The sequence below is a fragment of the Lactuca serriola genome, chromosome 2 (assembly GCF_051521515.1).
Source record: "Lactuca serriola cultivar US96UC23 chromosome 2, Lser_US96UC23_V15, whole genome shotgun sequence".
NCBI classification, from domain to species: Eukaryota; Viridiplantae; Streptophyta; class Magnoliopsida; order Asterales; family Asteraceae; genus Lactuca; species Lactuca serriola.
Genome location: NC_136409.1, coordinates 3978052 through 4122230, shown reverse-complemented (window position 1 = coordinate 4122230; position 144179 = coordinate 3978052).

The following is a 144179-nucleotide window of genomic DNA, read 5'->3' as shown; positions in this document are numbered from 1 at the left end:
ACTACTGAAAGCAGAGGATCCGTACTCGAATCAAGGAAGGCCAAGACAAGACCAGGAAGCTAGTAGTAGTATCATGATCCCTTGAGATATTTCAGTGTTCTGATGTGGTTATGATATGTTTCAGAATGGTAGTTTTGCGTCCGAGACCAGCAGTCGGCAGCTCAGATGCCGGAGGGGGATCAGGATCGGGATCAGGCCCGGAGGTCGGGCAGATGGATGAGCAGACTAGAGAGTTCCTTTCTTCTGAGGTTACCTGCATCATACTGGAGCAGACTCCTGTGATCTTCGGTTCGATCAAGGAGGGTATTTTAGAGCTGATGGATGAGAGATTGAGTACTTTCCGTGCTGAGATGGCAGCCATGATGGGGTCGCGCACACTTACGTTCAGGGAGTTCAGGGCATGCGGGGCTCCAGACTATCATGGGGCGTGGGACCCCATAGCGAGTACCAGATGGTTGGCGGATGTGGCCAATGCTTTCCGCACTAGCAGGTGTCCCGAGGGGGACAAGGTCAGATTGGCGTCCTGTCTTCTGAAGGACAGGGCACGAGATTGGTGGGAGGAGGTCGGACATGCCATCGGGGATGATGCGGCATTGGATGCCATGACCTGGGCTGATTTCTCTACCAGGTTCAGGGCGGAGATTGCACCAGTCATTAAGGTGCAACAGTTAACTAGGGAGTTTTAGGACCTTACCCAGACTACAGAGACAGTGGCGGAGATCACCGCCATGTTCAGGGAGAGGGCCCTTCTTGTTCCTCAGTATGCAGCCGATGAGGAGATGAAGAAGGCCCGTTATCATGAGATGCTGTGGAGTGACATTCACATGTTTGTGAGCCGGTCCAGTTGTAAAACGCTGGACGACATGATTGCCAGAGCTAGATAGAGGGAGATTGATCTCGAGATGGAGAAGAAGAGGAAACCGGAGGCGTTTTCGGGTTCAGGCAGTGTGGGCAAAAAGCCCAAGGTTTCAGATCACAGGTCTAGGGGTCATCAGAGCCACGGTCGGTGTGGCAAGTGTGGGAGATTGCACGAGGGGGCGTGCAAGGCAGGGAGTTCCGGCTGCTACAAGCGCGGTCGGACTGGGCATTTGAGTAGGGATTGTACGGCCCCTGCTACTACGGTTACAACATCAGATCTGATTTGCTTTCAGTGCAATCAGAGGGGACATAAAAGGTTCCAGTGTCCCAGTTTAGCTGCAGCAGGGAAGGTGGTTGCACCTGCCCCTGCCACTTTGAGGATTACGGATGGCCTGTAGGGCCGATCTGATGCGCCAGTGGCGAAGAGCAGGGCATTTCAGATGACAGCAGAGGAGGCGTGAGCGACTCCTGATGTGGTGACGGGTATGTATCTTTCCTCCATCTCTTAATTGTTATAATATCGTTTGAATATTACTTGATGATATGTTTTATTTAGGGTCGTTCTCGGTGAACGACATCCCTGCTTTGGTATTGTTCGATTCGGGGGCTACCCGATCATTTGTATCGCTTGCGCTTAGCAAGAGATTTAGTAGAGCTCCAGGGGAGCTGGATTGTCCATTAGAGGTTGAGATAGTAGATGATAGGACCGTGAGGGTCGGCAGAGTACATAGAGGGTGTTCCCTTCAGATATTTGATGAGCAGTTTTTAGTGGACCTGGTTCCTATTCCCCTGCGTGGGAATAAAGTTATTGTGGGCATGGATTGGCTAAGCGCCAATGGGGCGGTGATTGATTGTGAGATTCAGCTAGTGAGGGTTCACACTCCCAGTGGGGGAGAGATAATGATTCAGGGCGAGAGGCCCCAGCGAGGACCGATCTTTTGTTCCGCCGCAAGGGCGAGGCGCTATGTTCAGCAAGGTTGCGCCGGTTTTGTAGCTTACGTCTTGGATGCCCGGGAGAAGGGCAAGACGACGATTGATGATGTTCCTATTGTTCGTGACTACCCGGATGTGTTTCCCGAGGATTTGCCGGGGATACCTCCAGAGAGGCAGGTTGAGTTCAGGATCGACCTAGTTCCTGGTGCGGCTCCGATAGCCAAAGCACCGTATCGACTTGCTCCCCCTGAGATGCAGGAGTTGTCTACACAGCTTCAGGAGCTGTTAGACAAGGGTTTCATTCGGCCGAGCAGTTCGCCTTGGGGAGCACCGATCTTATTTGTGAGGAAGAAGGATGGGTCGCCTCGTATGTGCATTGATTATCGGGAGTTGAACAAAGTAACGGTGAAGAACCGTTACCCACTTCCGAGGATAGATGACTTGTTTGATCAGCTTCAGGGAGCGTCTTGGTTCTCCAAGATCGATCTACGCTCCGGTTATCATCAGATGAGGGTTAGAGATGAGGATGTACAGAAGACTGCTTTCAGGACCCGGTATGGTCATTATGAGTTCGTGGTGATGCCATTTGGGCTCACCAATGCCCCAGCCGCGTTCATGGATCTCATGAACCGTGTGTGCAGACCGATGCTGGATCGGTCGGTGATAGTGTTTATAGATGACATCTTGGTGTATTCCAAGACACAGGGGCAGCACGAGGAGCACCTGCGGGAGGTGTTGGAGACTTTGAGGAGGGAGAGACTTTTCGCAAAGTTCTCCAAGTGTGAGTTCTTGTTGCGCGAGGTGCAGTTTCTTGGTCATCTCGTCAACCAGAAGGGTATTTTGGTAGATCCGGCCAAGATTGAGGCCGTGATGCAGTGGGAGGTCCCGAGGTCTCCATCTGAGATTCGGAGCTTCCTGGGGCTGGCAGGGTATTATCGGAGATTTATTCAGGACTTCTCCAAGATAGCAGTGCCGCTCACCCGGCTAACCAAGAAGTCGGTGGTTTTTCGTTGGGGGCCTGAGCAGCAGGCGGCGTTCGAGACTCTCAGGCAGAGATTGTGCGAGGCTCCGATCCTTACCTTGCCAGAAGGAGTAGAGGATTTCGTAGTCTATTGTGATGCATCGATCACAGGTATGGGAGCAGTATTGATGCAGCGAGGCCATGTAGTAGCTTATGCCTCGAGACAGTTGAAGCCTCACGAGGCTAATTATCCTACCCACGATTTGGAGCTGGGGGCAGTTGTGTTCGCCCTCAAGATTTGGAGACATTACCTTTATGGGGTCTGCTGTACTATTTACATGGATCACAAGAGTTTGCGATATCTTATTGTGACATCCCCAAAAATCTCGGCCAGAAAAGACCGATTTTGTTTATGCTTTATGAAAATCAGAGTACTTCATTTTATAAAAAGGTTGCGGAATTTGTTCCCAGAAAAACACGATAAATACGTTATTAAAACATTTTTGAAGAAACGTATTTTTATTCATTTTAAAACGTTTGGGATGTCATCGTTAATACAGAAACATAAGCATAAACAGAACTTACATTTATTTACACTAGTGATCTACATCTCTTTATATCTCTCAGTGTAAAGTGACTTCGTATCAACACCTGTGAAATAAATAAACTGAGTGGGTCAGGTTGGGAAACCTGGTGAGTACATACGGTTCTCAACCCACAATAATATTATTATTTTTAAACATCAAACAATCAACCCAATTACCCATTCCCGTTATCCACACATTACGTCCCTAAAACATCTAACACAAGGGACCTAGTCAAAGGACTATCTTTGGGATGGAGTATATCTGGTGAGCACGCAGTTCACACAGTTCGAATGAACACACAGTTCGAATAAACACACAGTTCAAATAAACACACAGTTCAAATAAACACCTACAGGTTGCGAGCCTGCTAGTGTTCCACTAGACTGTCTAGAATAGTCCGTGGTGGTCATCTATACTCCGCTAGATGACTAGATCATCAATAACATCTATAACGAGGCCTCTCATTATTTTATTTTGTCACACAGCAACTATTACATCTACCCATGTTTTACCCAACAAATTTTGTAGATATAAAATACATATACGGTTTAAATCTTTGAAAACATGTATAAAACGTTCATTCAGCATAGATAGCAAGTATTCAGATAATATGCACACATTGCACGTAATTTATATTAAATACTTCATATCTATGTGTAAGTTGAAAGTGAATATGCACTCACTTGATTAGGTGGTGACTCAGCACTCGGACAGCGCTTCGATACTCTTAAAATGATATTCCTTCGATAAAACCTAGTATCGATATCACTAGGGTTTAGTTTAATGATAACCGCGATAAATTAATTAGTCTGACTATTATTAAGCGTTAATAATGCTCAATATAACTCATAATAATAGCCCAAATAATTATTCTAAGGACCTAATAACTTTCCTATAATTATTTGAAAGCTATATTAAAAATTGCGTAAGCGTAGCACACTTACAGCGAATTTTATCGAAAACCGGAACTTAATTGGAGCAGCGTTTCGAAACCGAAAAACTCCTTTTTCTCGGGACTCCGGGAGCCTCGGGGCTTCCTTAGGGTGCTAGGGGTTCACCTAGACCTTAGGGAGGGTTTGGAACCTTAGAGAGAGAAAGATTTTAGAGAGAGAGTGAGAAATGGTGTGAAAAATCCGGAGAAGTTCGCATGTATTTATAGGGCCGAAGGTCGCTCTACGCGGGGCGTAGATCCGGAGTTACGCGGCGCGTCCTCGCGGATAAGGGTGCCAGCTCGCAGCCAGCTGTCTCGCACCGAACGGAGGGGAAGCGAAGGTACGCGGGGCGTACCCGGACCTCGTACGCGGGGCGTAGGACGAGGCGTCGTGGCGCCTTCTGGACCGAGAGCGAACGGACGCGGGGCGCACGAAGCTGGACGCTGGGCGTAGCGAGGAGCGACGTGTCGCTCATCCGAGCGAGACCGTGGGCCGCAAGCGACGGCTCTGATCGCGCCACGTCATCAATCTCGCACAGACTTCGCATTTTCATGCTGCAACTTTAAAAATTCGTAACTTTCGCATACGAGCTCCGTTTTCGACGTTCTTTATATCCACGCGAAGGTGGGAACCTACTCTACAACTTTCGTTTAGACTTCGTTGGCTAACTTTGGCTCGATTTTAAATTTTATATTATTAATGGGTCGGGACACGATTGATCCGTTAAATCCTCATAACTTCTTCATCCGACATCCGTTTTTGCCCATCTTTTTCTCATTACGCTACTCTCAACGAGATCTTCGATTCTCGTTCAGGTCATGTCGGCTAAAAACCGCTCGATCAAACATTCGAATTTCGGGTAGTACACTACTAGTCCGAAACTTCGAAAAGGCGTAACTTCTTCATACGAAGTCGGATTTGGGCGTTCTTTTTATCGATGTTCTTAGTTTAACATATTCTACAACTTTTGTTTAGATTGCTAAGACTAATTCTCGCTCTATCGTAAATTCATTATTTACGCTTTCCGGTATCGTACCGGTTCCGTTGCGAAACTTTAACGGGTCATAACTTCTTCGTTATAACTCGGATTTCGGCGTTCTTTATATGCACGGAAACCTCGTGACATATACTAACACTTGGTTAAGATTATTTATTCTAAATAATCTTTTGTCGAAAAGTCGTTTTCGACTCTTATTGCCTCTAAATTGACTAGCCCGGATCTACGGGCGTTACAATTATCTCCCCCTTAGGATGATTACGTCCCGGAATCATCAACGAAAAAGGGCTCACATGATGACTCCATTTGTTATCTATTCATCCTAAGTCATAACTTCGATGTTTCTTCGAACGTGTATCTAACCCTTAGATTTCTTGGCTACAGGCGGTGCTCGATCTTGCATACGCTCTCTATCTCACGTTAGACTCCAAATTATGATCTTCAAGTCACAATCTCGATCCTCACTGGATACGAACTTAAGATAAGTCCTTTTATTAATACAAGGGACCGATGTGTCATATTCTAATGACCTCTCATCGTATGTTGCAACACTTAGACTTAGGTCTCTTAGTGTTAAATTCTAAAATAGACTATGCCTTCCTTCATGTTCTAATGTGATATAATCACACTTTTAACATTGGGCATTTCTAGCTACCAACTTCTTTAACATCGAGCGCGATACTTCTATTGATCGCTTTTGATTTTCATTGTTTGGTTTAAGTCGGACGCTTCATCAAACTTGGTTCTCTGAACCACGTAACCTACTTATCGTAGTCGGACTCAATTTGATATGACTGCTAGGGTCGGAATATCAACAATCGTCTTAGTTATTACCGAAACAATGGTAACAACACACTTGAATAAATCAATTACTAGTTTCTTGGTAACCTTGTGACTTTCCCTGATTCAAGCGTGAGTCCTGTGCTTCCGGTAGTATAGGCCTCTACTACCATTCACACCAACTCATACTCGTCCCAAGTATTGGCCCGCAGTTTTTCCAAGTCACCATACAAGAAAACCATACAACAACTTAACACATCAGATAACAAAACAAAGGTTTTATATTATTTCTTGAAACTGTTACATAGGTGTTCAAGTTCACCCTAGACTATGCCTCTAACGGGCTACATCGTGAGGTACTATCTACACGATTACTCCATAACTCGATCCTCGGATGTCAAGCCTTCACTCTTGAATCCTTGCATTGTCATCTGCTTCGTCAAGGATCATTTGAAATGCTCTTGCCTTTGGTTTTGGCGGCACATTTGGCTTTGTAGCCCCTTCTCTCTTTGGGCAATCTTGCTTGAAGTGCCCTTCCTCGTTACATTCATAACACACCCTTTTTTTGAATTTACACTCGTTGGCATAGTGCCCATGCTTCCCACACTTGAAACAGGTCACTTCTTCGCTACATTTCCCAAAGTGATTCTTTTTGCACTTCTCGCACCATTTCACTTTGTTTCCTCCTCCGCTAGACCCCTTTGAACCAGACTTGATCTTCTTATTGGGCCTCGTAGATTCCTCAAACTTCCTCTTTTCGCCAACCTCAATCTTCTTGGCAGCTCTTCCCTTAATCATATCTTCCACAGACTTGGCAGCCCAGGTAGCTGCCTCCAGAGTAGGTGCCTGACGCACTGGCACCGCATACTCCCATGGAAGTCCCTTTGCGTACTTGTCGATTTTTGTCAGCTCATCCGGAACAAGACGCAAGGCAAACTCCATCTTTTCCGTGAAGTTGTTCGTGTATTCATCGATTGACATGCTTCCCTTCTTCAGGGTTAAAAACTGGTTCTCTAGCTCAAGCAGGTTTTGAGCTGAGCAGTATTTTCGTTTGAATTGCACCAGAAATTCTGCGCATGTCAGTTGCAGGGGCTCATTAGGGCTCAGAGTCTTTCCCAAGGTATTCCACCAGCGTACAGCGCCTCCTCGAAACTGACGTACTGCAAATGTGGTCTGTAGCTTCCCTCTGCAACCGCATGTCATGAAGGCTAACTCCATCTCCGAGATCCAATCCATGACCCCGATCGGATCCTCCTTTCCAGTGAAAGTCGATGGCTTGCAAGTCAGAAAATCCTTGTACTTGCATCCATTCCTCTCGACCTCGTCATCTTGATTGTTCCTTCTAATCACTGGCGGATCAGCTTGACCAACGGTCCTGCTATCATTCCCTTCCTCAGACTGCCCGTCATTCAGCTCGGGCTGCTCAATAGGCATCGTAGGTTCCTCTCGAGCTTGTTGAAGTAAACGCCTTGTTTCCTCCATTTGACGATCCAACATTACCTGGATCATCGCTTGCACTCCGGCCATCGTTATTGGCTCAGTAGCGGCTACCATAACTGGTACCTGCTCGATCACTGGGGGTCGGTTTCTATTCCTATTTGCATTCGCGTTCCTGCTGCGGGTTCTTGCCATCTTGATCTATACACCGAATAAGGTGAATCTAGCTCTTTACTTAGGATTGACGGTTAAATCATCCTTATCACTCCGAAACGTTTATATGCTAGTTCTAATATCGTAGTCGTACGTTTAGAATCCTAAACACATAAGGTTTCCAGATCCGGTCGGCAATAGACCATAGATCCGATCAAACTATAGCATAACTAATCATTTAGCACATAAAAGCAATTTAGGCATCATTCCTAAAATAAGCTAGTGCTCACACCTCACAATCATCGCCTAGCATTCTAAGTTTAAGTCCAGAAATAAATCCATATTCCTAGTTTGCTTAAACTAATGCTCTGATACCAACTGTGACATCCCCAAAAATCTCGGCCAGAAAAGACCGATTTTGTTTATGCTTTATGAAAATCAGAGTACTTCATTTTATAAAAAGGTTGCGGAATTTGTTCCCAGAAAAACACGATAAATACGTTATTAAAACATTTTTGAAGAAACGTATTTTTATTCATTTTAAAACGTTTGGGATGTCATCGTTAATACAGAAACATAAGCATAAACAGAACTTACATTTATTTACACTAGTGATCTACATCTCTTTATATCTCTCAGTGTAAAGTGACTTCGTATCAACACCTGTGAAATAAATAAACTGAGTGGGTCAGGTTGGGAAACCTGGTGAGTACATACGGTTCTCAACCCACAATAATATTATTATTTTTAAACATCAAACAATCAACCCAATTACCCATTCCCGTTATCCACACATTACGTCCCTAAAACATCTAACACAAGGGACCTAGTCAAAGGACTATCTTTGGGATGGAGTATATCTGGTGAGCACGCAGTTCACACAGTTCGAATGAACACACAGTTCGAATAAACACACAGTTCAAATAAACACACAGTTCAAATAAACACCTACAGGTTGCGAGCCTGCTAGTGTTCCACTAGACTGTCTAGAATAGTCCGTGGTGGTCATCTATACTCCGCTAGATGACTAGATCATCAATAACATCTATAACGAGGCCTCTCATTATTTTATTTTGTCACACAGCAACTATTACATCTATCCATGTTTTACCCAACAAATTTTGTAGATATAAAATACATATACGGTTTAAATCTTTGAAAACATGTATAAAACGTTCATTCAGCATAGATAGCAAGTATTCAGATAATATGCACACATTGCACGTAATTTATATTAAATACTTCATATCTATGTGTAAGTTGAAAGTGAATATGCATTCACTTGATTAGGTGGTGACTCAGCACTCGGACAGCGCTTCGATACTCTTAAAATGATATTCCTTCGATAAAACCTAGTATCGATATCACTAGGGTTTAGTTTAATGATAACCGCGATAAATTAATTAGTCTGACTATTATTAAGCGTTAATAATGCTCAATATAACTCATAATAATAGCCCAAATAATTATTCTAAGGACCTAATAACTTTCCTATAATTATTTGAAAGCTATATTAAAAATTGCGTAAGCGTAGCACACTTACAGCGAATTTTATCGAAAACCGGAACTTAATTGGAGCAGCGTTTCGAAACCGAAAAACTCCTTTTTCTCGGGACTCCGGGAGCCTCGGGGCTTCCTTAGGGTGCTAGGGGTTCACCTAGACCTTAGGGAGGGTTTGGAACCTTAGAGAGAGAAAGATTTTAGAGAGAGAGTGAGAAATGGTGTGAAAAATCCGGAGAAGTTCGCATGTATTTATAGGGCCGAAGGTCGCTCTACGCGGGGCGTAGATCCGGAGTTACGCGGCGCGTCCTCGCGGATAAGGGTGCCAGCTCGCAGCCAGCTGTCTCGCACCGAACGGAGGGGAAGCGAAGGTACGCGGGGCGTACCCGGACCTCGTACGCGGGGTGTAGGACGAGGCGTCGTGGCGCCTTCTGGACCGAGAGCGAACGGACGCGGGGCGCACGAAGATGGACGCTGGGCGTAGCGAGGAGCGACGTGTCGCTCATCCGAGCGAGACCGTGGGCCGCAAGCGACGGCTCTGATCGCGCCACGTCATCAATCTCGCACAGACTTCGCATTTTCATGCTGCAACTTTAAAAATTCGTAACTTTCGCATACGAGCTCCGTTTTCGACGTTCTTTATATCCACGCGAAGGTGGGAACCTACTCTACAACTTTCGTTTAGACTTCGTTGGCTAACTTTGGCTCGATTTTAAATTTTATATTATTAATGGGTCGGGACACGATTGATCCGTTAAATCCTCATAACTTCTTCATCCGACATCCGTTTTTGCCCATCTTTTTCTCGTTACGCTACTCTCAACGAGATCTTCGATTCTCGTTCAGGTCATGTCGGCTAAAAACCGCTCGATCAAACATTCGAATTTCGGGTAGTACACTACTAGTCCGAAACTTCGAAAAGGCGTAACTTCTTCATACGAAGTCGGATTTGGGCGTTCTTTTTATCGATGTTCTTAGTTTAACATATTCTACAACTTTTGTTTAGATTGCTAAGACTAATTCTCGCTCTATCGTAAATTCATTATTTACGCTTTCCGGTATCGTACCGGTTCCGTTGCGAAACTTTAACGGGTCATAACTTCTTCGTTATAACTCGGATTTCGGCGTTCTTTATATGCACGAAAACCTCGTGACATATACTAACACTTGGTTAAGATTATTTATTCTAAATAATCTTTTGTTGAAAAGTCGTTTTCGACTCCTATTGCCTCTAAATTGACTAGCCCGGATCTACGGGCGTTACACTTATGGATCAGCCGAGTTTGAACATGAGATAGAGGAGATGGTTAGACGTGCTGAAGGACTATGACTGTGAGATCCTTTATCATCCAGGGAAGGCCAATGTGGTGGCCGACGCCCTGAGCCGCAAGGTGTCGACGGCCCCTATTAGAGATCTGTGTATGAGGATGACAGTGATCACTCCGTTGTTGGAGCGGATCAAGGAGGCTCAGATGGAGGGCCTCAAGGAGGAGAGGCAGAAGTGCGAGAGGATAGTGGGCCGAGTAGCTTCGTTTGATTACGACAGTCGGGGTTTGTTGACGCTTCATGGTAGGGTGTGGGTACCGTACTGGGGTGGGGTACGACAAGTATTGATGGATGAGGCTCATAAGTCTCGATTTTCTATCCACCCAGGAGCGACGAAGATGTATCGAGATCTTTGACCTGATTATTGTTGGCCCAGCATGAAGCGAGATGTCGCTTGGTATGTGGAGAGATGTTTGACCTGCCGGAAGGTCAAGGCGGAGCACCAGAGACCTCACGGCAAGATGCAGCCGTTAGACATTCCCGTGTGGAAATGGGAGGATATCACCATGGATTTTGTCACCAAACTCCCCAGGACCGCACGCGGGGTGGACTCGATATGGGTAGTAGTGGATCGGTTGACGAAGAGTGCACATTTTATTCCGATTCAGGAGAGTATATCGGCGGAAAAGTTAGCCGATATCTATGTGCGAGAGATTGTGGCACGTCATGGAGTGTCGGTATCGATGGTGTCGGACCGAGATGTTCGTTTCACGTCCAGATTCTGGAAGCGATTCCACGACGAGATGGGTACTCGTCTCCATTTCAGCATCGCTTTTCATCCTCAGACTGACGGGCAGAGCGAGAGGACGATTCAGACTCTTGAGGACATGCTTAGGGCATGTGTTCTAGATTTTGGGGGCAGTTGGGATACGTATCATCCATTAGCGGAATTCTCGTATAACAACAGTTATCATGCGAGTATTGATCGACCTCCTTTTGAGATGTTATATGGCAGGAAGTGCAGGACCCCGATTTGTTGGGGCGAGGTCGGTCAGCGAGTTATAGGGAGCACCGAAGTGGTGCTCAAGACGATGGAATTGATCCAGCAGGTTCGTAGTAGGCTGCAGACTGCGCAGAGTCGGCAGAAGAGCTACGCCGACAGGAGGCGTTCGGATTTGGAGTTCCAGGTGGGAGATATGGTTCTTCTGAAAGTCTCACCTTGGAAAGGTGTCATCAGGTTCCGGAAGAGGGGCAAATTGGGCCCCATATTTATTGGTCCTTTCAGGGTTTTGGCCCAGGTGGGTCGGGTTGCTTATCGGTTAGATCTCCCTGAGGAGCTTAGTCAGATACACAACACCTTCCACGTGTCGCAGTTGAGGAAGTGTTTGGTGGATGAGACAGCAGTCGTTCCCTTAGAGGACATTCAGGTTGATAGCGGCCTAAATTATATCGAGAAGCCGATCGCGATTCTGGAACGGAAGACCAAGACCTTGAGGAACAAGGTAATTCAGCTAGTAAAGGTGCAGTGGCAGCACCGGAAGGGGTCTGAATAGACGTGGGAGGCTGAAGAGGAAATGAGAGCGCACTACCCGGAGTTATTTGCAGATCCAGCCATAGCAGACTTCGAGGACGATGTCTGAGACAAGTGGGGGGAGAATTGTAATGACCCGTTCCCGGTATGTTGATTTATTGGTAATTATAGTGAGTTTTTCAAGAGGGACTCGGCGAGTTCTAGCCTGACTCGCCGAGTAGGGTCGCGCCTGAGGGCACGCATGAGCCAGGGACTCGGCGAGTCCATATCCCTGACTCGGCGAGTCCATCTGTCTGGGTGAAACCCTAAAATCCCCGGGTTGCCCACTATTTCTACCACCTTATAGCCCCCATCCTCGCCTCCCTCACCCTGAGAACGCAGTGTTAGAACCCTAAACCTCCCTTGAAGAGCTTATATGTGTTTTGGTGCCATTTTGTGAAGGTGTGAAGAAGGAGAAGAAGGAAGAAGCAAGAAGAAGTGTTGTAGTGCAAAGATCCAAGGCCAAATCAGAGTTAATTGAGGTATTTTCGGAGTTCCATCTTGTTATATGCTTTGAACTTCCATTAGAGCTCTCCTAAGAGCTAGTTGATGCTTGTTCCAAGCCTTACACTTGCATGAACGCCTTATTAAGTCGAAATAGCTATGGATCTGAATGTTGGGGTGTTGTAGAGCCCAGATCTACTGTCTTTTTGGAGTTATATTGCATGATAACCATAGATCTACCCATTTTGTGCATCTTTTAGCCTTATTTCCCTTATTCATGAGGTTGTACACGTAATGTTGGAAACTTTACGTGGTAAATCAGCTTATTGGACCCAGATCTATCAATTGTATGTGTTGGATTCAAACAAAATCAAGTAAAAATATGTTGCATCGCGGCAACTCGTCGAGTCGGAAGAACGACTCGACGAGTTGGGTCGCGAGTCCCGAGTTCTTCAGTTTTATCAGTGTCGAGTGGACGAGGTGAGTTAGGGAGTGGACTCAGCGAGTTGAGGGTAAACTTAGTGATGGAGGGACTCGGTGAGTTGTTCATCAACTCGGCGAGTCCAAGGCAATCTTCTTAAAGATCAAGAACAACTCGTCGAGTTTGTTCATCCGGCTCGGCGAGTCGGATGAAGATTGTCTAAGTTCTTGGATCAAGAGGGTACTCGTCGAGTCGATGCCAGACTCGACGAGTAGCAGTGAGTAAGAGTGAAAAGTGAGAGTGGGACTCGGCGAGTTGGGTGGCCCAACTCGGCGAGTCAGCCCAAAAGATAATTGACTTCGACCGAGGGTAAAAGAGTCATTTTACCCCAAGCGCAGTGTTTAGTATTTGATTGAGTGTGTTTATGGACTTGTAGCCATGGAGATTCAGGAGCAGCCGACGTTAGCTTTCCGAGCCACACACTCAGCAGCCAGCTTACGAGGTGAGTTTCCTTCCAGTAGGAACGGGTCTAAGGCCACAATGCCGGTCCGTTCAGTTAGCAGTAGTTTTCGGATTTAGGTCCGATGCAGTAGTTAGTATGTTCGATGCCTTCGTGGCTCGAACAGGATTTGTGTGCTATGTTTCATGTGTTAAGTATTATGTGTTCCGGGCCACGGCCCGATGTAGCATGTCGTATATGTGTTATGCTAGTTGATGAGTTATGCTATGCCATGTTTAGTCAGTCAGTTCCGGACTTCGGTCTGATGCAGTTAGTTCCGAACATCGGTCCGATGCAGGGGACAAGGTCCCAGTCAGTTCCGGACTTCGGTCCGATGCAGTTAGTTCCGGACTTCGGTCCGATGCAGGGGACAAGGTCCCGGTCAGCTCCGGACTTCGGTCCGATGCAGTTAGTTCCAGACTTCGGTCCGATGCAGGGGACAAGGTCCCAATCAGTTCCGGACTTCGGTCCGATGCAGTTTCCGGGCTTCGGCCCGATGTAGTGGGCAAGGCCCAATATGTGTTTATATGTTATTGTATGGTATGTGGTAGTTTGGGGGAGCTCACTAAGCTTCGTGCTTACAGTTTCAGTTTGGTTTCAGGTACTTCCGCAAGCAAAGGGAAGAGCTCGGGGTGACAGCATCGCACACACCACAGCATAGCTTTTATCCTGGGGATGTCTCTTGATGTTTTGGATTGATGTAGTATGATACAGTTTTCTGCACAATATTTTATTATGTTTTGGGGATACATCGCGTATGTTTTATGTTATGATACTTATATTATGGTTTTGATTATATGGAAAAACGAAAATTTTTGGGTCGTGTTTTTGGGTCGTTTCAGAACGTGCATAAAAAGATCGCCCAAATTGGACCTCGTATGAAGAAGTTACGAATTTTCAAAGTTTAGTAACGGTAGTAGAGAGCTAAAAACTCGAATTGAAGATCGAACGATATTTAGCTAAAGCGACCTACACGAGAGTTGAAGATCTCCACAATAGGAGTAAGATGATAAAAAGACAAACAAAAACTGACGTTAGATAAAGAAACTACGAATTTTTAATGGACTTTAGCAGTCTTGGCCTATTAAAAACATAACATTAAAAATAAAGTCAAAACTAGCCGACGGAGTCTAAATGAAACTTGTAGAGCATGATCTCACCTACGCGTGGATATAAAGAACGCGAAAAACAGAGCCCATACGCGAAAGTTACGGAATTTAGAAGATGGGAGCCAGAATTACGCCCAACGTAATTCAAGAGTACGCCCAGCATACTTAGGTGCAGGGTCGAGTCCCATCGGCTGCAGCTCTATGCCTAGCTAGACCCGAGTCGTAAGCCATGACGTGAAGTTCTGCCCAGCGTAACGCGTACGCCCAGCGTACTCGCGTTTCCAGCCCTATAAATAGAAGGCATAAGCTCCGGATTTTTGGCACACAATCTCAAACTCACACTTACTCTCACACACTTGCAAGCACCAGAAGTCATCCCGACACCCTCGGTTTCCGCACCCGAGCCCCGACGAAGGTTGTACGCTACCGAGATCGCCGAGAAGCTCGGAGACGCAGCTTTCCACGGTTGAAGTTCTGCTCAACTCTAGTCCCACTCTCCTAAATCCGAACAAGTGAGTTCATACCCCTACTTTTCAAGTCTTTTCATGTTTTAGTTGGGGGGGGGGGGGGGGGGGAATACAAGTACAATACAAGAAAACGTATCGATTTATATAAATATAATACAACTTCTATCTTATCATTATTCGATATCAGCATTTTACTTTACGCAAAAGGTTAGTAATTCACCAAGTTATTTTCAACCAAATGGAATACATTTTCAGAAAAACTATAATGGGTATAGTTTACGAGTTATTCATACACTTTTACGTATACATATTGGAAAAATAAAAACTTTCTTATCGTAAATCTATTTTATACTAAGTGATGTGAGATATTTAACTTCAACATACTTTTATGTATGCATTTCAAGTCCTGTATTATAAGCCATAATCTCTTGGAGGGAGAGCGTGATACTTGTGTATAGATCTATACGAGATTGACAACCCCGCACCTAAACTGTTAGCTAGAGTTAGACCGGCAGGTCTGGGTTGTCAAATGTCATAACACTACAACACCTAAAGAATGTTGTTACAGGAATTCTATGTCAATAGTATGGTTATAAAACTCACACGAAAGTATAAAAACAAGATTGATTTACGAGACTCATATATGCATTCAGTATTTACATTATTTTGAGCACAAAGTTTATCTTTATCATTTAAGTACGAAAAATACTAATGCAATCCAACTTTGGGGAACTTTTGAAACTAAATGTGGAAAATATTGGATTTTCTGGAAACTACGTTTATCAGAGCATTGTTTATAGTGAACTAAGTCTATCGAACCACATAAAATATACAAACTATAAATGCAAAAAGAGGACCAAAAACCCTCTGACAACACGTTTTTCATAAATGACATATTTTCTTTTAAAATATACATTTTTATACGCATGCATCGGTCTCGTATCATAACAAAGTTTCTAAAAAGTATTAAGGAGAGTTGCGACACTATGATTGGGCCTCGAGGTATGTAATCGGATCGAGAATAAATATACCTTGATCAACTATATTTATCCTGGATTTGACCAACGTACGTCAAGGAATGGTCGTAGTGGACAACAAGTCAAAAACTTACCAAATAAAAATTTCTTAACTTACAAATTTGAAATTCTATAGGAGTATTATTATAAAATATAAGGACAATAAAAACTTGCACATCACAATATATAGCTAAACTTAGGATGCCATTAAATAGAAATTTATTTTCTTATAAAATTCTTATACCTCTATCCTAGTACAGACAAATGGTTAGATTCCATATACCGGGAGATCCCTACTACCCAAACCAAGGTAACGGTGGATGGATAGAAGAAGACCCAAAGGAAATCGAAGAAGAAGTCAGAGAGGAATTCTAAGTTGAAGTCGGAGAGGAATACGAAGTCGATGAGGAAGTCGAAGAGGAAGAAGAGGAAGCTACGGATGGAACAGACTCCAAGCCGGAAGTGATCAACCCTCCCGCTCCTCATTCTCCTGAAGTTAGAATGGGTTACCAACCTCCTATTCCCATCTGGGGAAGCCACCTCTACTATTGGAGTCGTCAGCAAGGTGTACCCCTCCCTTCAGCATGTGTCGGGAGTTTTACAATGTTAGTGGAGGAGGCTCAGCCGATAGGGCACTTCCCGTCCTTGTGGGACAGATAGCCACCCCGACCTACCAGTCGGATATGCAAGCGGCTAGAATTCGTGAGGTCAATGCTGCTACACAAGGTAACGCCGCAGACATCCGTCGTCTGGACGAACTACATGAAGATACCCAACTCCACACAAGGGCACTTCAAAGCCAAATGGAGACAACACTTGCATAAATAAGAGAGTTGAAAGAACAACAAGCGGTTCTTGAGAGGCGTTTAATGGGAGTCAAAAAATCGGATGCAGAATCTAGCTCAAAAGGCACAACACGCCGCAAGTAGGACTTGCGCAACTCCAACAATTTTGATATAGAATAGGACCTCGGATAAAGTTTTTCTTATTTCCCTTGAACTTGTAATCGGAGACCTCTAGATAGGTCAAAATTTTCCTATAAACATGAAGCATAATGTAACGCACCGTATGTGAGACATATATATGAAGTATGTCTTTATATACCCATCGAAATTCATTGGATTATTTAAATTGCTATATTTATTTTGAAACCATTAACTAATGTCGAAACAAATTACAAGATATGATTAACCCTCTAGTGCACAATTGTCAATTCATTAGAAACTTATAGTCTTTATAATTATTTCTTTACCAGAACATGCCTCCTCGCAAAACACCGCGCAAAAACCCAGCTGCAACACCACCTCCACCACCCCATCCAACTATGGATACAACAATGTTCCAAGCCGCCGTAACAGCCGCTGTAACTGTAGCAATGGCACAAATCAGTAATAACGGGTCAGGCGGAGGAATAAACAGCTCTTCAAATGGCCTAAACCAGGGGCGTTCCAGGGAATGTAGTTACAAGGACTTCACCAACAGCAAACCTATTCCCTTTAGTGGAACTGAGGGAGTGATGACTCTATCCCAATGGATAGAGAAAACGGAAGTCGTGTTTGAGATTTGCGCGTGCCCCGAAGAAAGCAAAGTGAAATTCACCGCCTATACTTTCTCCAAACGAGCCCTAACGTGGTGGAACGGCGACGTCAAGGCACTAACCCTACCGGTGGCAAACTCCATGGGTTGGGAAAACCTGAAACAAATGCTTCTATGAGAGTACTGCCCCAGGGGTGAGATCCAAAAGCTCGAATAGGAACTGTGGGACCTTAAGATGGTAGGCTTGGACATTACAGGCTATACCAACAGATTCAGTGATTTGACAATACTTTGCCCAGGAATGATGGTCCTGGAAAGCCAGAAGGTGGAAAGGTATATCTGGGGACTATCACCCCAACTTCGAGGGAGTGTGTTAGCCTCCAAATCCACGACGTTCGACAGCGCCAAGGAACTGGCACAATCTCTCGCCGATCATGGTGTCTGTCAGCGTCTTGCGACCGTCGTCGAACCAACCAAAGGAAGCAACAGCCACGACAACAGTGCCAACAACAACAACAACAAGAAGTTATGGAACAAGAGGAACGGTCAAACTTCACAAGAACCTTCTAAGAAACAAATGGTGGCGGTCTATGCCGCTACTACCGCCACTGCAACCCCTGCTACTCCAGCGCCAGCAAAACAATATGCTGGGAACCTGCCCAAGTGCAACAAATGCAATTACCATCACCACGGTAACTGCAGTGTAATGCATTGTAAGAACTGCGACAGGAAAGGGCACACTGCCCGTTTCTATAAAGCACCGGCACGATCAGTCACACAAGCTCCTGGTACTGGAGTAGGCCAGGCATGTTATGGGTGTGGAGAAACTGGGCACTTCAGGAGGGATTGCCCTAAGGCAAGGAATGCTGGCGGTGTGGGAAGAGTGCTGGCAGTAGGACAGAATGAAGCAATAGCTTACCCCACGGTGTTTACGGGTACGTTTTTCTTCGATAACATTTATGCATGCATACTATTTGACTGCAGTGTAGAGAGAAGTTTTTTGAGTCATAAATTCAAACACCTACTTAAGCAAAAACCCCAACCACTCAATAAAATATTCACTATAGAAATGGCAAACGGTAAAACGGAAATCGAAAGTGATATGTACGTAGGATGCACCTTAAATTTAAACGAGCACTTGTTTCAAATCAGTCTTATGCAAATTTCAATAAGAAGTTTCGATGTGATCATCGGTATGGACTGGTTAAGCCTTCACCATGCCGATATACTTTGTCACGAAAGGGTCGTTCGCCGCAATCTGCCAAACAGCGAAACTCTTATCATTTATGGTGACAAACCCAGTACAAATTTACAAATCATCTCCTGTGCTTAAGCACGAAAATATCTTCGCAAAGAATATCATGCCTTTCTAGCCAACGTAGTAGACAAGAAACAAGAATCGAAGAACATTAAAGACATTCCGGAAGTTTGCAACTTCCCATACATCTTTCCAGAAGATATTCCAGGGATCCCACCAGAACGCCAAGTCGAGTTCAGAATCGACTTAATCCCCGGAGCCACTCCAGTAGCAAAATCGCCATACCGTCTAGTCCCGATCGAGATGCAGGAACTGTCCAGCCAACTAAACGAGCTGCTGAGCAAAGGCTTCATTAGACCAAGCTTCTCGCCATAGGGAGCGCCGGTCCTATTCGTGAAAGAGAAGGACGAATCTTCATGCATGTGCATCGATTACCGAGAACTAAACAAACTCACGATCAATAATCGATATCCCTTACCGCGCATAGATGATGTGTTCGATCAACTACAAGGAACAAACTACTTCTAGAAGATCAACCTAAGATCTGGATATCACCAACTGCAAGTACTGGAAGGAGACATCCCCAAAACGGCTTTCCGAACATGCTATGGTCACTACGAGTTTATAGTAATGCCCTTCAGGTTGACTAATGCACCCGCGGTGTTCATGGACTTGATGGTCGTCCCTTGCTGGATAAATTCGTGATCGTGTTCATAGATGATATTGAGGGCAGACAAGCTATACTCATCTATTCAAGAAGTTAGGAAGAACACAGCCAACACCTCCGCCAAGTTTTGGAAACATTGAGGGCAGAGAAGCTATACGCAAAATTTTCAAAATGCAAGTTTTGGATTCGGGAAGTAGATTTCCTAGGTCACGTTGTAAGAAAAGAAGGGATACACGTGGATCCTTCCAAGATCAAGGCAATAGAGAGTTGGACTACTCCAAGAACCCCTACAGAAATCCGGCAATTTTTGGGACTCGCCGGGTATTACCGAAGGTTCATACAGAACTCTTTGAAGATTGCCAAGCCACTTACCACCCTAACTCAGAAGAGTGTGACCTTCGACTGGGGAGAAAGAAAAGACATTGTGTTTCAGACACTAAAGCGAACCTTATGTAGTGCGCCCATCCTAACCTTGCCAGAAGGAACAGAGGACTTCGTGGTCTATTGCGATGCGTCAAACCAAGGAATTGGGTGTGTCCTGATGCAACGAGGGAAGGTCATCGCCTATGCCTCAACGCAACTAAAGACGCATGATGTAAACTACACGACGCACGATCTTGAGCTAGGAGCAGTCGTTTTCGCTCTAAAGATATGGTGGCACTATCTCTACGGCACGAAATGTACAATCTTCACTGATCATAAAAGCCTCGAACATATTCTCAACCAGAAAGAACTTAACATGAGACAGAGATGATGGGTAGAACTACTAAGTGATTACGAATGCGAGATTTGATATCACCCCGGGAAGGCTAATGTAGTGCCTGATGCATTCAGCCGGAAGGAATACTCGGGCCGCCAAGTGAAGTCTCAAACTATAACAATCCATTCACACCTGTCCACGCAAATCAAGGAAGCCCAAATAGAAGCTTTGAAATCCGAAAATGTGACAAGAGAAGCCCTAAGGGGAATGAATAAGAATCTCGAAGCCAAGAGCGAGGAGTTCTGTATTTCATGGATCGAATCTGGACATTGAACTTTGGTGGATTCAGAGAAATCGTCATGGACGAAGCCCATAAGACACGATACTCCATACATCCTGGCTCCGATAAGATGTATTTGGACCTCAAGAAACTGTACTAGTGGCCGAACATGAAAGCCGAAATTGCTACCTACGTGAGCAAATGCCTGACGTGCGCCAAAGTCAAGGTGGAATACCAAAAGCCCTCGAGTTTATTACAACAACCAGAAATACCCGAATGGAAGTGGGAGCGGATAACCATGGATTTCATAACCAAATTACCCAAAACGGCAAGTGGACTCGACGCCATCTAGGTGATCGTCGATAGGTTAACTAAATCCGCGCACTTCCTACCGATCAAAGATACGGATAAAATGGAGAAACTAACTAGAACATACCTCAGAGAGATTGTACGACTGCATGGTGTGCCCATATCCATTATCTCAGACCGAGACAATAGATTCACCTCAAGGTTCTGCTAGTCGCTGCAAAGGTCCCTAGGCACGAGACTTGACATGAGTACAACATATCACCCACAAACAAACGGCCAGAGTGAGAAAACCATACAAACCCTAGAAGATATGCTGAGAGCTTGCATAATCGATTTTGGCAAGGCATGGGACACCCATTTACCCTTGGTCGAGTTTTCGTACAACAATAGCTAACACACTAACATCAAGGCTGCCCCATTCGAAGCCCTCTATGGCCGTAGGTGCAGATCACCTCTATGCTGGGCTGAAGTAGGTGCTACATAGCTAGCAAGAGGACAAGCAATAGACAACACTCTCACTGTGCCATAAATCATAAGGGAAACCACTGAAAAGATTGTTCAAATCCGGGAACGACTGAAGGCATCAAGGGACAGACAAAAGAGTTATGCGGATAAAAGACAGAAACCCTTGGAATTCCAGGTTGGAGACCGTGTCCTACTAAAAGTCTCGCCGTGGAAAGGACTAATACATTTTGGAAAGCATGGGAAACTAAACCCAAGGTACATCGGACCATTCGAGATCCTTTCCAGGATCGGTCCGGTGGCTTACAAACTCCAATTACCTCAGGAACTCCACAACATACACCCTACCTTCCACGTGTCAAACCTAAAGAAGTGCTTGTCCGATGAGACCCTCGTCGTCCCTATGGAAGAAATTGCAATAAATGAGAAGCTCCAATTCATAGAAGAACCAGTAGAAATCATGGATAGGGAAATTAAAAGAACCAAAAAAAAGCCGCATACCTATCGTAAAGGTCCGCTGGAACGCCAAATAAGGACCTGAATAAACCTGAGAACGCGAGGATCAGATGAAACAAAAGTACCCGCATCTTTTTCCTAACCTGTAAACCCTATCTTAGATTAAATTTCGGGACGAAATTCCCTCTAACGGGGGGATGATGTGACAACCCGATGTTCTTCCAAAGCAATGTAACACTCAAAAGTTAAATACAACGAAACTCTTTAGAATCAACGAAATTAGCCTCAAAAATAAAATGTTCAAAATCTAAAGTTGTGATACACCTAATGATAGATAACGTGCCAAGGTTTCCAAAAACATAAAGAACATTCAAAACCGAGTTATAATGAAAAGGTTTCGACCACTCAAATATTCACGACACACCCGGTACGTCATTATTAGATGTAAAATAAGAAATTTCAATAAAATGCCTTTTAGCCTTAAGTATCTAAACAAAAGTCATAGATTTCGTTAAATGGTGAACGTGCATAAAAAGATCGTCCAAATTGGACCTCGTATGAATAAGTTACGAATTTTCAAAGTTTCGTAATGGTAGTATAGAGCTAAAAATCGAATTGAAGATCGAACGATATTTAGCTAACACGACCTAATCGAGAGTTGAAGATCTCCACAATAGGAGTAAGATGATAAAAAGACAAACAAAAACTGACGTCGGATAAAGAAACTATGAATTTTTAATGGACTTTAGCAGTCCCGGCCTATTAAAAACATAGCATTAAAAATAAATTCAAAACTAGCCGAAGGAGTCTAAATGAAAGTTGTAGAGCATAAACTCGCCTACGCGTGGATATAAAGAACGCGAAAAACAGATCCCATACGTGAAAGTTACGGAATTTAGAAGATGGGAGCCAGAATTACGCCCAACGTAATTCAGGAGTACGCCCAGCGTACTCATGTGCAGGGTCGAGTCCCATCGGCTGCAGCTCTACGCCTAGCTAGACCCGAGTCGTAAGCCATGACGCAAAGTTACGCCCAGTGTAACCGAAGTACGCCTAGCGTAACACGTACGCCCAGCGTACTCGCCTTTCCAGCCCTATAAATAGAAGGCATAAGCTCCGGATTTTTGGCACATAATCTCAAACACACACTTACTCTCACACACTTGCAAGCATTAGAAGCCATCCCGACACCCTCGATTTCTGCAGCCGAGCCCCGACGAAGGTTCTACGCTACCGATATCCCCGAGAAGCTCGGAGACGCAACTTTCTACTGTTGAAGTTCTGCTCGACTCTAGTCCCACTCTCCTAAATCCGAACAAGTGAGTTCATACACCTACTTTTCAAGTCTTTTCATGTTTTAGGGGGGGAAATACAAGTACAATACAAGAAAACATATCGATTTATATAAATATAATACAACTTCTATCTTATCATTATTCGATATCAACATTTTACTTTACGCAAACGGTTAGTAATTCACCAAGTTATTTTCAACCAAATGGAATACATTTTCAGAAAAACTATAATGGATATAGTTTACGAGTTATTCATACACTTTTACGTATACATATTGGAAAAACAAAATACTTTCATCTGAAGCGAAATAAAAACTTTCTTATCATAAATCTATTTTATACTAAGTGATGTGAGATATTCAACTTCAATGTACTTTTATGTATGCATTTCAAGTCCTGTATTATAAGCTATAATCTCTTGGAGGGAGAGCGTGATACTTGTGTATAGATCTATACGTGATTGACAACCCCGCACCTAAACTGCTAGCTACAGTTAGACCGGCAGGTTTGGGGTGACAAATGTCATAACACTACAACACCTAAAGAATGTTGTTACAGGCAGTCTGTGTCAATAATATGGTTATAAAAGTCACACGAAAGTATAAAAACAAGATTGATTTACGAAAATCATATATGCATTCAGTATTTACATTATTTTGAGCACAAAGTTTATCTTTATCATTCAAGTACGAAAAATACTAACGCACTCCAACTTTGGGGAACTTTTCAAACTAAATGTGGAAAATATTGGATTTTCTAGAAACTACTTTTATCTACTTTCTTCCAAAAAGACATACTTTTCAATACGAAAAAATTTATGAACTCACCAACTTTATTGTTGACACTTTTTCGAAACCACTTGTATTCTCAGGAAATCGGTAATACAGGTAACTACCACCTTTTGAAGAAGGAACGCTATGGCGTTTATTATCAAACATTTAAAACCATCTTATTGTAATATTCTTTTGGAAAAATGTCTAGTGCAACAATGTACATTTTTATTATATATATGATGGTTGTGTTACTTTTTTTACAATATTCAATTGTTATGGTGCTACGTGAAGTCACCCACCCCCGAATGTTTCCGCCATTCTGGTTTGGGGGTGTGACACTATGTCTTCTATTTTCTACTTGTTCCCACTTCTAGCTAAATTTTAGGACCTAGTTTGCATATTTAATTTGCTTGTATTCATATTGTTTTGTTATTAATGAATTAAAAAAAATTGCTTCAAGTATCTCTTTTTTCCCTATCATTTTCTTAGGAGATTAGTCATCTCAAATTGACTCTTATCACCAATTTGTAGATTTAATCTTGAATTATAAGCCTATTTAATAGGTTAAGTCATTGTGTATTATGCATAACCTAAATCTACTCTTTGTTGATAAATTAATGTGCTCTATTATAGTTGGTGATGGTGTACAAACACAAAATTTAGATTTGTTGTCTGTAATGATCACAACAGTCCCATCTCCTTCCAAATCACAGTTGCTTATCATCTCCCAAATATACCTAAGATTTCATTTGATTGATTAAAATCCCATGTCTTTATCCCAACACAGAATTATATAACCCAACATATTCATCTCATTAGCTCATTTAATGACTAGGCGTCCATGTCAACAATGAAACCGGTAAAATGTATGTTACTGAGAGAAAAATGTCAAATCATCACTAAATCTTATCTTGGTACATATTCGTAAATTATGGCAAAATAATGAGACTTTAATGGAACTAGTGTAACATCCCAAAAATAAGACCCAAAAATTTCATTTTAAAATTATTGAAACCAATATCCCAGAAACATTATCATAAAAATCCAAATAAAACAAATGTATTAATCATCACATCATATTAAAGTAAATCACAAAATGAGGAACAAGGTGGTGTGTGCTCTGCAATCATCTCGGGTTCTTCCCTTTGGAACCAGAAGTACCTAAAACACAAACTAAAAATTGTAAGCACAAAGTTTAGTGAGTTCCTGTGACATCCCCAATTTCATGGCCAGAAACGACCGATTTGTTTATGCTTTGTTTTTGAAATCAGAGTAATCGTTTAAAGAAAACTGTTGTGGAATTTGTTCCCAAAACAAAATATGATAAGAATTTATCAAAGCATTTCTTAAAGTAAAGTATTTTCATTATATAACAAGATCTCGGGATGTCATGTTCCGATACAAACACATAAGCATAAACAAAACTTACATTAATTACACTAAAGATTTTACATCTCCTTTAATCTCTCCGTGAAATACCTTCGTATTGATAACTGTGATACAAAGAAAACTGAGTGGGTCAGGCTTGGGAGCCTGGTGAGCATATAGGGTTTTCAACCCACAATAATATAATTATTATATTTAATCAGCAAACAATCAACCCAATTACCCATCCCCATTATCTTCTTTATTTCTCAAGGTTTTACCCTAAGAACCAAGTATCCTTCATTCATTTATTCCTAAGGATTTACCTACAGAATTGGCACGAAGTCCATTGCTGCCAAAGTTTATTTATCAGGTACTAAATCCATAGCTATCAGGCGCTAACTCCATAGTCACCAAGGTTCACTTAACAAGCGCTAACTCCATAGTCGCCAAGGTTTACTCAACAAGCGCTAACTCCATAGTCGCCAAGGTTTACTCAACGTGCGCTAAGTCCATACTCGCGAAGGTTCATCAAATAGGCACGAAGTCATAACGTCGCCAAGGTTTATACAATAGGCGCTAACTCCATAGTCACCAACTATCGCATCTACCCATGTTCTACCCAATAGCTTTTTGTAGATATAAATACTTACACAGTTTAAATCATTTAACACCTATATAAAACATCAATTCCACGCCCGTCTCAAATAGAAAAATAACATATAAACACATAGCACGTATTTCATAGCAAATACTTCATGTTTATGTGATAGAAGAAAGTAACTACACACTCACTTAATTAGACGATGCTCGGACAACACTACGACTTGTAGAAGTAGTATTCTTTGGTAGATCTGGAAGATCTTCACAAAAACCTGGCTCCTCACGGGCAGGGCTTCGGCTGGGGAATAACGCCCCTCGAGATCTTCGGGACTTTGGAACTTGCTTCGGGACTCGAGAATGACACCGAGGCTTCGGGATATAATTGGCACACAAAACGATGCAAAACTTAGATAAAAGGAAGAAAATTCTCAAGGAAAATGGCTGATCTCGGGTACTATTTATAGGCTGCTGGGTCTGGGATTACGCTGGGCGTATCAGGCCTTACGCTGGGCGAACTAAACGTCACTGCATGCTTCACTTGGTGGCACTCGAGTATTGGTTAGGCAACTTGCACCCCTCTGAGTACGCTGGGCGTACTCAAATTACGCTCGGCGTAATTTGACTCATCAAACTTCTAAAGTGCATAACTTTCGCATACGAGCTCTGTTTTCGATGTTCTTTATATCCACGCGTAGGTCAGACCATACTCTACAACTTTCATTTTTACTTCGTCGGCTAATTTTGACTTTGTTTTTTATTATTTATTTTTAGTAGGCCAGGACAGGAAAATTCTATTATACATTCATAACTTCTTCATCTGACGTCCGTTTTCGCCTGACTTTTTATTGTTTCACTACTATTAACGAGATCTTCGATTCTTGTTTAGATTGTTTCGACTAAAAACCGCTTGATCTCAAATCGAGTATTCGGGCTGCATATCGCTAAGTCGAAACTTTGAAAAATCTTAACTTCCTCATACGAAGTCAGATTTGGATGTTCTTTTTATGCACGCTCACGGTTTAATGTATTCTACGTCTTTCGTTAGATCGCTAAGGCTAAATATCGCTCTAACGTAAATTCACTTTTTATGTCGCACTGTGTCATGCTGATTCTATCGCGAAACTTCGACATGTCATAACTTCTTCGTTATAACTCGGATTTCGGCGTTCTTTATATGTACGGAATCCTTGTAACATATACTACAACTTAGTTAAGATTATTCATTCTAAATAATCTTCCATCAAAAACTCATGTTTTTTTACACTTATCGTCTCTAAATTGACTAGCCCTGATCTACAGGTGTTACAATTATCTCCCCCTTAGGATGATTACGTCTCGGAATCATAAACGAAACAGTCCTTATGTTAAATTTGAATCCTAATTAATAACCGTGATGCTCAATCTTTCATATGCTTTTCATACTATGTTGGACTTTCAATCGTAACCTTCAAGTTACAAAATAAATCCTTATTGTGGACTCCTTCTTCTTCTTAGGATAAATACATTCCTTTATGTATTGTAAAGGACCGATGAGTCGTGTCTCGATGACCTCTCATCGTAGTTGGACTCAATTTGATATGACCACAAGGGTCGGAATAACCATCATCCTACTAGCCATTACCGAAACAAGGGTAATGACAAACATGAATAAAACAAAATCAATTACTAGCTTCTTGGTAACCTTGCGACTTTCCCTGATCCAAGCATGAGTCTTGTGATTCCGGTAGTATAGATCTATACTACCATTTACACCTACTCATACTCGTCCCAAGTATTGTCTCGCAGTCAACCAAGTCACCATACATAAATCATATAATCATTCAACACATCAGATAACAAAACTAGGGTTTATACTATTTCTTGAATTGATTACACAAAGGTTCAAGTTTACCGTATACTATGCCTCTAATAGGCTACACTTCTTGATAAAGACTTTATATTTAGATACCAAGTCTTCATCTTTTAATCCTCCCATCATTTTCTACTTCATCGAGGAGCATGTGGAATGCCCTTGGCTGTGGAGGTGTGTTTTTCTTTGGGTATTATTTAGAAATATGCCCTTATTTGTTACATCTGTAGCACACCTTCTTGATAGGTGCACACTTGTTGGCGTAGTGCCCTGTCTTCCCATATTTGTAGCAAGTCATCTCCTCGCTACATTTCCCAAAGTGTTTCTTTTTACACTTCTCACACCACTTAGCTTCATCTCTTCCCCCAGATTTTGAGAATTTGCTTTCTTTGTCGATTATTCATGATCCTTCACGTTTCCTTTTCTCTCCAACTTTAGCTCTTTCCAGACCATTTTCTTTTATTTCGGTCTCAACATTCTTGGCTGCCCAGATGGAGACCTTTAGAGTAGTTGCTTGCTTAACTATCGGACCAAAGTCCGCTGGTAATCCATTGGCAAACTTGTTGACCTTGGAAAGTTCATTTGGAATTAGTTATTGAATAAGCTTGATCTTCTCCGTAAAGCTCGTAGCGTATTTAGTGACGCTCAATTTTCCCTTCTTCAGATTCTGGAACTCATTGTTGATTTCCAGAAGATCTTGCTCAGAGCAGTATTGCAATTTTAATTGCACCACGAACTCTTCCCAAGACATCTTGCTAGCTTCCCCCTTGGGCATCGAACCAGCCAGTAACTTCCCACTAACTCAGTAATCCAGATTTTAATAGAGGAATAGCAAGAGCGATCTTCTGTCTGTTGCTACATTTGCAACTTTCAAACATTTTCTCCATTTCGGAGATCCAGTCCATGACTTGCACCGGTGTCGGGCTCCCAGAAAGATACGGTGGTTTGGATGCCACAAAATGCTTGTACTTGCACCCACGTCTGCCATCTCCTCCATCCTGGTTGTTTTGGTGAACTATTGGTGGGTTGGCTTGTCCAACGGTTCCACTGTAGTTCCCCCCTTCTGAATGCCCTCCATTTACTTCAGGCTCTTCCACTTGAATTGACAGTTCTACACAATTATGTCGAAGCAACCGTCTGGTCTCCTCCATCTGATGATCCAACATTGTTTGAATCATCATTTGTACACCAGCCATTGTTATTGGCTTAGGTGCTGCAGCCACAACATGTATTTGCTCAATCACTGGTGGTTGATTCCTATTCTCGTTTGCATTTCCAACTCCGCTTCTTGTTCTTTCCATCTTGATCTATACACCGAATAAGGTGAAATTATATCCTTATTTACGATAGATATTACGATCTTCCATATCCCTCCGAAATGTTTACATGCTAGTTCTAATATTGTAGATGTACGCTTAGAATCCTAAACACATAAGGCTTCCAGACCCGGTCGGCAACAGACCATAGATCCAAACAAATAATATCATATATGGAAAACATATAACATTTAGCACCTAAAGGCATTTTAGGCATCTTTCCTAAAATAAACTAATGTCTGTGTCAATTTAGGTGTACTACCTAAAATATAATGGACACACTCAACTCGCAATCATCGCTTAGTATTCTAAGTTTAAGTATAGAAATAAATCCATATTCCTAGTTCGCTTAAACTAATGCTCTGATACCAATTGTGACATACCCAATTTCACGGCCAGAAACAACCCATTTGTTTATGCTTTGTTTTTAAAATCAGAGTAATCGTTTAAAGAAAACTGTTGAGGAATTTGTTCCCAAAACAAAATATGATAAGAATTTATCAAAGCATTTCTTAAAGTAAAGTATTTTCATTATATAAAAAAATCTTGGTATGTCATGTTCCGATACAGACACATAAGCATAAATAAAACTTACATTAATTACACTAAAGATTTTACATCTCCTTTAATCTCTTCATTAAATATACCTTCGTATGGATACCTGTGATACAAAGAAAACTAAGTAGGTCAGGCTTGGGAGCCTGGTGAGCATATAGGGTTTTCAAACCACAATAATATAATTATTATATTTAATCAGCAAACAATCAACCCAATTACCCATCCCCATTATCTTCTTTATTTCTTAAGGTTTTACCCTAAGAACCAACTATCCTTCATTCATTTATTCCTAAGGATTTACATAAGGAATTGGCACAAAGTCAATTGCTGCCAAAGTTTATTTATCAGGTACTAAATCCATAGCTATCAAGCGCTAACTCCATAGTCACCAAAGTTCACTTAACTGTTGGGTTATGAGCATTCTAACACTCCTAAGTGTACATGCAACCCTAAATACCTTGGATCTATGTTTTCTCTATTATACATGCAAATATGAACATCCAAGGTATTATCCTAATCTAGCATACAAAATAATGGATATAACAAGATAGAATACATACCTCTTTGATAGTGCTTGTCTTCATGAAGCTTGAGTGCTTAGTGCCCCAAGTGTGACACCTCAAATGGTTCACACAACACCATAATGTGACAATTGTAAATCTTGAGTCAAGTCAAGTCATCAAGTCAGGCCGGTCAACTCTATTAAACCTTGTGTATTAGGGTTAGTGTTATGTTCGTATTGTATAACTTGCTATGTTAATGGGAAAACATCACAGAAGAAAAGTTTGTGTTAAAAATTTCCTAATACTTCGCATCTTCATTCTTACACCCTTCGCATCCCTTCGCATTTATCTCGTTAAAAACTGCAATTTCATCATTTTATAACATTCCCCAATTCGCATTCTACTGTGAAATACTTCGCATCTTCATTCTTACACCCTTCGCATCCCTTCGCATTTATCTCGTTAAAAACTCTGCAATTTCATCATTTTATGACATTCCTCAAATTCGCATTCTACTGTGAAATACTTCGCATCTTCATTCTTACACCCTTCGCATCCCTTCGCATTTATCTCGTTAAAAACTCTGCAATTTCATCATTTTATAACATTCCTCAAATTCGCATTCTACTGTGAAATACTTCGCATCTTCATTCTTACACCCTTCGCATCCCTTCGCATTTATCTCGTTCGCATTTTAAGCTAATCAATCGAATGCGATTCACAAAAATTTTCATTCCAGATGCGAACACAGTCTAGTTCTTGAACTCTAAACTTGCGAAATCAAAAATTCATATGTTGAACCCATATGCGAATATTAACCCAATTGACTTCAAATTGACTCATAGATGCGAACACTCGATTGTTTTACTTTCGCAAAATGAGCATCAACAACTCCACAATCGAGTTTTTTTTTTAAATTCTTACAAACAACAATTTCATAGTCCTTGACTTCGCGTCTTTCTTCGCGAATCACCCTTCAATCATCAATCCAACTTCGCATTCAAGCAGTGTTATTGATTCTCAGTCACAAGCAACCACCCCACACCCACTCTATGACCAGCCATACCTCCCCACCTTACCTATGTCACTTCAATGTTCCCTTACACTCAATTTACCCTCCCTCCCACGTTTTTGAGCTGGAACAAACGACCACACTCCTCATTTTCTCTCATTTCTCTCATTCCACTAAGTATCAAACACCACTTTTTTTTTATCTCAAACTCTTCTACACAAATTTTCGAGATCCAAGGCTGATTCCAAGTGTTCTTCCACACTTAGTAAGTAAAAATTCATCCTCCCTATTATCATTTCACTTCATTCTACTCAAATCTTTGGTTGCTTACACAAACTCCCTAACTATGATGTTAGATTCTCGAAAACCTTCAAGGCATCTCCAAGTGTTCTTGAATTAAACACTTCCATTATTCAACAATCATCTACTGAAATCACTCAAGGTGAGTTCATACCCCTACATTTTCATGATTTCTCAAGTTTCTAGGGGGTGAATACAAGTTAAAACACTAAGAACATATCAAAACTTCTCTAACAGCCTTCATCAGAAAAGTTCAACTCCATTCACGGACTGTTTTGGACATCTTAAACATTTTTGTTTTCAAAACTGTACGAGGTGCAAATAGTTCAAGTTTTTAGCTTTAAAATGGCTACTTGCACATCTCCATACGATTTTTCTACAATTTATGGTGATTTTTACAAAACTGCCTATCATTTCAAACAACAATCCGGACCAGTCTGTGATTTTGGACTTTTTCAGCCAGGTTAGAGGTCATTATAAATTGTAATAAAAATTATGAGCAAACTAGACCCATTTTGTGAACTCTCAGAATTTACGGATCTAGTTTTCGACTTCGTATGATTTTTCTATGATTTTTCCAAAACAGGGCAGAATTGTTAAATTTTGCCAACAGCATGTAAATATCATAACACTTTGTATTATGTTGAGCAAAGTGTATAATTATAAGTTTTAGTATTTGAATGTGTTTTCGTTGTTAGTTTATCATTATGAACTGAAATTAATACATTCATATTAAATATTATTCATTCATTTTGGAACACGTAATATTAAACTATAACAAGTATAGTTTGATAAATTCACATCACTAATACTTTTCTATAAGGAATTCATACATATTAAGTACATTTTAGATAAACTATAATAGGTGTAGTTTATGATACATCACTCAACGCACTCGTACAAAACGGGTACATCCATACAAGAAAGATTTATATTCACACGCATTTCACGTAAACTCGTTAACCTATGCTGTGAGACATTCTCTCTCCCCGTACGTCCGAGTGCGGGATATAATTCCTGGTAGTTATAATCAGAATCTCCTTGAGGGAGAACGTGATACTTGTATATAGATCTATATTGGGTTTGACACCCCACACCTCGCTGCTAGCTACAGTGGGACCTGCAGGTCTACGGGTGACAAATGTCATTTCATTTTCGCGACGCCTGAGAAACGTTGTGGCAGGTTCACATAGTCACAGTATGATTATAGCGACTCACTTAGTGGGTTAACAATTCAAGAAGTTTACGGGGTTTCATAAAACCGAAGTAGGTTTTAGGTTGATAAAAGAAATTTACTTTCCATAACATTTTAATCTCACAACATTTCTACTAAGAAACGATGTTTTCTCATACACTCTAGTCTTTGGTTATATGGCTACATTTCTTGGATTTCAAGGGAAATATTGGATTTTCCTGAAACAAACGCGACATTTTCATGAGAAATATTTCTACTAAATTTATAAATAAAAGCTTATGAACTCACCAACCTTGTGTTGACGCTTTTCAAATAACTTGTATTCACAGGAAAACACTAATCAAGTTATCAAGTGCTTTTGAGGATGGGACGTTAAGGCGTCAAACTTTTCACATTTTGACAACATATTGTAATTGATTTTGAAACATGTATTCATACAAGTGATGTAACTTTTTCAATTATATATATGTTGGTTGTGTTTGCTTAAATTACTATTAAAATTGTGGTTATGATGCTATACATGAAGTCCTCCACCCCCGGACGTTTCCGCCATCCTTGGTTTGGGGGTGTGACAGATTGGTATCAGAGCACGGTTTATAGTGAATTGAGTATGTCAGCCACATAAGATATACAAACTATAAACACATTTGGGACTAAAAGTCTCTGATTCTTAAAAGTGATTTAAAGAGTTGTACTTTTTGAAAACAAGTAATTTTTGTTCTAAAGTATACTTGCATGCATTCTATACTAGCATAGTGCCATAACTTAGGAGAACATAAAATTGAAAGAAGAGGAGTCGAACATTACTAATACGCCTTAGCATGTGTAATCAGTTCTGGGAAGGATATAGCCTGATCAACTATATCCGTCCAAGAAGTGACTTACGCACATTAAGGAATAGTCGTAATGAGCGACAAATCTAAAAACCTAATAACACTCCATAAAGAACACGCTAAGAACCAAATATAAACATTTAAAAATACTATAGGAGTATTTGTACGTTTCTAAAAGCGCCAAATTATTATTTTCCGATACATACTTCTAAACCCCGTTTCTCGTGCAGACGACATGGCAGGATTTCACATACCCGGGGACCCCTACTTTCCCAATCAGGGAAACGCGGGATGGATTGGAGATGAGCCCGAGGAGAATCCCGAAGAGGAACCCGAGGAAGATCCCGAAGAGGATCCCGAGGAAGATCCCGAAGAGGATCCCGAGGAAGATCCCGAAGAGGATCCCGAGGAGGGGCCCGAGGAGGAAGACAACCATGAAGAAGAGGAAGAAGAGGAAGAAGAGGAAGAAGAGGAAGAAGAGGAAGGTGATGAGGTAGTCATGGTTGGGAACGAAGCGGAGGAACCACCAGAAGTATTCAACCCTCCCTACATCGCGAGGGTACCCGCGCACCGTTTTGGTTACAACGGACCTGAACCCCCTTGGGTAACAACGATCGAAAGATGGAGCCGACAACAACGCCAACGGTCACCATATGGCTACCAACGAGGTTACTATGATCTCACTCATGGTGGACCGGCTGATAGGGCTCTCCCCGTCACGATACAACGAATGGCAAGAATGGATGATCGTGGTGGGACAACGGCAGATCAAGTCCGGGAGTTAGGCGCCATTGTACAGTCTACTACGGATCGCACCAGAAACCTGGAACGAGACTCCCATCACCGAGACCAACTCATTCGAGACCTTCTCGCGGCTCAAGCAGAAGCAAGAGAGTATCGGGAAAGATACATGGCACTCGAAGAGAGAATGGTTGCAGCCGAACGCAAATTGGCGGAACTTCAGGGCGCATCGACATCATCGCAGCCTCCGTCAAAGAAGGGTCGCAGTGATTAAAACTCGTTGCTATTCTCCCGTCTTGGTAGTAGAATTTTATGAGTACGCGTTGGTGCTACTCCTTGTATGTAGGTCGACCCTGCGACTATGTGATTACACTATTCAAAGGGCTTTTGTAATGCCAAAAAAAAAAAAAAAAAAACTACCTTTTGTAATGATGTAATGCAGACCCCTATGAGGTCAAACTTTTCTCTCTAAACGTTATATACTAAAAGTTATCGATGAAATTTGGCATGTGTTTTATTTATTGAATGTTTGGCACTATACGTCATAACCTGATCACACAAACAGTTTACGAATAATTAAGTTACGATAAAATACAAGAGGGATGAAACCAGTAACACTCGACTCGTTATCACTATTGAAGTCTTACCGACTGGTCTTTTTTTTTTCTTTATGACAGAACCATGCCACCAAGGAAAAGACCAAGGCCTTCCAACAACCCAGTGCCGCCTCCACCACCACCTCCGCAGTTTGATCCTGCAATGTTCCAGGCTGCAGTAACGGCAGCCGTGGCGGCAGCAATGTCGCAAATAGGAACCCATGGTTCCGGCGGTTCTGGATCCGGAGCTACCAATTCCATTCATGGGGACAGCACGGGGCGTACGAGGGAGTGCACTTACAAAGACTTCACGAATGGCAAACCCGATCCTTTCAATGGAAGCGGGGGCGTCATCACACTGGTGCAATGGTTCGAAAGGACCGAGGCAGTTTTTGAAATCTGCGCTTGTCCCGAAGCGAGCAAGGTCAAGTATGCGGCATTCACTTTCACTGGAAAAGCACTTACTTGGTGGAATGGCCGAGTTAAGTCACTTACTCCTGCAGTAGCTAACGCAATCAGCTGGGAGGATTTGAAAGCTCTAATGTTAAAGGAATACTGCCCGAGGGGCGAAATACAAAAACTTGAAGAAGAACTTTGGAACCTCAGGATGACAAGCACTGATCTTGAAAGTTATACCGCCCGCTTCAACGACCTAGCACTCCTCTGTCCAACAATGGTCACTCCAGAAGAGAAGAAGGTGGAACGATATCTCTGGGGCCTATCATCCCAGATTCAAGATAGTGTCTTGGCCTCGAAACCCACTACCTTTGAGAGTGCCAAGGAATTGGCACAGCAACTTATAGATCACAGGGCTAGCCGTGGTACCGTGATAACCACCGACCGAACAAAAGGAGGGAACAACAAGAGAAAGTTCTGGGGTAATAAAAGGAAACAACCAACTCAGGACCCAGCCAAAAAGCAACCGATTGTTGTTGTTCGCGCCGCCACTACTGCTGTCGCTCCAGCGCCACCGAAACAATATGCAGGAACTCTTCCAAAGTGCAACAAGTGTAACTACCACCATAACGGTGCTTGTCGAGAGTTTCACTGCAATAACTGTAACAAAAAGGGGCACACTGCCCGATTCTGTAGAGCGACTACCCAACCCGCCACACAAGTCGCTACGACCGCCAACACTGGAGCAAGCCAAGCCTGCTATGGGTGTGGTGAAACGGGACACTTCAGGAGGAACTGCCCCAAGGCACGAGCCCCTAATGCTGGGGGTGTAGGGAGAGTCCTAACTTTAGGGCAGGGTGAAGCAGTCAAGGATCCCTCTGTGGTTACTGGTACGTTCCTCCTCAATAACTCTTATGCATGCATACTTTTCGATAGTGGGGCAGAAAGGAGTTTCATAAGTCACCAATTCAAACATATACTTAAGCAAAATTCTCAACCACTAGAAGATTCTTACATCGTAGAAATGGCAAATGGAAAGGTTGAGCGCGCTAATGATATTTACATAGGGTGTACTCTCACTCTAGACAACCATTTATTCAAAATCGACCTTATGCCGGTCACCATAAAAAGCTTCGACATAATCATTGGTATGGATTGGTTAAGCCTTCATCGTGCCGACATTCTATGTTACGAAAGGGCCGTCCGCCTCAATCTGCCGAATGGCAACGTTCTCACCGTTTATGGCAATAAACCTAGTGCGAACCTACAAATCATCTCTTGTGTTAAAACCCAAAAGTACCTCCGAAAGCAATACCATGTTTTCTTAGCCCACATCGTGGACAAGAAGCAGGAGGTGAAGGACATCAAAGAAATTCCAGAAGTATGCAACTTCCCTGATGTTTTCCCAGACGATCTGCCTGGTGTACCACTCGCAAGACAAGTCGAATTTCGGATCGACTTAATCCCAGGAGCTACCCCCGTCGCCAGGGCTCCATATCGCTTAGCACCGGCAGAAATGCAAGAACTATCCAGCCAGTTGAATGAACTATTGAGCAAAGGATTCATCAGGCCAAGCTTCTCGCCCTGGGGAGCACCAGTCTTATTTGTAAAGAAGAAGGATGGGTCTTTTCGCATGTGCATAGACTATCGAGAACTAAACAAACTCACTATCAAGAACCGTTATCCCCTACCCCGAATCGATGACCTCTTCGACCAGCTCCAAGGAGCCAGCTACTTTTCAAAAATCGACCTGAGGTCGGGCTATCATCAACTGCGAGTTCAAGAAGAGGATATCCCCAAGACGGCATTTAGAACTCGCTATGGGCACTATGAGTTTGTAGTGATGCCATTCGGATTAACTAACGCGCCCGCAGTGTTCATGGATTGGATGAATCGAGTATGTCGACCCTTCTTGGATAAATTCGTCATCGTATTCATCGACGATATCTTGGTCTATTCGAGGAGCGAAGAAGAGCACAGACACCACCTACGACTAGTTCTAGAGGTTTTAAGGACTGAGAAGCTTTACGCTAAATTCTCAAAGTGTGAATTTTGGCTCCGAGAAGTAGGATTCCTTGGCCACGTAGTAAGCAAAGAAGGAATACATGTGGACCCCTCGAAGATCAAAGCAATCGAAGATTGGTCAACACCTACAACGCCGACAGAAATCCGACAGTTTTTAGGACTCGCAGGCTACTATCGAAGGTTCATACAAAACTTCTCCAAAATCGCTAAGCCTCTCACCACCTTGACTCAGAAAGGGGTGGTGTTCGAATGGGAAGATAAACAAGAAGCCGCCTTCCAGACACTAAAGCAAGCCCTATGCAGTGCACCAGTCTTGTCTCTTCCAGAGGGAACTGATGATTTTGTGGTGTATTGCGATGCTTCAAATCAAGGCCTCGGCTGTGTGCTCATGCAAAGGGGAAAAGTCATCGCTTATGCATCAAGGCAACTAAAGACACATGAAGTTAATTACACAACCCACGACCTTGAATTGGGAGCTGTGGTGTTCGCCCTGAAAATTTGGAGGCACTACCTCTACGGCACCAAGTGCACCATCTTCACTGATCACAAAAGTCTTCAACACATTCTCAATCAGAAGGAACTAAACATGCGCCAAAGAAGATGGGTGGAATTACTGAATGACTACGAATGTGAAATTCGCTACCACCTGGGCAAGGCTAATGTAGTAGCCGACGCCTTAAGCAGGAAAGAATACTCGGGTCGCCGAGTAAAATCCCTAGCCATGACCATCCACTCCCAACTGGCCACTCAGATCAAGGACGCCCAATTAGAAGCCCTGAGACCAGAAAACGTGGCAAGTGAAGCACTAAGGGGGATGGATAAAAACTTGGAAGTTAAAGGGGATGGAGCTCGCTATCTCATGAATCGAATCTGGACACCGAAGTTCGGTGGGTACCGAGACGTTGTAATGGACGAGGCCCACAAAACTCGATACTCCATTCATCCGGGGTCAGATAAGATGTATCTAGACCTCAAAAGGTTATACTGGTGGCCAAACATGAAGGCTGAAATCGCTACTTATGTGAGCAAGTGCCTCACTTGCGCCAAGGTCAAGGTGGAATACCAGAAGCCATCAGGACTACTTCAACAACCGGATATACCCGAGTGGAAGTGGGAGCGAATAACCATGGACTTCGTAACCAAACTGCCCAAGACATCAGGTGGGATGGATACCATATGGGTGGTTGTGGACAGATTGACCAAGTCCGCGCACTTCCTGCCAATAAAGGAAATAGACAAGATGGAAAAGTTGACCAGGACGTACATTAAGGAGATCGTGCGACTACATGGTGTACCAACATCCATTATCTCGGATCGAGATAGTAGATTCACCTCGCGTTTCTGGCAGTCCCTACAAAAGTCTCTGGGAACCAGGTTAGACATGAGTACGGCCTACCATCCGCAAACGGACGGACAAAGCGAGAGAACCATTCAGACGTTGGAAGACATGCTGAGAGCCTGTGTGATAGATTTTGGTAAGGCATGGGATACTCATCTACCGCTTATCGAATTCTCTTATAATAACAGTTATCACACTAGCATTGGAGTCGCTCCATTCGAAGCTCTCTACGGCCGCAAGTGTAGATCACCACTGTGTTGGGCCGAAGTTGGAGATACTCAGCTAGCCAGAGGGCAAGTCCCTGATAGCACCCTTACGGGGCCGGAAATCATAAGGGAAACCACAGAAAAGATCATTCAAATTCGGGAAAGACTAAAAGCGTCTCGTGATCGACAAAAGAGTTACGCGGATAAGCGACGCAAACCTTTAGAATTCCAGGTCGGAGACCGGGTACTACTAAAAGTTTCCCCCTGGAAAGGGGTGATACGTTTCGGTAAACGGGGGAAACTAAACCCAAGGTACGTTGGTCCGTTCGAAATCCTTGCTAGGATTGGTCCTGTGGCGTACAAACTCCGACTACCGCAAGAACTTAGTAATGTGCACCCTATCTTCCACGTGTCCAACTTAAAGAAGTGTCTGTCTGACGAGACACTCGTAATACCACTCGAAGAAATCGAAGTTAATGAGAATCTCCACTTCGTGGAGGAACCCGTCGAGATCATGGATCGAGAGATCAAGAGAACAAAACAAAGTCGCATTCCCATAGTGAAGGTTCGTTGGAACGCGAAACGAGGGCCTGAGTTTACCTGGGAACGTGAAGATCAAATGAAGCAAAAATATCCACATCTTTTCCCAAACCCTTGAAGTCCCAGCCGAATTTAAATTTCGGGACGAAATTCCCTCTAACGGGGGGAAGATGTGACAATCGTAAATCTTGAGTCAAGTCAAGTCATCAAGTCAGGCCGGTCAACTCTATTAAACCTTGTGTATTAGGGTTAGTGTTATGTTCGTATTGTATAACTTGCTATGTTAATGGGAAAACATCACAGAAGAAAAGTTTGTGTTAAAAATTTCCTAATACTTCGCATCTTCATTCTTACACCCTTCGCATCCCTTCGCATTTATCTCGTTAAAAACTGCAATTTCATCATTTTATAACATTCCCCAATTCGCATTCTACTGTGAAATACTTCGCATCTTCATTCTTACACCCTTCGCATCCCTTCGCATTTATCTCGTTAAAAACTCTGCAATTTCATCATTTTATGACATTCCTCAAATTCGCATTCTACTGTGAAATACTTCGCATCTTCATTCTTACACCCTTCGCATCCCTTCGCATTTATCTCGTTAAAAACTCTGCAATTTCATCATTTTATAACATTCCTCAAATTCGCATTCTACTGTGAAATACTTCGCATCTTCATTCTTACACCCTTCGCATCCCTTCGCATTTATCTCGTTCGCATTTTAAGCTAATCAATCGAATGCGATTCACAAAAATTTTCATTCCAGATGCGAACACAGTCTAGTTCTTGAACTCTAAACTTGCGAAATCAAAAATTCATATGTTGAACCCATATGCGAATATTAACCCAATTGACTTCAAATTGACTCATAGATGCGAACACTCGATTGTTTTACTTTCGCAAAATGAGCATCAACAACTCCACAATCGAGTTTTTTTTTTAAATTCTTACAAACAACAATTTCATAGTCCTTGACTTCGCGTCTTTCTTCGCGAATCACCCTTCAATCATCAATCCAACTTCGCATTCAAGCAGTGTTATTGATTCTCAGTCACAAGCAACCACCCCACACCCACTCTATGACCAGCCATACCTCCCCACCTTACCTATGTCACTTCAATGTTCCCTTACACTCAATTTACCCTCCCTCCCACGTTTTTGAGCTGGAACAAACGACCACACTCCTCATTTTCTCTCATTTCTCTCATTCCACTAAGTATCAAACACCACTTTTTTTTATCTCAAACTCTTCTACACAAATTTTCGAGATCCAAGGCTGATTCCAAGTGTTCTTCCACACTTAGTAAGTAAAAATTCATCCTCCCTATTATCATTTCACTTCATTCTACTCAAATCTTTGGTTGCTTACACAAACTCCCTAACTATGATGTTAGATTCTCGAAAACCTTCAAGGCATCTCCAAGTGTTCTTGAATTAAACACTTCCATTATTCAACAATCATCTACTGAAATCACCCAAGGTGAGTTCATACCCCTACATTTTCATGATTTCTCAAGTTTCTAGGGGGTGAATACAAGTTAAAACACTAAGAACATATCAAAACTTCTCTAACAGCCTTCATCAGAAAAGTTCAACTCCATTCACGGACTGTTTTGGACATCTTAAACATTTTTGTTTTCAAAACTGTACGAGGTGCAAATAGTTCAAGTTTTTAGCTTTAAAATGGCTACTTGCACATCTCCATACGATTTTTCTACAATTTATGGTGATTTTTACAAAACTGCCTATCATTTCAAACAACAATCCGGACCAGTCTGTGATTTTGGACTTTTTCAGCCAGGTTAGAGGTCATTATAAATTGTAATAAAAATTATGAGCAAACTAGACCCATTTTGTGAACTCTCAGAATTTACGGATCTAGTTTTCGACTTCGTATGATTTTTCTATGATTTTTCCAAAACAGGGCAGAATTGTTAAATTTTGCCAACAGCATGTAAATATCATAACACTTTGTATTATGTTGAGCAAAGTGTATAATTATAAGTTTTAGTATTTGAATGTGTTTTCGTTGTTAGTTTATCATTATGAACTGAAATTAATACATTCATATTAAATATTATTCATTCATTTTGGAACACGTAATATTAAACTATAACAAGTATAGTTTGATAAATTCACATCACTAATACTTTTCTATAAGGAATTCATACATATTAAGTACATTTTAGATAAACTATAATAGGTGTAGTTTATGATACATCACTCAACGCACTCGTACAAAACGGGTACATCCATACAAGAAAGATTTATATTCACACGCATTTCACGTAAACTCGTTAACCTATGCTGTGAGACATTCTCTCTCCCCGTACGTCCGAGTGCGGGATATAATTCCTGGTAGTTATAATCAGAATCTCCTTGAGGGAGAACGTGATACTTGTATATAGATCTATATTGGGTTTGACACCCCACACCTCGCTGCTAGCTACAGTGGGACCTGCAGGTCTACGGGTGACAAATGTCATTTCATTTTCGCGACGCCTGAGAAACGTTGTGGCAGGTTCACATAGTCACAGTATGATTATAGCGACTCACTTAGTGGGTTAACAATTCAAGAAGTTTACGGGGTTTCATAAAACCGAAGTAGGTTTTAGGTTGATAAAAGAAATTTACTTTCCATAACATTTTAATCTCACAACATTTCTACTAAGAAACGATGTTTTCTCATACACTCTAGTCTTTGGTTATATGGCTACATTTCTTGGATTTCAAGGGAAATATTGGATTTTCCTGAAACAAACGCGACATTTTCATGAGAAATATTTCTACTAAATTTATAAATAAAAGCTTATGAACTCACCAACCTTGTGTTGACGCTTTTCAAATAACTTGTATTCACAGGAAAACACTAATCAAGTTATCAAGTGCTTTTGAGGATGGGACGTTAAGGCGTCAAACTTTTCACATTTTGACAACATATTGTAATTGATTTTGAAACATGTATTCATACAAGTGATGTAACTTTTTCAATTATATATATGTTGGTTGTGTTTGCTTAAATTACTATTAAAATTGTGGTTATGATGCTATACATGAAGTCCTCCACCCCCGGACGTTTCCGCAATCCTTGGTTTGGGGGTGTGACACATAAGCACTTGGATTAACTTAGAGAGAAATTAGAACACTTCATGAAATCGTGTAGCCCTCATACATACACATAGTGTTAGTCACGATTTCTTGAGCCATGGGTTTCTTTTATATGGTGGCTATTAGGGTTACACCATGTAACTCATGACTTTACCCATTCCTTATGCTCCATGGATTTTAACCTCCATCGAGTATCCGTGGGTCACCCCATGGACATAGTCCAACATAAGGAATCTTGGATCACAAGCCCACACATATAAGAATGAATGATTTACACAATCAACCCATATATTTAATTAGTCTTCTTTTGATCACTTAATTAATTCTAGATTAATTCTTGATCAATACTAATTAAATAATCTCATTATTCTTATTATTAATATACTAGAACTTATAATATATTAATAACCGTAAGTGTCTTATTTCTCTCATTATAGTCTATCCAAGTGCATGATGCCATGCAACCCAAATGGACCATGCCGGGTCGGGTCAAGTCTTACCAATTATAGTTATGGACTTAGACATTATTCCAACAGTCTCCCACTTGGATAAGTCTAAAACTATTATTGCGTATGACTTCAGGAACCAACTAGCAATCGTAGCTCTCAAAAGCTTCTGTCGAACTCTGACCTTGTAGATGAACTCTGATCTTTGTCAATGACTTGTCCATTAGATAAGGGATCATATATTCCTCCATTCTAGATATCATATGGACTGAGACATGGATTATAATCATTCTCTCTGTCCATTAGTTGTTTCCCGATTTCCAATTTATGACGACTGACTAATTGAACAAATCAAATCAGTCCTGGCCCGGCCGAGCACTTCCATTTGTCATCATCAAATCATCGAGGGGCCCACAGATATCACTTTCATCCCGAAGGTAAAAGGAATGGATAAACTTCGACTCATATGGCTTGTTCTACTACTTATTGAATCATACACAAAGACACGTTTTATAACATCGAGTTACCAATGCGTTTTGTGTAATCAATGTACTATCAACTCATAGTAACAACTCATATCTCTAGGTTTGAAGAATATAAGATATTATCGTCTCATGATCACTCGTGATAAAATCCATGAAGTGATTCCAATGAGCGCGGGTTGAATCCAATACTCAGAACTTATGAGCACTCATGAGTGTTGTAGCCCTTTGTCCAACATCTTAGACCTTTACAAGCCAACCCATGACAGTCTTGATTCATATCTACTTCCAACATATGACCGACTGTGGATGGTTTGAATAACTTAGTCATTCCGGAAGAATAACCTAGTTTATTCGGGAAGTCAAAACATGCAAAGTGAAACACAATAATAATTGAATCCAATATGGTCTCAGAACTTATGAATATAAATAAAACTCCTTTTATTTATCACCATATGATTACACATTATTCATTGTATATTGTTTCAGCTATCAACGTTATTCTTGAATTTAAAAACAATAGTTGTCCCATGCTCCAAGCATGCACACTATGTTTTCTAAACACTAGTCATGTCATACACCAAGTATGCATACTATGTTTGTCTATGATCTTTACTTTGTGAACTGGATCAATTGAACATAACTTCAATGATTCTTTTTTCACAATCCTTACTGCAAATGCAAGAATTCCAAATTCATGTCATTTACTGAAATCTGTTAGATTCTAAACTTATATGCATTGATTCTCTTGTAATGATTATGCACAAATTCACAAAGACTTGGCAACAATCGTTACAGAGTATTCCAAAGGAGATCAACTCCTTGGAAACATCATTCTTGCATTAAGTTTCCTAATCTTAAACAGATTGAAATCTCTGACTTTGAAACATTTCCATATTCATTTTGACTATCATTTATGAACAAGAGTTGCCTCCTTACAGATTATGTCAATATGGTCCTTCCAGAATTATCACTACACTTCCAACTGTCCTTGAGCAACCAATCTTTGGTAAACCTTAGATTGTCCTCGATAATTGTTTAATCCTTTTAGTCATATCCAGTTCTAAACCTTTTTCCTTCTTAATGCCCCAGGCATTGGGAAATTTTTAGAAAGGATGAATATAGCACATGTAATCGATCCTATATCCGAAGCATATGGGACACGATTCATGATGTCTTACATAAAGACTAAACCAGTCTTTTGCTATAACATTTCCATTTCAATTTGCCAAGTTCTCATAATTCAGATTATGAAAAGGGATGCCGTAATCATAATCGAATTTAAGAACGCAAATAATGGACCCATATACACAATTTCCTTATGTTGAGCCATTCCAACATGAAATTCATATATATCCTTGACTAAATGATTAAAACCTCACGATCTAAGCTTATAGATTTGAGATGAGGTATAATTTCCTCTCCCTTAGTTATAGCAAAACAACTTTTTCCCAATTGAAACCCTTTGTTTTCTATAATTAACATTGCTAGCTTGCAATACTTATTGTAATTATCATGCTCCCACTATCATGATGATTATTAGCATAACACTTATGCTCCCACTAGCTTTGACATGTACTCAGAAATCAGCTGGACTTCTAGAAATCAATACTTTATTGACTTTCTTACCAAAGTTCAGATTTCTGATACTAGATTGTTTTGATAAGACTTTATCAAAAACATACACCTTCCCTTAGATAGCTCATGGGTGTGTCAAAACAATTTTTAAGAACTATGAAAAGGGATGCCGTAATCATAGTCTTGATCGTTTTGACCTTTTCCATTTCTCACAAGTCCAAGTTAGTGTGCCGGTAAACCACACACGCTCCACTAACGACTTTGAGAATGAAAATATCACAATTGCTATCTAACTAAAATCTACTTAGTCAAAGTGTTTCCTCACCATCATTTTCATGAATCGGAGAGAAACCTTATGACACTTAGATTTAATGGTGTATGTGTTCTTATCCATGTGAATTGTCATAACCATAGTCACAAGACAAGGATAATGACAAATCCAAACTCATATGGACTGAACTCAATCTTAATTTCTTGCCACCTGGCAGCTCAAGGGCCTACCATTGCTTCCAAGTTGTTGTGCAACCAATTGAGAACTCTAAGAACTCATATGCAAAGCCAACTTTAATTGGAATGGGCACAGAATATGTCAACACGATAGGTTATAAACCTCAAGTCGTGTGCTAGTGAAGAACTTTAGGTTTTATTCTTGATTAGATCTTGAGAATTTCAAGACCTTTAAGACTCCCACTGTCCTCTTGACCTATAAGACTCCCTTGTCAAACATCCAAGAGATAGTGTGGATTCTAATCAAGACAAACACTTCACACAATTAGCCGAAGTTGGTCTTTGTTTTATCCAAAACATCACAACTTACCAATTTCAAATGTACAAGAGTAGAAAACTTTACTCTTACATTTGTCAAGTGTTTTAAACCTTCTTTAAGACATGTCACTCAAATTACAATCTTGGAGTATGACTCCAAGACTTGTATTGGAACGAAGTATGACTCATCTTCTTGATTTAACCATTTCAACAATTCAAGATCCCTTCTTCTTAGTCATAAGAATGAACTAAGACTTCCTTAGAGAACTAATTTTGATATGGTTTCTTAATCATTAAGATAATCACAAAGCTGATACTAAAGTACTCTCCCATTTTTTCAGATTTGAGAAACTTTTATCCTTCTGCCTAATTTGATTCTTCTTATTCGCTCTGCCATGCATTGGAACCTTTTCCAATGTCTCAGAGTTACACTTAAGCTTGTAAGTATAATCATATTTACTGAGCTTTGGTAAACTATGACGAATAGCCTTATATCTTTTGTGGTGGACTTAATCAGTGCACATGACTATGTACTCGATCCCTTAGTCCATTACTTTACTCACACATCCATGTGAATAAGTAATTAGTCTTAATTTTTCCAATACTTGAAAGTTCTCATTCATCATGCTATACAACTTGCATGATTCCAAGTCCCGGTCCAATTGAAACTTGGGTGATGAGAATCTTTCCTTATTTGGTAAATTTAGACATTACCACAAATGAAAGAATCAACTACATATTTCCACTCTTGCTATTAATTGAATCATATAAGCAACAATTTTTTGTCAAATGCCATTGTAAGGATATTTAAAATAAATAAAATCAAAAATTTTCTTTTATTTTAAAACTATGCGGAAAAACTTATCCTTACAATCCATATGAAAACTTGTTGTTATCTATTCCTAAGCAATATCTCATAACTCCTAAGAATTAGCTCAAGAATCCGATTTTTTCAAACTACGCGTTAGAAATCCATCTACGCGATCAGATTCAGCATATTCTTTCTTTAAGTTTCTTCACTTTTCTTTGATTCTTAAAACATCACCATGTGACCCAGTCACATCATGCATCAAGAATCTCAGAATAGAAACTTAACAGAGTTAGAGTAGTGGACTTTAGCTGAAGTAGAGTCAATTTTATTGACTTTAACATCCTTAGGTAAATTTGGCAGCTTCGCAAATAATGACCCTTTCTTTGGCAATATAAACATATGGACCCTTTGATAATGGTACACGGGACTATCACAGACTTAGCTTTTCTCTTTACCATTTGTTCAACCAAGTTGACTATGGCCGATCCCTTTCCATTGGGAAGAGAATGCTTTCCTGGATTTCCTGTGTCACTATTGTCAATGTCCATAAAGTTTCAGGAAGTTGATCTTAGCAAATAGATAAGATCATTAAGGGTCTTGTCATAGTCTATTTCATAGGTGTCCCAAAAGAACTCACTATGTGACTTAGAAAGTGATTGAACCACCAACTTTCTCAAGACTTTGACACCCTTCTCTCCCGGCTTGTCAATATGTGACACATCTCCAAGATGTGACCACACCAAGACCTTTACTTGCCAATAGGGCTCGAGTGACTTTAAAATTTTAAAGAACTTGTGGGTTAGGGAGAATAATTGGAGGAGGAGAAAGAAGTATGATATCCATGGGACATCATCTTCATTTAGGAAAGCTTGTTTCAAGAGATTTGGGAAGATCATAGATGTCTAAACCTGTGACAACCCGATATTTCAACTCTTTGTAATGACCTAATAGGTCAAGTATTGTAACCACTTATGAGTAATAAAATGTATAAATAAGTTCTACTTAATTTCTCTCTATGATTTAATGTCTTTGAACCATGATAGTGCGTAAAAAGATCGCCCAAATCCGACTTCAGATAGCGAAGTTATGAGTTTTTAAAGAAATTCCTTAAAAACGATGGATTGGTATTAAATAATAAAAACAATAATAAAAATAATTTCGGAATTTGCCGACGGAATCTAAACGAAAGTTATAGATCGTAGTCTCACCTTCGCGGGGATATAAAGAACGTCGAAAACGGAGTTCGTATGAAAGAGATATGAATTTTTGAAGTTTGATAAATAATTTAAATATAAATTTTATTAAAAAGTTCGGTATTATCCGAGGGAGGAGTCAGCCTTGGGCCGAGGTACGCGCCGCGTACGCTCGAACGCCCCGCGTACCCGAATGGAGGGTCTCGGATCGACCACGTCGCCCTATGCGAAGCTACCGACCCGTCACATCCGACCCACGAACCCAGGAACCCGTCCCGTCCGAAGTGCGTAAGCGATGACGTACGGGTACGCGCTGCGTACACCAGTACGCCCCGCGTTCGGAGGCGGTTCAGCAACTCTATAAATAGCATGCGAGCCTTTCCGAAAATATTGTTCATTTCCTCTCTTTCTCTCCCGATCTTGCCTCGATTTCCGTGCCCGTTCAAACCCGAAGCTCTGGTCTTTTTGCTCAAGTCCCGAGGGTCGATTTTACTCCCGAGATTCCCGAGAATCCCGAGAAAAATCCGTTTCGCGAGACGAAACTCTGCCCGGTTTTTGAGCTCGCTATCTTCGAATTTCCAAGTGAGTTTCATACCCCTTAATCAACCGTTTTAATTATTCTAAATACTTTTAAATGCTTTATGGGGGGGATACAAGTTAAACACTTATAGTTATTGTTTCAGTCACATGTGACGGCGTTAATCACATGTGATTAATAACTAAGAAAACCAATGATTTTATCACTGTGCAAATGGTTTTACTCCAAAATGTTTTACAAACTCTTTTATTTATCAAATGCTTTATTGTAAACTTGGTTTTACTACTTATAAATTTGCATGTCTATATATGTATAGCTGTATAAATAATGTTTAAAGGGCTTAGGAAAGCCACCTATCCTATTTCCTTTTCCTCGATTTGGATGTGGTCTGGTGGAATTTCGGGTGACTATCCGAGGGTCGTTTCAATATTTGTTATATATCGTATATACGTGTATAGACATAAAGGTACTTCCATATACATGCTTATCAAACACATCATTAGTAAGTTACCATCGGGGTAACACGGGATCATACTACTACGATTTCTAGATCAACGAGTCAGTTCATTCATGAGTCATTATTCATTACTAAGAGAACATATACAACGATACTAGAACAAGTAATATTTTATTACAAACACATGAATACTTTAACAATTGTGATCCACTGTATGGGTTCATGTCTTAATTGTCATGACCCGGGTTGTAGCCAGAGTCTCTTGGAGGGAGAGCGTTGAGTTTGCGTATAGATCTATACTGGATTGACTATCCTACACCTTTCTGTTAGCTACAGTGGGACCGGCAGGTCTACGGGTGCCAAACGTCATAACCTATTTTTCGACTAAAACGTTGTCGATGTTACCAGTCAATAGTATGGTGCAACTTATCACACGATACCTTAATATAAACCCGGTTTAAGGTAGTTAGTACCACAATAGTTCATATAAAACGAAACTACCGTACTAAAATAATTTACCCATTACATTTTGGTGATAGCCTCACCTAAACTTAAATGTACAAACTATATTTTGTTAAATGATAGTTACACTTGGGAAATTTCACACTTTTACATCAAACGAGCATACAAACTGTTAAGCCTTTGTAAAGGGCTACTTTTATACTTTAAACAGAAAATATAGGTTTTTCTGAGAGATTCAAACGTTTACAAACACTTACATACATTTACAACTCATACTTGCAGCAGGTTCAAAACGTTTTTGATAAATGAACCTCGACACTAAAATACTTATGAACTCACCAGCATAATGCTGACAAACTCTTTCAAAATAACTTGTATTCTCAGGTCATCAGTAGACAGGTACCGATGCTAGCTTTTGAGAAGATGGAGCGCATTCAAGTCTCATCATACTATTTTGATATACATTATATTTTTGGTGTCTAAAACTGTACGGAACACACTTGTATTAAAATTTTTATATTTAATGCAATGGATGATGTTGTTTGCTTATTTACAATTACTGTGTTGTGATACTACACATGACGTCCTCCGCCCCAGAATGTTTCCGCCATTCTTGGTTTTGGGGTGTGACAGATTGGTATCAGAGCATTGGTTATAGTGAAGCAAGTATATCAACCCATAAAAGATATACTAAACTATAAACCCGTTTGGGATTAAAACACTCTGACCAGGAGTTTATACTTTAAATAGTTAATTAGGTATACTAGTTTGCATTCATGCTAAAACCGGTGTCACAATGACAAAAACAAAAGTATTACGATTGTTAAATATCACAGGTAAGCTAGGGGATGTATGGTCAGTCCTGGGAACGGCATAGCCTGATCAACTATGCTAGTCCGAGGAATGATTAGCATATGCCCTAGAATAGTTGTGATGTGTTAACAAGTCTAAAAACTTACCAACAAATGCCACAAAAGGATCGGTAGAACTTAAACTTAAAATACTATAGGCGTATTTTGTGCTACATACATACTATATCTTTATACCTCTCTTCTCACGTAGATTTAAATGGCTGGATTTCGTCACGACAACCCGTACTTTCCAAATGAAGGCAACATAGGAAGGCTCGAAGCAGAGTCTGACGATGAACACCAAATTCCGTTGGATGATCATCAAGCTGAAGGCTTCTCAGATAGATCAGACTCTGAGCCTGAAGTCAACAACCTACCACTCGTAGGTCAACCCCCAAACAACAACCCTCGACCAACTTTTCCAGATCCTACTCCCCTATGGGCAAACCACTTGAACCGTTGGAGTGAAGAACAGGGTCAACCCTTGCCGTACTTTGGGGACCGAAGCTTTCACAACGTCAGCAACGGTGGCTCTGCTGACCGATCCCTGCCTGTCATTATCCGCAGGATAGCTCGTAATGTCGAGCAAGGTAGAGCAGCCATCGACCGAGTCATGGAAATTGATGCCAACTCAGGTGTCAACACAGTCCGCATCCGCCGTCTTGAAGAAGACATGGAACGGACCCGGAGAACCAATGGAACCCTACAGCAACATCTGGTTGCCTCTCAAGCTGAAGTCATGGAACTCCGAACTCGCCAAAGTGCTCATGAGCAACACCTTCAAGAGATGGACAGTCAAATGAGAGACCTTAGGGTCCTCATAAGGAATATTCGTCGCCGTTAGATGATGTCTAGTACATCATTATCTTTTGGGTTAAAGATTTACCTTTAACATATATGCTCTAAGTAGCACATGTATGTAAAATATTCCTAACTCTCAGTACTCTAAGTAGGAATCTAAGAACTGTCAAACTTTTCTATGTGGTATGATGTAAGACCTACTGTTAGGTCAATTTTCATTAAACTCATTACATCAGTAATACCAGTATTATTGAAATCTATCTAAATTGTGGGAAAAATCTATACATTTGTGTTTTCCTACTACTATTTTGTTGTGATTTCAAACACTCATACAACTGTTGGGCTATGGTTATTTAGTCCATGTATCACTCTCACGTTGCTTACAAATTGATTCTTACCATTTTCTTACCTTTATAAACTTATAGCTGAAGGATGCCTCCTCGCAAATCTCCCAAGAATAATCCTGCACCACCACCTCCACTGCCTCCGGTCATCGATACTGCAGCCCTAAATGCTGCCGTAGCTGCAGCAGTGGCAACTGCCATGGCCCAGTATCACTCTTCTGATGCCAGCAGAGGTGGAACTCCGGTAGAATCAATTCCAGTTGAAACTCCTATGCGCTCGAGAGAGTGCTCTTACAAGGATTTCACCAACTGCAAGCCGAAGTCCTTTCATGGGACCGGCGGAGTCATTGCTCTCTCGCAATGGTTCGAGAAGACTGAAGCGGTCTTCGAAATATGTTCATGCCCTGCTGCGAGCAAAGTGAAATACGCCGCATGCACTTTTGAAGGAAAAGCCCTAACGTGGTGGAACGGCCACGTTAAATCTCTAACTCTTGTCGTAGCCAACGACATAGGCTGGGAAACGATGAAAGACCTCATGATTGAGGAATATTGCCCGAGGGGCGAGATCCAGAAACTAGAGCAGGAACTGTGGAGCCTGACCATGAAGGGCACCAATATTGTTGCTTACATCGCCAGATTCAGCGAACTGGTGGCCCTCTGCCCCAACATGGTTCCCACTGAGGGGAAAAAGATCGAAAGGTACATATGGGGGCTTGTACCTCCGTATCAGGGGAATGTCCTAGCATCAAACCCCGCTACCTTCGACAGTGTCAAACGGTTGGCACAACGACTCATTGACCATGGAGTCAAAACCCCTGAAATCACAACCACCCTAGCCATCCCGGAACTCTCCAAACCCGCTGATACGAAACGGAAATACTGGGATGAAAAGAAGAAACAACAGGCGGCCAGGAAGCAGAAAATTGTGGCGATACATGCCGCAATAACCCCTGCTGCTACAACTACTCCGGTGAGTGGGTATGCTGGAAGATCGCCCAAGTGCAACAAATGCAACTACCACCACAATGGCCCCTGCCAGGAAATGCAGTGCTCTAACTGCCACAGGAGAGGACACACAGTCCGTTTCTGTAAATCTCAGGCGAGACCGATCGCCCAAGTTCCCGGCTCTGGCGCGAGCCCGACATGCTATGGATGTGGCGAAACAGGCCACTATAAAAGGGACTGCCCCAAGACGAAAAATGCTGGCGGAACAGGGAGGGTACTAGCGATAGGCCACAGAGAGGCAGTAGCTGACCCGACAGTAGTGACTGGTACGTTCCTCCTCGATGACTCCTATGCATGCATTCTATTCGATAGTGGAGCGGAGCGAAGCTTCGTAAACCATAAATTCACTCGCATGCTTGCTCAACCACCACACGCACTCAAAGAACTATTCACGGTGGAAATGGCTAATGGAAAAACCGAAAGTACGAGTAGCATATACCTAGGTTGTACCCTAACTTTAGATAACCATTCATTCCCAATCGACCTCATGCCAGTCTCAATAAAAAGTTTCGACGTTATCATTGGCATGGATTGGTTAAGCCTTCATCGCGCCGACATCATGTGCTATGAGAAAGCAGTCCGTCTAAACCTCCCGTCAAATGAAACTCTTATAGTCTACGGTGACAAACCTGGTACGAGTCTTCGCATTATATTAAGTATTCAAGCACAGAAATATCTGCGCAAAGAATACCACGCATTCCTTGCTCACGTCGTCGACACAAGCCTTGAAACGAAAGAACTAAAGAACATCCCGGTAGTGAGCGACTTTCCCGATATTTTTCCAGAAGAACTACCCGGTTTACCTCCGCAACGACAGGTCGAGTTCAGAATCGACTTGGTCCCAGGAGCTACTCCAGTAGCCAAGTCGCCCTACCGTTTAGCACCAGTTGAGATGCAGGAACTCTCTGGTCAACTTAACGAACTGCTTAGCAAAGGCTTTATAAGACCAAGTTTCTCACCTTGGGGAGCACCGGTCTTGTTCGTTAAGAAGAAAGACGGATCATTCCGCATGTGTATTGACTACAGAGAACTCAACAAACTGACGGTCAAAAATCGTTACCCGCTGCCTCGCATAGACGACCTATTCGACCAACTGCAAGGGGCGAACTATTTTTCCAAGATTGATCTGAGGTCCGGATATCACCAGTTACGAGTACTAGAGGAAGATGTTCCAAAGACAGCCTTCCGAACCCGTTACGGACACTACGAGTTCGTGGTGATGCCCTTCGGATTGACCAACGCGCCAGCAGTCTTCATGGATCTGATGAATAGAGTATGCCGACCTTATTTGGATCAGTTCGTCATCGTTTTCATTGACGACATCCTGATATACTCCAGAAGTAAGAAAGAGCATGGTGATCACCTGCGACAAGTTCTAGAGACGTTACGAAAAGAGAAGCTTTATGGGAAGTTCTCGAAATGTGAATTTTGGATTCGGAGGGTCGAATTCTTAGGACACGTGGTGAGCGAAAAAGGAATCCACGTAGACCCATCCAAAATTAGAGCTATTGAGAACTGGTCAGCACCTAAGACACCAACAGAAATTCGTCAATTTCTAGGTCTTGCTGGCTACTACCGCAGATTCATTCAAAACTTCTCACGAATAGCGAAACCTCTTACAACCCTGACCCAGAAAGGCATGACCTTTGACTGGGAAGAGAAACAAGAAGAAGCGTTCCAAACACTCAAACGAGCCTTGTGCACCGCACCAATACTATCCCTGCCCGAAGGAATAGAAGACTTCGTAGTCTATTGCGATGCATCAAATCAAGGGCTCGGATGTGTCCTGATGCAGCGAGGTAAGGTCATCGCCTATGCCTCGAGACAGTTGAAGACACACGAGGTTAACTACACGACCCATGACCTTGAACTAGGAGCAGTGGTGTTTGCTCTGAATATTTGGAGACATTACTTATATGGAACGAAGAGCACTATCTTTACCGACCACAAGAGTTTACAACACATTTTCGATCAAAAGGAGCTCAATATGAGACAACGAAGGTGGGTCGAGCTACTCTGTGATTATGAATGCGATATTCGTTATCATCCGGGTAAAGCCAACGTAGTAGCAGACGCCCTGAGTCGGAAGGAATATTCTGGTCGAAAAATCAAGTCATTGTCAATAACCATCCATTCACACTTGTCTAAACAAATTCAGACGGCCCAACTCGAAGCCATGAAACCTGAAAACGTGGCAAGTGAATCCCTCAGAGGAATGGACAAGAATCTAGAAGCCAAGGGTGACGGAACCTTATATTTCATGGATCGGATCTGGACACCGAAACACGGTGGTTTCCGAGACTTGGTCATGACCGAGGCGCACAACACTCGGTATTCCGTCCACCCAGGTTCAGATAAGATGTATCTGGATCTTAAAAAGCTATACTGGTGGCCTAATATGAAAGCAGAGATTGCTACCTTCGTGAGTAAATGCCTTACTTGCTCAAAGGTTAAGGTCGAGTATCAGAAGCCCTCTGGTTTATTGCAACAACCAGAGATCCCGGAATGGAAGTGGGAGCAGATCACTATGGATTTCATAACCAAGTTGCCCAAGACAACGGGTGGACTTGACACCATATGGGTCATCGTCGATAGGTTGACCAAGTCTGCACACTTCCTACCTATCAAAGAAACCGACAAGATGGAGAAACTGACCAGGACATACATTAAGGAAATCGTACGGCTACATGGTGTGCCTATATCTATTATCTCCGATAGAGATAGTAGGTTTACCTCAAGATTTTGGCAATCACTACAACATTCCCTGGGAACAAGGCTAGACATGAGTACAGCCTACCATCCTCAGACCGACGGACAGAGTGAGAGAACCATCCAAACTCTGGAAGATATGTTGCGAGCCTGCGTGATTGACTTTGGGAAGGCATGGGATACTCATTTACCCCTTGTCGAGTTTTCCTATAATAACAGTTATCACACGAGCATCAAGGCTGCTCCGTTTGAAGCCCTCTAACGGCCGAAAGTGCAGGTCCCCTCTGTGCTGGGCTGAGGTGGGTGATACCCAACTAGCGAAGGGGCAAGTTTATGACGTTACTCTTACCGGTCCGGAAATCATCCGGGAAACAACAGAGAAAATCGTTCAAATCCGTGAACGATTGAAAGCCTCTAGAGACCGACAGAAGAGCTACGCAGATAAACGAAGGAAACCTTTGGAATTTTAGGTGGGAGACCAAGTCCTTCTCAAGGTCTCACCCTGGAAGGGCTTGATACGCTTCGGCAAGCGTGGGAAGCTAAATCCGAGGTACATAGGGCCTTTCGAGATTCTTGCAAGAGTCGGCCCTGTAGCTTACAAACTCGATCTACCAGGCGTACTTCGTAACGTACATTCTACATTCCACGTATCTAACTTGAAAAAGTGTATATCCGACGAGACTCTCGTAATTCCACTCGACGAAATCGAGATCAACGAGAGCCTTAATTTTGTGGAGGAACCAGTGGAAATCATGGACCGTGAGGTCAAGAGAACAAAACAAAGTCGCATACCCATCGTGAAGGTTCGCTGGAACACTAAGCGGGGACCTGAATTCACATGGGAACGCGAAGATCAGATGCAACGCAAGTACCCACATCTGTTTCCCTAGTCCACGAGTGTTCCCTTACTTTGAATTTCGGGACGAAATTCCCTCTAACGGGGGGATGATGTGACAACCCGATATTTCAACTCTTTGTAATGACCTAATAGGTCAAGTATTGTAACCACTTATGAGTAATAAAATGTATAAATAAGTTCTACTTAATTTCTCTCTATGATTTAATGTCTTTGAACCATGATAGTGCGTAAAAAGATCGCCCAAATCCGACTTCAGATAGCGAAGTTATGAGTTTTTAAAGAAATTCCTTAAAAACGATGGATTGGTATTAAATAATAAAAACAATAATAAAAATAATTTCGGAATTTGCCGACGGAATCTAAACGAAAGTTGTAGATCGTAGTCTCACCTTCGCGGGGATATAAAGAACGTCGAAAACGGAGTTCGTATGAAAGAGATATGAATTTTTGAAGTTTGATAAATAATTTAAATATAAATTTTATTAAAAAGTTCGGTATTATCCGAGGGAGGAGTCAGCCTTGGGCCGAGGTACGCGCCGCGTACGCTCGAACGCCCTGCGTACCCGAATGGAGGGTCTCGGATCGACCACGTCGCCCTATGCGAAGCTACCGACCCGTCCCATCCGACCCGCGAACCCACGAACCCGTCCCGTCCGAAGTGCGTAAGCGATGACGTACGGGTACGCGCTGCGTACACCCGTACGCCCCGCGTTCGGAGGCGGTTCAGCAACTCTATAAATAGCATGCGAGCCTTTCCGAAAATATTGTTCATTTCCTCTCTTTCTCTCCCGATCTTGCCTCGATTTCCGTGCCCGTTCAAACCCGAAGCTCTGGTCTTTTTGCTCAAGTCCCGAGGGTCGATTTTACTCCCGAGATTCCCGAGAATCCCGAGAAAAATCCGTTTCGCGAGACGAAACTCTGCCCGGTTTTTGAGCTCGCTATCTTCGAATTTCCAAGTGAGTTTCATACCCCTTAATCAACCGTTTTAATTATTCTAAATACTTTTAAATGCTTTATGGGGGGGATACAAGTTAAACACTTATAGTTATTGTTTCAGTCACATGTGACGGCGTTAATCACATGTGATTAATAACTAAGAAAACCAATGATTTTATCACTGTGCAAATGGTTTTACTCCAAAATGTTTTACAAACTCTTTTATTTATCAAATGCTTTATTGTAAACTTGGTTTTACTACTTATAAATTTGCATGTCTATATATGTATAGCTGTATAAATAATGTTTAAAGGGCTTAGGAAAGCCACCTATCCCATTTCCTTTTCCTCGATTTGGATGTGGTCTGGTGGAATTTCGGGTGACTATCCGAGGGTCGTTTCAATATTTGTTATATATCGTATATACGTGTATAGACATAAAGGTACTTCCATATACATGCTTATCAAACACATCATTAGTAAGTTACCATCGGGGTAACACGGGATCATACTACTACGATTTCTAGATCAACGAGTCAGTTCATTCATGAGTCATTATTTATTACTAAGAGAACATATACAACGATACTAGAACAAGTAATATTTTATTACAAACACACGAATACTTTAACAATTGTGATCCACTGTATGGGTTCATGTCTTAATTGTCATGACCCGGGTTGTAGCCAGAGTCTCTTGGAGGGAGAGCGTTGAGTTTGCGTATAGATCTATACTGGATTGACTATCCTACACCTTTCTGTTAGCTACAGTGGGACCGGCAGGTCTACGGGTGCCAAACGTCATAACCTATTTTTCGACTAAAACGTTGTCGATGTTACCAGTCAATAGTATGATGCAACTTATCACACGATACCTTAATATAAACCCGGTTTAAGGTAGTTAGTACCACAGTAGTTCATATAAAACGAAACTACCGTACTAAAATAATTTACCCATTACATTTTGGTGATAGCCTCACCTAAACTTAAATGTACAAACTATATTTTGTTAAATGATAGTTACACTTGGGAAATTTCACACTTTTACATCAAACGAGCATACAAACTGTTAAGCCTTGGTAAAGGGCTACTTTTATACTTTAAACAGAAAATATAGGTTTTTCTGAGAGATTCAAACGTTTACAAACACTTACATACATTTACAACTCATACTTGCAGCAGGTTCAAAACGTTTTTGATAAATGAACCTCGACACTAAAATACTTATGAACTCACCAGCTTAATGCTGACAAACTCTTTCAAAATAACTTGTATTCTCAGGTCATCAGTAGACAGGTACCGATGCTAGCTTTTGAGAAGATGGAGCGCATTCAAGTCTCATCATACTATTTTGATATACATTATATTTTTGGTGTCTAAAACTGTACGGAACACACTTGTATTAAAATCTTTATATTTAATGCAATGGATGATGTTGTTTGCTTATTTACAATTACTGTGTTGTGATACTACACATGACGTCCTCCGCCCCAGAATGTTTCCGCCATTCTTGGTTTTGGGGTGTGACAAAACCAGACATCTTCTTGGGAGATATTCAAGATAGTTGATTTTAAAGTCCTTAATATGACACCCAATATGAAATATTAAGGCTAGGACCCAACAAACTATTTTATAACTTAGAAGAGGTATGCCGTAATCCAAGCTATAAAACAATTTGAAGGTAGGTGAATGACGATTCACCAATTTCCACCAAGATAAACGAAATGTATTAATAGGTTTTAATTGGTTTTGGGAACTCCTAGATCTTTTGAGATTCATTGAACTGTTCAATGGCATGTTTCAATCTCGAGTGTGCCCTTCAGGTTTTGTCACTGGGATGCCGAGGATCACAAAACAAGATGTGAAGTAACCATGCAAATTACTGGGTACCCTTAAGTGTTTATCCCTCAATCGATGTGCCGGTTAACCACACACGCTCCATCGATAATATGATAAACATTAAGTTACCCTTTGCCTACCTTGTTAAATACGAGTTAGTGTGCCGGTTAACCACACACGCTCCACTAACCGACTTAAACAAAGTGCAAAGTGTAATTTCATGGATTAGCACCTTCTTCACATTTTCCTAAGTAACTAAGATTGGGTATTATTTAGAGTTTAGTTACTTAGTATTTATCATTAATACTTTTAATGAAGGGAGAATTAAAGTCATGTCAAACCCGTTCGGCTAACGACCCTCCACCAGTCAAGCAAGCGGTGGGTGAGAGTGAACACCCATTAAGTTGCCATTTTATAGGCAACAACCTTATACCCACCTTATAGACCGGCTTCGTGAATGAGGCGTACTAGCGGTAAGACCGACTTTACTCTTATACATATAAATATTATTAACTTATAATATTATAAAGTATAAGGGTTGAATTTTAACTTTTAAAATTCTAAGGGCTAATTTGGAATTAAAGTATTCATAAGAGAAAACTTTACAAATTCCAAAACTTGAGGGCAAGTTTTGAAACTATTCAAAACTAATTAATTCCATAACTTATGTATTTAAAGTAGTTTTAATCCAAAAGCTCTTCAAGTTCCATAACTTGTGGACAAATTATGGAAGACTTTAAACTAATAAAGAATTAACCTTTTCTTTATTTTATAACTTATGGAATTAATTAAGGTTACATATTTTATTTATTTATTTATTAATGAAGTGACTCTTGAACCTCCATAACTTAAGGACAAAACTCTTCATCTTTTGTAACCATTGCCAACTTTTATGAGTTTTTATGAAACTTAAATGTGACTTTTCATATAACTTGAGGACAAGTTACAAAAACACATTTTTAGAATCAACTCTTAGATTAATTTGGATTGAAAACAACTTTTTCACTCAACTTTTCTATTAATCTAAGCAACTCATAAGAACAAGATAATTCAAATCAAACTTTTTCATGTAATTAGTCTAACCTTTAAACTAATACAAAACATGAATCTATTGACAATTATCTTTGAAAATGGATTAGCATGAACATTACCACATTAAAAAAACAAGTTTATAAGTTCAAACAACTTAGGGTAATGTTCCTAGTCCATTTCTAGCCAAAAACTTCGAAGATATGCTGTCTGGGGTCCAACTCGTCGAGTGCATGAACACAACTCGGCGAGTTGGATGCATTTTGCCTTGGACTCATCGAGTCCCTTCATGGACTCGGCGAGTCAGCTGGGCTGACAGCATTAAAACTCGATTTTTCAGCTTCTATTGCAGGTATAACAAGAAAACAAGCCTAGGCTCTGATACCACTGTTGGGTTATGAGCATTCTAACACTCCTAAGTGTACATGCAACCCTAAATACCTTGGATCTATGTTTTCTCTATTATACATGCAAATATGAACATCCAAGGTATTATCCTAATCTAGCATACAAAATAATGGATATAACAAGATAGAATACATACCTCTTTGATAGTGCTTGTCTTCATGAAGCTTGAGTGCTTAGTGCCCCAAGTGTGACACCTCAAATGGTTCACACAACACCATAAGCACTTGGATTAACTTAGAGAGAAATTAGAACACTTCATGAAATCGTGTAGCCCTCATACATACACATAGTGTTAGTCACGATTTCTTGAGCCGTGGGTTTCTTTTATATGGTGGCTATTAGGGTTACACCATGTAACTCATGACTTTACCCATTCCTTATGCTCCATGGATTTTAACCTCCATGGAGTATCCATGGGTCACCCCATGGACTTAGTCCAACATAAGGAATCTTGGATCACAAGCCCACACATATAAGAATGAATGATTTACACAATCAACCCATATATTTAATTAGTCTTCTTTTGATCACTTAATTAATTCTAGATTAATTCTTGATCAATACTAATTAAATAATCTCATTATTCTTATTATTAATATACTAGAACTTATAATATATTAATAACCGTAAGTGTCTTATTTCTCTCATTATAGTCTATCCAAGTGCATGATGCCATGCAACCCAAATGGACCATGCCGGGTCGGGTCAAGTCTTACCAATTATAGTTATGAACTTAGACATTAATCCAACATTAACAAGCACTAACTCCATAGTTGCCAAGGTTTACTCAACAAGCGCTAACTCCATAGTCGCCAAGGTTTACTCAACGTGCGCCAACTCAATAGTCGCCAAGGTTCATCAAATAGGCACGAAGTAACAACGTTGCCAAGCTTATACAATAGTAGCTAACTCCATAGTCACCAACTATCCCATCTATCCATGTTCTACCCAACATTTTTTAGTAGATATAAAGACTTACACAGTTTAAATCATTTAACACCTGTATAAAACATCAATTCCACGCCCATCTCAAATAGACAAATAACATATAAACACATAGCACATATTTCATAGCAAATACTTCATATGTATGTGTTAGAAGAAAGTAACTACACACTCACTTAATTAGACGATGCTCGGACAACACTACGACTTGTAGAAGTAGTATTCTTCATTAGATCCAGAAGATCTTCACAAAAACCGGGTTCCTCGCGGGCAGGACTTCGACTCGGGAATAACGCCCCTTGGGATCTTCGGGACTTCGGAACTTGCTTCGGGACTCGGGAACGATACCGGGTCTTCGAGATATAACTGGCATGCAAAACGATGCAAAAATTAGAGAGAAAGGAAGAAAATTAGCAAGGAAAATGGTTGATCTCGGATTCTATTTATAGACTACTGGGTCTGGGATTACGTTGGGTGTAACCTCGAGTACGCTGGGCGTACCAGGCCTTATGTTGGGCATACTAAACATCACTGCATGCATCACTTGGTGGCACTCGAGTATTGGTCAGGCAACTTGCACCCCTCTGAGTACGCTGGGCGTACTCAAATTACGCTCGGCGTAATTTGACTCGTCAAACTTCTAAATTGCATAACTTTCGCATACGAGATCTGTTTTCGATGTTCTTTATATCCACACGTAGGTCAGACCATACTCTACAACTTTCATTTTGACTCCGTCGGCTAATTTTGACTTTGTTTTTTATTATTTATTTTTAGTAGGCCAGGACAGGAAAATTCTATTATACATTCATAACTTCTTCATCTGACGTCCGTTTTCGCATGACTTTTTATCGTTTCACTACTATTAACGAGATCTTCGATCCTTGTTTAGATTGTTTCGACTAAAAACCTCTTGATCTCAAATCGAGTATTCGGGCTGCATACCGCTAAGTCGAAACTTAGAAAAATCATAACTTCCTCATACGAAGTCAGATTTAGACGTTCTTTTTATGCACGCTCACGGTTTAACGTATTCAACGACTTTCTTTTAGATCGCTAAGGCTAAATATCGCTCTAACGTAAATTCACTTTTTACGTCGCGATGTGTCGTCCCGGTTTTGTCGCGAAACTTTGACAGGTCATAACTGCTTCGTTATAACTCAGATTTTGGCGTTCTTTATATGTACGGAATCCTTGTAACATATACTTCAACTTTGTTAAGATTATTCATTCTAAATAATCTTCCATCAGAAACTCTTTTTTTACGCTTATCATCTCTAAATTGACTAGCCCTGATCTACGGGCGTTATAGTTCCCAAAACTACCGCATACCATACATAATAAACCAAATATTGGGCACCTGCCTGGTATCGAGTTCCACTCGGCCTCAGGTGCCACCCGACATCGAGCCCTTGTTTGTATACATATCTATTTTTCGTAGGCCCCACTAGACATCGGCCCCCGCCTACTATAGACATAGACATATATCACATAATCATGCTAACACATACAATAATCATAAGGAAAGTAGTATACAATATACTTATTGGGCCTCCTCCAGCATCGAGCCCCACCCGATATACATAGTAACACATAACACATGAAAATGTCACGTAGACTCCTAGCATCCTAACATAATAAACAAGGGCCGACATTGGTTCCTTAGACCCGCTAAACTAGTGAGGAAACTCACCTGACAATGCCGAATCTCACAGATAAATATCTGGCTACTGGCCCGCTACAAATCCCCGCGATACAAATCACAAAATGATCTTGCAATCAATAATCGAGTCCCGACCCACGCTAGGAGCCCAAAATAGGGTAAAAGCCCTATTCACCCTTTTCCTAACTTCAACCAAGGCCAAAGCCCAATCAAATTGTCCAAAGGCCCAATTTCCATAATAGTCACTCAAATCCCAATATGGGCCAATTTTCAAATTTGACCCAAACCCCTTTCATGGGCCCCCAACCAAGAGTCCAATAAAATATTAGCATCCCATTGATCATAAAATTCTAATGGCCCAATACGGCCCAAGTCACTAAGGTCCACTATAGCCTAATACCAAGGAGCCCATGAAACCAAAGCCCACTGCTAAGTACGCGGGGCGTACTCAACTTGTATGCTAATCATACTCTCTTCGGGGCTTGTATGTGGTGTGTACGAGCTTGTATGCCCAACGTACTCCCTCTATATGGTCAACCTTCACTTTTTAGTTCTTAATCTATTAAGACCTCAACCCAACTCAGATCTAACCTTCTTAAGGTGTCTTCTCATGTAAAGTTTCCAACTTTGTGTGCATGCATGGCTTAATGAAGCTATTGAAGCTCAAAAGGACATAACAAATGACTTAACGCATGCATAAGACCACAAATTCCCTAAATCTTGCACCTTTATGGACAGAGGGACCAAAAGGGGCATAGATCTACCAACAATCACTTCTGGAGTGAAGCAAAAGGCTCAACAATCAAACTATGGACTCAAAGAGCATAAAATGGCACTATGCTAGATCTATCATTAAGGATAAGCAAGGTGGAAGCTTTTTAGCTCACAAAGAAGGAAAATGAAGAGCAAATCACTGATCCAAGATCCAAGCACAAGGTTTAAATAGGGCGCAACACCCTAAAATTAGGGTTTCACTAATCCACATGTACGCCCCGCGCACGTGATCGAAGGAGCGATCATGCATCAGACTTATTTATGAAACTTACCATTTTCCAAGTGTTACAATTCTCCCCCACTTGAATCGGATTTCATTCTCGAAGTCCACTGCACTGAATAACTCCAAATAAGGTTCCCTTATTTCTTCTTCCGGCTCCCAAATCCACTTCGAACCCTTGCAGTGTTGCCATTGCACCTTCACGAACTCAATAACCTTGTTCTTCAAGGTTTTGGTCTTCAAATCAAGAATCCCCACCAATCTCTCAATGTAATTCAGACGGCCATCCACCTGAATATCCTCTAATGGAACCACTATGGAATCATTGACTAAACACTTTTGTAGTTAAGAAACATGAAATGTATTGTGGATCTGACTAAAATCATCAGGAATATCCAAGCGGTAAGAAAATTGGCCTAGCTTGCCCCTAAAAGGACAAATGTACCTAGGGTCTAGCTTACCCCTCTTCCTAAACTAGATGACACCTTTCCAAGGTGACACATTCATGATAACCAAATCCCCCACCTAGAACTCTAAGTCTGATCGGCGCCTATCGACATAACTCTTCTACATAATCTGAGCTATCTAGAGCCTACTCCGAACCTGTTGAATCAGTTTGGTGGTCTTGAGTACCACCTCGGTACTCCCCAAAACCCGTTGACCGACCTCACGCCAAAAAATCTAGGTTCTGCATTTACTCCCGTAGGGTATCCCGAAAGGATGTTGATCAATGCTAGCGTGATAATTGTTGTTATACGAAAACTACGCTAACGGAAGATACGTATGCCAACACCCACCAAATTCCAAGACACACGCCTGAAGCACATCCTCTAATTTATGAATCATCTGCTCGATCTGATCATCGCTCTTTAGATGGAATGATGTGGTGAAATGGATACCAGTAACCAGCTCGTCACGGAACCTCTTCCAAAAAACTGGAAGTAAACCGGACATCTATGTCCAAAACCATCGACACCGGCACCCGATGACGTGCCACAATCCCCCAAATATAAATCTCACCCAATTTCTCTGCGAAAATACTCTCTTGAATTAGAATAAAATGCACAGTCTTGGTGAACCGATTCACGATGAACCAAATTGAATCCACTCCACGTGTAATATGGGGTAACTTTGTGATGAAATCCACGCTAATATCCTCCCATTTCCATACATGAATCTCCAACGGTTGCATCATTTCATGAGGTCGTTGCTTATTAGCCTTGACTTTCAAGTAACTCAAGAACACTCCACATACCATGCCACATCATGTTACTTGTAGGGCCACCAATAATTAAGACGAATATCCCTATACATCTTCGTCGCCCAAGGATGAATGGAGACCGTGGACTTGTGCACCTCTTGCATCAGAACCTGACGCACACCACCCCAATATGGAACCCAAACTCGCCGATTTAGAGTCAACAATCCATGGCTATCACAATAAATAGGAAGCCACTTGACCCACTATACGCTCACTCTTCCGGTCACCACCTTCACCCCCCATTATAGGGTTCGACGTCCCTGTCGAACACATCGACCCGTGCCCTGGCTCTGATACCATTTGTAACATCCCCTCTGGCACGTATCACAATATTGTCCATTTTGGGCCACTCGGCACGAGGACTTCCTAGGGGGTCACCCATCCCGGTACTACTCCCGCCCGAGCACGCTTAACTATAGAGTTCTTATGGGATCTGCTGCCCTCACGGCTTTAAAACGCGTTGTGACAAGGAAGGTATCCACACCCTTATAAGTAGATGTTTCATTCTCCTTCCAAGACGATGTAGGATCAGGTGCAACCCACCTTCGGGGGGATGATGTGACAACCGTCAAATTTCGGTCAAGTCAAAGTCAACTAAAGTCAGCAAGTCAAACCGTTTGACTCAATTTGCCCGTGAGTACTAAAATTTACACTATGAAACTTCTACATAACTCTCTATTCTAATGAGAAATCATAAAGCAAAAAGTGCGAACATCTAGATCCCCTTAACCTAAAACTGTGGTACGTGGCGAGCCAAATCGATAAAACAATGATGCATACTCATCGAGAGTGTGTAAGATCCTTAAACAAGGCTTAACAGGGTTTACGAACCATGCATTGCGATGCCGGACACTCATAATTGTGACACATGGAACCTCTCTCAATCGTTTTCACTCTATCTCTCTCTATGTCAAATCTCTCCAAGTATGTGAAATCTCTCTCAAATATCTCTCTGTATTAGAAATCTCTCCAAGAATGTCAAATCTCTCCCAAATCCCTCTAAGTATGTGAAATATCTATCTATATGAGAAATCTCTCCAAGAATGTCAAATCTCTCCCAAATCTCTCCAAGTATGTGAAATCTCTCTCAAATATCTCTCTGTATGAAAAATCTCTCCAAGAATGTCAAATCTCTCCCAAATCTCTCCAAGTATGTGAAAACTCTCGCAAATATCTCTGTGTATGAGAAATCTCTCCAAGAATGTCAAATCTCTCCCAAATCTATCCAAGTGTGAGAAATCTCTCCCAAATCTCTCTCAAAAGTTTCCCGTAACTTTTTAGAATCATTCGGGTCATTCCTGCCCTTAACCGGGTCAAAAACGGCTTAAAACGGGGTAAAAACGAGAAAGCGGGACCTTAGGAACCGAAACCCTTCTCAAGGAGCAGAAGCTCCTTAAGGCCGAAAGCACCTTGGACGGACCGAGCCTCTGTTGGCTGAACCCGGAGGACCGAGCCTCTGTTGGCTGAACCTGGAGGACCGAGCCTCTGTTGGCTGAACCTGGAGGACCGAGCCTCTGTTGGCTGAACCCGGAGGACCGAGCCCCTGTAGCTGAGACCGAGCCTCTGCCTCTGTTCGCTTCTCGCACTCTCTGTTCGCCTTCGCCTCTCTGTCGCTTCCTCTCCTCTCTGTCGCTTCTTCACTCTCTGTCTCTACCCGCCTCTCGGTCTCTTCTCTCTCTTCCTTCCTCTCGGTCTCTACTCCGCCTCTCTGTCTCTTCCTTCCTCTCGGTCTCTACTCCGCCTCTCTGTCTCTTCCCTCCTCCCGGTCTCTACTCCGCCTCTTTGTCCTCTCTCTTCTCCCCTCTCGGCTCCTACTCTCCCTCTTCTTCCCTCTCGGTTTCTACCCTCCCTCCTCTCGGTTTCAGCATCAGAAGGCCGAACCTCAGCCAGAATTCGGAAATTTGTCACTTTTAGCCCATTTTTGATATTTTTAACATTTTAAGCCCGTTTTTCGTGATTTTAAAGCGGGATTTTCTCCAGAAATTATATTTTAACATAATAAACTCTAAATATTCATAATTTAAACATATTTTGATGAAAATCATTATTTTAATAATAAAAATCAAATGGGTGAATTATTAAAGGTGGAGTGTTGACTTTGCCTTATCCAATATCACAAGCAACCACCCCACACCCACTCTTTGACTAACCACACCTCCCCACCTTACCTAAGTCACTTCAATGTCCCTTACACTCAAATTACACTCATTCCCATGTTTTTAGAGCTGGAACAAACATCCTCTCTCCTCATTTCTCTCATTTGCTCTCATTTCACTAAGTATCAAACACCACTTTTCTCTCAAACTTTTTCTCCACCAAACTCGATATTCAAGGCTTATTATCAAGTGTTCTTCCACATTTGGTAAGCATAATCCATTCTCCTTATGATTATCTCACTTATTTCCACTCAAATCATGGATATCTTACACAAACTCCATCATATTTGTGTTAGAGCTTCGAATCTTCAAGTGTTCTTGGCTTGAACACTTCTCTTCTTCAACACTTATCTACTGAAATCACTCAAGGTGAGTTCATACCCCTACATTTTCTTGTTTTCTCAAGTTTTCAGCGGGGGGGGGGGGGGGGGGAATACAAGTTAAAACACCAAGAACATAACTAAATTTTTCTAACAGCCTTCATCAGAAAAGTTCAACTCCATTCACGGACTGTTTTGGGCATCTTAAACATTTTTGTTTTCAAAAATGTACAAGGTGCAAATAGTTCAAGTTTTTAGCTTTAAAATGACTACTTGCACATCTCCATACAATTTTTCTACAATGTATGGTGATTTTTACAAAACTGCCTATCATTTCAAACAACAATCTGGACCAGTCTGTGATTATGGACTTTTTTACCCAAGTTGGAGGTCATTAAAAATCGTGATAAAAATTATGAGTAAACTAGACACATTTTTTGAACTCTCAGAATTTACGGATCTAGTTTTCCACTTCGTATGATTTTTCTATGATTTTTCCAAAACAGGGCTGTTGGCTAAAGTTAGCCAACAGCATGTAAATATCATAACACTTTGTATTATGTTGAGCAAAGTGTATAAACCTAAGTTCTAATTATTGAATGTGTTTCCTTGTTAGTTTGTCATCATGAACTGAAACTAAGTCATTCATAATAAATATTGATTATTCATTTTAGAACACGTATATCAAACTATAAAAGTATAGTTTAATAAATTCATAACACTAATACATCTCCATAAAAGAGTTCATACATATTACATACATTTTAGATAAACTTTAATATGTATAGTTTATGATACATCACTCAACACACTCGTAGAGAAAGAGTACATTCATACAAGAAAGATTTATATTCACACACATTTCACGTGAATTTGTTAACCTATAGTTTGATAAATTCATAACACTAATACATTTCCATAAAAGAGTTCATACATATTACATACATTTTAGATAAACTATATTAGGTATAGTTTATGATACATCACTCAACACACTCGTACAAAAAGGGTACATTCATACAAGAAAGATTTATATTCACACACATTTCACGTAAACTTGTTAACCTATATTGTGAGACTCTCTCTCTCTCTCCCCGTACGTCCGAGTGCGGGATATAATTCCTGGTAGTTATAATTAAAATCTCCTTGAGGGAGAACGTGATACTTGTATATATATCTATATTGGGTTTGACACCCCACACCTTGCTGCTAGCTACAGCGGGACCTGCAGGTCTACGGGTGATAAATGTCATTTTATTTTTCGCGACACCTGAGAACGTCGTGGCAGGTTCACATAGTCATAGTATGATTATAGCGACTCACATAGGGATATAACAATCCATAAGTTTACGGGATTTTATTTTTAAAACCTAAATGAGTTTTATGTCGATTTAAAATCACTTTTTATCTCTATGAGTACATATATTACTGTACACTTTTGGTTTTGGTAGTTACGACTACACATCATTTGAAACCACATTTATACTTTTAAGTATGGTCAATACTTGTCATTTCTCGGTCTTCTAATTTAGGACTAAATATATATAAAGTATTAACGAACATGAGAACATACAGAAATTTCAGTTAATTCAAACGCGTCCATGTCCATTTAAGCACATAACATTTTCTATTAATAAGAAAGGTTAATTATACATTTTGGTCTTCAGTCATAAGACTACATTACACAAATTTTAAAAAAAATATCGGATTTTCTAGATACATATTCTAACGCTTTTACAAGGAAAACGATTTACTTTTCTAACGAAATCTCTTATGAACTCACCAACCTTTGTGTTGACACTTTTCAAAATTACTTGTATTCTCAGGAATTCAGTGAAAACAGGAAATCAACAACGTTTTGAGGATGGGACAATAAATTGTCAAACAGTTCATTTTGTATCATAATGTAATTGATGTGAATCATGTAAACATGTGCTTTGATGTAACGTTTTCAATTATATTTGTGTTGGTTGTATTTACTTTGAGCACTATTATACTCATGGTTGTGATACTCTACATGACGTCCTCCACCCCCGGACGTTTCCGCCATCCATGGTTTGGGGGTGTGACAGATTGGTATCAGAGCATTGTTTATAGTGAACTCAGTATATCGAACCACATAAGATATACAAACTATAAATGCATTGGGACTAAGTCTATGATTTAAAGTTTCAAAACAACTATACTTTTAGAAATAAATAGTTTCTTATTAAAGGTATACATGCATACATACATATTAAGGTCAGCACCACTCTAGAACAAAACAAAAGTAATGATTGTTGAATATCATAGGTAAGCTCGGGGATGTATGGTTAGTCTTGGGAGTGGCATAGCCTGATCAACTATGCTGGTCCGAGGAGTGATTAGCACATGCCCAAGAATAGTTGTGATATGGCAACAAGTCTAAAAACTTACCAACACTACCACAATGAGAACATTAGAATAGAACATGAGTTTAAAATACTATAGGAGTATTTTGTAATATCATAACTTATATGAAAACTAAATAGACCCTTAATAATAGGTCTATCGTATCTTGTTATATGTAATTACTATGCACTATGTCATTATAGAAGTAACTAATAAGGATCACCCCCTATGAGTAAGTGATAATAGAGTTAGACGCATAGTACTTATCTCCTCCACTTCTATTCTCGCAAATACGGCATAGCAAAACCCTACTTACCGGACGACCCTTACTTTCCTAATCCGAACTCGAGGAATGGTGAATGATTATAAGAAGAATCATAAGTGGGACCGGAGGTAATCAATCCTCCATGCATAGCAAGAGTTCCGTGAACCGTTTCGACTATAACGAACCCGTGAACCGTTGGGCAATCGTGATCGAGGGTTGAATGTCGACAACAATGACAACAACCACCATGTGGAGACCAACAAGGGTGCTATGACCTCAACCACGGGGGACTGACGAACAGAGCCCTCCCGGTAAAGACCCGGCGGATCGCGATCATCGTGGATCAAAACAGGAAGACTACAATCTGAGTTCAGAAAACTGCGCGCTACTATAAACCCCACCATCTCATGTACCGGTGACTCAGAATTATCCTACTATTCCAGAGACCAACTCTCTTTTTAGGACCTTATCGCCATTCGTGAAGAGGAAAGAGAGTAACAGGGTAGGACACATAGCATTCAAAGAAAGGATGATTGTAGCCAAGCGTTGATTGGCAAAGCTACAAAATTGCATCGACCTTGCCCCAGGCATCACAAGGGATGGATCACCGTAAGTAGAGTTCATGCCGCTCACCAGACCTGGTAAATCAGCTTCATAAGTATGCGCTGGTGCTACTCTATTGTAAGTAAAATCACGACACTACAAACTAAGTGGTCATACTAATCGAGAAATCTATCTACTATCAGAGCCCGCCCATGCACAAATGTGAAGTAGACCTGCATCGAGGTCAAAAATTTTCACTAAGATCATGATTACTAAAGTCATGTTAACAAGATGGGCTTAGGATGTACCTAACAGACTCGAAGGACTATCTAGCCTTAATTATATAACTAAGCATACATCAATAGGTCGTCATAAGGACTTAGCTTGGGTCAAGTATAAGGTTTCACTTAGATACAGAGCTACTAAAATACATGAGTTTATTATACAAAGAATCTCGTTATAAATTGTTTTCAGAACACCCTAAACAACCGAACTTTGATACAAATCGATGTGAGATAAACTTAGTTAGAAAACTCGCGACATTTAGCCATTCAAAAAAAACTCATTATCGTCTCACCTTTAAACATTTGTTGAGAAGTTTCTTCTTCATAGACCTATGGAGTGCGAACGTTCCAGCACAAATACACCGGATCCCATCAAAATTTCTCAGCCAAGTGTGTTCGGACAAACATGATTCTAAGAGGAGTAAAGCTCAACGTCCGTATGAAACCTACTCCTACCTACTACCATAACTCCATCTCGGGAGCGTTAGCAGAAACACTAAGAATAGTACAGTAATGTGCAAAAATTTATATGCATAAATATAAATTGTAAGGATGCACTTAAGACAATCATTCCCACTAACGAAGTCATTTTTCAACATGAAACAGAACTATGTCTTCACCAAGAGGCAACAAAACCACTAGCAAGGCGCCAACACTGCAGATAGACGCTGCTACTTTTCAAGCTGCAGTCACGGCAGCCGTGGCAGCCGTCATGGTGCATTTCAATACTAACAACGTCAGCAAGGGTGGAAGCGGGACTAAAAATACAAATTGTGGTAACAATCAGGGACACCAATGGGTACCTACCAACAAAAATACCTCTGGCCACGAACCTACAAACAAGAAGAGAAAGTTTTGGGACATGAAAGAGCGCCACCAATCTAAAGGATACACTAAAAGACAACAACCTAGGGCCGCCCCTACCATTACAACAGCAGTCATGACACATGCCTCGACACTAGCCTCGGGGTCTGCCACCCAAATGCCTGCCAGACCATATGACGGATCACTCCCAAAGTGCAACAAATGTGGCTTTCATCACCATGGGGCTTGCCGGGAGATGCACTGTAAAAACTGCAACAGGAAAGGGCATACCGTTCGTTTCTGTAGGGCCTCGGCCCATCACCTCCCTTCAATAAACTGCACCAAGGTAGGCCCAGTATGCTACCTATGTGGTGAAATGGGACACTTCAAGAGAGAATGTCCAACTGAGAAGAATGACGAAGGAATAGGAGGAATGTGATGAACACACCAACAGGAGCAGCAAGGGAACCATGTTAGGACTTTTGTAATGTTCCCAACGACAAAACGTTTAAGTACTATATGTTTGTAATGGATTTGGTACACTTACTAAAGTAACCTTCCTTCTAAAAAGTAGCTAAAATATTTTCTCTCTCATACAAATCAAACCAAAGACATTCATATGTGACCTTAGGAGCATTACCTGTAAGTTGTGATGACCTTGTCCATACATCGGGGTTAATTTAAAATCAAAATACTTAAGTCTTGAAATAGATAATTCCATCCTGAATCCGATTCCATGTCTAGTATTAGGATTTGAGTGGGGTCACCCACTCGACAATTTCACGATGTTAATTTACATACGACAATCATATACCGCTCGATCGTAAGGAGACCTGTCAGGAATCATGATATCAAGTATCATTACTGGCTATCGAAAACACACCCACTACCAGTGCTAGACACTGTGGTAGGAATCATCTACAATAATCATAACATCAAACAACACGGAACACACAGAAAAGAAATACAGGACACTCTACCACTCTAGTGATCTCTTCCTTCGAATACAACTTATCTCATGTTATCTAAAAAGATAGTGTTGTCGTATTCCAATTTTGATTGATATTGCCCTCGTCTTCCTGATTAAACAACTACAAAAGGGCCCTTCGCCTAACCCCCCGAATATCAAAACTATCGTCTCTCATAAACATCCAGCACGGACCTTTGGGTCATCTCTCGCTATGGAACTCCAAAACACGCACCAGAGGAGTGCTATACTTATCGAAGCCTTATCACATGTATATACGGGAGACCTTCGGGAATTTCGCGTATGTAGCAGACAAGATTCAAGCATAGAAGCTTGGGACAGATAGGGTACGAGTCCTGCCATGAGCTTCGGGCTAAGGATGCCCAGAAGGACGAGTAAATGTCCTACCATTCAAAAAGTCATAGTCGCGTGAACCAAACCCATATACTTCCTACCCAGCTACAAGAGCTGTCAAGGAAAACCTGTCGAACTACTCAACAATGAAATTGAAGAACCAAGCTTCTCACCCTGAAAAGCTCTCGTCTTATTCTTCAAATTAGAAAGACAAATTGCTCACAATTCCATCAATTTCAGAGGCCCCGACAACATCTCTAATAGAAACCTTTACTATCTGCCTCGCATTGACGAATAGGCCGACCAACCTCAAGGAACGAGGTACCCTTTAGGAATTGGACCTGAGATCTGAATATCACCAGTCATGAGTATTGAAGAAGGATGTCCGAGAATAATCCTCCAATTTCGATGAAGATGTTGAAAGTTCGTAGTGATAACCCTCGAAGAGGACCAGACCCACTCGTTGGATTCATGAACGTAATAAATAGGATATACCATTCTTGCTAGGATCAGTTCATCATCGTCATTACAAATGACTTACTTATCTACCCTTGTAGTAAGAAGGAAACCAAGGAGAACAGCTACAACAAACCACAGAAGCAATACGATCAGAGAAGTATTACCCGAAGTTCTCTAGATACGAGTTTTGGAATTGAGGAGTTCAATTCTCAAGACACATCGTTACCAAGGTGGAAATTCATAAGGACCCTTTCAATTGATCAAAACCGTTGAGAAACAGTCAGCACCACAGGTGTTAGCAGAAACACGCCAAGATTCTGGGTCTCGCTGACCTACCGTCTTAATTCCTTTGGAACTTCTCGAAAAATACGAACCCCCCTCCCAACTTTGACCCTAAAGGGAGCAACCCTTGACAGGAAGAGAAACAAGAAGAAGAAACCTTTAGAACTCCAGTATAACCGACCAAATTCCTCTAGAAACACTCACTCTGGGAAGGCTTAGTACGCTTCAGTATGCGTGGAAAGCCAATACCCCAAATAATTGTGTCTTTCGAGATTCTTGTCAGAATCAGCCCTGCAACTCGCTACTTCAATCTACTCCCGCGAGCTTGGTAAAGTACACCCTACCCAACACGTCCCAAATTTACAAGAAGAATCTATCCGACGAGACTCTTGCAATTCCCCTCGACGAGATCGAGTTCCACAAGAGCCTCACCTTCTTGGAAGAACCATGGTGACCATCGACCGAGGTCAAGCAGATGAAACAACGCCACTTCCCATTAGTGAAAGTTCGCTGGAGTACTAACCAAGGACCTAGAGTCACATGGGAGCGCGTGAGTCAGTCGATTAGGAAGTATCCTCACTTCTCGGCTTGATTATTCATGCCCACTCCTTGCCTAAATTCGAATTTTGGGACAAAATTCCCTCTAACGGGGGGATGATGTTACAACCGTCAAATTTCGGTCAAGTCAAAGTCAACTAAAGTCAGCAAGTCAAACCGTTTGACTCAATTTGCCCGTGAGTACTAAAATTTACACTATGAAACTTCTACATAACTCTCTATTCTAATGAGAAATCATAAAGCAAAAAGTGCGAACATCTAGATCCCCTGAACCTAAAACTGTGGTACGTGGCGAGCCAAACCGATAAAACAATGATGCATAATCATCGGGAGTGTGTAAGATCCTTAAACAAGGCTTAACAAGGTTTACGAACCATCCATTGCGATGCCGGACACTCACAGTTGTGACACATGGAACCTCTCTCAATTGTTTTCACTCTATCTCTCTCTATGTCAAATCTCTCCTAAATCTCTCCAAGTATGTGAAATCTCTCTCAAATATCTCTCTTTATTAGAAATCTCTCCAAGAATGTCAAATCTCTCCCAAATCCCTCTAAGTATGTGAAATCTCTCTCAAATATCTCTCTGTATGAGAAATCTCTCCAAAAATGTCAAATCTCTCCAAGTATGTGAAATCTGTAACGCCTGTAGATCCGGGCTAGTCAATTTAGAGGCAATATGGGTCGAAAACGACTTTTCGGCAAAAGATTATTTAGAATAAATAATTTTAACCACGTTATAGTATATGTCACAAGGTTTCCGTACATATAAAGAATGCCGAAATCTGAGTTATAACGAAGAAGTTATGGCCCGTCGAAGTTTTACGGCAAAACCGGCACGGCACTGGGAAGCGTAAAAAGTGAATTTATGATAGAAGACTTTTTAGCCTTAGTTATCTAAACCAAAGTCGTAGAGTATGTTAAAATGAGAAAATCCATAAAAAGATGGACAAAAATGAAGCTCGTATGCGAAAGTTATGGACGAAGCTTAGTCCCTACTTTTCGAGCGCGGCGAATTCGATACAGTTTTGTAAATCCGAGATAGAATGAGAATTAGCCAACGAGGTCTAAATGAAAGTTGAAGATCTCATTAATAGGAACTCAACGGTAAAAAGACAGACAAAAACGGAGCTCGTATGCAAAAGTTACGGACGAAGCTTAGAGACTACTTTACTATAAAACTCCTATAAATACAAGGGTGAACTCCTCATATTTTCTTCACACCATAAGCCTTTCTTTCTCTCTCTAACTTCTCTCTAGCCTCCCTAAACCCCTCCCAAGTCTATGGAACCTCCCTAGCACGAGAAGAAAGCCCCGGAGCGCCCGACGGCTCCGAGAAGAAAAGATTTCGGCTTGGAAATGCTACTCCAGCGAAGCCCGGTTTTTAATAAAAACTCGCTGTAAGTGAGCTACGCCTATACTATATTTAATATAGATTTTATTTAATTATAGTAACATTATTAGGACCTTAAAATAATTATTTGTGCTATTATTATGAGTTATATTGAGTGTTATTTAACGCTTATATAATAGTAATAATAGCTAGACTATTAATTAGTCGTGGTTAACGTTAAAAACTAAACCCTAGTGGTATTGATACTAGGTTTTGTCGAGGAAAATTGTTTTGAGATAACGAAGTGCTGTCTGAGTTCGGAATCACCACCTAATTAGGTGAGTGCATAGTCCCTTTCATCTTACACATAGATATGAAGTATTTAATATAAACTACGTGCTATGTGTGCATATTATCTAAATACTTGCTGTCTATGTTGGATGAACGTTTTATACATGTTTTAAAGGATTTAAACTGTATACGTATTTTATATATACGAATATGTGGGGTATGATGATGGGTAGATAGATGATGAGAGATAGAAGATGACGTGAGTATACATTGGCAACTATAGACTTAGTGCCTATGGGACAAACAGCGGTAGCTATGGACTTAGTACATGTCAGACGTTGGTAGCTATGGATTTAGTACCTGTTAGAAATTTGTAGCTATGGACTTAGTACCTATTAGTTAGATGCTGGTAGCTATGGATTTAGTACTTGTAGGAATTGGTAGCTATGGACTTAGTACCTGTTGAACGCTGGTAGCTATGGATTTAGTACCCGATGAGTAGGATATAGCAGCTATGGAATTAGTGCTTTACGAACTAACATCGGCAGCTATGGATTTAGTGCCAGTCCTATAACCATGGAAGTAAGGGACTTCGGAATAAACAAATGCAGGATAGACGACTCTTAGGTTAAATCCTTAAGAGTAAAGAAGATAACGGGGATGGGTAATGGGGTTAATTGTTTGATGATTAAACATAACAATTATATTATTATGGGTTGAAAACCCTATGTACTCACCAGGTTTCCCAACCTGACCCACTCAGTTTATGTGTATCACAGGTGTTGCTATGAAGTCACTTTACACTGAGAGATTTAAAGAGATGTAGATCACTAGTGTAAATAAATCTAAGTTCTATTTATGCTTATGTTTCTGTATTAACGATGACATCCCAACCGTTTTAAGATGAATAAAAATACGTTTCTTCGAAAATGTTTTAATAACGTATTTATCGTGTTTTTCTGGGAACAAATTCCGCAACCTTTTTATAAAATGAAGTACTCTAATTTTTATAAAGCATAAACAAAATCGGTCTTTTCTGGCCGTGATTTGGGGGATGTCACAGTTGGTATCAAAGCATTAGTTTAAGCGAACTAGGAATATGGATTTATTTCTAGACTTAAACTTAGAATTCTAAGCGAAGGTGTGAGCACTAGATTATTTTAGGAATTGTGCCTAAAATGCTTTTATGTGCTTAATGCTTGTGCCTGATATGCTGTTATTTGTTCGGATCTATGGTCTGTTGCCGACCGGATCTAGAAACCTTATGTGTTTAGGATTCTAAGCATTTAACTACGATATTAGAACTAACATATAAACGTTTCGGAGTGATAAGAATGATTTAAACGTCAATCCTAAGTAAAGGTCTAGATTCACCTTATTCGGTGTATAGATCAAGATGGAAAGAATTCGTAGCGGAAACATGAATGCAAATGGGAACCGAGATCAACCCCCAGCGATTGAGCAAATACCGCTGATGGAAGCCACTGCCGAGCCAGTCACGATGGCCGGAGTGCAAGCGATGACCCAAGCGATGTTGGATCGTCAAATGGAGGAAACTAGACGTTTGCTCCAGCAAAATCGAGAGGAAGCCACTATTCAGATCGAACAGCCCAAGTTGAACGAAGGGCAGACTGAGGAAGGAAACTACAGTGGGATTGTTGGTCAAGTCAACCCACCAATAGTTCGACAAAACAACCAAGATGATGAAGTCGAGAGGAATGGATGCAAGTACAAGGATTTTCTAACTTGCAAGCCATCGACTTTCACTGGAAAGGAGGATCTGATCGGGGTCATGGATTGGATCTCGGAGATGGAATTAGCTTTCATGTCGTGCGATTGCAAGGGAAAAATAACAGACCACATTTGCAGTGCGTCAGTTTCGAGGAGGCGCTGTACGATGGTGGAATACCTTGGGAAAGACGTTGAGCCCCAATGAGCCCCTGCAACTGACATGGGCAGAATTTCTGGTGCATTTCAAACGTAGGTACTACTCAGCCCAAAATCTGCTCAAGCTAGAAAACCAATTCCTTACCTTAAAGAAAGGAAGCATGTCTATTGATGAATACACCAACAACTTCACAGAGAAGATGGAGTTCGCCTTACGTCTTGTTCCGGATTTGCTGACAAAAATTGACAAGTACGCAAAAGGACTTCCATGGGAATATGCAGTGCCAGTGCGTCAGGCACCTACTTTGGAGACAGCTATCTGGGCTGCCAAGTCGGTTGAGGAGATGATCAAGGGAAGAGCCGTCAACAAGACCGAGGTTAGCGAAAAGAGGAAGTTTGAGGGGTCTGCGAAGCCCGATGAGAGAAGCAAATCCAGTACCAAGAAGTTTAGAGGAGGAGGGAGTGAAGGAAGATGGTGTGAGAAGTGCAAAAAGAAACACTCTGGAAAATGCAGTGAGGAAGTAACTTGTTTCAAGTGTGGGAAGCATGGGCATTATGCCAACGAGTGTAAATTCAATAAAAGGGTGTGTTACGAATATAATGAGGAAGGGCACTTCAAGCAAGATTGCCCAAAGAGAGAGGGGGCTACAAAGCCAAATGTGTCGCCAAAGCCAAAGGCGAGAGCATTTCAAATGATCCTTGACGAAGCAGATGACAATGCGAGGAGTCAGGAGTGACGGCTTGACATCCAAAGATCGAGTTATGAAGTAGCCATAGAATCGTTTGATGTAGCCTGTTAGAGGCATAGTCTAGGGTGAACTTGAACACCTATGTAATAGTTTCAAGGAATAATAAAAACCTTTGTTTTGATATTTGATGTGTTAAGCTGTTGTATGATTTTCTTGTGTGGTGACTTGGAAAACTATGGGACAATACCTGAGACGAGTATGAGTAGGTGTGGATGGTAGTAGAGGCCTATACTACCGGAAGCACATGACTCACGCTTGGATCAGGGAAAGTCATAAGGTTACCAAGAAACTAGTAATTGATTTTGTTTTATTCAAGTATGTCATTACCATTGTTTCGGTAATGACTAAGAAGATTGTTGTTATCCCGACCCTAGTGGTCATATCACATTGAGTCCGAATACAATGAATAGGTTACGTGGTTCAGAGAACCAAGTTTGATGTAGCGTCCGACTTAAACCAAACGATTGAAATCAAAGCGATCAATAGAAGTATCACGATCGTTGTTAAATAATTTGGTAGCTAGAAATGCTACATGTTAAAAGATGATTATATCACATTAGACGATGAAGGAAGGCATATTCCATTCCGGAATTTGACTCTAAGAGACCTGAGTCTAAGCATTGCTACATACGATGATAGGTCATTAGAATATGACATATCGGTCAATAGTAGTAATCAAATTAAGTTATCCTAAGATTATTAAGAAGAAGGAGTCTCTGATAAAGAATGAGGTTGTGACACGAAGGTCATGATTGAAAGTCTAACGAGCAGGTGCAAGACCGAGCACCGCCTGCAGTCAAGGAGTCCAAGAGTTAGATACTCGTTCGAAGCAACATAGAAGTTACAATTATTACCTAGTGTGAAGAGATAATGTATGGAGTCATTATACAATCCTGTTTCGTTGATGATTCCGGGACGTAATCATCCTAAGGGGGAGATAATTGTAACGCCTGTAGATCCGGGCTAGTCAATTTAGAGGCAATATGGGTCGAAAATGAATTTTTGGCAAAAGATTATTTAGAATAAATAACTTTAACCAAGATATAGTATATGTCACAAGGTTTCCGTACATATAAAGAACGCCGAAATCTGAGTTATAACGAAGAAGTTATGGCCCGTCGAAGTTTTACGGCAAAATCGGCACGGCACCGGGAAGCGTAAAAAGTGAATTTATGATAGAAGACTTTTTAGCCTTAGTTATCTAAACCAAAGTCGTAGAGTATGTTAAAATGAGAAAATCCATAAAAAGATGGACAAAAATGGAGCTCGTATGCGAAAGTTATGGACGAAGCTTAGTCCCTATTTTTCGAGCGCGGCGAATTCGATACAGTTTTGTAAATCCGAGATAGAATGAGAATTAGCCAACGAGATCTAAATGAAAGTTGAAGATCTCATTAATAGGAACTCAACGGTAAAAAGACAGACAAAAACGGAGCTCGTATGCAAAAGTTACGGACGAAGCTTAGAGACTACTTTACTATAAAACTCCTATAAATACAAGGGTGAACTCCTCATATTTTCTTCACACCATAAGCCTCTCTTTCTCTCTCTAACTTCTCTCTAGCCTCCCTAAACCCCTCCCAAGTCTATGGAACCTCCCTAGCACGAGAAGAAAGCCCCGAAGCGCCCGACGGCTCCGAGAAGAAAAGCTTTCGGCTTGGAAACGCTGCTCCAGCGAAGCCCGGTTTTTAATAAAAACTCGCTGTAAGTGAGCTACGCCTATACTATATTTAATATAGATTTTATTTAATTATAGTAACATTATTAGGACCTTAAAATAATTATTTGTGCTATTATTATGAGTTATATTGAGTGTTATTTAACGCTTATATAATAGTAATAATAGCTAGACTATTAATTAGTCGTGGTTTACGTTAAAAACTAAACCCTAGTGGTATTGATACTAGGTTTTGTCGAGGAAAATTGTTTTGAGATAACGAAGTGCTGTCTGAGTTCGGAATCACCACCTAATTAGGTGAGTGCATAGTCCCTTTCATCTTACACATAGATATGAAGTATTTAATATAAACTACGTGCTATGTGTGCATATTATCTAAATACTTGTTGTCTATGTTGGATGAACGTTTTATACATGTTTTAAAGGATTTAAACTATATACGTATTTTATATATACGAATATGTGGGGTATGATGATGGGTAGATAGATGATGAGAGATAGAAGATGACGTGAGTATACATTGGCAGCTATAGACTTAGTGTCTATGGGACAAACACCGGTAGCTATGGACTTAGTACATGTCAGACGTTGGTAGCTATGGATTTAGTACCTGTTAGAAATTGGTAACTATGGACTTAGTACCTATTAGTTAGACGCTGGTAGCTATGGATTTAGTAGCTGTAGGAATTGGTAGCTATGGACTTAGTACCTGTTGAACGCTGGTAGCTATGGATTTAGTACCCGATGAGTAGGATATAGCAGCTATGGAATTAGTGCTTTACGAACTAACATCGGCAGCTATGGATTTAGTGCCAGTCCTATAACCCTGGAAGTAAGGGACTTCGGAATAAACAAATGCAGGATAGACGACTCTTAGGTTAAATCCTTAAGAGTAAAGAAGATAACGGGGATGGGTAATGGGGTTAATTTTTTGATGATTATACATAACAATTATATTATTGTGGGTTGAAAACCCTATGTACTCACCAGGTTTCCCAACCTGACCCACTCAGTTTATGTGTATCACAGATGTTGATATGAAGTCACTTTACACTGAGAGATTTAAAGAGATGTAGATCACTAGTGTAAATAAATCTAAGTTCTATTTATGCTTATGTTTCTGTATTAACGATGACATCCCAAACATTTTAAGATGAATAAAAATACGTTTCTTCGAAAATGTTTTAATAACGTATTTATCGTGTTTTTCTTGGAACAAATTCCGCAACCTTTTTATAAAATGAAGTACTCTAATTTTTATAAAGCATAAACAAAATCGGTCTTTTCTGGCCGTGATTTTGGAGATGTCACAAAATCTCTCTCAAATATCTCTCTGTATGAGAAATCTCTCCAAGAATGTCAAATCTCTCCCAAATCTCTCCAAGTATGTGAAAACTCTCGCAAATATCTCTATGTATGAGAAATCTCTCCAAGAATGTCAAATCTCTCCCAAATCTCTCCAAGTGTGAGAAATCTCTCCCAAATCTCTTTCAAAAGTTTCCCGTAACTTTTTAGAATCATTCAGGTCATTCCGGCCCTTAACCGGGTCAAAAACGGCTTAAAACGGGGTAAAAACGAGAAAACGGGACCTTAGGAACTGAAACCATTCTCAAGGAGCCGAAGCTCCTTAAGGCCGAAAGCACCTTAGATGGACCGAGCCTCTGTTGGCTGAACCCGGAGGACCGAGCCTCTGTTGGCTGAACCTGGAGGACTGAGCCTCTATTGGCTGAACCTGGAGGACCGAGCCTCTGTTGGCTAAACCCGGAGGACCGAGCCCCTATAGCTGAAACCGAGCCTCTGCCTCTGTTCGCTTCTCGCACTCTCTGTTCGCCTTCCGCCTCTCTGTCGCTTCCTCTCCTCTCTGTCGCTTCTTCACTCTCTGTCTCTACCCGCCTCTCAGTCTCTGCTCTCTCTTCCTTCCTCTCGGTCTCTACTCCGCCTCTCTGTCTCTTCCTTCCTCTCGGTCTCTACTCCGCCTCTCTGTCTCTTCCCTCCTCTCGGTCTCTACTCCGCCTCTCTGTCCTCTCTCTTCTCCCCTCTCGGTTCCTACTCTCCCTCTTCTTCCCTCTCGGTTTCTACCCTCCCTCCTCTCGGTTTCAGCATCAGAAGGCCGAACCTCGGCCAGAATTCGGAAATTCGTCACTTTTAGCCCATTTTTGATATTTTTAACATTTTAAGCCCGTTTTTCGTGATTTTAAAGCGGGATTTTCTCCAGAAATTATATTTTAACATAACAAACTCTAAATATTCATAATTTAAACATATTTTGATGAAAATCATTATTTTAATAATAAAAATCAAATGGGTGAATTATTAAAGGTGGAGTGTTGACTTTACCTTATCCAATGTCACAAGCAACCACCCCACACCCACTCTTTGACTAACCACACCTCCCCACCTTACCTAAGTCACTTCAATGTACCTTACACTCAAATTACACTCATTCCCACGTTTTTAGAGCTGGAACAAACATCCTCTCTCCTCATTTCTCTCATTTTCTCTGATTTCACTAAGTATCAAACACCACTTTTCTCTCAAACTTTTTCTACACCAAACTCGAGATTCAAGGCTGATTATCAAGTGTTCTTCCACATTTGGTAATCATAATCCATTCTCCTTATGATAATCTCACTTATTTCCACTCAAATCATGGATATCTTACACAAACTCCATCATATTTGTGTTAGAGCTTCGAATCTTCAAGTGATTCTTCAAGTGTTCTTGGCTTGAACACTTCTCTTCTTCAACACTTATCTACTGAAATCACTCAAGGTGAGTTCATACCCCTACATTTTCATGTTTTCTCAAGTTTTCAGGGGGGGGGGGGGGAATACAAGTTAAAACACCAAGAACATAACTAAAATTTTCTAACAGCCTTCATCAGAAAAGTTCAACTCCATTCACGGACTGTTTTGGGCATCTTAAACATTTTTGTTTTCAAAACTGTACAAGTTGAAAATATTTCAAGTTTTTAGCTTTAAAATGACTGCTTGCACCTCTCCATATGATTTTTCTACAAGTTATGGTGATTTTTACAAAACTGCCTATCATTTCAAACAACAATCCGGACCAGTCTGTGATTATGGACTTTTTCACCCAAGTTGGAGGTCATTAAAAATCGTGATAAAAATTATGAGTAAACTAGACACATTTTTTGAACTCTCAGAATTTACGGATCTAGTTTTCCACTTCGTATGATTTTTCTATGATTTTTCCAAAACAGGGCTGTTGGCTAAAGTTAGCCAACAGCATGTAAATATCATAACACTTTGTATTATGTTGAGCAAAGTGTATAAACCTAAGTTCTAATTATTGAATGTGTTTCCTTGTTAGTTTGTCATCATGAACTGAAACTAAGTCATTCATAATAAATATTGATTATTCATTTTAGAACACGTATATCAAACTATAAAAGTATAGTTTAATAAATTCATAACACTAATACATTTCCATAAAAGAGTTCATACATATTACATACATTTTAGATAAACTATAATAGATATAGTTTATGATACATCACTCAACACACTCGTACAGAAAGAGTACATTCATACAAGAAAGATTTATATTCACACACATTTCATGTAAATTTGTTAACCTATAGTTTGATAAATTCATAACACTAATACATTTCCATAAAAGAGTTCATACATATTACATACATTTTAGATAAACTATAATAGGTATAGTTTATGATACATCACTCAACACACTCGTACAAAAAGGGTACATTCATACAAGAAAGATTTATATTCACACACATTTCACGTAAACTTGTTAACCTATATTGTGAGACTCTCTCTCTCTCTCTCTCTCTCTCTCTCTCCCCGTACGTCCGAGTGCGGGATATAATTCCTGGTAGTTATAATCAGTATCTCCTTGAGGGAGAACGTGATACTTCTATATAGATCTATACTGGGTTTCACACCCCACACCTTGCTGCTAGCTACAGCGGGACCTGCAGGTCTACGGGTGACAAATGTCATTTTATTTTTCGCGACACCTGAGAACGTCGTGGCAGGTTCACATAGTCATAGTATGATTATAGCGACTCACATAGGGATATAACAATCCATAAGTTTACGGGATTTTATTTTTAAAACCTAAATGAGTTTTATGTCGATTTAAAATCACTTTTTATCTCTATGAGTACATATATTACTGTACACTTTTGGTTTTGGTAGTTACGACTACACATCATTTGAAACCACATTTATACTTTTAAGTATGGTCAATACTTGTTATTTCTCGGTCCTCTAATTTAGGACTAAATATATATAAAGTATTAACGAACATGAGAACATACAGAAATTTCAGTTAATTCAAACGTGTCCATGTCCATTTAAGCACATAACATTTTCTATTAATAAGAAAGGTTAATTATACATTTTGGTCTTCAGTCATAAGACTACATTACACAAATTTTAAAGAAAATATCGGATTTTCTAGATACATATTCTAACGCTTTTACAAGGAAAACGATTTACTTTTCTAACGAAATCTCTTATAAAATCACCAACCTTTGTGTTGACACTTTTCAAAATTATTTGTATTCTCAGGAATTCAGTGAAAACAGGAAATCAACAACGTTTTGAGGATGGGACGATAAATCGTCAAACAGTTCATTTTGTATCATAATGTAATTGATGTGAATCATGTAAACATGTGCTTTGATGTAACGTTTTCAATTATATTTGTGTTGGTTGTATTTACTTTAAGCACTATTATACTCATGGTTGTGATACTCTACATGAAGTCCTCCACCCCCGGACGTTTCCGCCATCCTTGGTTTGGGGGTGTGACAGTGGAGTAATCACATTCATCCTTAAACATATATCCCATATTGAAGCCACGACTGCCTTATGGCTGAGAGCATCGACCACCACATTGCCTTCCTCAGGTGATAGAGGATCTCACAATCATAATACTTCACCACATCCAACCATCGGCGTTGTTTCATATTCAAATTTGGTTGATCCATCAAATACTTCGTGCTCTTGTGATCCGTGTAAATAGTACAATGGAGCCCATAGATGTAATGCCGTCAAATATTGTGGGCGGAAGACATAGCCCCTAGCTCCAAGTCATGTGTTGGATAATTCGCCTCATGAGGCTTTAGCTGCCTTGAAGCGTAAGTGATCACGCAACCCATCAACATCAACATTGCACCAAAACCCGTGATCGACACAACAAAAATAAACCAAAAAATCCTCAACAACCTATGGTCGGGTCAGAATCGGTGCCTCAAACAACCGTTGTTTCAAGGTCTCAAAAGTTGCCTGATGCTCAGGCCCCCAGTGAAATTTAACCATCCTCTTTGTCAACCGAGTCAAAGGAACAACTATCTTGGAGAAATCCTAGATAAATCTTTGGTAGTCCAGCAAGAACAAAGAAACTTTGAATCTCAGATGGAGACCTCAGAACCTTCCAGTACATCACGGCCTCGACCTTGGCCGGATTGACCAGAATACCATTCTGGATAACAAGGTGCCCCATAAACTGCACCTCTCTCAACCAGAACTCACACTTAGAGAAGTTCGCGAAAAGTCTCTCCCTCCTTAACATCTCCAGCACTTACATCAAGTCTTCCTCGTATTGTTCCTAAGCCTTGGAATAAACTAATATATCATCGACGAATACTATCACAGACCAATCTAGAATTAGTCTACACATGTGGTTCATGAGATCCATGAACGCGGCTGGAGCATTGGTGAACCCAAAAGGCATCACCAAGAACTCGTAATGACCATAACGAGTCCAACAATCCATTTTCTGCACATCTTAATCCCTTACCCTCATCTGATGATAACCTAATGAAAAATAAATCTTGTAGAACCAAGATGCACCCTGAAGTTGGTCGAAAAGATCATCAATCCTCGGGAGTGGATAACGGTTCTTTGTTATTACCTTATTCAGCTCTCGGTAGTCGATGCACATATGATGAGACACATCCTTTTTTTTCACAAAAAAGATCGGTGTCCCCAAGGTGAACTACTCAGTCAAATGAATCCCTTGTCTAATAGCTCATGCAGTTATGTAGACAACTCCTACATCTCAAGAGGAGCCAACTGATACAGTGCTTTGGCTATTGGAGCCGAACTCGGAACCAGATCATTACTAAACTTAACCTCCCTCTCCGAAGGCACCCAGGAAAATTCTATGGAAACACATATGGGTAATCCCACACTATCAGCACATCATCCATGGTCACCTTACCCTTATCCCACGTATGCATAACATAAGCTACAATCCTAAACAAACCTGTTGAATATAGCGTCAGGCCCTCGCTGCTGAACACAAATACGACCCACTCCAAGCTCTCTCTCCCAGAACCCATAACTCTCCCCAACTTAGGGTTCGAATCTGCACTAACTGCTACCCACAATCAATCACCACCCCATTAGGGCTCAACCAATACATCCCACAATAACCTTGTTCCCACACAATGCAATGGGAACCAAATCAATCAAATAATCCTCACTGAACAACTGAAGCGTACAACCCCGATAAATCCTCTCAACCTGAACAGATCTATCATCTGCGATCTCGACATCTAATGGACAATCTAGCTCCCCTGGAGCCCCAACAAACCTCTTGCTAAGCGCAAGTGATACAAAGGATCAGGTAGCCCCCAAATCAAACAATATCAAAGCAAAAATATCGTTCACAAGGAATGATCCTAAAATAAAACACATAAATATAAGCACCGGTTCAATATAAATAAAGAAATAAGGAGAATATACATACCCGTCACCACATCGGGTGTCACATGAGCCTCCTCGCCCGTCAACTGGAAAGCCCTGCTCTTGACCATAGGAGTATCCGCCTTGACCTGACAGCTGTCAGTGATCCAAAGAGTCGCAGGAGCGGGTGCAGACACCGACCCTACAATAACTAAACTCGAACATTATCCTTTCTTATGGCCCCTCTGAATGTAATGGACGCAAATCAGACCAGATCCTGGGGTGGTGGTGGTAGTAGTACAATCCTTGATATAATGACCTGTCCTACCGTACTTGAAGCAGCCTGAACTACCCACCTTGCACATTATCTAGTGCGTCCTGCCACATTTCCCATAGCAGCTCCGACTCTGCTGGCCTCTCGGTCTTGAATCCTGAACCGTGGGCCTCTTACATGATCCCCCCGAACCCTGAGCCTGGTCTGGCTTCCTCTTCCTCTCCATATCAATATCAATCTCCCTCTCACGAGCTCTCGCTATCATGTCCTCAAGTGTCTTGCAACAGGATCGGCTCACAAACAGCTGAATATCGCTCATCAACATCTCGTGATATCTCGCCTTCTTCATCTCCTCATCCGCCACATACCAAGGAACCAAAAGTGCCCTCTCCCAAAACATTGTGGTGATCTCAACCACCGTCTCAGTAGTTTGGCGAAGATCCTAAAACTCTCGCGCCAACTCCTGTACAACGATCACCGGTGCACAATCAGCCCTAAACCTCATCGTGAAATCATCCCATGACATTGTATCAACAACCTCATCACCAACAACACGTCCAACCCCCTCCTACTAGTCTCGTGCCCTGTATTTCAAAAGACAGGATGCAAGTCTAACCTTATCCCCCTCAGGACAACCGCTGGTGCGGAAGGCGTTAGCAACATCCGCTAACCACCTCCGACTCGCTATCGGGTCCTTCACCCCATAGTAGTATGGAGCCCCACATACCCGAAACTCCCTTAATGTCAAAGAACGTGCTCCTAGTAATGCCCCCATCTCAGAACAAAACAAGCTTAACCGCTCATCCATAATCTCCAAAATGTTCTCCTTGACCGTACCAAAGATCACAAGAGTCTGCTCAAGAATACCATGTGTAATCTCAGATGAAATGAACTCCATTGTCTGTTCATCCAACTGCTCGACTCCAGTTCCTAAGCCCGAGCCCTCCTCAGCACCAAAGCTACCAATAGTTCTGTCCCGCAGAGTCACCATACTAAAAATATACCAAATAAACCATCAGAATACGCATCAAAATATATCGAGGGATCACAAACTCTACCAGCTTACTGGCTTCATCGCAGCTCTCATTGACTCAAGTGCGGATCCTCTGCTTCTAGTAGTACAGACTACCTTCCACATCTATATGTACTTTCCTCAAGGATTGCCTTGAATCCGACAAGTGACCTTATATCCATACTATAAACCATCAGAGGATAAGGCTCCTAGCACTACATCTCTTCCTAGGTTTTCCTAGGGAAAACTCCACACCAATCTATTCGTCATCTGCTGCAGAAGGAACTCCCGCCAACATCCTGTAACTAGCTTATGAATAGAATTACATATCACCAAAAATAGATAATTCTTCGAATGAGAGGTCTCACACTACAACGATTGGAATCAAACAAGAGTTATGCAATAAAGTTAAAACCTAACCTTCTGAAATTATTTAGTTTCACTAATATGTAACTTAACATATTCATTTAATAGATAGCTGAAACTAGAGGGAACTCCTAAAAGCACAAAGCAATCAATATTCAAGCATCAATTGAACATAACCAAGCAGGACCCTATCAGGCTGTCCTATGACTGGTGGAATAGTACTAGCATACAAGTCTACAAGCTCATTCAATAGGCATAAAAAATCTCTCCTAGCATTCAATCATGTAAATAATGAGTAGATCCTTAGCCATAACAAGTGTAACATACGGACTCCAAGGTATAATATTTATTCTATTATTCTTTGAAGTTGTGAGGAACTCGGCGAGTTGGTGTTTAAACTCGCCGAGTATGGTCGCCGATTCGTATCCGGGTTCACATCCGGACTCGGCGAGTTCATGAGTGGGCTCGGCGAGTCCACACTGTTTAATGAAACCCTAATTTTCAGGGTTTGGGACCTATTTAAAGGCCCTTAAGGCCGTCATTTGCGGCTACCAAACCCCAGAGAGAAACCCTAAGAGATATAGAGCGCTTGTGAGGAAGGAAAGGCCATTCTTGATCTTTTTGTGGGTGTTTTTGCAAGAAGGAGGTGACCAAGGCAAGAGGAGGCTGAAGGAGGTGCGATTTTGGTGACTTCAAAGTTCATAGAGTCCATATTGAGGTATTTATTCCGACCTTCTTCAGTTTTGGTGTTGATTCTTAGAGATAGGATTTTCTAACCCCCTTTAGAGGATGGATAAGTGGAGCAATTGGTACCTTCTCGAGTCTATGCTTTGGATCTAGACCCAAAGAGGTCCAGAGACCTTAACCCTTGGAGCTTTATGAGTTATTTTGGGAGCCATGAGCTTAGGATGTCATTTGTGGGGCTAAATCACCAAGTTAGACCATTTAGATGATAACTGAGTGTCATGGTCTGAACTTCACATGATTATCATGCTTGGAAAGGCTAGATCTATGAAATACAAGAACATATCTGACCTCAGGAGGTCTATGGAGTTTGTGCATGGCATGAACTCGCCGAGTCTGAAGATCAAACTCGGTGAGTAGGATGAGGGTTTCCCGTAAATCACTCAATGAGTAGACTTGCTGAGGTGGGGAAATAACTCGGTGAGTCAGGGAGAGTTGGGGGACTGGAGTTCAAGGCGGAACTCGCCGAGTTGTTCTTGAGACTCGGCGAGTTGAGTCAGGGTGGCCCTGCGACTCATGCCAAGTGTGACTCGTCGAGTAAGGGGAAGGAGTCAACGTGCCAAGAGGGACTAAGAGAGTCTATGAACATGTCTAGACTCGCCAAGTCGCCCAAGTGCACTCGATGAGTTGGATCAAAGTTTGACCGTTGACTTTTGCTGACTTTTAGGGTTTGGTCAACAGTCAGGCCTTTGAGCCAAGAGAGGGGTAAAATGGTCTTTTACCCTTTTGAGGGTGTTATGAAAGGTTTGAGTATAGTTATATTTATGAGAGTATTTACTTTACGTGATTAGGCGTAGGCTAGATCACATTTCTACCGAGTCAGAGACTTACCGAGACACCTGGGGTGAGTCTTCTCACTATATGTTACCTAGAGTGGTATTATGTGTTGACCAGAGGGTCTTATGTGTTACGTATGAGATTATGTGCTATGTGATATATGTATGTTGTATGATATTATAGACCGGACTTGAGGGTCCAACGAGCTATGACCGGACCAAAGGGTCCAACGAGCTACGGGACTGGAGAGTCCGGCTAAGACACATTGACCGGAGGGTCGTATTATAGCCTCGAGTGGCATATGCATCGTATGCGGTATTTGGGGAATTCACTAAGCATTTATGCTTACAGTTGTTGTGTTATGTGTTTCAGGTACTAGTGAGGACCGTGGGAAGGTGCCGACGTGACTCATACACACTAGAGAGAGAGTTTAATTTTATGATCTTGGGATATGTTATGTTTCAAAAACTAAAATTAGAAATATTTGAGAATCTTTTTATATGAACTTGGTGAGTGAAAATTGAAAAAATTTGTTTTGAAATTTATGTTGTTACAAAAAGCATGCGGTTCACAGATTCATAAATCAAATCATAACAAATAACATGCATTGGTAATTTAGGAAAACTTACTTAAGCTCGATCGAATGCATGTACCACACCTTTTATTTTCTTAAAAAACTCTTTTCTTAAAAATACATTATTTTTTGTAAAACTTTAAAAAATCCTCAGTTTGAGTTCAGACACACCCGGGAGTATGTCTGGATCCATCAAACCAAGGCTCTGATACCAACTTATAACATCCCAAAAGTAAGACCCAAACATTTCATTTTAAAATTAATGAAACCAATATACCAGAAACATAATCACAAAAATCTAAATAAAACAAATGTATCAAGCATCACATCATTTTTGTAAATCACAAAACATGAAAGGAGGTGGTGTGTGCTCTACAATCATCCAAGGCTCTTCCATTTGGAACCATAAGTACCTAAAACACAAAATGAAAATTGTAAGCACAAAGCTTAGTGAGTTCCCCAAACTACCCTATACCATACATAATAAACCACATATTGGGCCCCCACCCTCCATCGAGTCCTGCCTGGTATCAAGTCCTACTCGGCCGCAGACCTTGCCCGACATCGAGCCCCGCTCGATACACATATCTGTTACTCTTAGGCCCCGCCTGACATTGGGCTCCGCCCATTATACACATAAACATATATCACATAATCATGCTAACACATACAATAATCATAAAGACAATATCATACGATACAATCATCGGTCCTCACCCAACATCAAGCCCCACCTGGTATATATATATATATATATATATATATATATATATATATATATATATATATATATATAGAAGTACGTAACACATGCAAGGGTCACGTAGAGTCCTAGCATTCAAACGTAATAAACAAGGGCTGACATTGGTTCCTTAGACCTGCTAACTTAGTAAGGAAACTCACCTTACAATGTCGAATCTCGTAGATAAATCTCTGGCTGCTGGACCGCTAAAAGTCTTTGTGCTACAAATCACAAAATGATCTTCCAATCAATAATCTGGTCCCAACCCACGCTAAGAGTCCAAACGAGGGTAAAAGCATTGTTTACCCTTTTCCGAACTTGACTCAAGGCCAAATCCTAATCCAATTGTCTAAAGATCCAATTTCCATAATAATCACTCAAAGCCCCAAATGGCCCAATTTTCCAAATTGGGCCCAAACTCTTTCATGGGACCCCAACCAAGAGTCTAATAAAATATTATCAGCCCATTCATAAAATTCTAATGGCCCAATATTGCCCAACTCACTAAAGTGCACTATGGCCCAATACAAATGAGCCGACGAAACTGAAGCCAACTGTTGAGTATGCGGGGCGTACTCAGATTGTAGGCTAAGCGTACTCGCTTTAGGGATTGTATGAAACACGTACTAGATTCTACGCCCACTTGTATGCAAAGTTAGCAACTTCACTTTTTAGTTCTTAATCGATTAAGACCTCAACCCTAACTCGGATGTGATCTTCTTAGGGTGGCTTACCACTGAAAGTTGTCAACTTTGCGTACATGCATGGGTTAATGAGGCTCTTCAAGCTCAAAAGGACTTAACAAATGACTTAATACATGCATGAGACCACAAATGCCCTAAAGCTTGCACCTTTATGGACAAAAGGGTCCTAGATCTACTAACAATCACTTATGGAGTGAAGCAAAAGGCTCAACAATCAAACCATGGACTCAAAGAGCATAAAATGGAACTATACTAGATCCAACATTAAGGATAAGCAAGATGGAAGCTTTTTACCTCACAAAGAAGGCAAATGAAGAGGTAATCTTGTAACATCCCAAAATCCAAGACTAAATTTTCATTTTTAATTTAATAATTCATAAAACAGATTATTGAAAACCTCATGAAGTTATATCATATTATAAAAACCCATATGTCATATGTATCAAAACATGTCATAAGATAATAATGTTAGAGTTCAAATCCCAAGAACATCATAGTGCGGAAAATCATGGTGTGATGCGCTGCTATCGTGCCGACTCCTTTCCCTTCGAAGAAAAAGGACCTGAAACAAAAACTGAAAAGCGAAAGCACAAAGCTTAGTGAGTTCCCCCATCATACCACATACCATACAATAAAACATATTTTCAGACATATCTGGGTGCCCGACCTACCATGTTGAGCATATTTGGGTGCTCAACCTACCCTTATCAGGCATACTGGGTGCCTGACCTACCCCTGTCAAGCATATTTGGGTGCTCGACCTTCCCTGCTAGACATTTGAGGGTCCCCGACCTACCCTCCAGTGTATTTCAACCAGTTATGGGGACTATTTCACCCCTACCACTACCACATAATAACATAGCATAACATACTATCAGGCATATTTGGGGGCCCGACCTACCCTCCGGTTTATCTCAACCGGTTAAGGGGTCTAACCTACCCCTCCTACCACTATCACATAATATCATAGCATACCAGCACATAAAGCATAACATTTAATGGCATACCAGACAATTATCACAAATACAATCATCTTAACTATAATCAACTTTTACTGGTAGGTAACTCACCTCAATGTTGTGAGGTAACTGAACTGTCCTCGGCTCTGGAATAAACTCCTCTCAAACTCCTACATATAAAAATCTCCTTTAATTACCATTTCATACTCATAACCCCTTTAAGGGTCAACCATGGTCAAAGTCCAAGACAAAGTCAACCTTCTGGGTTGACTCAACTCACCAAGTTCTATAAATCATAAACCCTAAAATCGCAACCCAACTCGTCGAGTTCTTTCATGAACTCATTGAGTTCCTTATTGTAAAAGAATTGGGACATTTCGCTATAACTTGTCGAGTCCTTAATTGAACTCGTCAATTTCTTAAATTATTAAAACTTAGAAAACCTTAACTAACTCGCTGAGTCGTCTCCTAGACTCACTGAGTTTGCTCAGGAATCAGAAAAGGTTGGCGATCACGATCCAACTCGCCGAGTTGTATGAACAACTCGTTGAGTTCCCATTAGTCTATACCCATTCAGTCGTTTCCAATCGAGTTCAATGCTTCCAAACCATAGATTTGGTCCCTTAGGACTAAGTTACCACGTAAAGTTGCTAACTTTACGTCCATGCATGGTATCATTAAGCTAGAAACACCAAAACTAAGCTATATAAGAGATCTAGGGCATGGGGAATGCCCAAGGCTTGATAAAGCTGGAAACTTTAAACCCCATAAGCTCACAAGTTCCTAGATCTGAAGTCACGACTTCATGATAAACTCGAATCCCAAAAATGACTTCAATATGCCCCAAAACTGACAACATACTACCTTAAATGAAGATTTAAGTACTAGAAAGCCAAGGTATCAACTTTATACCTCAAATGAGTCAGAAATGCAGCTCAAACTCTAGATCTACTAGCTTCCTCTTGAATCCCCAAGCTTCACCTTCCTTCACAAGCTTCAAAATCATAAAGTATGCACAAAATGGCTCAAAACTCTCCAAAAGTGGATTAGGATTTCTTGGCTAGGGTTTGAGACGATGGAGGTTGTAAATGCGGCCAACCTCTAGAGGTTAAGGTGTTTAAATAGGGTGCACAACCCTTAAAATTAGGGTTTCATTCTGTCGGACCTACTCGTCGAGTTGAGGCTCTCAACTCGTCGAGTATACTTCATAACCTGCGTCCAAATCCATATCTACTCGACGAGTTTGGGGTCTCCAACTCGTCGAGTTCCTGTACAAAACTGAATAACTTATAACTTCAAATACATACCAGGAATTTGGTGTTACATAATCACAAATCCTCAAGCTTTAAGCACAACTCCAAGTGGTTCGCTTCTTCTTCACCTTCACAATGCACCAAAAATCACAATTTAAGGCTCAAACTCTCAAGATCTCACTTAGGGTTCAATTTTATGGACACAAAAGGATGGAGGCTTCCTAAACATGACCTTGTAAGGTTATCACAAGGTTTAAATAGGGTGCAACACCCTAAAATTAGGGTTTCACTTATCCACGTGTACGACCTGCGTATATATTTGAAGGTGCGATCATGCATCGGGCTAGTACGTTAAACATACTAGCCTGTACGCCACGTATACTATCCTTGAGGACCATTTTGCTAACTTTTCCGATTAGGGATTATTTATGAAACTTACCATTTTCCAAGTGTTACAACTAGGTAAGTAATGAAACCGGTAAACCAGGAAAAGGTTGTCAAATCATCATTTTTATCGGTAATTCATGCTTTTTCGTAAAAAATTTGAGTTTGAGACTTTTTCTTAAATTATGGTAAAATATTAGGATTTTTCTAGAAATTTCCATTTTTGAAAACTATAATGATAATTATACATCGAAAATAATATGCAATTATTAAATAAAATGTAGCATTTTTATTTTTATTTATTATCTATCAGACCATTTTTTATGATGCTTCCAGCCCAATATTATGGGCTGCCGTAGTGCTTTTCCTTTTTGCAAATGTTGATGGTGAGATGTCCATTTTTTTTGTATATTTAAAGAATAAATAAATTTTTAATCAATGTATTTGATTTGGTGTATTAGCCATGTACTATACTATATTTCCAAGAGTAAAAAAAACTGTCATAGTTGCCAATAATGTTCAAAAGTTACCATCATACTTTTAAATAGTATTTATTTTCATTTATACTTGTTAACTACAATGCTCTTTTATACATTTTTTTTAAAGTACAATAATTAAAACATTCAAACCATATACACTGATTAGGCTATTAGGAGTCGGCAACGCCCACTCCCATTACCACCCTTAATAACGCCTAAGAACACCGCCTCTCTCCACCATTATTATGCGTTATAGGTATTCCCATTGCTTCCCATTACCACCACAACATCCGGTGACAGCGTTTCTTTTTTTTTCCTGCTAATAACGTCTGTGGGCGTTGCCCACTCCTAACACTCTTAAAAATGTTACTCACTAATTAATTTTATATACTCACTTGTTGGAAACGTTTGCAGGAGCTCGCACTATGACATATCTCTCTTCATTTCCTGTAATTGTAAGCATCCATCTCTTATACTCTTTCATTCATATTCTTATTTGACGTAAATTAATTGTACCAAAAAAATGCAATAATTTTATTTGAATTTTTTAAGTTAAATAAGACCTTTAATATGTTGGGTAATGCTAAACTATAACAAAGTAGTAGCAACATTAGTTTTGGCCCATAACATTCGTCTGCGTCAAAGCCACAAAGGAATTGGAATATCTGACGGAATGTAATGGAATTCAATAATCAAAATTGACTAACTTCTAAAAAATTTACTCTTTTCACTATTATATAATTGAGGATATTTTAGTCTTTTAACAAAAAAGGAAGGATAGAATTAATGCCTTCGTTAAACATGGAATTTAAAGGAATTCTAACAAAATCGAATGGCAACCAAAAATGCCATGGAATTGGATTCTGAATTCCAATTCCAACAAATGAACCAAACACACTTTAGTAATGATACAATGACAAACTTTCCTACAAAGTCCTACAAATTCTAAGATTAAAAAAAAAAAGCAATAGTGTAAAAAGTTATTATAAAATTGGGAATTGAAGAGGAATAACAAAGCATTAAAATTTGTTAGCGATTGGAACATAGCTTCAAGCAATTGTAACTCAAATGGCGGTCGAACTTCAAGAACGACAATTTGTGACACAAGGGATACCCGTTGTGGAACTCTTTGACAAAAACTTCTGGTTTAGTCAACCTAGACTTATTCTATATCTTATTCAACTCACCCTCTTTCAGGTACATATTCTTTTATCTCCTTTTAATTACAACCTGCTTTCATTGTATTTTACAACATTATACTTTCAAAAATCTACCTAATCATACCAATTTCCACTCCTACAATTGGGTAGATTTTTAAGACTATATCGCCTTAATAAGAAAAAAGATTTAACTAAGTACCATGTTGTAATAGAAAGAAATGAAAGTAAGATGCTACATTTTATCAACAAAGAATATAACATCGTACTTTGATTTCTTCATATTACGGTATTATACTTTGAAAAATCTACCGAAATTATACCCAAATACAAGTATGATGATATAATAGAGTAGCTTTATCAGCGTACAATGACTTAGTAAAAAAAGATTGGAAGTAAAATGTTGTAACTTGTAATAGAAAGAAGTGAAAGCATGATGCTATAATAAACAAATAAATGGAAATACGTTGTCATTTCTTGCATTAGCCTTTTGCTTAAAGGGATAAGGACTTGAAAGGGTAACAAACTTTCGACTTTGTTCACATTTAGTCACTATACTCTTTTTCGTTATCTATTTGACACTGAACTATTGAAACTGTTCACATTTTACCCTTATGACCGGTTGTTACCGGTCATAAGGGTAAAATGTGAACAATTCAATAGTTCACTGGCAAATAGATAAAGAAAAAAAGTGTTGATACATGAAAGTAACCCTCTTAATTTTGCCTACCGTAGTCTACAACTTCCCGCAGTCAAGCTTCCTCAACAATCACATCCAAAGTCGTCAAAGCTACCACAGTCTTCTTTCCGTACTTAGTCTAATTTTTATCTATCTCTTGTAATACTCTCTATTGTCCGGTATGCCTTGCATGGCTACACTTAGAGAGTGAATCACTTGTATTTCTTGAGTCTCTATAAATAGAGCTCATGCTTTATCAGTCAATACAACTCTCTCATTTTACTCATCTCTAAATCTGAACTGTCTTCAAGTTATCCTTACGCATCTCATATCTTTCTTACTCTCTAAAATCCTCTCGAACACAACTGATTAATATCTCTCTTCAGAGCAAGTCATTCATGACTTTATCACTAAGATTGATCTCACTCATTAACTTTGTTTGAATGCATTCCATGTTATGAATCAACTTATGTGTTTACTTGATATATCACCTGCTGTCATTTATGTTTCTTTACATTTCTACAACTAACTATCTAACTATCTAACATATTAACTTATTATTGTTGAGCTTTTAGATCCTTTGAAATTAACTAATTCTGCAGTTATACTTGTTCCAACGTTTGTTCAAGTGTGTCTCAAGTTTTTCTCTCAACAAAAAGTTTAGTGACTAAATGTGAACAAAATCGAAAGTTCGTTTCCCTCTAGAAAAGGTCAATGACTAAATGTGAACAAACTTCCTATTGTATTATGTTTTAGCAAATTATTTATTTTTGTTAAATTCTAGCAACATTTGTTGATGAAGAAATATATGAAATAAAAAAAAAACAAAACAAAACCTCGAAAATATATTAAAAAAAAACGAAAAACCGAAATCAAAATAAAAAACCAATGGTTTGGCATTCTCCAAAATAAAATATCAAAATTTCCAAATTGATTTTGGTTTTACGAAAAAATGAACCATTCTCACTGATGTGAATTATGACCATGGTTTGGCATGCGGAATTAAAGAACACGGTGATTTATGTAACAGCCCGGAATTTCCAGGTATTTATTTAAATTATTTTGGGTATTTTTAAAGGGGGACTCGGCGAGTAGGTGCATGACTCGCCGAGTAGAGCTATAGCCTTGGTCGCAGTCGCAGATATGCGACTGGACTCGGCGAGTCCAAGCGAGGACTCGGCGAGTCGACGCTGTTACAGCTGAACCCTAGCCGTTTCATTTTGATCGTATATAACGACCTTATGGCCGTCATGTCGCGTCTTTTGGCCGGTTGAAGACAGCTTGGGAGTGTGTGAACGTCAGAGGCAAGAGAGAAGACTTGGAGAGGATTGAAGAAGGGTTAGACAAGAAGAAGCAAGTTGGTGATCAAGGGAATTGAGTACTGGAGGCTTGGGGACACAAGGAACACGTTCCAGGTATCATTTCGGATCGAAAATCTGTAGTTTTACGTTGAATATATGATTAGGGTTAGGAAACCCATTTAAGGGTTTGTTATATTATGTTGTTGTTTAGTCGTTTAAAGAACCCTGTAATAGTATGTATGGAAGCCAGGAAGTCCCATACCTATATGCTACGTAATCATGTGAAGTACAGGAGGCGGTGGATTGACTGCATGGCTAGAACTCGCCGAGTTGTTCTTCAGACTCGGCGAGTAGCTTGAAGATGTGCTAGAACTCGCCGAGTTGTTCTTCAGACTCGGCGAGTAGTTTGAAGATCTACTAGAACTCGTCGAGTCGTTCTTCAGACTCGGCGAGTAGTGTCAGGGTGCCTATACTCGTCGAGTCACCCTTTGTACTCGACGAGTCCGGTCAAGATTGACCGTTGACCTGTATACAAATTAGTAGGGTCAGTTGTCCTGTTTGATAAGTCATTAATAAAGGATGTGGTATTATAGGGAACCTGCGGAGTAGCGGATCGTGTGCGAGTAGCTCGAAGCGTTTATAGAGTTCATATTACAAGGTGAGTCTTCTCACTATACTTCACCCGGAAGGGTTTGATTGTTAGACCGGAAGGTCGTATGTGTCGTATTCATGTTATGTCTAGAGATGGCAAATGCTTTACGTGTGATGTGTGCTTATATGTGATGTATGCTTATACGGGCCGGAAGGCGAGACTTAATGTGATAGAAAGGTTGATGTGATGTATGATTTATGTGCTATGTGTATTATGTTACTGGTGTTATGTTTATTCTATCATGGGCCGGAAGGCAAAGTACTATGGGCCGGAAGGCAATCTATTATGGGCCGGAAGGCGATATATATTATGGGCTGGAAGGCGATTATATTACGGGCCGGAAGGCAATGTTTGTGGACCGAATGGTCCGGGCCGGAAGGCGTATGTGGGTAAGTCGTATACTGGGGAACTCACTAAGCATTTATGCTTACTAGTTGTGTTTTATATTTTTACAGGTACTAGTGATGACCGTGGGAAGGCGCCGGCATGACACGTACACACTGCCACTGTTGAAGATCCTGGAGTTTTATTATTTATATTTTTTTAAATGACTTGGAATAAACCCTTTTGTCGTATAAAGATGTTTTATTTTTAATGAAAAATTTGTTTGAAAATTTGAGCTGTTACAATTGGTATCAGAGCCTTGGTTTGAGGGATTCGGGTGTACTTTTGGGTGCAACTGAACTCAGACCGAGGATTTGAAGAAAAACTTTTTCTTAAAAATAATAAGGACAAGACGGTAAAAACAAGGGTGGAACAGTGTGTACGAGCAGCCAGCGTCCGAACGGTAAAGATCCCCAGAATACCTTACAATGTTTATGTTATGCACTGAATTATGAATTGTTATGCATGCTAGGGGACTAGGTATACATGATAGGACTAGAATTGCCTGTTTTGTGATGCCTTAGTCTAGGGGATTACTTATATGAGATATTTGGTAGCATGCAAGTAGATAGTGCATAATAGAGGTAGAGTACCCATTATTCGGGATTCGGGGAGGAAGATTTGGGACGAATGCTGATACGGTGTGGTCGGTAGTATTGGGCCCGTACTATCGAAGACACCGGATCAGGGGAAGGCTCAAATAAGAATCCCTGGAAATCGAAGACTGGGTAGGGCGCGTATCGAGTACAATTGTACTTGGTGGAGTCTCTGACGATTTATTGTTGTATTTCAGAGACATCATGGTTATCACACGCAATGGGGCGGGTTCGAGCGGTGGAAGTGACGAGGAGATTCGTCAGATTATCCAGGAGGAGGTAGCTGCGGCGGTTCGGGCTGAAATTCCGGAGATGTTTGGGTCTATTAAGACCACACTGATGGAGGAGTTTGAGGCGCGGTACGCCGCACTCACGGAGGCTGCAGTTGCTGCCGCTACCGCAGCTGTGGCTGCTGCTAGGCCACAAGGGGGTGATTCATTACTATTCAGGGAGTTCAGCAACACGAAACCCCCTGAATTTGACGGAACGCAGGATCCGATTGCGGCTATGAGGTGGATCGCTGACATCGAGGGGTGTTTCTATACTTGATCATGCCCGGAGCACTTGAGGGTACGGTTCGCCTTGAACCAGCTCCGTCTGGGAGCGAAGGATTGGTGGAAGTTCGTGACGGCGAACTTCACTCAGGCAGAGATTACGGCAGTGACATGGGACAGGTTCACGGAGATGTTCAGGGACGAGTACGTTCCCCCGGTGGAGAGGGAGCGACTGATTCAGGAGTTCTTGACCCTTAAGCAGGGTACTGATTCCGTGGCAGTGATCACACGGAAGTTTCATGAGAGGGCAATGTTCTGCCCCGAGCTGGTATCCACGGAGCAGTCACGTATGAGTCGCTATCTGGGTGTGTTGAAGAGGGAGATCCGGGAGTTTGTGTCAAACTCCACCTACCGTACGTTCACTGAGCTTCAGGCGAATGCCAGGAAGCGCGAGATTGAGTTGGAGACTCAAGCGAGGGAGGAGACTGAGGCTCGACCGGTGGATCGACGACCGGCTCAGTCTCAACCGGCAGCCAAGCGGACTAAGTTCGCTGATTCGAGGATGGGAGGTTCGAAGGGTCGCACTTGCGCAAAGTGCGGCAAGAGTCACGAGGGGGCGTGTCGAGCTGGTGGTTGCTACAAGTGTGGCAAGGAGGGACATATTGCCAGGGATTGCCCTAAGGGGTTTATGGTTTGCTTTCACTGCAACCAGACGGGCCATCGGAAGGCCGAGTGCCCGCAACTTCGTCAGGGAGCTGCACCTACTACCCGGACTACTGAGACCCGACCGGCGAAGGTCGAGGCCCCGAGGGCTCGCGGGAGAGCCTTTCAGCTGACTGCGGAGGAGGTCCGCGCTGCGCCCGATGTTGTGGCAGGTATGTTATCATTCACGTATTTAATTAAAGGTCGAAATGTTATGCTTATGTTAATGTATGTGTAGGTACTTTTCTTGTGAACTCTATGCCTGCTCTAGTGTTATTTGATTCGGGTGCGAGTAGATCGTTTGTATCGTTAGCTTTTAGTCAGCACATCGGCATCAGTTGTGAGCCGTTAAGTCGACCTTTGAGCGTTTCTATTGCGGCTGAGAGGGTGATTTGTGCTACGAAGGTTCTTCGGGGTTGTGTGCTAGAGATCTTCGGGGTCGCCTTTCCGATTGACTTAATTCCTATTGCGATGGGTGATGTCTGTGTCATCGTAGGCATGGACTGGTTGAGCCGATTCAGCGCTGTCATCGACTGCGAGCGTCAGCTGGTGACTATACGAGACCCTAGTGGGGGAGTTCTTACGGTATACGGCGAGGGTACTCGTTCGAAATCAGCTTTTTGTTCGGCCGCTAGGGCGAGGCAATGCCTACAGCAGGGATGTAACGGTTTTGTGGCGTATGTGATGGATACGCGGGAGAGTTCCGAGAGACCGGAGACATTGGAGGAGGTTCCAGTGGTGCGCGAGTTTCCAGATGTTTTTCCCGAGGATTTGCCGGGAATACCTCCTGCGAGGCAAGTGGAGTTTGGTATCGATCTGGTGCCAGGGGCGGCGCCTATTGCGAAGGTGCCTTATCGTCTTGCACCTCCAGAGATGCAAGAATTATCCTCGCAACTTCAAGAGTTGTTGGGGAAGGGATTTATTCGGCCGAGTAGCTCGCCATGGGGAGCACCGATTCTGTTCGTCAAAAAGAAGGATGGTTCACACCGGATGTGTATCGATTACCGGGAGCTGAACAAGGTGACAGTTAAGAACCATTACCCGTTACCGAGGATTGACGATCTATTTGATCAGTTGCAAGGGGCATCTTGGTTTTCCAAGATTGATTTGAGATCAGGATACCATCAGGTAAGAGTGCGGGATGGGGACGTCCAGAAGACAGCCTTTAGGACGCGGTATGGGCATTACGAGTTCGTGGTGATGCCTTTTGGGCTCACCAATGCCCCAGCAGTGTTCATGGATCTCATGAACAGGGTATGCAGGCCGATGCTGGATCGGTCTGTAATTGTGTTCATCGACGACATTTTGGTGTATTCGCGGTCTAGGGAGCAGCATGAAGGACATTTGAGGGAGGTCCTGGAGGTACTGAGGTCGGAGAAGCTGTATGCAAAATTCTCCAAATGTGACTTCTGGTTACGGGAGGTCCAGTTTCTGGGGCATGTTGTAAATCAGGCAGGGATATTGGTCGATCCGGCCAAAGTGGAAGCGGTAATGAGATGGGAGGCACCGAAGTCACCTTCGGAGATCAGGAGTTTTCTTGGGTTGGCGGGATATTATCGAAGGTTCATTAGAGACTTCTCCAAGATCGCGGTGCCACTTACCAAATTGACCCGAAAGGGTGTTACATTCTCGTGGGGACCCGAGCAGCAGACTTCCTTCGAGACACTTCGTCAGAGATTGTGCGAAGCACCAGTATTAGCTCTTCCGGAGGGGATGGAGGACTTTGTCGTATATTGCGACGCATCAATTTCAGGACTGGGTGCAGTGTTGATGCAGAGGGGCCATGTGATAGCCTATGCATCGAGGCAACTGAAGCCTCACGAAGCGAGATATCCCACGCATGACTTAGAGTTGGGGGCAGTAGTGTTCGCCCTCAAAATTTGGCGTCACTACCTGTACGGGGTTCGTTGTACCATATACACGGACCATAAGAGTTTGAAGTACTTGATGGATCAACCCAACCTAAACATGCGCCAGAGGAGATGGTTAGACGTGGTTAAGGACTATGACTGTGAGATCCTATACCACCCAGGCAAGGCTAATGTGGTAGCTGACGCATTGAGTCGTAGGGCGGAGAGTACCCCATTGCGGGACGTGTGTTTGAGATTGACGGTGATGACTCCGGTATTAGATGCTATTCGTGGGGCACAGGCCGAGGTTGTAAAGTCTGGGATGCAGAAACAGGAGCGGGTTGTCGGGTTGATTTCGGAGTTCGTTACGGATGGGCGGGGACTTCTGACATTTCAGGGTCGGATCTGGGTGCCATTCGTGGGCGGTACGCGTGTTATTTTGATGGAGGAGGCACATAGATCGAAATTCTCGATCCATCCCGGTGCTACGAAAATGTATCTGGATCTGAAAAAGGAGTATTGGTGGCCTTGCATGAAGAGAGACGTTGCTTGGTTCGTGGAGAGGTGTTTGACCTGCCGTAAAGTTAAGGCCGAGCACCAGAGACCGCACGGTAAGTTGCAACCCTTGGAGATCCCTGAGTGGAAGTGGGATCAGATCACGATGGATTTCATCACCAAATTGCCGAAAACTGCCAGGGGAGTCGATGCGATTTGGGTGATTGTGGATAGACTAACGAAGAGTGCACATTTCCTTGCCATTAGTGAAAGTTCATCAGCAGAGAAGTTGGCGGAGTTGTACGTGAGAGAGATAGTATCTCGGCATGGAGTTCCGACCTCGATTGTTTCGGATCGCGATGTACGCTTTAGTTCCAGGTTCTGGAAGAAATTTCATGAGGAGTTGGGTACTAAGCTGCATTTTAGTACCGCATACCATCCCCAGACCGACGGTCAGAGCGAGCGGACGATTCAGACATTGGAAGACATGCTTAGAGCGTGTGTGTTAGACTTCGGGGGTAGCTGGGACGCGTATCTGCCGTTGGCTGAGTTTTCCTACAACAACAGCCATCATTCGAGCATTGGTATGCCACCTTTTGAGTTGTTGTATGGTAGGAGGTGTCGGACTCCCATTTGCTGGGGAGAAGTGGGCCAGAGAGTGATGGGCAGTACAGAGATTGTACTTCAGACGACCGAGCAGATTCAGCGAGTGAGGCAGAGGTTATTGACCGCCCAAAGCCGACAGAAGAGTTATGCGGATAGACGCCGTTCCGAGCTCGAATTCCAGGTCGGCGACTTCGTTCTCCTAAAGGTTTCTCCTTGGAAAGGGGTAATTCGGTTCAGGAAGAGGGGCAAATTGGGGCCCCGGTTCATAGGCCCATTCCGGGTAATTGCAAGGGTAGGTCGGGTAGCTTATCGGTTGGAGTTGCCAGAGGAGCTGAGTCAGATTCACAACACCTTCCACGTGTCGCAATTGAGGAAGTGTATAGCCGATGAGACAGCAGTGGTTCCGTTAGAAGATATTCAGGTGGACGCGAGCCTGAATTACGCCGAGAGACCAGTAGCTATCAGGGATCAGAAGATCAAGGTTCTACGGAACAAGGAGATACCTCTGGTGTTGGTTCAGTGGCAACATCGGAAAGGATCGGAGATGACTTGGGAGCCGGAAAGAGAAATGCGGGAGCAACATCCGGAGTTATTTGCAGAATGAGAGACTTCGAGGGCGAAGTCTAGTTCTAGTGGGGGAGAGTTGTAACAGCCCGAAATTTCCAGGTATTTATTTAAATTATTTTGGGTATTTTTAAAGGGGGACTCGGCGAGTAGGTGCATGACTCGCCGAGTAGAGCTATAGCCTTGGTCGCAGTCGCAGATATGCGACTGGACTCGGCGAGTCCAAGCGAGGACTCGGCGAGTCGACGCTGTTACAGCTGAACCCTAGCCGTTTCATTTTGATCGTATATAACGACCTTATGGCCGTCATGTCGCGTCTTTTGGCCGGTTGAAGACAGCTTGGGAGTGTGTGAACGTCAGAGGCAAGAGAGAAGACTTGGAGAGGATTGAAGAAGGGTTAGACAAGAAGAAGCAAGTTGGTGATCAAGGGAATTGAGTACTGGAGGCTTGGGGACACAAGGAACACGTTCCAGGTATCATTTCGGATCGAAAATCTGTAGTTTTACGTTGAATATATGATTAGGGTTAGGAAACCCATTTAAGGGTTTGTTATATTATGTTGTTGTTTAGTCGTTTAAAGAACCCTGTAATAGTATGTATGGAAGCCAGGAAGTCCCATACCTATATGCTGCGTAATCATGTGAAGTACAGGAGGCGGTGGATTGACTGCATGGCTAGAACTCGCCGAGTTGTTCTTCAGACTCGGCGAGTAGCTTGAAGATGTGCTAGAACTCGCCGAGTTGTTCTTCAGACTCGGCGAGTAGTTTGAAGATCTACTAGAACTCGTCGAGTCGTTCTTCAGACTCGGCGAGTAGTGTCAGGGTGCCTATACTCGTCGAGTCACCCTTTGTACTCGACGAGTCCGGTCAAGATTGACCGTTGACCTGTATACAAATTAGTAGGGTCAGTTGTCCTGTTTGATAAGTCATTAATAAAGGATGTGGTATTATAGGGAACCTGCGGAGTAGCGGATCGTGTGCGAGTAGCTCGAAGCGTTTATAGAGTTCATATTACAAGGTGAGTCTTCTCACTATACTTCACCCGGAAGGGTTTGATTGTTAGACCGGAAGGTCGTATGTGTCGTATTCATGTTATGTCTAGAGATGGCAAATGCTTTACGTGTGATGTGTGCTTATATGTGATGTATGCTTATACGGGCCGGAAGGCGAGACTTAATGTGATAGAAAGGTTGATGTGATGTATGATTTATGTGCTATGTGTATTATGTTACTGGTGTTATGTTTATTCTATCATGGGCCGGAAGGCAAAGTACTATGGGCCGGAAGGCAATCTATTATGGGCCGGAAGGCGATATATATTATGGGCCGGAAGGCGATTATATTACGGGCCGGAAGGCAATGTTTGTGGACCGAATGGTCCGGGCCGGAAGGCGTATGTGGGTAAGTCGTATACTGGGGAACTCACTAAGCATTTATGCTTACTAGTTGTGTTTTATATTTTTACAGGTACTAGTGATGACCGTGGGAAGGCGCCGGCATGACACGTACACACTGCCACTGTTGAAGATCCTGGAGTTTTATTATTTATATTTTTTTAAATGACTTGGAATAAACCCTTTTGTCGTATAAAGATGTTTTATTTTTAATGAAAAATTTGTTTGAAAATTTGAGCTGTTACAATTTAGGTGTTTAAGAAATGCATTCGATTATGAAAGGTGTTTACAAAAAAGGATATAGATCTAAACCTACATAATTAACACACACTAACACTCTCAATGTTACATCTCTCAAGCACACCTGTACATGTGGTATGAACTCACCTTATATAGAGGTGTTTACATCTCTCTCTCTCTCTCTCTCTCGCTCTCTCTCTCTCTCTCTCTGTGATCACAAGGAGGAGTTTTGGATAGAAAAATTCGAATTGAAAGCTTTCTCATTCCCTTTTTGGTTTTATAATCAATTTTCGATTATAAAAAGGGAGAGAGATTTAGATATGGAAATCCGATAGTTGAATTTTTGTAAAACCAAAATTAGATAGGAAAATTGTGATTTTTTATTTTCGAAAATATCAAACCATTGGTTTTTTATTACGGTTTTGGTTTTTCGTTTTTTTTAATATATTTTTCCGGGTTTTGCTTTTTTTTAATTTCATAAATTTCTTCATCAACAAATGTTGCTACAATTTAACAAAAATAAATAATTAATTAAAACATAATATAAGACGAAGTTTGTTCATATTTAGTCATTGAACTTTTTTAGAGGGAAACGAACTTTCAATTTCGTTCACATTTAGTTACTAAACTTTTTTTGTTATCTATTGACCACTGAACTATTGAAAGTGTTCACATTTTACCCTTATGATGTGAACACTTTCAATAGTTCAGTGGCAAATAGATAATGAACAAAAGTTTAGTGACTAAATGTGAACAAAATTGAAAGTTTGTTACTCTTTCAAGTTATTATCCATTACTTAAATGAAAAAGACAAAAGTTGCTAAAGTGAGACTGTTTCGTTAGTTTTGTTGCAAAAAAAAAAAAAAAAAAAAAAAAAAAAAAAGTTCTGTATTGCTCACTCTAGCATACTTTATTATTATTATTTTTTAAACAAAATCATGATTAATAAATGCAAATAAGTGATTTATTTGTTTTTTTATTTATTTGCAGAATTCATTTGAGTCAACACATTTCTTTTGGATATGGATAATTATTTTTAATCATTCCAACACCTATTCATTAAGTTTCATTTTTTTAATGCTACTTAAGATGTCCTTTTATCTGATGCAGTATGAATTTGGCCTTGATAGTTGCTTTTACGAAAATCCTTTTCTTCAATATGGTAGAGTCATTATAGGGTAAGTTTGAAACCCATTTCTTAATTTGTTTCTTTAAATTAGATTATTAATTATTATAAAATTTGTGTTGATATTTCACTATTCTTTTGACAAAGTTCTCGTGCAAGGCTTATGCGGTTACAAAATACTTCCACTCTATGCCCTTATTACTCAGATACTTGTTATATTCCATATGATACAAGTTTGAGGTTTAATCGTAGACTTATTATTCCATATGATAGAAATAGCATCATTATTTCATTTTTTTTATTAGAGCATCTAACTTTCATTTCTTTCTATTACGACATTTCTACCTTTGTTTTTTTTTTTCTTATCAAGACATTTTATTTAGAAAATTTTATGTAATTATAACATTTTACTAAAAAAGATAATTTTCATCAAGATTTTGTACTTTCAAAAATCTCCCAAATTATAGCCATAGAAATTAGATGAAATTGATATAATAAGGTAGATTTTTAAAAATACAAAATTTTGCAATATGAATAAAAAAAATGAAAGTACATTGTTATTTCTTTGATTTAAGCATCTAAACAAAATATGTTTATTATGACAAATTCAGATGGGTTCAACAATGAAGAGGTCTATTTTCGATGATCACACATCGAAACATCTAATGAATTGGCATGAGCATATTAAAAAGAAGGACAAAGGACACGGGAAATCAAAGAGTACAAGCGAACCACCTATAGATGCTCAAGTCAAAGTCAAACCAAGAGACATAGGAAAGTCAACAACTCCAAGACAATCTGCCAACGTTATTGCAAGTGTTGACATACCTGATGGTAAAACCTGATAATTGTTACAAAAATGTTGGTAATTTATTTGTTTTACAAACACAAAATATGGCTTTTGAATTATGAAGGAGTTATATACAGGTTGTTTCAAGTCTTGTATTTTGCTTATGTAGTATAGATACATGTCATTAAGTACAATTAATATTGTAATGACTTTTATATTTTATAATAAAATTGTATATCGTTTGAATTCGTCATTATGTAATATAAAATCTATGTAACCTTCTATTTTGCTCGTGGATATTTATGGGTTTTCTAGTTTCTCTTGTTTTAGGTGATAATCTTTGGTGTTGATGGTGAAATATGTAATTTATAGCCAAGGGAGGATGAAGACAAAAAAGCCATTGGATCTTATTCAAAAGGAGAGAGTAAGATGCGAAGTTGGTCCCAATTGTTTCCAACTTAAAATGACGAAAATGCCCCCACGTGTGGTAATAATAGGCCAAAGTAGATGGATGTTAAGTTGAAGGACCTAGACCACAAAAAAAATTGCATTTGGTCCAGTCAAGCGCATTATTATAGGTGATCAAAAACCACACCATAACTAAAATTAACTGGAAAATCCGCATAAACCGCAACTGATAAACCGTAACCGCAATCAAAACCGATGGTGAGGTTTTATGTTTTTCAAAAACTGCAAATTTGTAGTGCGGTGTGGTTTTTAGTTTAAAAAAACTGCACCACACCGTAGATATTATATATAATTTTTTATTACTTATTAATATATTAAATATAAAAATTAAGACAAGTTTCATGGATGAAAAAATAATAAAATTGTAAAACACAAAAGTGTTTTTTTTTTGTTTATCTTTGGAAAATGGTGAAATTTGACATTTTAAAAATATTTATTGTTAACTAGGTTATAACGCGTGTCCTAAATGAGTGGTTGATAAAGTAAAACATATACAAATCATAATCTATAAACCATACATTCTCAAATCAAATAGTAACTCTTAAGTGAATTATGATGGTTATTGCTTATTTTATGGTAAAATAATTAAACTAGTGTATCATAATTTAATTTATTAATGCTTTCAAATCTTATATTTCAATTTTGGTCTAATGTATGTTTATCTAAAATACATATTTGTTGGACTGGATCACCTATGGTCTATTTAAAATGTTAAAAAACAAATTAATAGCTTTTTTTTTTCTATATTTTTACAGAATGTTAAATAAAAAATGTGATGTAACAGGCTATTACCGCGATATCAATCTTCCCTAATAAATAAAGAACTTTTTGTCATATGGCATACTCTCTTTCAATTTGACAAATGTCAATTTGTGATAATTTTGAATTAATTGTTATTCACATGTCAATTAATGGTTTTTCTATTTATTAAATTCCATATTTTAATATAATAATTAAAATAAATAAATTCTCCTTAATAAATAAAGAACTTTTTGTCACATGTCATGCTCTCTTTCAATTTGATAAATATCAATTTGTGGTAATTTTGAATTAATTTTTTTTCCACATGTCATTAAATTGGTTTTCTATTTTATTAAATTCCATATTTTAATATAATAATTACAATAAATATAGTAATAATGTATATCAATTTCATTAATGAGTCTACCTTCTAATTTCAAAAAATTTAAATTAAAGTTTATTAGTTTTTTTGTTTATGTATTTAAATTATTTATTTAAATTTAAAAGAAAAAAAACATTTTAATTTTAATAATGAATTATTTTTCTTATTTTTTTATAAATTCAAATTTCTCAATTATTCAAATCTTCATATTTAACTTTTTTTTAAATTAACCCATATAATACATGAGTCTCACAACTAGTGGTATAATAGAATAAAAATAAATTTGTTCAATTGAGCATAATTTTCAATAACCTAGGTAAATTTATGTTATTGGTTACCATTTTAGATCATTTTGCTTATCTTTTATAGTTAATATTACTATTATAAAGTAGCTCGATCCATGGCAAAAACAAATTCTGATAAAATGACCATTTTACCCTCGTTTGTTAAATTACCAACCACAAGAAAAGACTATGAACCAATCAAATAGTGGTTGGATCCTTGCCAATTGCCATCACGTAAATCTGGAATTCAAACACAAAAAATTCGGAAAAATGCAAATTTGCACCTGATTCTTAACAAGAGAGATAAATTCTTAACAAGAGAGATAACTCGCAGGCATCAACAACCACTTGGTGGTCGGAAATGGTGGTGGTTGTAGGAAACTTTTTGCAACCGAAACCAGTCATTAGGAATTATGCCAAAGTAACAAAAGGTTAGATGCAAGAAATAGCAATGTACTTTCATTGTGAAACATCCCAAAAATATGACCCAAAAATTTCAAATCATTATTAAAACCGTAAACTATCCAAAGTTATAAGAAAGTTCATAAATCAGGTAGCATAAAACATCATAATATTTATCTCAAATCAAAATCTCATAATAAAACATCAGAGTAAACTCCCAGGCTGTAACTGTGGTGTGTGCCATTCGATCATCCCGAGCCCTTCCCTTTGCTAGTGGAAGTACCTGAAACCAAAATCGAAAACTGTAAGCACGGAGCTTAGTGAGCTCCCCCAAACTAACACATACCATACAATGACACATATACCATACACTGGGCCTTGCCCACAGCATCGGGCCCCGCCTGGCATTCTTCGAAGTCCAGAATAACTGAACATAACATAAACATGAACATATAACACATGGCATAAACATGCATGAATCACAAAGACATCAAGCATAAATAACTACTTCTCGGGACCACCTCGACATCAAGCTTACCCCGTCATACTACAACTACATAAACAGGCCGACATTGGTGAATTAGACTCGTTCCTATTGGAGGAAAAACTAACCTCTCAAACTGACTGTTGAATAACTCGTGCAAAGGTGACATCGTCGGCTGCTCCAACTACTCCCCGACTATAATGACCAAATAAACATTTAGTCAAAAACCGATGACTCTCCCATGGATAAAATGACTATTTTACCCCTCTGATCTACTTTGGATCACGACTTAGGCCCAATCCTTTCTAGTCCTCACTAAGGCCCATTAAGTCCCCAAATGGCCCAATTTTCTAAATTGGCCCCAACTCTTCAAATGGGATTTCCTACCAAGCCCACTAATCCTTCAGCCCTTAACTGACTCCTAAAGGCCCATCGCAGCCCTGTAATACCCTGTTCGGAAAAGCATTCATTTATAGATCCAGAAGTCAAGGCTAGGGGTATTTTGGTCATTTATGGGTTTTAATTTTTATTTGAGAAGGTTTCGGGCCGGGGTGTGTTATTTGAAGCGTAGGGCTTCTCGCCACCTTTCTGTGAATATCAAGTTCATTAGAAACGGATCTAGAATGAAGGAGTTATGATACTTTGAAGATATTGACATTTATGGCCCCTTAATGGAAAAGTTGACAAGGCAGTCCCTAGCATGCACAAAGTGCACGTGTGTGTTTAGCTAGGTACGCCCAGCGTAAGGCTGGAGTACGCCCAGCATAGTGGGATATTTGATCATGAGTGTTGAAGGCGTACGCCCAGCGTATGCCAATAGCCTTTAAACCCTATTTTTGGGAGTGCCACTATATAAAGAGCATAATGGCTTCAACCCTAGCCCCCATATCAGCCTGCCCAATTTCAGAAGAAACCATAGAACTCTCCAATCTTCATTTTGTGAGATCTTAACCTTGGGAAGCTCATTTTGGTGGTTTAAAACTTGGAAGAGAAAAGAAGAAGATTAGCAAGGAGGAACCTTGGGGGCCAGAGCTTATAGATATGAGATACCGTCATCTTCTGGAACTATTTGAAGGTATAAAGCTTCCAAATTTCCTCATAGAAGCTTAGATCTAGGTATATGGCGTTTTGGACCTTTTTAGGTCCAAAGATTGGGCCTTTATGGTAAAACTTCATCCTTGAGCTTGGGATTGCCACCCTTAGAGCTAAAAGTGTCCCATGAGTAGTAAAGTTGTCATCTTGAAGGTCCATTTGTGTTCATGCATGAGATCTAGCTTTCCTATGGAAGTGGAATATCATTTTTGGGGTTTGGGTTGGTTTGGACTAAGTAAATTTATCAAGTCAATGACTTTATGGATTAAGACATGAAAAAGGATTTGGATATGAGTTTGTAGCCCCTAACGTAGAGGAATAAGCACTTAATGGAAAAGGACTTAACAGGAGGATTATGCTGAGCATACATGTAGGTACACCCAACGATGATGATATGCTAGTGACCGGTTAGGTCAGTATCCTGGTAGGGATGATGTTATGTTGTGTGATTTGCTAGATCGGTTTGATTAGATGTGAATTGTAATATGATTGTTTGTATATGTGCACATGGTTGTTGGACTGGGGTTGGGTTGAGGCAGGTCTTGCTTTGTGCTTTAGGCCAACATACCCAGGGCGGATCGGTTAACCCAAAGGCCCAGCGAGCGGTCCGGATAGGCTGTAGCCCTGTGAGGGCGGACCAGACGTGCCGAGGCTCGAAGAGTGGACCAAGCCGACTGAATGCTCGATGCGGGCGGACCAATCATACTGTAGACTCAGAGAGTGGACCAGGTGAGTTGAAGGCCCATTGCGGGTGGACCAACCACACTGCAGACTCGATGGATATGGATAAACTCGGAGGGTGGACCAAGTGGACTGAAGGCCCGGTAGGGCGGACCAGTCACATAGTAGACCCGAAGTGCATGGCTGTTCTGTCGGTTATATATGTTATGCGTGGTATATGTGGTTGGTATTTTGGGGGTATCTCACTAAGCTTTCGGGCTTACAGTTGTGGTTTAATGTTTTTCAGGTACTTCAGGAGGCCGTGGCAAGGTGAAGGCGTGATCATACCACTCCTCATGTTTATTTTTTACGATATGGTTCTGGGAAGACTCTGATAATAATTGTATTGAAAACCTTTTTCTAATGATTTAACGGAACTGGGTTGTTTTTGAAAAGTTTTATTTGGCTAGAAATTTTAGAGTGTTACAAGTTGGTATCATAGCCTTGGTTTGAGTGAATTGGAGGAACATTCGTGTGAATCCAGTCTCAAATCAAGGAGAGTTTTCAAAAGAGAATTTAAAATGGTTTTCAAAATGAGTAAAAGAGGACACGGAGGTACGATCAGCCGGAGTCAGTAAGTAGCCCCAAAATACCATGCAAGTTATTTGTTTATGTGATATGATAGAACAACATGCTAGTACTAGGCTAGGGATCTTCAGGAATTGCATGATAGTGTTGCCTGATTTGTGATGCCTGCTAGCCTAGGGTTTCTTTCTGTATGAGATTTCCAATGTTCCTCTAGGAGTGAGGGTTGACTGCTTGGTATGCCTGTTCTTCACTAGGGTGTTGTGGTGATACTTGGTATAAATATGGATAGGTGTGGAAGGTAGTATGGGCCCATACTATTGAAAGCACAGGACCCATACGCGTATCAAGGTAGTCACAACCCCTAGGGCGGTGTTGAGAGTCGGTTCCCGGGTTAGTGGGAGGTATCTGATGTTTGCGGTAATTTCTTTCAGTATGGTGGTTACGAGGCATGCTGGGAGCGGATCTGGATTACGATCGGGAGCAGGAGAGGGTGGTCAGGGTGGGTCAGCACCACCCGAGGTTATCGGTCACATGAGCTCAGGCGAGTTGGATGCTAGGATTCGTGAGATATTGCATGATGAGGTTGCTGCGATGTTCCAGGCTGAGTTGCCGGAACTGTTTGGGTGGATCAAGACCGTTATGGTTGAGTATTTTGATGAGCGTTATGCAGCTCTTATAGAGACGGCTGTCGCGGCAGCTACAGCAGATGTAGCAGCGGTAGGGGGAGGAGCCAGTAGAGGTTTTCAGTATCAGGATTTCGATAATACGAAGCCCCTACCTTCGATGGAGTTCAAGACCCGACTGTTGCTATGAAATGGTTGTTAGACGTGGAGGGGTGTTTCTTCACGTGCTCATGCCCTGCTGATCAGAGGGTGAGGTATGCTCTGAACCTTTTGAGGCTCGGGGAGAAGGATTGGTGGAGGTTGACCATAGGATCGTATTATGATGTGCCGCGAGCTGCGGTTTCTTGGGATCAGTTCAGAGAGATGTTTAGTACTCCCTATGTTCCACGAGTTGAGAGGGAGAGATTAGCTCAGGAGTTCCTGGAGCTAAAGCAGGATTCGGAGTTGGTGACGGAGATCACCAGGATGTTCACTGAGAGGGCGATGTTTTGCCCAGAGTTTGCTTCAGAGCAGGCTCAGATGTCCCAATATCTGAGTATGCTCAAGAGAGATATCAGGCAGTTTGTGTCTACGCAGAGGTGCGAGACCTTGCTCGGCGGCGTGAGTTGGAGATTGAGCTTCAGTTGAGAGAGTAGAGACAAGCCCCAGTGCAGTCGCAGCCGGCACCAAAACGGTCCAAGACCGTTGATTCTAGTTTGGGAGATCAGAGCAGCCGCACTTGTGGGAAGTGTGGGCAGGTTCACCCTAGAGTTTGTTGGCTGGTGGTTCATGTCGTAAGTGCGGAAAGGAGGGACATTAGGTGAGGGATTGTGGGCAGACAGTCCCAACCCAAGATGTGAGGATTTGCTTTCAATGTCATCAGGTTGGTCACATGAGGTCCAACTGTCCACAGCTGGTTGGGAGGTCGGTGCAGGCTCCAGCACCGGCCACGTTGAGGATTACGGGTAGAGGTCAGGGTGGAGCAGAGCCCCTGAGGGCTCAGGTTCGTGCTTTTCAGCTTACAATGGAGGAGGTCATGGTAATTCCGGATGCAGCTACGAGTATGTTTCCTTTTTGATATTCTGTTATCTTGTGATTATTATGGAGTATTGTATATCTGCTAGTCTTGTTGTGTGATTTTTGGTATTGTATTTGTTGTTCCTTGAGGGTTATGGTGTGGTTTAGGGTTTTAGTATTGGGAGTTTCATTGGTTATCATCCATAGGGATTATTAGTGGGAAATCAGGCTTCTAGTCTGAATGCCGGGTAGCATCTGCAGTCTGAAGAATGATTAGCTGAAGGTTGGACTTCTTTCAAGTCTAAGATGATCACTGTTGATATGGGATTTTGTGAAGGTTGTTTGTTCTAGTGGGAATCAGTTCGCGTGTAAGGAAATGTGTTGTATAGGGAGGTTAAGGGAGGTTGGTTATGGCGACCAGTGGTTGTTAGTCAGTGCTCTAAGTGGGGAGAATTAGAAAATTCTCTGGAAGATCGACAAGCATGAGAGGTTGATTAGCTGTTTGGGTTTTAGCAGCGGTTCTGTCAGCCAGGAGCATAGGTTGGTATGAGCAAGTGACAGGCAAGCGGGGCGGGATGCAGACCAAAGGTTTTGTATAAAGGGCGATTGATTGTGGAAGGCCTAGGATTAGGCCGGGATGTAGTATATAGGATGGAGTTAGAGTTCAGAACCCTAGAGGGCTAGAACAGTATGCATGGGAGAGTTTTCCAGGAGGGATGATTTAGGATGATGAATGCTAGTTGAGCAGTCCGGATAGACTGAAGGCCGGTGGGCGTACCAGTCAGGCCGAAGGCTCGGGGACAGTCCAGACAGGCTGAAGGCCCTGGGGGGCGGTCCAGACATGCTGAAGGTTCTAAGAGTGGTCCAGATTGGCTGAAGGCCTGGAAAGGCGGTCCAGTCATGCTGAAGACTATGCATGTGTTGATAGATCTGTATGAGGAGATGGAATGAGTATGTTGTGATGTGATAGCATCAGAAGGTCTAGCCCCGGGTATTGATCATGATTAGTGGAAGGTAGTGCATGGACTCGAGAGTCCTTGCGAGCAGATTTAGAGCATGTGGGGTGCATGGGATAGCGGTTATGCTATAAGAATGGTGTAGCGTTGGGCGAGCACCGTGGCACTTATTGTAGTGACAAGACGGCCAAGTAGATTTCCTTGGATAAGGAAAGGGAAAGGTATGTAGCTCCGAGAGGGAGTGTAAGTTCACGGAAGTGAAAGCAGTAGCGCGGAGGTATGATTGAGCAGTGTGTTTGCGCTGGTGGTATGGAATCACATTCGGGTTGGATGTCTTTGGAGGTCACAGAAGGAGTTCTGAGGGTGTAGAGCCAAAGAGGCTCGGAAGGGATGCAAGGATGGAGGCTTGGATTCCCAGTTTGGTGTGAACAAGAAATTATGCATGTAGAGGTAATTCATCCCAGGCGATGTTTGGAGGTGTCGTCAGTGTGTCGGATTTTCCCAACCCGAGGATGCTAGAGCTAGTTCAGCATGTGTATCTGATTGCGGAGGAGAACTCATGGGAGTTGCTCTGAAGCTGAAGGATGTGTCGTTCTATCAGCATGGAAGGGATAGAGTTGGACTCAGAAAGGGAGCAGGTTAGGTCTCAGCAGTGAATTCGGTGAAGGATATGTCTGACGAGGAAAGTGATAGCAGTGTGGAATTGGGACGGGATCCCAATGTTTCAAGTTTATATCCAGCTCGTAAGAGTCGAGTGATTGTTATGATCTGGAACGAGTGAAGTACCATGGAGTGGTACTCGGTTGATAAGTGTGGTTATCAGAGGATGAAGTCGGTGGCCGGCTTGAGGCGGTGGTTAGGACACCACAGGGGAAGAGTTGGGTTTCATATTTCGATGGTAGTGTTTTGAGGAATCTGGTTTGGTTAATGCCAAGTGGTGTATTGCGAGAATAGTTTCTGGAGTTGTGTTGCCGCAGGCTTTGAGGACGAAGCCTAAATTAAGTGGGGGAGAATTGTAACATCCCGGAAATTCACAAGTAAAGTTGAAGGGCTAAAACTGTAAATAAGAAGATCGACTCGGCGATTCTGTGGATAGACTCGGCAAGTCGAGTCGTATTTCAGGTCGTGTGATAAGTGACCAACTCGACGATTCGCATGGGTGGACTCGGCGAGTTGGTGTTGTATGGAGAAAACCCTAATCCCGAGGGTTGAGACCTTTATAAACAACATAATACCCACTCCCCAGCTTCCTTACCTTCCCTTTGAGTTCCAGAGGCCCTAGATTCGTGTGAGCTTTCCTTTATGAGTAATTAGAGCCTTGGAGGAGGAAATGTAGGAGGGGAATTGAAGAGCAAGAAGATTTGGAGCAAAGGGATTTGCAGGGATTTGGTTCATTCTCCAGTAGGAGCTTGCATTGGAGGTAAGAGATCTGTTCTTGAGCTTTTGTGCATCTAGATTTATCAATTGTGGGGTTTTTGGAGCATAAATGAGGTCCATCTCGAGTTTAGTGTATGATCTGAGGTTGCTACATCAGATCTAGGATTCTAGTGGTCCAGGAAGCCATAAATTCATGCCCAAGAGTTGTTAGTGAAGCCTTCTTGTCCCAAACCCTAGCCCAAGAGTGTTTTATGCTTAGATCTCCTTGGATTCACGTAAAGTTTGCCACTTTACATGATGGATGGCTTGTAGAAGAGTAGATCTATGGATTTGAGACCCTGCATGGCTTGGAAAGCCTCTATATGGGTTAAGAGCTAGGGGTACTCGGCGAGTCACATGGGTGTACTCGGCGAGTTGCTTGAAGATAGGCAGCAACTCGACGAGTTGGAAGAACAACTCGGCGAGTTGGTTGAAGATAGCCTTGGACTCGGCGAGTCTGTTCTTGGACTCGGTGAGTCTAATCGTTAGGTCTTAACCTTTCCTGATTGAGCTGTGAATCGGTGAGTCAAGGGACGACTCGGTGAGTTGAGTAGGAAGTGACTCAGAGTTCGTGGGACTCGGCGAGTCTTGGGGTGACTCGGCGAGTTGGGTCGCGATACGGGTGTTTTCAGAGTTGAGGGACTCGACGAGTCAGTGAGACGACTCGGCAAGTAGGGTCAGTCAGGAAGTTTGACTTTGACTGAGGACTTTGACTTTGACCAAGAGTTGACCAGTTAACTTCCAGGGGTAATTTGGTAATTATTGGTATTTATTGAGTTCGGTCTTTTGGTATTGTTAGTGGTGGAGTTCATGTCAGAGGTTAGAGTAGCATGATCTTATCTTTTTAGTCAGCAGTTACAAGGTGAGTTATCCTCACTATATCAACAGGGTCTAAGGCACCAAGGCCGGCCCTTTATCGGATTGTAATCTGGGTATTGTTGTTATGTTATTGCTTTGCTATGTTTGCATCCTGACAGTTAGCATGGTATATGTTAGAGACCTGGTTAAGGTCGGTATCCTGGTATATAGGATGATGCTATGTTAGAGACCTGGTTAAGGTCGGTATCCCGGTATATAGGATGATACTATGCTAGTGACCGATTAGGTTGGTATCCTGGTAGGGATGATGTTATGTTATGTGATCTGCTAGATCGTTTTGATAGGATGTGAATTGTTATATGATTGTTTGTATATGTGCACATGGTTCTTGGATTGGGGTTGGGTTGAGGTAGGTCCTGCTTTGTGCTTTAGGCCAACATACCCAGGGTGGACCGGTTAACCCGAAGGCCCAACGAGCGGTCCGGATAGGCTGTAGGCCCGCGAGGGCGGACCAGACGTGCCGAGGCTCGGAGAGTGGACCAGGCCGACTGAAGACCCGGTGCAGGCGGACCAGTCATACTGTAGACTCAGAGAGTGGACCAGGTGGGTTGAAGGACCGTTGCGGGCGGACCAACCACACTGCAGACTCGATGGATATGGATAGACTCGGAGGGTGGACCAGGTGCACTGAAGGCTCGGTAGGGCGGACCAGTCACACAGTAGAACCGAAGTGCATGGCTATTCTGTTTGGTTATGTTATTTTATGCATGGTATATGTGGTTGGTATTTTGGGGGTATCTCACTAAGCTTCTGGGCTTACAGTTGTGGTTTAATGTTTTTCAGGTACTTCAGGAGGTCGTGGCAAGGCGAAGGCGTGATCGTATCGCTCCTCATGTTTATTTTTTACAATATAGTTCTGGGAAGACTCTAATAATAATTGTATTGAAAACCTTTTTGTAATGATTTAATGAAACTGGGTTGTTTTTGAAAAGTTTTATTTGGCTTGAAATTTTAGAGTGTTATAGTGGGCGAGGTCTCGTATCTCAATATTAGCAGAGTATGGACGGGGTTCCATATCTCATTAGTAGCTGAGAAGGGGCGAAGCTCGATTTAGGAAAGGAGTGAGTGTGGGTTGGGCTCGTATCTCATTATCAGCAGGAGTGTGGACAGAGTTCCATGACTCATCAGTAGTAGGACAGGGGCGGGGCCAATGATAGGCAAGGCCTTAGGACAGTAATGCAGTAGGGTATGTTCAGTTTATATGTTATGTGCTATGGTTATATGTTTGCATGTGTTTAGCAGGTGGGGCCCAGAGACAAGTGGGGCCTAAAGTAAAACATATATGTATACAGAGCGGGGCACAGAGATAGGCGGGGCCTGGGATCAGGCGGGGCTTGATGTAGCGAGTGAGGCCCGATGTAGCAGGCGAGGCCCGAAGTAGCGGGTGTGACCCAGTGTTTGCAGTATGTGGTTATGTATGGTATGTGTTAGGTTGGGGAACTCACTAAGCTTCGTGCTTACGGTATTTAGTTTTGGTTTCAGGTACTTCCGGTTGCGGAGGGAAGACCTCGGGGTGATCGCATGGCACACACCATTGTTTATTCAGCCTGGGATGTTTTACTCTGATAATAAGAATATGTTTTGAATGAACACTCTGATTTTATGTTATAATTTATGTTATGGATTGACAATGTGGTTTAAGTAACGTATTAAAAATGAAATTTATACTCACGATTTTTGGGTCGTTACAAGTTGGTATCAGAGCCTTGGTTTGAGGGATTCAGACACACTTTCGGGTGTGTTTGACCTAAACCTGAGGAATTGGTATAGGAATTTTCAAAAGGAAAGAAATTTTTGTTAAAATGGATTTTTAGAAAAGAAAAAAAAGAGTTTTAGAAAAAGCAAAAAGAATTTTGAGAAAATGAAAGAACTTTGAAAAGAGAAAAGTGTGTGGTCCATGCTATCAGCCGAGCCCAAGTAAGTTCTCCCAAAATAGTCATACGAGTTTATTTTATGACTATCAGTTTAGTAGAACAACATGCTAGATAGGACTAAGGATCTAGGAAGGATGCCTTATGTGCCTGTTACATGTGCTTTTGAGCTGCATACTAGTATTGGTTAGATAGTGGAAGGAAAGCATGTTTAGGTTATGCCTGATTATATGAGCTTATGCCGCATGCTAGTACATATTCTTGTAGGTGAATATGATTGCTTGATTATGTTATGGTTAGATTTTCCTTTTGTCTGAATGCTACTTGCTTTGTGCTTGTAGGACTCTGAGTGATGGGAGTTAGCCATTAGGTGAATACGTTAAGTCACATGTGATCAGGGTGGAATAATCTCAGAGTTCTGGGTTGGACCCTACTGCACAGCTCTCGTTTGAGTCTAACCATTATAGGGACGAGTCCTTTACTCAAAGGATTATCTAAGCCTCATCACATGTGATGGTATTCAGGTAGTGTCTAATTAGCATTACGAAGATACCTTCAGTAGCTGAGGACTGGGTTCAAGTTGAAGGATTACCCTAGGGCAAGCCTAGGATGAGAATAGTGCTGGGAGCAGTAGTAGTAGTAAGGGACTTGGTGGAGCCGAGGCAATTCTTGAGGAAAGTACAGATAGATGTGGAAGATAGTAGCGGCCCATACTACTAAAAGCAGAGGATCCGTACTCGATTCGAGAAGGGCCGAGATGAGACCGAGAAACTTGTAGTGTGTGTATGATCCCTTAGCAGTGATGTGGATTTGATAGTTATTGTATTATGTTTTCACCATGGTGACATAGCGTGAGAGACCAGTAGGCGTATCGGGCGCCAGAGAGCGATCAGGCTCGGGTTCACGGGCTGAGCAGCTCAAGGAGCGGATGAGAGAGTTTGTATCAGCTGAGATCACATGCAATATCTTAGACCAGGCTCCTGTGATCTTTGGCATTGTCAAGGTGGGTATATTAGAGATTTTGGACGAGAGGCTTGGAGCCTTTTTCGCAGAGATGATGGCTTTGGTAGGAGCGCGTACCTTGACATTCTGAGAGTTTAGAGCTTGCGGAGCATCAGATTATCATGGGGCTAGGGACCCCATTACTAGCAGCAGGTGTTTGGCCGATGTTGCCAATGCTGTCCGCACGAGTCGGTGTCCCAAGGGGGACAAGGTCATACTCGCCTCCTATCTTCTGAAGGACAGAGCGCGGGATTGGTGGGAGAAGATTGGTCATGCCTTGGGGGATGATGCCGCGTTGGACGCGATGACATGTAGTGATTTTTCAGCCAGGTTTAGGGCGGATTTTGCACCAGTTATTGAGGTGCAGCAGTTGGCACGAGAGTTTCAGGACCTCCATCAGGCTATTGAGACAGTGGCGGAAATCACCGCCAAGTTCAGGGAGAGGTCTCTTCTTGTTCCGCAGTATGTGGCGGACGAGGCGATGAAGAAAGCTCGATATCACGAGTTGCTAAGGAGTGACATCAAACAGTTTGTGAGTAGGTCCAGCTGGAAAACGCTGGAGGATATGATTACACGGGCTAGAGAGAGAGAGATTGACTTGGAGCAGATCAGGAAGAGGAAGTCGGATGAGATTCAGGTAGCCACGGGTTCGGGCAAGAGACACAAAAAGGTACCCAGACCCTCCCATGCAAGGTCAACAATCCCCGACTATCATAATCAATCGAAGCTACTCGGCCCACAATCCTCTCGTACTTCTGGCGCTCCTCCTTCAGGCCCTCAACATGTGCCTCCTTAATATGCTCCAGCAGTGGAGTAATCAATGTCATCCGCAAACAGATATTTCGGATCGGGGCCTCCACCGCCTTACAGCTCAGGGCATCAACCACTACATTGGCCTTGCCCGAGTGTTAAAGGATCTCACAATCGTAATACTTCACCGTGTCTAACCACCGACGCTGCCTCATGTTCAGATTCGGCTGATCCATGAGGTACCTCAAACTCTTATGGTCCGTGTAAACGGTACACCGGACCCCGTAGAGGTAATGCCACCAAATTTTGAGGGCGAACACCATATCTCCCAGCTCCAAATCATGTGTCGGATAGTTAGCCTTGTGAGGCTTCAGCTGCCTTGAAGCGTAAGCTATCACATGACCTCGCTTCATCAATACTGCTCCCATACCTGTGATCGAGGTGTCACAGTAGACTATGAAGTCATCTACTCCCTCTGGCAGGGTGAGAATCAGTGCCTCACACAATCTCTTTCTGAGAGTCTCAAAAGTCGCCTTCTTCTCTGAACCCCAATGAAATACCACCAACTTCTTGGTCAGTCGGGTCAACGGAACTGCTATCTTGGAGAAATCATGGATAAACCTCCTGTAATACCCTACCAGACCCAGGAAACTCCAAATCTTAGATGGAGACCTCGGAATCTCCCACTGCATCATGGCCTCTATCTTGGCCGGATCTACCAAAATACCCTTCTGGTTGACGAGGTGCCCAAGAAACTACACCTCGCATAACTAGAACTCACACTTGGAGAACTTCGTGAAAAGTCTCAGCCTCCTCAGTGTCTCTAGCACCTCCCTTAGGTGCTCCTCATGTTGCTCTTGAGTCTTGGAGTAAACCAAGATGTCTTCAATGAATACTATTACAGACCGATCCAGCATCAGTCTGCACACGCGGTTCATGAGGTCCATGAACGTGGCTGGAGCATTGGTGAGCCCAAACGGCATCACCACAAACTCATAATGACCATACTGGGTCCTAAAATCGGTCTTCTACACGTCATCATCTTTGAACCGCATCTGGTGATAACCGGACCGTAAATCAATCTTGGAGAACCAAGATGCTCTTTTAAGCTGGTCGAACAAATCGTCTATCCTCGGGAATGGGTAGCGGTTCTTCACCGTTACCTTCTTCAGCTCCCGATAATCTATGCACATCCGGTGCGACCCGTCCTTCCTCTTTATAAACAGGATCGGGGCTCTCCGTGGTGAACTGCTCGGCCTGATAAAACCCTTGTCTAGCAGCTCCTGCAGCTGCATAGACAACTCTTGCATCTCGGGAGGAGCCAACCGATATGGTGCCTTAGCTATCGGAGCCGTAGCATGGACCAGGTCTATCCAGAACTCCACCTGTCTCTCTGGAGGTATCCCAGGCAAATCTTCCGGGAATACGTCCGGGTAATCTAGCACCACTGGTACATCATCAACTGTCACCTTACCCTTATCCCCGGTATCCATGACATAGGCGACGCATCCTGTGCAACCCTGCTGAAAATAGCGCCTTGCCCTCGGTGCTGAACAAAGAATCGGTTCACACTGTGGTCTCTCTCCCTGTATCACTAACTCTCCCCCACTAGGAGTACGAACCCTTGCTAGCTGTTGTTCGCAGTCGATCACTACCCCATTGGGGCTCAAACCAATCCTTACCCACGATAACCTTATTCCTTCGCAGGGGAATAAGAGCCAAATCCATTAAGAACTGCTCACCAAATAACCGAAGTGTGCATCCTCTATGAACTCTCATGACCCTAACGGTTCTATCATCCGTTATCTCTATGTCGAGTAGGCAATCTAACTCCCCCGAAGCTCTACTAAATTGCTTGCTAAGTGCAACCGACACAAATAATTGGGTAGCCCCTAAATCAAACAATACCATAGCTGAATGTCCTTCACTAGGAACGACCCTATAAACAAACACATAAACATGAGTAATAATCAAAAGTAATAAAGAGAAGATGGAGAAAATACATACTGATAACCACATTAGGATTCGCTCGTGCCTCCTCTGCTATCAACTGGAAGGCTTTGATCTTCGCCATTGGCGCCTCAACCCGACCCTGACGGCCGTCTGTAATCCTTAATGTGGTAGGAGCGGGTCCCACCACCTATCCTACTGATGCTAGACTCAGACACTGGGACTTCTTGTGTCCCCTCTGATTGCAATGGAAGCAAATCAGATCAGATGGTGTGGTGGTGGTAGTGGTAGTAGCTGTACAATCCCTACTCATATGCCCAGTCTGACCGCACTTGAAGCAGCCGGAACTCTCTGCCTTGCACACCCCATCGTGCAACCTGCCACAATTTCCACAATGAATGTGGCTCTGCTACCCCCTAGAGCTGTGATCAGACACCTTGGGCTTTTTCCCGAACCCACTACGCCAGACGCCACCTCTAGCTTTCTCTTTCTCTCCATCTCTAGATCAATCTCCTTCTCACGGGCCCTCGCAATCATGTCCTCCAACAACTTGCAGCTGGAGCTGCTCACAAACTGGTGGATATCACTCCGCAACATCTCATGAAATCAGGCCTTTTTCATCTCCTCATCCGCCACATACCGCGGAACGAGAAGGGCCCTCTCCTCAAACTTGGCAGTAATTTCCGCCACAGTCTTTTGATGGGTTTTAGCCAAAAGAACTTTCCTATGTGCGCATGCAAAACCCTAATGCTCGGATCTAGGCTTTCTAATTAAACATGCTTTGAATCCAAGACTTCTAAGGGATAATTAGGTTAAATAACAACATTGAAATAGATCTAGAATCATACCTTTGGATTCCTTGTTGATCTTGTTGTCTTGGAGCTTCTAGAGTCACAAATGTCACTCCTCTAATGGCTTACAAACACCAATAGCAAGAAAGATGATTTAGAAGAGAGGAGAGTGGAGGAATTCGGCCAGAGTATCTCTACTTTAGATGGTGTATCGAATTCCCTCACCCTTAGGGTCTATTTATACTTGTAGACTCCTTAAGGATTATAGCTTTAACCCCAATTGGATAATTTAGACTTTAAGTTGATCCATATCCTTTCCTTGATAACCCTATGGACGATTTTGGCTTATCCAAGCCCTAGAAATCGTCCATCCTATCTTGGATAAGGATTTATAGTCTAAAGTGTAACTATCAAACAATTGATAGTTTATACCCTCTTATTTAATTAATCTATTTAAGTCACCAAATTAATTCCAATTAATCTATGACTTATATTAATCAAATAACCATATATTATTCCTTATAATATTTACTCTCTCTTAACAAAACATCCATCAAGTTGCTATGGTGAAGGCAACCCAAAAGGACAATGCACAACCGGATCAAATACTTGCCTAATATAGTTGCAGCCTTAGACACTATTCCAACAGTCTCCCACTTGGATAAGTCTAGTAACTATACAAGTACAATTCGGTTTGCAATCGTAGCTCTCAAAGATGCTGTCAAACTCTGATCTAATCAATCTTGTCCTTTAGATAAGGGATCGTACAGTCCTCTGTTAGATATCATGCTGACAATCCTATGGAATGGTTAGTCTAGCATTTGATTTCTCGATCTCCGATTTATTCGACATAGAACTTAATCAAACACATCAATTCAGTTGTGACCGGGCCCGGCACATAAGTCAAATCAAATAATCAAGTGGCCAAGATATCTCTTCTACCCTCTTAGGATAAAATTTACAGATAAACTTCGACTTATATGCATTTACTTATTCATTAACCAACTATACACAACAATGCGTATTATAACACCAAGTTACTGATGCGTTTTCGCATTATCAATGTACAATCAATTAACAAATAATAAACCATATATCTAGGTTTTAAGACTATATGATATTATCGTCTTGCGATCACCTTTTATATCGTATTCCATAAAGTGATTCCAGCAAGCGCAGGTTTGTTCCAATGCTCAAAACCAGTTCATAAGCACTCATGAACGTTGCAGCAACCCTTTTCTATGTCTAACACCATTTAGACAATCTACACACCAATTCATGACAATCTTCATTCATATCTACTTCCAACATATGAACGATTGTGGACAATTTGAATAATTCGATTATTCCTAATAAACTCAATTATTCTGGAAGTCAAAACATGCAAAGTGAAACAATAGTTAAACAATTAACATATGACAATAACGTTACTTATAAATAAAACTCCTTTATTTAATCATCAAATGTTAATTACATTTATCTATTATACGTTTCTAATACTATCTAATCTATACTAATATCATCCTTCAGCCCAATACTCCTAGCATGCTGCAAGTGCTTAACCCTACTCAGTCCCTTCGTAAGCAGATCTGCTGGGTTATCTTCTGATGATATCCTCTTAACTATGAGTTGTCCTTCTTCTACACGATGTCTATTCAAGTGATATTTTCTGTCGATATGTCTTGATCTACCATGATCCCTCGGTTCCTTGGTCAAGGCAACTGCACCTTCGTTATCACAGGAAATCTCCATGGGCTCCTTTATGGCAGGCACAACTCCAAGATCACCGATGAAGTTCTTTAGCCATATTGCCTCCTTCGACGCTTCGCTCGCTGCGATGTACTCTGATTCGCACGTTGAATCAGCTACGGTTTCTTGCTTGGAGCTCTTCCAAGTTACTGCTCCTCCATTTAGGGTAAAGACCCAGCCCGACTGCGAACGGTAGTTGTCCCTATCGGTCTGAAAACTGGCATCACTATACTCTCGCACCTTCAAGTCATCACTCCCTCCAAGGACTAAGAACCTTTCTTTCGTCCTCCGAAGGTACTTAAGAATGTTCTTTACCGCAATCCAATGTGCTTTGCTAGGGTTCCCTTGATATCTGCTAACCATGCTCAAAGCGAAGGCTACATCAGGGCGAGTACTATTCATAGCGTACATGATTGAGCCAACTGCGGAAGCATACGGTACTCGGCTCATTTCTGCTATTTCAGCTTCAGTACTCGGACTTTGAGTCTTACTCAACTTGGCATTTCCTTGTATCGGTAGTTCTCCCTTCTTTGAGTTTTATATACTAAAACGTTTTAGTACCTTCTCTAAGTAAGTATTCTGACTAAGTCCAATTAGTCTCTTACTTCTTTCTCTTACTATCCTTATTCCCAAAATGTAAGAAGCCTCTCCGAGGTCCTTCATAGCGAAACACTTCCCGAGCCAGGACTTGACTTCCTGCAGAGTCGGGATGTCATTTCCTATGAGTAATATGTCATCGACATATAGAACGAGGAAGCTTACTATACCCCCACTGGCTTTGACATATACATAAGATTCGTCTTCGCTTCGTACAAATCCAAACTCTTTGACTTTCTCATCGAAGCAAAGATTCCATCTACGAGACGCTTGCTTAAGTCCATAAATGGACTTCTCAAGCTTACACACTCTATTTGGATGCTTCGGATTCACAAACCCCTCTGGCTGAGCCATGTAAACATCCTCAGCCAACTTTCCGTTAAGGAAGGCGGTCTTGACATCCATTTGCCAAATTTCATAATCATGAAATGCGGCAATTGCTAGCATCACTCTAATAGATTTAATCTTCGCAACTGGTGAGAAGGTCTCATCATAGTCAACTCCTGGAGTTTGAGTAAAGCCCTTCACAACCAATCGCGCTTTATACGTGTGCACGTTCCCATCCACGTCGGTCTTCTTCTTGAAGATCCGTTTGCACCCAACGGTCTTACGTCCGGGCACATAATCAACCAAATTCCAAACTTGGTTATCGTACATGGATTGGATCTCGCTATCCATTGCCTTTTTCCATTTCGTAGACTCCGGGCCTGCCATGGCTTCCTTATAGCTATTAGGTTCATCAAGATTTACTAGTGTACCATCACTAATATACGTGTCCCCTTCGGTAGTAATATGAAAACCATAAAACTGGGGATGAACTCTAACTCTATCGGAACGTCTAAGAGGTAAGGACTCGTCAATCGGTTCAACCGGAGTTTCCTCCTCGAGTTGAATGCCAGCGGTAGAGGTTCCTTCATGTATCGACTCTTGAATCTCTTCAAGTTTGAATTGCCTCCCACTGTCTCCTTGGCTTATGAGTTCTCGCTCTCGGAAAACTCCTCTCCTCGCAACAAAGACAACGTTGTCCTTCGGTCTATAGAAGAGATATCCAAAGGATGTCTGCGGGTAGCCGATGAAAATACATCGCTCACTTCGAGGTTCAAGCTTGTCGTGAGTATCTCCTGTTACGAAAGCCTCGCAACCCCAAACCTTGATGTGTGCCAACAAGGGAGCTTTCCCCATCCACATCTCGTGAGGTGTTTTGGCAACCTTCTTAGTAGGGACTCGGTTAAGGATATGGGCGGCAGTCTCTAAGGCATACCCCCAAAAGAAGATAGGTAGTGAAGCACGACTCATCATAGAGCGAACCATATCCAATAAGGTTCGATTACGCCTTTCTGCCACACCATTCAACTACGGTGTCCTAGGAGGCGTCAATTGCCAAACTATTCCACACTCCTTGAGATAATCGTGGAATTCAAGACTTAGGTACTCTCCTCCTCGATCGGATCGAAGCATCTTGATTTTCCTGCCCAATTGATTCTCCACTTCATTCTTGAACTCTTTGAACTTTTCAAAGGTTTCTGACTTTTGTTTGATTAAATAGATATACCCATATCTACTATAATCATCGGTAAAAGTCACATAGAAGCGGTTCCCATCCTTCGTGGTTGATCTAAAGGGTCCACATACATCGGTATGTATTAGGTCCAATAGCCCCTCACCCCTTTCCCAAGTATTCGTGAAGGGTGACTTAGTCATCTTTCCAAGTAAACAAGACTCGCATGTGTCATCTTCCCTAAGGTTGAATGACTCCAACACTCCATCCTTTTGGAGTTGGTCTATGTGTTTCTTGTTGACATGTCCAAGACGGCAATTCCACAAGGATTCTTTATCCAAACTAGTGGAAGAATCAATATTAAAAACATCATTTCCTAAGTTATCAACAATCATAACAGTTTCATATATTCCATTACACGGTATAGCTTCAAAGTAAAAGACACTATTTAGATAAGCCATAATAGAACCATTCTCATTATTAAAAGAAAAGCTAAATCCTTGTCTATATAAACCATGAAATGAAATGATGTTTCTAGCCATTTCTAGCAAATAGCAACAATTGTTCAAATCTAAACATAAATTATTCCTAAGCACTAAAGAATACACTCCAATCTTGGTAACAGGCGACGATCTTCTGTTCCCCATGATTAGATTGATCCTTCCTTGCTCCACATCCCTACTTTTTCTTAGTCCCTGCACATTTGAACAAATGTGATAACCACAACCGGTGTCAAGAACCTAAGAAATAGCATGATTAGAATCGTTAGATTTAATTGTGTATATACCTGCGAAGGATGGCTTGATCTTTCCTTCTTTGATTGCTTTGTAGGTATTCTGGGCAGCTTCTCTTCTAATGTCCTATCTTGTGGTAGTGGTGGCACTCTGCCTCCTTCGGGTTAGGATAGGGCTTAGTGGGATCAACTTTGGTCCCACTAGAAGAGGCACCATCTCAGCCTTTAACCTTGCGATAGTTCTTCGATGAAGCCTTCCTCTTCTTTCCCTTTCCTTGACCAATTGCCAAGACAGGAGCAGCAGACGGATTGGGAGTAGGTGCAACAAACTTGTCTTTGAAGTTGCTCTCAGCGACCCTCAAAAGACCTTGGAGTTTGCTTAGGGTGACCTCCTCTTTGTTCATGTGGTAGGTCATCCTAAATTGGTTGTACATCGGAGGCAAAGAGTGAAGCACCGTGTCGATCGCCAAGTCTTCCCCAAAGTCAACATTTAACTTGCGAAGGCGATCGACATACCTTTGCATCTTTTGCATGTGCACGGTAAGAGATTCTCCATGACCCATCTTAGCGGAAATCATGTTAGTGAAAATCTCATAACGCTCTTGTCTCGCATTTTGGTGGTATCTCTCCGATAAGTCTTGATGCATCTCGTATGGATACATGTCCTCTTAGGACTTTTGGAATTCAGGGTTCATGGTGGCAATCATGATGCAATGTACCTTCGTTGCATCTCGCTCATGAGTCTCAAAAGCGGTCATTTCGGCCGGAGTAGCGATTTCGGGGTTGATTTTCTCAAGCTTTTCATTGAGGACATACTCCTTATCCTCATAGCAAGCAATGGTGCGAATGTATCTTATCAATTCGCTAAAGTTCGTTCCATCGAAGGTGACCTTTTGGCAAAGGCTCATCAACGTGAAAGAACCAACAGCAGCGTTGTTTGCGTTCGACATCTATAGAAAGGACAAAGATAGATTAGAATAAGAATCCCTAATTATCACCCAATATGAAAAATTAGTGTTAGGATCCAACAATAACATTTACATATTAGAAAAGGGATGCCGTAATCTAACATGAAAATAAATTGAAGGTAAGTGAATGACGATTCACTAATTCTCCATTACAAAACCTAGACTATTAGTCCTAAGTGTATTGAGAATTCCTAGGTTCGGATGAGATTCATTGAAACCATTCAATGACATGTTTAAATCTCGATATGCCCCTCTTGTTTGTGACTGGGATGCCGAGGATCACAAAGCGGGTGTGAATTACCATGCAAATTCACATGGTGCCTTCATTGTAACGATCACCTATTCGATGTGCCGGTAAACCACACACGCTCCATTGAACTATGATAAACAATGAATCACCCTTTGCCACCTTTGCTTAGAACCAATTAGTGTGCCGGTAAACCACACACGCTCCACTAACTTCTTAGCAAGGGTGCAAAGTATAATTTCATGGGATTGCATCAATTCACTTTTCCTAAAGTACCTAAGATTGGGAAATTTTTAAAACATGTAGTTACTTTGTATTTCTTATTATACTTTTAATGAGAGGATGAGGTTGCCCTATCCTATCCGTTCGGCTAACGACCCTCCACCAATCAAGCAAGCGGTGGGTGTGAGTGTACACCCATTAAGCGCCATTTTATAGGCCGCAACCTTATACCCACCTTATAGATTGGCTTCGTGAATGAGGCCTACTAACGGTAAGACTAGCATTTAGTTATACATATATATATATATATATATATATATATATATATATATATATATATATATATTATTCTAGTAATATCATATTAGTATATGGTTGTGTTTTAAACCTTTTAAAACGTAGGGTTTGAAATTTAAGTTGTCTAAATTAAAACTTTTTAATCACAAATATAAATTTCAAAACTTGAGGGCAAGTTTTAAACATTTAAAACATGGAGGATCAAATAACAAATAATTCCAATTAACAAATTAATATCCTAATTATCTATATTTGATTTATCCAAGATTTCTTTTAAGATAATTATCAAAATAATTAATCAATTATCATATAAGGAGATTAAATATTTTATTAGATGATAAATATCTTTAATTAGATCAAGATTATAGTCATATATATAAAAAAAATCGGATTAGGGTTGATCTAATATGATTAAGGTAAGTTTCCATAAGATAAAAATGAAAAAAATCCCAGATTTGACTAATCCTGACGCCCGGACTCGCCGAGTACACAAAGGGACTCGCCGAGTCAGGCCTACTCGCCGAGTCCACTTTGGAACTCGCCGAGTCCATGACTCAGAAACCAAAAAATCGAATTTTGCAGGTTTGTTTCAGTTAATCAAGCAACAATTTAAAGAAAACCAAACCAGGCTCTGATACCACTGATGGGTTTTAGCCATAAGAACTTTCCTATGTGCTCATGCAAAACCCTAATGCTCGGATCTAGGCTTTCTAATTAAACATGCTTTGAATCCAAGACTTCTAATGGCTAATTAGGTTAAATAACAACATTGAAATAGATCTAGCATCATACCTTTGGATTCCTTGTTGATCTTGTTGTCTTGGAGCTTCTAGAGTCACAAATGTCACTCCTCTAATGGCTTACAAACACCAATAGCAAGAAAGATGATTTAGGAGAGAGGAGAGGGGAGGAATTCGTCCAGAGTATCTCTACTTTATATGGTGTGTCGAATTCCCTCACCCTTAGAGTCTATTTATACTTGTAGACTCCTTAAGTATTACAGCTTTAACCCTAATTGGATAACTTAGACTTTAAGTTGATCCATATCCTTTCCTTGATAACCCTATGGACGATTTTGGCTTGTCCAAGCCCTAGAAATCGTCCATCCTATCTTGGATAAGGATTTATAGTCTAAAGCGTAACTAAAACAATTGACAGTTTATACCCTCTTATTTAATTAATCTCTTTAAGTCACCAAATTAATTCCAATTAATCTATGACTTATATTAATCAAATAACCATATATTATTCCTTATAATATTTACTCTCTCTTAACAAAACATCCATCAAGTTGCTATGGTGAAGGCAACCCAAAAGGACCATGCACAACCGGATCAAATACTTGCCTAATATAGTTGCAGCCTTAGACACTATTCGAACATCTTTGTCATCTGCTGGAGGTCTAGAAACACTCTAGCAGTTGTTGCACCTCAATAATAGGTGCGAACTTGGCCCTGAACCTGGTCGTGAATCACTCCAGGTCATCACATCCAATATCGTGTCATCACCAATGGCTCTCCTAACCTCCTCCCACCAGTCACGTGCCCTATCCTTCAGAAGACAAGATGCAAGCCTAACCTTATCCCCCTCGGGACATCTGCTGGTGCGGAAAGCGTTGGCAACATCCGCCAACCATCTAGTACTCGCAATGGGGTCCCGAGCCCCATGGTAGTCAGGAGCTCCACAAGCTCTGAACTCCTTGAAAGTCAATTCGCGCGATCCCATTATGGCCGCTATCTCAGTGCGGAAAGAGCTCAGCTTCTGATCCAAAAGCTCTAAGATACCCTCCTTGACCGATCCAAAGATCACAGGAGTCTAGTCTAGTATGATGCGTGTAATCTCCGAGGAGATGAACTCCTTGGTCTGCTCATCTAACTGCCCGGCTCCAGAGCCTGAGCCCGATCCCTCTCCGGCACCTGAACAACCAACTACTGGTCTAGGGTGTAACATCCTAAGTTCAGGAATATAAGTTCAGGGTGCTATGTGTAAATAAAGGAGTAGACTCGACGAGTAGGTGTCTTAACTCGTTGAGTCGGAGTGGGTGTTGGGCACGTGTTAAGTGACCCGGCTTGCCGAGTCGGCGGTGGGACTCGACAAGTTAGTGCTGGGAAGAGAAAACCTTAAATTTTAGGGTTTGCACCCTATTTAAAGGATCTTATGTCCTCAACCCAGCCTCTTTGTTACCCCTTAAGCGTCAGTAAACCCTAAAATCGTGTATGAGCCATTGGTGAGAGTTTTGAGCTTTGGAAGGTGTTTCTAGTGAAGGAAACTTGTAGATCAAGAGGCTAGCATCAAGGAATTCATGTAGATCCAGAATCTACTTCATCTTGGGCACATTTTGGAGGCAACAAGTCGTTGCCTTGAGCTCTTCCATTCTAGATCTATTCTTGGATGATGATTTAGGGCTATTTAGCATGTTTGGAATCTACTTAAGGTTTTGGGACTAGATCTAGGGTTGCAACTTAAGATCTAGGCTTCTCTTAGTCCATGGAGGTATAAAGTATCAGCCATTTAGCTTGTTTGTGAGCATTCTTGTCTTGAACCTTCTATCTAACTTGTATTGAGCCAAAATCACCTTGCATGCACGTAAAGTAGGAAAACTTACGTGTAAAGCTAAACCTAGGAGTCCAGATCTATGAGTTAGAAGCAGTGGGATGGACTGAAATTGTCTGAATGAGGATGACTTAAGTGAACTCGGCGAGTCTGTTCTTGGACTCGACGAGTCAGGTTGCAAACCCTAACCCATCTGGCAATGATAAGGATCAATGAGTTGAGTGGTGACTCAGTGAGTTGGACAGGCTAGGGCTCGGGGATTGATGAACTCGACGAGTCATGGGGTGACTTGGCGAGTAGAGTCGTGATATGAGGATTTTCTTAGTTTAGGAACTCGGCAAGTCAATCGGCTGACTCGGCAAGTAGGGTTAATCAGGAAGGCTGAAATTGACCAGGACATTGACTTTGACCAAGAGTTGACAAGTTTGACTTCCAAGGGTATTCTAGTAATTAGGGCACTTGCAGATATGGTTTCATCAAAGTGTTATGTGGTGGAGTTTGTGGTCGTGATAGGGGGATTTGATCTTACCTCTTCAGTTCGGCATTGCAAGGTGAGTTCTCCTCACTATACTGACAGGGTCTATGGCACCAATGTCGACCCTTATCAGATTTGTATCTAGGTTATTGCATGTTAGGATTATTGATATGTTAGATCTGTACGATTAGCTATTCATGGTAGCTAGCGTTTTGTATATATATGTTGATTTACATCCTGGTAGTTAGGATAGTGATATGTTTAGGACCTGGTAGGTCTGTGTCCTGGTTTATAGGACTATGCTATGTTACTGATCTGTTAGATTGGTACCCTGCTTATAAGATGGTTATTATGTTACAGATCGATTAGATCACTATCCTGGATATAGGATGATGTTATATTAGTGACATGGGTAGGTCGGTATCGTGGTTATAGGATGTTGCTATGCTATTAATCTGCTAGATCGGTTTGACTTTTATGCATACTAGCGTATGATATGTATGTGCACATGTTTGTTTGATTGGGAGTTGGGTTGAGGTGGTCCTGCTTTGTGCTGACGACCAACATACCCTGGGCGGACCAGATAGACTACAGACCCGACTAGGGTCTAGTCGAACCGAAGGCCCTGCGAGCGGTCCGGATGGGTTGGAGGCCCTGCGAGGCGGTCCAAACATGCTGAAATCTCGGAGAGCATTCCATATAGACTAAAGGCCCGGTGCGGGTGGTCCATTCATACTGTAGACTCAGAGAGTGGACTAGGTGAATTGAAGGCCTGGTGCGAGCAGACCAGTCACACTGTAGACTCGAGTTGCATGGTTGTTTTGTATTTGTTGATATGATATGAATATGGTTATATGAGGTTGGTATTTTGGGGGTAACTTACTAAGCTTTCAGACTTACAGGTTCAATTTATTGTTTCAGATTCAGCGGATGGCCGCAGGCAGTTGAAGGCGTGACCGTACACTTTTCTTGATTGACAATTATGATTTCTGGGAACTCTGATGTATAAACTATTTTGAAAACAAATTGTAATAATTGAATGGTTTCAAATGAATTAAAAAGTTTTAAATTGGATCGAATTTTATGGGTGTTACAAATTGGTATCAAAACCTTGGTTTGAGTGAATTGGAGGAACATTCGTGTGACTCCAGTCTCAAATCAAGGAATGATTTTAAATGGTTTTCAAAATAAGTAAAGGAGGATGTGAAGTGTACGATCAGATGGAGCCAGTTAGTAGAACACAAAATACCATACGGTTATTTGATATTGTGATATGTTAGAACAGCATGCTAGTACTAGGCTAGGGATCTTCAGGAATTGCATGATAGAATTGCTTGATTTCATGATGCTTGTTAGGCTGGGGTTTTCCTTATATGAGATTCACATCATTACTGTAGTTACTTGTGTATACATCATAGTTGTATATAATTAAGATCTTATAGCCTGAGAATGTTTGATCTGACCTTATGTTCTGTTCTTATTGATTAGGGCTTAGGGTAGGATTGGATATTCGAAAGTATATAGGGTCCAGTGTTATGTATGGCTAGCATACACTAGTGCTGTAGGGGTTGATGGAAGTTTCATGGATGGGTGCGTAGTGAGAGGTCGGGAGGCCAGTTGTGAGATATTTAGCATTCCTCTAGGAGCGAGGATTTAAGCGCTTGCTATGTCTATGTATATTGTTAGGGTGTTCTGGTGATACTTGAGACAAATATGGGTAGGTGTGGAAGGTAGTATGGGGTTGTACTACTAAAAGCACAGGACCCATACGCGTAGTGTTGAGTCCGTTTATGTTGCGTCTTGGGCCTTACGTTTTGGATCCAGATTGGGCCTGTCCATCTGTGATTATCTAGATTAGCTGTAGGGTTTTACTATATATATGCATGCATGTATGCATTATATCAGATTGATTATCACGTTCGTTATTTTGTAACCCTAGAACACCTCTATAGTTGAAGTTCTTAGTCGAGCTCTTCTGTGGTGTTGAAGCATTAATCATACGACTTATTCAAATCCATACTCGTGTTCTTTATTACGTTCTTAATTATTAGCTTGCTTAGAATCTATCGATCCTGATAGAACATTGTTCTAACAATTGGTATCAGAGCGGGAGACCGTGTGATTAATACACTTTCCTTCAGTATTCAGAATTCCTTAGGGTTTCCGCTTTTATCGTATAAATAAGAAGTCGTCTTCTTTATTTCGACCGCAACTAAGTTTTAGATAAAACGCTAATCTCAAGTTTACAGGTTTGATTCTAGCAGCTCACCATGTCTCATGATGATTCGCAAATAAACCCAATCAACATCTCAAACAACATTGGATCTACAACCAGTATACCAATTCTCTACACTCAAGACTACGAAGTATGGATACATCACTTTGAAGACAGCATGGTTGGACCTGAAGATAATGGCTATCTTATCTGGGAAATCCAACAAGATGGTAGCGGATGTAGACAAGATGCCACAGGACGAGAAAGACAAATTGCTATGTAATGTGAAGGCCATGAGGATGATCAGATTCGCCTTACAATCTGACACCTTTCGGTTGGTTGGTTCATGCACGACGGCCAAAGAAATATGGGATAGGTTGAAAGAACTCTATTCTACCGATGAAGATCTAAAACACTCCATTCAAACCTTGCTACTATCAGAATTTGGAGTATTTGAACAGAAACCTGACGAAAAGCTCATACAAACTTTTGATCGATTCAATCATCTCCTAAGTAAGATGATTAAGCATGAAATCGAGAGGAAATTAATTGAGCAGAAAGTAACTTTCATGAATGGGCTCAGACCATAATTGATGGTTGTTGTTTCTACTGTAAAATCGCATGAACAGTTTAAGTCTTACTCGCTAGCGAAACTGATGGGTTTTGGCCATAAGAACATCCTATGTGCTCAAACAAACCCTAATGCTTGGATCTAGGTTTCTCTATTGTACATGCAATTTATCCAATACTATAAACCCTAATTCTAGCATATGATAATCATATTAACATAAGAAATAGGTTTAAGATATTACCTTGATTGTTATATAGTAATAACAATCCCAATTCCTTCTTGTATTGACTTTAGAAAGTTTAGAGTCACAAGTGTCACTCCTCTAATGGATCACAAACACCAAGAGCAAGAGGATGAAGAGGAGAGAGGATGGAGGTTGCCCTAAAATGTGTGAAACCCTAGAAGGATGCTTAGCCACGTTTTTGGGTCATAAGGGATCTATATATATATATATATATATATATATATATATATATATATATATATATATAGGTAGCTATTAGGGTTAGCTAACAAGGAAACCCTAAATTTGATGCTTAAGCCCTAAGAAACCCATGGACTCCATTCCTTAAGGCCTTGGACGATTTCCTCATGGGTTTCTCCATAGAATTCGTCCACTCCTTAATATAAGGCAATCCATGGCCCAAATTGCAATTAACTTATAATTACAATTCCATTCCCATAAGTTTAATTAATCTCTTTTAGTCACAAAACTAATTACTAATTAATTCTTGACTAATATTAATTAAACAATATGATTTCTCCTTTAATATATTATTCCCATAATATATTAATAAATCATATTTAATCCTTTCTCTCCATAATTCATCCTATCAAGTTGCTTTGGTGAAGGCAACCCAAAAGGACCATGCACCATCCGGTCAAGTACATACCAAAATAGTTATGAACTTAGACACTAATCCAACAGTCTCCCACTTGGATAAGTCTAATAACTATTATGCTTATGACTTCAGATCCTGATCTGCAATCGTAACTTTCCAAAGCCGCTGTCAACTCTGATCCTATCAGATACGCGTGTCCTTTAGATAAGGGATCATATATTCCTCCATTCTAGATATCGTATAAGACATGATTTCAAATCATTCTTTCTGTACTACTTCTCGACTTCTGATTTATGACGACTAACTAATTGAACAAATCAAATTAGCCCTAGCCCAGCCGAGCATTTACGTTTATCATTACTAAATCATCGAGGGGCCCAAAGATATCGCTTTTATCCTACTTTGAATAAAAGGAACGGATAAACTTTGATTCAATGCTCGCTTGCACTCACTCACCGAATCACACACAACAATATGTTTTATGAAACCAAGTTACTGGTGCGTTTACATATTATCAATGTGCAACCGATTTTCAAGATACAACTCACACATCTTGGTTTCAAGAATATATAATGTTATCGTCTCACCAATCATTTGTGATACAATTCGTGAAGTGATCCAAGTGAGCGTGGGCTTAATCAAATGCTCAAATCATATTCAGAAGCACTCATGAACGTTGCAGCGAACATTTGCTTATGTCTAATGCTCTTTAGACAATCCACACACCAATTCACGACAGTCTTTATTCATACCTACTTCCAACATATGAACGACTGTGGCCCGTTCGAACAATTTGACCAATTAAATTATTCAGTTGTCAAAACATGCAAAGTGAAACACAAGAATAATACTAATCCCATATGGCCTCAAACCTTTGAGTATAATTAAAACACCTTTTATTTATCACCATATCGATTACTCATTATTTGTTGTTTCGGTTAATCAACTTCTTACTTGAATTATTACACTTGTCCCATGCTCTTATCATGCACACAATGTTTACTTATGGTTCTTACTTTGTGAAATAGATCAAATGAACACATTTCCAATCATACTCATTTCACAACTCCAAATCCTTTTTCATACGTAAAAGAATATCAATTTCTTGCCACTTATAGAATATGTTAGATTCTAACATTTTATGCAATGATCCTTTTCGTAATGTCATAGCACAAAAAGTCACAAAGACTATTGCCAATGATATCACAAAGTCCTCTATCGGAGATTTTTACAATACAATTCCTTAGATATGATGTCTCTCACTGAAAGTACATTCCTTTGGACATTGTTTTGCATAAAAGTTCCTAATCTAGACATAGATTTTCAATATTTAATTCCCAATATGGACACGTTTCCATATTTTCCATATGACAACTCATTCTTAATATAATCTTATCTATTCATAATAAAGTTGATATGCTCCATTCAATATCATACTTCCAACTACTCACAAGGGACCAATCCTCGACGAACCTTGGATTGTCCTTTGATAGTTGTTTAATTATCTTAGTCAAAACCGATTCTTGTCCTTTTTCCCTCTAAATGCGCTAGGCATTTGGAAAATTTTAGAATGGTCAAATATTATAGCATTTGCAATCGATCCTATACCCGAAGCGTATGGACACGATGCACAATGTCTTACATGAAGATTTAATACTTTATCAATCTTCTGCCATAATATTTTACGTGCTACGTTCTCATAATTCGAAATATGAAGAGGAATGCCGTAATCATAATCGAAATTTAAGAACGCACTATGTATCCTTTGACTAAATTTATTAAAATTCTCAATCTAAGCTTTAGATTTTGAAATGAAGAATAATATTCTCTCCCTTAATTATAGCAAAACAACTTTACATCCTTACTACTTTGCAAAGTATAACTCTTGTTTTCTATAATTGATATTGCTAACTTGCAATACTGGCCTTAATAATCTTATAATCATAACATTTATGCTCCCACTATCATGATGATTATTATAAACATAACGCTTATGCTCCCACTAGCTTTGACATGTATTCAGAAAACAGCTTAACTTATAGAAAAACAATACCTATTGAATTTCTTAAGTTCATGTTTCTAATACTTAATGCTTTGATAATCCTTTATCAAGGCTTCTTAATCTCATACACCTTTATCAAAGATAGCTCATATGTGTCTTAAACAATTAAGACTAATTGCCAAATCTCACCATTTGAATCATGGAGAGGGATACCGTAACCATAATCAAATTAGAGAATGTAATTTTACAATTGCTATCTTCTTAAAATCTCTCTTAGTGAAAGCATTTTCTCACAGTCATTTTCATGAAGGAAAAAAATCTTATGACACTTAGATTTTAATGGTGTATGTGTCCCTATCCATGTGAATTTGTCAAAACCAAGGTTTACGACAAATTCAAACTCATATGGACCGAACTTTCTTAATCTTGATTTCTTGCCTCATGGTAGCACAGCTGCCCACCATGCCTTCCAAGTAGGTAAGCAGCTCACCTTTTCCTATCAATGTACTTTTCATTGATGAAGCTGCCTTCTTTTATGCATTCAAATGAGAACTCACAGAACTCATATGCATAATTAACTTAATTTGAATGGCATAGAAACAAAATAGTGTCAACACGATAGGTTGTAAACCTCAACTTGTGTGCTAGTGATTATTGACAAGGTTTAATTTTGATTTGTTCTTGAAACATTTCAAGACCATTAAGACTCCCACTGACTCCTTGACATATAAGATTCTCTTGTCAATAAACATTTCTTGACAACCAAATATTCAAGAGTTAGTGTAGTTTTTATCAAAACATAGTACTTCATATAATGGTCCTAGTTGGTCTTTGTCTTATCCAAGACATCACAACTTTCCACATTTGATGAATGTTAAAGACCTTCTTAATACTTGTCACTTATTGCCACAATCTTAACTGTAAGACTTGTTATTGGAATGAATTATGATTGACCTTTTGATTTAACCATTTCTTCAATTCTTGATTCCTATTCTTAGACATACAATTGTACTAAGACTTACTTAGAGGATCAATTGAGATATGGTTCTTAATCATTAAGACCTATCATAAAGCATAAAAGGTACTCTCCCTTCTTCTTAGAATGGAGAAACTTTTATCTTTCTGCCTACTTGATTCTTCTTGTTCGTTCTGCTATTGATTTAAACATTTTCAATCAATTCAGAATTACACTTAATCTTATAAGTATAATCATATTTACCAAACCTTTAGTAAATCATGACGAATATCTTGGTTACTCTTATGGTGGACTGGATCAACACACAACTTTGTGTACTTGATCTCCTAGTCCTTCACTTGACACTTTGTCAACAAATTAGTCTAATTTCCAAATATGAAATTTCTCATTCATCGTGCAACCAAAGTGCATGATTCCAAGTTTCTTTCTTGGGTGATGAGAAACTTTCCCTATTTGGAAAATTCTTGACATTTCCACCATTAACATAATTATGAATCTTATCCATTCGTTGTAGAAATATGCAAACATCAATTTTTTCATAATGATTTCATTGCAAGGAAATAAATAAATAAATGAGTCAAAACAAAATTTATTTTATTCATAAAAACAACGGAAAACATTTATCCTTACAATGCAAAATCAATTGAAAAACTATGTAGTCAAATATTCCTAACAATTCTATCATAACTTTCTAAGCTCAAAATCTAATCTTGAAATCCATGCGATTGAGATCCATTTCTTCGTGACTAGACTCATCTTGCTCTTTTATCAAGCTTCCTTTCTTTTCACTGATCCTGCAAAGCTTTCAGATGCAATCTTATCACATTATGTATCAATGAATAGGAACTTAACGGAGTTAGATAGTGGATTTTACCTGAAGTACGGCCATACTCTTTGACTCTCCCATCTTCTGGACTCTTCAGGCTCTTAGGGAAAACTTGTATCCAACGCCCTTTCTCTTGGCAGCAAACGTAGGTCGGTTCCCCTAGAACGTCCTCTGAAGCATGGTTGGTTGACTTCCCTAACAAATACGCTCCATTGCTTTGCCAAATCATTTCTGATTCAGCAGCAATGAGCATGTAAGTTAGATCAATGAGGTTTGCATCATGATCCATCATATAATACTTTCCTTTGAACTCATTATATGATTCAGGGAGTGACTGTAGAACCCAAACTATAGCCAACTCATCGGGAAATGACGCACCCAACATAATGAACCTATCGATGTGTGATTTCATTCCTAGAACACGGGCACACACGGGCTTACCATCTTCATGTTTCATTGCCAATAGGGATTTAGTGACATTGAACCTTTCAATTCTTCGATCTTGTGGGTTAGGGAGAATAACGAGAGGAGGAGGAGGAAGTGAAGCATGATTTATTGTTCCTCGATAGAATCGTGGAATATCATCTTCATGTGGAATGCTTGTTCCACAGGATTTGAGAACACCATAGTTGTCGTACTTTGACATCTACACAACAGGAGAAAACAAATTCAAGTTAGTTGATATATTGAATCCTACGTAAATCACCCAAATGAAATACTAAGGCTAGGACCCAACACAATATTCTACAACTCGAGAGAGGGATGCCGTAACCCTAATTGCAGAACATTTGAAGGTAAGTGAATGACGATTCACTAATTTTCCACCATAAAAAACGAAAAAGAAATTTTAAGTTTTAAATCTATGAAAACTCCTAGATCCTTTGAGATTCATTCAACATTTCAATGGCATGTTTAAATCTCGATATGTCCCTCTAGTTTGTGACTGGGTTGCTGTGACAACCCTATTTTTCCCAAAAGCATTGCAAACATTCGAAAGCTAAAAACAACGAAGTTAACCTCGAAAAATAAAGTGTTCAGGTATCTAAGTTGGGATGCATCGAATATTAGATATCATGCCCAGGTTTCCAAAAACATAAAGAACACTCAAGACCGAGTTATATTGAAGAAATTATAACCACTCGTATAATTACGACACGACGTTAAAACGTAATTTGATGTAAAAAGTGGAATCTCAATAAAATACATTTTAGCCTTAAAGTATCTAAACAAAAGTCGTAGATCTCGTTGAAAGATGAGCGTGCATAAAAAGGTCGCCCAAATTGGACCTCGTATGAAGAAGTTACGAATTTTCAAAGTTTCGTAACAGTAGTAGAGGGCTAAAAACTCAGATTAAAGATCGAGTGTTATTTAGCTATCGCCACCTAAACGGAAGTTGAAGATCTCCTCGGTGGTAATAAAACAATCAAGAGACAAACGAAAACGGACGTCGAATAAAGAACCTAGGAAATTTTAACGAACTTTAGGAGGCCCGGCCTATTAAAAATTATATCATTAAAAATAAAGTCAAAACTAGCCAACGAAGTCTAAATGAAAGTTGTAGAGCATAATCTCACCTACGCGTGGATATAAAGAACACGAAAAACGGAGCTCGTACGCGAAAGTTACGGAATTTAGAAGTCGGAAGCAGTGATTACGCCCCGCGTACTCTGGGAGTACGCCCCGTGTACTAGACCCAGAGTCGGGTCTCATCAACCCGCCCAAGCTACGCTCGGCTAGACCCAGTAGTCCCATCGACCCGCCCAAGCTACACTGGCTAGACCCAAGTCGTAAGCCATGACGCCACTTTACGCCCCGCGTACTCCGGAAGTACGCGCCGCGTACGGGGTTTTCCAGCCCTATAAATGGAAGGCATAAGCTTCGAGTTTAGGCACACCTTCACCATTTCTCAGCCATTCTCCCAACTCCAGAGACCCTTTTCTCACCTCGGTTTCCGCACTCGAGCCCCCGACGAAAGATTTACGTTGCAGAGATCCCCGAAGAGCCCGACGACGCAACTATCCGCGATCGAAACTCTACTCAACTCTAGCCCCTCTCTTCAAACTTAACGAGTGAGTTCATACCCCTACTTTTCAATTCTTTTACATGTTTTAGGGGGGAAATACAAGTACATTACACGTTGAAAGTATCGTTTTCTAAACATAAATGCAATTTCTAACTTCGAATATCGATACAAACATCTTATGTATACAAGGGCGATTATATCACTAAGTTATGTCTACGAAATGGAACATACTATCTGAAAAACTATAATGGGTATAGTTAGCAAGTCAATCCTACATTTTTATACAATTTGAAAAACGAAACACTTTCAAAAGGAGTAAGGTCATTTCATTGTAATCTACTTATAATAGGTAATGTGAGATACTTAAACTTCAACGTACATTTTTGTATGCATTTCAAGTCCTGTATTATATACCATAATCTCTTGGAGGGAGAGCATGATACTTGTGTATAGATCTATACGGGATTGACAATCCCGCACCTAAACTACTAGCTATAGTTAGACCGGCAGGTCTAGGGTGACAAATGTCATAACACTGCAACACTTGAAGAATGTTGTTACAGGCCGTCAGTGTCAATAATATGGTTATAAAACTCACATAAAAAGTATAAAACAAGATTGATTTACGAGATTCATATGTGCATCGCAGTTTTCCTACATTATAATTTCATACTAAATTATTGTCATTATTGTTTATAAAAGTTACTAATACATTTCCAGCTTTGGAACCTTTTTCATTTTACAAGAAAATATTGGATTTTCTAAAAACCTCGTTTACCAATTTACTACCAAAAGGAATATACTTTTCAACTCGGAGCACTCATGAACTCACCAACTTAATTGTTGACCCTTTTCAAAACCACTTGTATTTCTCAGGGAATCAGTGATACAGGTAAACTACCAGCTTTTGGAAGAAGGAACACAAAGGATGATTTTATCATTAAACATTTATTCATCATATTGTAATATTCTTTTGATAACATGTATAACGCAACAATACACGTTTTCATTTATATATATATGATGGTTGTGTTACTTTCCTTACAATATTCAATCATTGTGATACTACGTGAAGTCATCCACCCCCGAATGTTTCCACCATTCTGGTTTGGGGGTGTGACAGATTGGTATCAGAGCATTGTTTATAGTGAACTAAGTATATCAAACCACATAAGATATACAAACTATAAATACAACAGGAACAAAAAAAAAAAAAAAACCCTCTGATAACAACATTTTTATA